The 144,179-nt window shown below is 42.9% G+C and overlaps 3 protein-coding genes and 1 long non-coding RNA gene across 4 annotated transcripts in view; 2 read left to right on the plus strand and 2 right to left on the minus strand.

Moving 5' to 3' along the window:
• Positions 1 to 8,545: 8,545 nt before the first annotated feature.
• On the minus strand, positions 8,546 to 27,857 carry LOC106570338 (mediator of RNA polymerase II transcription subunit 10). Its single transcript, XM_045694816.1, has 4 exons — positions 27,580 to 27,857; positions 26,348 to 26,431; positions 9,704 to 9,806; positions 8,546 to 9,235 (listed from the first exon to the last, which is right to left on the minus strand). Exons 1-4 carry the CDS (start codon positions 27,699 to 27,701, stop codon positions 9,140 to 9,142), a joined length of 405 nt encoding a protein of 134 aa, XP_045550772.1. The 5' UTR covers positions 27,702 to 27,857; the 3' UTR covers positions 8,546 to 9,139.
• Positions 27,858 to 33,951: 6,094 nt separating this feature from the next.
• Positions 33,952 to 52,661, plus strand: LOC106570337 (ubiquitin-conjugating enzyme E2Q-like protein 1). Its single transcript, XM_014142531.2, has 3 exons — positions 33,952 to 34,348; positions 34,661 to 35,583; positions 49,212 to 52,661. The coding sequence occupies exons 2-3, from the start codon at positions 34,849 to 34,851 to the stop codon at positions 49,341 to 49,343; spliced, it is 867 nt and encodes a 288-aa protein (XP_013998006.1). The 5' UTR covers positions 33,952 to 34,348; positions 34,661 to 34,848; the 3' UTR covers positions 49,344 to 52,661.
• A 60,578-nt stretch (positions 52,662 to 113,239) lies between these two features.
• On the minus strand, positions 113,240 to 129,365 carry LOC106570340 (NOP2/Sun RNA methyltransferase 2). The gene is made up of 6 exons (XM_045693700.1): positions 129,270 to 129,365; positions 128,901 to 129,068; positions 114,368 to 114,442; positions 114,101 to 114,239; positions 113,985 to 114,024; positions 113,240 to 113,899 (listed from the first exon to the last, which is right to left on the minus strand). The coding sequence occupies exons 1-6, from the start codon at positions 129,363 to 129,365 to the stop codon at positions 113,671 to 113,673; spliced, it is 747 nt and encodes a 248-aa protein (XP_045549656.1). The 3' UTR covers positions 113,240 to 113,670.
• Positions 129,366 to 133,438: 4,073 nt separating this feature from the next.
• The window catches only part of LOC106570341 (uncharacterized), a 16,373-nt gene continuing 5,632 nt past the window's right edge, over positions 133,439 to 144,179 (plus strand). Inside the window, exon 1 of the long non-coding RNA XR_001320650.2 lies at positions 133,439 to 133,759. This is a non-coding gene — a long non-coding RNA (uncharacterized lncRNA). The remainder of the gene's footprint in view (positions 133,760 to 144,179) is intronic.

The following is a 144,179-nucleotide window of genomic DNA, read 5'->3' on the forward strand; positions in this document are numbered from 1 at the left end:
AAACAGAATGAAGCTAAGCACAGGCAAAATTCTAGAGGAAAACCTGGTTCAGTCTGTTTTCCACCAAACACTGGGAGATTAATTCCCCATTCAGCAGGAAAATAACCTAAAATACAAGGCCAAATCTATGCTGGAGTTGATTACCAAGAAGACAGAGAAAGTTCCAGAGTGGCTGAATTAGTTTTGTCTTCAATTTACTTGAAAATCTATGGCAAGACCTGAAAATGGTTGTCTAGCAATGATCAACAACCAATTTGACAGAGCTTGAAGAATAAAAAATAAAAAAATTGACAAATGTGCTCAATCCAGGTGTGGAAAGCTCTTGGAGACTTACCCAGAAAGACTCACAGCTGCAGAGTATGCGAGTGGAGCGGAGCTGGAGCAGAGTGTGCCCAATTTGACTGGAGCACAGAGTGGTATTTCCAAAGGCTGGAGCATCAGCCTTCTTACCCGCTCCAATGTCGTGTCAATATCGCTCCAGTAGCACCCACTTCATGAGCTCAGGGCATGCCCATCCCAGCAGGCATCTGTAGTCTACTTGTGTGCTGCTATAGCCCCTTGCTTTAGCTACTGTCATGGAGTTTACTACATATTTTCATAAAGAAACTGATAAAACACACAGGTGCTAAATCAAGGTGACTTACAAAGATGAGGACCAAGAGCACGAGAGGGAGTGCGGTGATGTAGTGTCCACAAATAAAGAATCATTGTGGAACCTGAAAAGACACATATCCTGAAAGCACGATGGTGTACTTACTACATGATAGTGTACTTACTACATGATGGTGTACTTACTACATGCATATGCTAAAAGAAAGGATCAAGGACAGTAGCTAATTAAGTGTGTCCTTGTAGCAAAGTATTTATAAACAAAAACATCTGATCTCATAAAAGTTTATTTCATTTCTGTTCTATTATCTATACAATAGGTCATAATTGATTTTGGGCCAATATGCCAGGCATATTTCAACTTAACAAGGAGCTTTCCGTTTTGATTGGGTTATTTTGCGTAAAAACCTTTAGGCCTACAGTACCAGTCAAAAGTTTGGACACCTTCTCATTCAAGGTTTTTTCTTTATTTGTATTATTTCCTACATTGTAGAATAATAGTGAAGACATCAAAACTATGAAATAACACATATGGAATCATGTAGTTACCAAAAAAAGTGTTAAAAAAAATCTAAATATATTTGAGATTCTTCAAAGTAGCCACCCTTTGCCTTGATATCAGCTTTGCACACTCTTGGCATTCTCTCAACCAGCTTCATGAGGTAGTCACCTGGAATGCATTTCACTTAACAGGTGCGCCCTCTTAAATATTAATTTGTGGAATTTCTTTCCTTCTGAATTCGTTTGAGCCAATCAGTTGTGTCCAGGTTGGAGTGGTATACAGAAGATAGCCCTATTTGGTAAAAGACCAAGTCTATATTATGTCAAGAACAGCTCAAATAAGCAAAGAGAAATTACAGTCCATCATTACTTTAAGACATGAAGGTCATTCAATCTGGAAAATGGCAAAGACTTTGAAAGTTTCTTCAAGTGCAGTCACAAAACCATCAAGTGCTCTGATGAAACTGGTTCTCATGAGGACCGCCACAGGAAAGGAAGACCCAGAGTTACCTCTGCTGAAGAAGATAAGTTCATTAGAGTAACCAGAAATTGCTGCCCAAATAAATGCTTCACCGAGTTCAAGTAACAGACAGATCTCAACATCAACTGTTCAGAGGAGACTGTGTAAATCAGGCCTTCATGGTCCAATTGCTGCAAAGAAACCACTACTAAAGGTCACCAATAAGAAGAAGCGACTTGCCTGGGCTAAGAAACACGAGCAATGGACATTAGACAGGTGGAAATCTGTCCTTTGGTCTGACGAGTCCAAATTTTTGGTTACAACCACCATGTCTTTGTGAGACATAGAGTAGGTGAACGGATGATCTCCGCATGTGTGGTTCCCACCGTGAAGCATGGAGGAGGTGTCATGGTGTGGGTGTGCTTGCTGGTGACACTGTCTATGATTTATTTAGAATTCAAGGCACACTTAACCAGCATGGATACCACAGCATTCTGCAGCGATACGCCATCCCATCTGGTTTGGGCTTAGTAGGACTATCATTTGTTTTTCAACAGGGCAATGACCCAACACACCTCTAGGCTGTGTAAGGACTATTTGACCAAGAAGGAGAGTGATGGAGTGCTGCATCAGATTACCTGGCCTCCACAATCACCCGACCTCAACCCAGTTGAGATGGTTTAGGATGAGTTGGACCGCAGAGTGAAGGAAAAGCAACCAACAAGTCCTAAGCATATGTGGGAACTCCTTCAAGACTGTTGGAATAGTATTCCAGGTGAAGCTGGTTGAGAGAATGCCAAGAGTGTGCAAAGCTGTCAAGGCAAAAGGTGGCTACTTTGAAGAACCTAAAATATATTTTGATTTGTTTAACACTTTTTGGGTTACGACATGATTCCATATGTGTTATTTCATAGTTTTGATGTCTTCACTATTATTCTACAATGTAGAAAATAGTAAAAATTAACAAAAACCCTTGAATGTGTCCAAACTTTTGACTGGTACTGTACCTATATATATATACACTGCTCAAAAAAATAAAGGGAACACTTAAACAACACAATGTAACTCCAAGTCAATCACACTTCTGTGAAATCAAACTGTCCACTTAGGAAGCAACACTGATTGACAATACATTTCACATGCTGTTGTGCAAATGGAATAGACAACAGGTGGAAATTATAGGCAATTAGCAAGACACCCCCAATAAAGGAGTGGTTCTGCAGGTGGGGACCACAGACCACTTCTCAGTTCCTATGCTTCCTGGCTGATGTTTTGGTCACTTTTGAATGCTGGCGGTGCTTTCACTCTAGTGGTAGCATGAGACGGAGTCTACAACCCACACAAGTGGCTCAGGTAGTGCAGCTCATCCAGGATGGCACATCAATGCGAGCTGTGGCAAGAAGGTTTGCTGTGTCTGTCAGCGTAGTGTCCAGAGCATGGAGGCGCTACCAGGAGACAGACCAGTACATCAGGAGACGTGGAGGAGGCCGTAGGAGGGCAACAACCCAGCAGCAGGACCGCTACGTCCGCCTTTGTGCAAGGACGAGCAGGAGAGGCACTGCCAGAGCCCTGCAAAATTACCTCCAGCAGGCCACAAATGTGCATGGGTCTGCTCAAACGGTCAAAAACAGACTCCATGAGGGTGGTATGAGGGCCCGACGTCCACAGGTGGGGGTTGTGCTTACAGCCCAACACCGTGCAGGACGTTTGGCATTTGCCAGAGAACACCAAGATTGGCAAATTCGCCACTGGCGCCCTGTGCTCTTCACAGATGAAAGCAGGTTCACACTGAGCACGTGACAGACGTGACAGAGTCTGGAGACGCCGTGGAGAACGTTCTGCTGCCTGCAACATCCTCCAGCATGACCGGTTTGGCGGTGGGTCAGTCATGGTGTGGGGTGGCATTTCTTTGGGGGGCCGCACAGCCCTCCATGTGCTCGCCAGAGGTAGCCTGACTGCCATTAGGTACCGAGATGAGATCCTCAGACCCCTTGTGAGACCATATGCTGGTGCGGTTGGCCCTGGGTTCCTCCTAATGCAAGACAATGCTAGACCTCATGTGGCTGGAGTGTGTCAGCAGTTCCTGCAAGAGGAAGGCATTGATGCTATGGACTGGCCCGCCCGTTCCCCAGACCTGAATCCAATTGGGCACATCTGTGACATCATGTCTCGCTCCATCCACCAACGCCACGTTGCACCACAGACTGTCCAGGAGTTGGCGGATGCTTTAGTCCAGGTCTGGGAGGAGATCCCTCAGGAGACCATCCGCCACCTCATCAGGAGCATGCCCAGGCGTTGTAGGGAGGTCATACAGGCACGTGGAGGCCACACACACTACCGAGCCTCATTTTGACTTGTTTTAAGGACATTACATCAAAGTTGGATCAGCCTGTATTGTGGTTTTCCACTTTAATTTTGAGTGTGACTCCAAATACAGACCTCCATGGGTTGATAAATTGGATTTCCATTGATTATTTTTGTGTGATTTTGTTGTCAGCACATTCAACTATGTAAAGAAAAAAGTATTTAATAAGATTATTTCTTTCATTCAGATGTAGGATGTGTTGTTTAAGTGTTCCCTTTATTTTTTTGAGCAGTATATATATTTATTTATAAAAGAATCTGCATCCCAGCCTGGCAAGAGCTGCAAAAAGGGTGTTAAGCATCCATCCAGTTTAGCATCCAGCCTCTGCAAGCCAGAGGATATTCCCCGCTGCTTGCCTCTCCAGGCACCATCACATGTGTCTGAAGCCACAGACTTTGGCCAAACTGATGTTTCTGAAAATGAATTCAAAGCTACTGTAGACTGAGTCTAAGGCATTTTTTGTTTAATTTGTATTTAATTCTAAGTAAGTCACAGCCTATACGTGCAATTGATAGAACATAATGATTTAATACAATGAAATGTTGTTTAAACGCTGAGCGCTTAATGTCCCTGACTCCCTACCATCCTAGTGTGCCGCACTAGCAAATGCTTCACAATGTATTTCTTTGTAGGTTATAGCCTTGAAATAATTGAAATAATACAGCCTAAATAATTCATTTTCGTTCCTTCTTAGGCTCCCTGTCTGGCTCCTGACCTATTTAGAGTGGTTAGATGCTGTTTAATATGACATGTAGCTATTTGAAATTGTGAGCGGTTCTTACATTCACCTTTTCATGTTTTTCAAATACTTCTCATTCAAATCATATGGTTTGGTTTCAATACTTCAAAACCAAATAGTAGGTCCAGGTAGTCACACAAATAGATGGGTATTGGTTCAATTGTGAATGGAGCAGCAGTTTTTTTCCCTGTGAGTGCAGAGCGGTTGGAAAGGACATGGAGCACCGGAAGCACAGCTCCATGAGTAATGAGCTGGATTTCCTACAGCTCAACTCCACTCACATACTCTACACAGCTGTAATCGCTGCCAAAGGTGCTTCTAAAAAATATTGACTCAGGGGTGTACTTATGTAATACTTATGTAAATGTTTGTATTTCATTAGCAAGATTTTCTAAAAACATATATTTTAACTTTCATTATGTGGTATTATGTGTACATGGGTGAGAACAAAAAACTATACAACCCATTTTGAATTCAAGCTGTAACAAAAACAGAAAGAGAGAAGATTTTGAATTATGTTGCCTTAATTACTTAACACTACTTCCTACATTTGCCATAGTTTACAATAGGAATATGGTTTATACTTTATCTAATAAATGGAACTGTTAGGAACAACCATTATTATTTCCAGTACTCTCATTGAACTAGATAGCATTCGGTGATATAAAAGCTACTCAAGGCCAGGAACTGCATATATAACAAAGAGCAAGAGGATCCACCTCTAGCAGAAAGACTATTTCAATCAAGAAACCTCACATTCCCACTCTCTTTCTGTCTCACTCCTAGGGGAATGCTGAAGACAGACAGAAAAAGAAAAAGGAATGTAGCCATCATTAAAGAGAGGTAGGTAACCTAGGTAACGGTCGAGAATGTTTGATTTGGGGGCGACTAGCCTGCGTGCACACGAGGAGTGAAACAGAGGAAGAAAAACTTACCTCAAACAAGTAATTCACACACGCACACAGCCAGCACCACTCACCCAGTACATCACTGGGGCCAAGCTTCCTGCCATCCAGGACCTCTATACCAGGCAGTGTCAGCGGAAGGCCCTAAAAATGGTCATAGACTGTTCTCTCTGTTACCGCATGGCAAGCAGTACCGGAAGGCCATGTCTAGGTCCAAGAGGCTTCTAAACAGCTTCTACCCCCAAGCCAAATGACTCCTGAACTTCTAATCAAATGGCTACCCAGACTATTTGCATCCCCCCCCCCGCCCCCCTTTTACACTGCTGCTACTCTCTGTTATTATCTATGTATAGTCACTTTAATAACTCTACCTACATGTACATATTACCTCAACTAACCGGTGCCCCCGCACATTGACTCTGTACCGGTACCCCTCTGTGTATATAGTCTCAATATTGTTATTTTACTGCTGCTCTTTAATTATTATACTTTCATTTCTTATACATTTTTTTAGGTATTTTTGTATTTATTTTAATTTCTCAAACTGCATTGTTGGTTAAGGCTTGTAAGTAAGCATTTCACTGTGAGGTCGACACCCGTTGTATTCGGAGCATGTGACATAACATTTGATTTCATTCAGCAATGTCACGTCAATTTTCAACTATGTACGCAAATGGAATAAAATGTGAACATGAATAAACTGAAGAAAAACATACAAAGGACATTTAGATTAAAATCCCTCCGCTCTGCCTTGCCCTGTGCTGCTGGGGACTGAAAGGATTACACTTGACCTATGATGCGTCATCGCAGGTGATAAAAAAAAAAATCACCTGAAGAGAGGAGGAGCGCGAAATGCTGACGGCATATAACAAGTATAGGACAAAGCGAGGTAGGGGAGGAAGATAAGGAGAAAGATAAGGAAGAGGAGGAAGATAATGAAACAGAGGCATGGTAATATTGTCCTTGTTTGATGACATGGGCTACCTACCTGCCCCCGCACATATGACGCCACCTGTTCCCCTGAGGACAGATTGCATTGTCATGTCTGTGCGTCGCTGAAGAGAGCACTGAGGTCTCTGTCACTAACGTACCAATTACTAAGCAACCAGGCATCTACACTGAACAAAAATAAAAATGCAACATGTGAAGTGTTGGGCCCATGTGTAGGTCATGAGCTGAAATACAAGATCCCAGTCATTTTCCATACACACAAAACGCTTCTCAAATTTTGTCCACAAATTTGTTTATATCCCTGTTAGTGAGCATTTCTCTTTTTCCAAGATAATCCATCCACCTAACAGGTGTGGCATATAAAAAAGCTGATTAAATAGCATGAGGGGGACAATAAAAGGCAACTCTAAAATGTGCAGTTCAACAATGCCACAGATGTCTCAAGTTGAGGGAGCATGCAATTGGCATTCTGACTGCAGGAATGTCCAACAGAGCTGTTGCCAGAGAATTCAATGTTAATTTCTCTACCATAAGCCACCTCGTTTTAAGAGAATTTGGCAGTGTCTTCAAACGACCTCACAACCACGTGTAAAGCATTGTGTGGGCAAGCGGTTTGCTGATGGTGGCAGTGGGGTTATGGTATGGGCGGGCATAAGCTACAGATAACGAACACAATTCCATTTTATTGAAGGCAATTTGAATGCACAAAAGATACCGTGGCAAGATCCTGAGGCCCATTGTTGTGCAATTCATCTCCCGCCATCACCTCATGTTTCGGCATGATAATGTACGACCCCATGTCGCAAGGCACACAATTGTTGGCAGTACACAATTCCTGGAAGCTGAAAACATTAGTTTTTCCATGGCCTGCATACTCACCAGACATGTCAGCCATTGAGCATGTTTGGGATGCTCTGGATCGACATGTGAGACAGCGTGTTCCAGTTCCTGCCAATAATCAGCAACTTTGCACAGCCATTGAAGAGGAGTGGGACAACTATTTGTGAAGGAGATGTGTCGTGTTACATGAGGCAAATGGTCACACCAGACAATGACTGGTTTTCTTATCCACGCCCCTACCTTTTTTTTCAAGGTACTGTATCTGTGAGCAACAGATGCATATCTGTATTCTCAGTCATGTGAAATCCATAGATTAGGGCCTAATGAAAGTATTTCAATTGACTGATTTCCTTATATTTTCTGTGAGTAAAATCTGACATTGTTGCATGTTGCATTTATATTTTTGCTCAGTGTACCACTGGGGTAAGGTGTTTAAGGTCAAACATTATGTATTTTTTTGGTGCAAAGTATTTCAAAATAATGTATGCTTTGCTTTGTTTAATTGGATGCAAACATCTTGAAGCTACAGCATGCATGTTCAATCTTTCCTATTGTTTGCAGTGCTTTGTCTTAAGAAAGGTCTTGTAGTCGACAATAAATTCTCCATTCTATCCCGTTGTCTTCATCTTTCTAATCCGGTGACCAGGCTCCCAGTCTTCAAGATTAATAAAAACCCCTGCTTCACTGGACATAATAATAGGGAACATCCTGCTCCCCCCCACCCCAGGTAGTTGGTCTTCAGGCTCAGGGGGAGTGTCCCTGTCTCTCTTCCCCAGCAGGAGGCGGCATGCTGGGCCATGACCTACCCGGATGACGGCTCCCTGGACCTGAAGAATCCACGCTTCTGGAGCATCTGTCTCAGAACAACCCCACACCACAGAAAGTATGCGCTCGCGTACTCCCTTCACCATGGTGATGGTCTGATCTGGCCACAATCTAGGGAGAGAATGTTTCCAAATGGAAAAGAGAAATTGAAAAGCATTTCCATTTGACAAATTCTATTGGTTAAAAAGAAAAAAAGATCCCTTTTCCTTCTTTAATGCCCACTGAACACAACCTCTTACAATGTAATGTCCTTGGTGATTTGACCCTTGTGGGAAAGAATGTATTTTAAGTCTCTGTTCATGAATTGTGGTCTACAAGGCGCTAGCATGGCAGCAAATACCAGACTAATCTTTCAATCACAAACCCATTTATTTGCAAAACAAACAAAAACAAAAACTAACAAGATAAAATCAAAACAAAATGAGGGTTGCAAACCTCTGAACAAAACCCCTTTTGATACAAAACGGAGTCACAGTCCAGGTCTGCAGTGTTGTACAATGATGTTTAAAGTCTTTACAAAAAAGGTTCTGTATGAGTATAAACATTATGTACATCTTGTAGGTGGGATCTCAACACAGCATGAGGAAACAGTTCGCCAGATATCAGATTGAGAAAATGTAATTTCCAATACAACTAAAAGATAAACTCGAAAAAGGCAAAACGTTCCTGGCTGACAGTTCTTCCTATCAAATCCTCAGCTCTAGCTCCTTTTATGATTTTTTTGAACCCATCCATAAAGCATCCTTGGCACATTACTCTTCCCACATCAGAAACAAAGAATTGCTCCTCCAACTACCTCTACCACGCTCTCAATCCATTTCTCAACGTCAACAACCCACTTTTTTCATGAATATCCCCTGAATATTAATACATGTCATCAGGTTGACTCATTGATCCTGCTGGGTGAGACTCCACTGTGGCTTTGAGCAGGGGGTTAAGGGTCACTATGAGGGGGGGTAATCTCCGTGGATAGCCTTGTACTTGGTCATCTCCTCTGGAAACACCTTCCCCAGCTCAGAGATCAGCAGGCTCTTGAATTTCTGCAACCAAAGACAGAACAGAGGGGTCAGAGGTTGAAGCTGTAGATTATTTACTGTTATTTAGTCTGGATCTTTATGGTTCTGATGGTAATAAGACAGTATAATGGGGTTATACTGTACATGTATAGGACACATCTTAGAATGCATTATTTCAATGTTTTATTTAACTAGACAAGCTAGTTAAGAAGATTGTTATTTTCAATGACGGCCAACCGGGGAACAGTGGATTAACTGCCTTGCTCAGGGGCAGAACGACAGATTTTTACCTTGTCAGTGATTCACTCCAGCAACCTTTTGGTTACTGGCCCAACACTAACCACTAGGCTACCTTATAATCACACCCTAATGCATTGTACCAGAAGGCTTTGACTAAAGTGTAACCAAGACTACTTGTCATCAAGTAATTTACTCAATGTACTGAGCTTCTATTTCTAGGCCGTTATTAGGCTTGAATCTACTGCCACTTACCGTCATGGTGTCAATCTTTCCTTTGACCTGCTCGTTCTTGGCCAGGGCCCTTTCCAGACACTCCTTAGTGTACAGCTGGGGGTTACGCCCCTGGTCTATGTATCTGACAACACAAGACAAAACATTACATCAGTTGAGTTAGGCTGAGGGTCTGTGGCTAAGTGGAGATCTGAGGGAGAGAAAGCGCTGATACATGGGTGACTGTCCTTCCATTATGCTCACCATAGTCTAGCGGGGCATCCTCCAAAAACTAATCTTGTTGACTTGACTATTAGAAGTCTGGAGAACTTAACTATTGGATTTTGCATTTGAATGAGAGCTAGGGACGGGCATTTGAAATGGACTTCACTATTCAAATAATATATTTTTGGGGCTATCCGGATAGTCAAAATCCATGCCTTGCCCTAATGTCAATTTGCCTTGTCTATTGCTGTTTTGGTTAGTAATTTTTGTCTTATTTCACTGTAGCGCCTCCAGCCCTGCTCAATATGCCTTAGCTAGCCCTTATGTTCCACCCCCTACACTAGAGGTTGACCGATTAATCGGCAAGGCCGATTAATTGGGGCCGATTTCAAGTTTTCATCGTCTGTATTTTTTGATGCCGATTATGGCCGATTATATTGCAATCCACGAGGAGACTGTGTGGCAGGCTGACCACCTGTTACGCGAGTGTAGCAAGGAGCCATGGTAAGTTGCTAGCAAACAAACTTATCTTATTAAAAAAAACTATCAATCTTAACAATCACTAGTTAACGACACATGGTTGATGATATTACTAGTTTAACTAGCTTGTCCTGCGTTGCATATAATCAATGTGGTGCCTGTTAATTTATCATCGAATCACAGAATACTTAGCCAAACGGGTGATGATTTAACAAAAGCGCATTTGCGGAAATAAAGCAATCGTAGCATCAATGTCACAAGTTATAACCATAAACATCAATGCCTTTCTTAAAATCAATACACAAGTATATTTTTTTAAACCTGCATATTTAGTTAAAAGGTATTAATGTTAGCAGGCAATATTATCTAGGGAAATTGTGTCACTTCTCTTGCGTTCAGTGTAAGCAGAGTCAGGGTATATGCAGCAGTTTGGGCAGACTGGCTCAATGCGAACTGTGTGAACCATTTCTTCCTAACAAAGACCGTAATTAATTTGCCAGAATTTTACATAATTATGACATAACATTGAAGGTTGTGCAATGTAAGAGCAATAATTAGACCTAGGGTTGCAACCCGTTCGATAAAATACGGAACGGTTCCGTATTTCACTGAAAGAATAAACGTTTTGTTTTTCAAAATGATAGTTCTTTAATATGGTCAAATCCAGACACTAAGGCTCATATTTCTGTGGGTTTATTATATTATAATTAAGTCTATGATTTGATATAGCAGTCTGACTGAGCGGTGGTAGGCAGCAGCATGCTCGTAAGCATTCATTCAAACAGCACTTTCCTGTGTTTAGCAGCAGCTCTTAGCAATGCTTGAAGCACAGCTCTGTTTATGACTTCAAGCCTATCAACTACCGTGATTAGGCTGGCAATACTATAGTGCCTATAAGAACATCCAATAGTCAAAGGTATATTAAATACAAATGGTATAGTGAGAAATAGTCCTACAAATTCCTATAATAACTACAACCTAAAACTTCTTAACTGGGAATATTGAAGACTCATGCTAAAGGAACCCCCAACTTCCATATGTTCTCATGTTCTGAGCAAGGAATTTAAACGTTAGCTTTTTTACATGGCACATATTGCACTTTTACTTTCACCAAATTGAACATGGTTCATTATTTACTTGAGACTAAATAGATTTTATTTATGTATTGTATTAAGTTAAAATAAGTGTTCATTCAGCATTGTTGTAATTGTCATTATTACAAATATATATAAAAATCGTCCGATTAAATCGGTATCGGCTATTTTTGGTCCTCCAGTAATAGGTATCGGTGTTAAAAAAATCATAATCGATCGACCTCTACCCCACACATGCGGTGACTGCACCTGGCTTAAAATGGTGCCTCTAGAGACAAAACCTCTCTCATCGTCACTCAATGCCTAGGATTACCTCCACTATGCTCACATCCTACCATACCCTTGTCTGTACATTATGCCTTGAATCTATTCTACCACGCCCAGAAAGCTGCTCCTTTTACTCTCTGTTCCGAACGCACTAGCCGACCAGTTCTTTTAGGCTTTAGCCGTACTCTTATCCTCTATGGGCTAGGTGGGACGCTTGCGTCCCACCTACGTAACAGCCACTTGCAGCCTGTGGCGCGATTTTCAAAACCTTAAAAATCCTATTACTTCAATTTCTCAAACATATGACTATTTTACAGCTATTTAAAGACAAGACTCTCGTTAATCTAACCACACTGTCCGATTTCAAAAAGGCTTTACAACGAAAGCAAAACATTAGATTATGTCAGCAGAGTACCAAGCCAGAAATAATCAGACACCCATTTTTCAAGCCAGCATATAATGTCACCAAAACCCAGAAGACAGCTAAATGCAGCACTCACCTTTGATGATCTTCATCAGATGACAACCCTAGGACATTATGTTATACAATACATGCATGTTTTGTTCAATCAAGTTCATATTTATATCAAAAACCAGCTTTTTACATTAGCATGTGACGTTCAGAACTAGCATACCCCCCGCAAACTTCCGGGGAATTCGCTAACATTTTACTAAATTACTCACGATAAACGTTCACAAAAAGCATAACAATTATTTTAAGAATTATAGATACAGACCTCCTCTATGCACTCGATATGTCCGATTTTAAAATAGATTTTTGGTGAAAGCACATTTTGCAATATTCTAAGTACATAGCCCAGGCATCACGGGCTCGCTATTTAGACACCCGGCAAGTTTAGCACTCACCATAATCATATTTACTATTACAAAAGTTTGATTACCTTTTGTTGTCTTCGTCAGAATGCACTCCCAGGTCTGCTACTTCAATAACAAATGTTGGTTTGGTCCAAAATAATCCATCGTTATATCCGAATAGCGGCGTTTTGTTCGTGCGTTCCAGACACTATCCGAAATGGTAAAGAAGTGTCGCGCGCATGGCGCAATTCGTGACAATAAAATTCTAAATATTCCATTACCGTACTTCGAAGCATGTCAACCGCTGTTTAAAATCAATTTTTACGCCATTTTTCTCGTAGAAAAGCGATAATATTCCAACAGGGAATCTCCTTTTCGGCAAACAGAGGAAAAAAAAATCACAAAGGCGGGGGCGGTCGGGTCACGCGCATAAGCCCAGAGTCCCTTGATCGGCCACTTGAGAAAGGCGATAATGTGTTTCAGCCTGGGGCTGGAATGACGACATTCTGTTTTTTCCCGGGCTCTGAGCGCCTATGGAAGACGTGGGAAGTGTCACGTTAGAGCAGAGATCCTTAGTAAAAGATAGAGATGGAAAAGAAGTTCAAGAAATGGTCAGACAGGCCACTTCCTGTAAAGGAATCTCTCAGGTTTTGACCTGCCATTTGAGTTCTGTTATACTCACAGACACCATTCAAACAGTTTTAGAAACTTTAGGGTGTTTTCTATCCATATGTAATAAGTATATGCATATTCTAGTTACTGGGTAGGAGTGGTAACCAGATTAAATCGGGTATGTTTTTTATCCAGCCGTGTCAATACTGCCCCCTAGCCCTATTTATCCTACTCCTCCTCTGTCCCTCTGGTGATGTAGAGGTTAACCCAGGCCCTGCAAGCTTCAGCATCACTCCCATTCCCCAGGCGCTCTCCTTTGTTGACTTCTGTAACCGTAAAAGCATTGGTTTCATGCATGTTAACATTAGAAGCCTCCTCCCTAAGTTTGTTTTATTCACTGCTTTAGCACACTCTGCCGCACATGGATGTCCTAGCCATGTCTGAATCCTGCATTAGGAAGGCCAACAAAAATCCTGAAATTTTCATCCCTAATGATAACATTTTCCGATAAGATAGAACTGCCAAAGGGGACGGAGTTGCAATCTACTGCAGAGATAGTCTGCTGAGTTCTGTCATATTATCCAGGTCTGTGCACAAACAAATCGAGCGTCTACTTTTAAAAATCCACCTTTCTGGAAACAAGTCTCTCACCGATTCCGCTTGTTATAGACCCCCTTCAGCCCCCAGCTGTGCCCTGGACACCATATGTGAATTGATCGCCCCCCATCTATCTTCAGAGTTCATACTGTTAGGTGACCTAAACTGGGACAAGCTTACCACCCCGGCCGTACTACAATCTAAGCTAGATGCCCTCAATCTCACAAAGTATCAAGGAACCTACCAGGTACAACCCTAAATCCGTAACCATGGGCACACTCTTAGATATCATCCTGACCAACTTGCCCTCTAAATACACCTCTGCTGTCTTCAACCAGGATCTCAGCGATCACTGTCTCATTGCCTGCGTGCATAATTGGTCCGGGGTCAAACAACCACCCCTCATCACTGTCAAACTCTCCAGCGAGCAGGCCTTTCTAATTGACCTGGCCTGGGTATCCTGGAAGGATATTGACCTCATCCCGTCAGTAGAGGATGCCTGGTTGCTCTTCAAAAGTGCTTTCCTCTCCACCTTAAATAAGCATGCCCCATTCAAAAAATGTAGAACGAAGAACAGATATAGCCCTTGGTTCACCCCAGACTTGACTGCCCTCGACCAGCACAAAAACATCCTGTGGCATACTGCATTAGCATCAAATATATATATATAATATATATATCAATATTTTCAAAATCAGCTATGAAAACCAGGCCTGGTGTCCCCGATATTCCATAGTATTCTATTGTTTCCAGTATTTGTCTTATATTATCTCCAATGTATCGTCCATGTAAAAAACCTGTCTGATTAGGATGAATAATATCTGACAATACTTTTTTAATTCTATGAGCCAAGCATTTTGCTAGGATTTTTGCATCACAACACTGAAGTTTAAGAGGTCTCCAATTTTTTTAACGGACTGGATCTTTACATATAAAGCTTGGTTCCTGTTTCAGTAATAATGATATCAGACCTTCTTGTTGCATGTCTGATAATCTACCATTTATACAGGAGTGGTTAAAGCATGCTAATAATGGTACTCTGTGTATATAAAAAAAAGTTTTGTATACTTCCACTGGTATGCCATCCAGCCCTGGAGTTTTCCCAGCCTTAAAGGCTTTAATTGCATCAAGAAGTTCCTCCTCTGTAATTTGGATTTCACATGAGTCTTTCTGTACAGATGTTAATTTTACATTATTATTAGGAAAATAATCCATACAATTAGTTTCAGTTAGTCAAGATGGAGGAGACTGAAATGAAAACATATTGTTAAAGTACTTTACTTCCTCTTTCAAAATATAATTCGGTGAATCATGCGTGACTCCATCATTTGTAAAAAAATGTTGGTAGCATTTCTATATTGAAGATCGAAAAAGAATTTGGTGCATTTTTCCCCATATTCCATCCAGTTCGCTTTATTTTTATAATATATTACACTGGATCTGTCTTGAATAAGTTCCTCCATTTCTTTTTCCTCTAGCTTATTCTGTGCCTCTATGTTACAGTTTCTATTGCTATCTAACTGTACTAACTGTTGGCCAGAGTGGTCCAGGAGGTGAGCCCTCATGTGATCATGACTCCTACAACTCATCCAGAACGCCGCAGCCCGTCTGGTGTTCAACCTTCCCAAGTTCTCTCACGTCACCCCGCTCCTCCGCACACTCCACTGGCTTCCAGTTGAAGCTTGCATCTGCTACAAGACCATGGTGCTTGCCTACAGAGCTGTGAGGGGAACGGCACCTCCATACCTTCAGGCTCTGATCAGTCCCTACACCCAAAGAAGGGCACTGCGTTCATCCACCTCTGGCCTGCTCGCTTCCCTACCTCTGCGGAAGCACAGTTCCCGCTCAGCCCAGTCAAAACTGTTCGCTGCTCTGGCACCCCAATGGCGGAACAAGCTCCCTCACGACGCCAGGACAGCGGAGTCAATCACCACCTTCCGGAGACACCTGAAACCCCACCTCTTTAAGGAATACCTGGGATAGGATTAAGTAATCCTTCCATCCCCTCCCCCCAAAAAAGATATAGATGCACTATTGTAAAGTGGTTGTTCCACTGGATATCATAAGGTGAATGCACCAATTTGTAAGTCGCTCTGGATAAGAGCGTCTGCTAAATGACGTTAATGTAATGTAAATAGCCACTGCGATACGCAACTTTTCAGGGGAAGTCAGGAACCAATATACTCAGTCAGTTAGGAAAGCTAAGGCTAGCTTTTTCAAACAGAAATTTGCTTCCTGTAGCACTAATTCCAAAAGGTTTTGGGACACTAAAGTCCATGGAGAATAAGAGCACCTCCTCCCAGCTGCCCACTGCACTGAGGATAGGAAACATTGTCACCACTGATAAATCTACGATAATTTCAATAAGCATTTTACCACTGCTGGCCATGCTTTCCACCTGGCAAACCCTACTCCGGCCAACATCTCAGCACCCCCTGCAGCATAATTCCATTTTGCATTGACTAGAAATCTCCCAATTCACTTGCTACACATGGAGCATCTGTAGCACCGGCTTAATTGACCGACAATAACAAGCTACACGTGTGAAGGCTACCAGTGTATATCATTTTTATTTTGGGGAGCGCTCATAACTTTTATAAAATGTTTGAATATAATGGTCTATCCTTGTAGGCAATGTCACATTTTATTACATTTTAAACCAAGCCTTTTCATTGTTAAAATAGGCCTATAGTTTTTTCTCACAAATATTTATAACAAGTAATCATATACAAACGTACATTCGATATTCAAATAACCGTGCCCATCCCTAATGGAAGCGCTGGAATTCAAGCTCACACTGATTGACTCCGAGAAGAAATGACTACTCAGTTTCCCCTCAAGAGAGGCATTCCTTGCTTTTCATCTTCCCTTGTTTTGTCCCCGTCTTTTCTCCTACCGAGTCGGACAAAGTGCATACTATCTTCTTGCAATTCACGAATGAGCACCTCTTTTTGAACTGGTATTTTGGTAAATGCGGTGAACCGAATCGCATCTGTGAGTGGCGTTCATATGCCTCCCTTATTATTAAAAAAAAAGAAAAGCTATCTGAATATGTTCAATCCTCACTGCAGGAACAAAATGTAGTGTGGAGTGAACCTCTTTCTGGTCCATGCTCATTTTAGAAGTGTGTAAAAAATAATTGCAAGCGATTTAATTTCATCAGGTAAAAAATGCAATTGAACTCACATTTCACCTGACACTAAAGTTGCTGTTTTTCATGGTTTTTCATCTATTTCTATGCACTACCGAACAAAGAACCCTTTGGAAGCCAAATTAGCATCTCTTTTAGGTGAACAGAGCCAAAAGATCCTGCTCATCGAAAAGACAAGGAATGATGCCCATCACTAGTTTAGCAACACAATCTCTATTTGGCTCTCCACCGATGCAAACTGTGATTGGTTTGATAAGTGGCAACTAAGGTTGGGCGATGTCTGGTATGACACATCGTCCCATTGCGCACAGAGGGGTCAATTGGTGGGAAGAACGGAATATAAAAAGGACACATTGCTAGGCCTGAACAGTGCTTATCTAGTTTAGACTGCAGAATGTTTTACAAAAATTGGTAGGGCCGTTTCTCGTGTCCATAAAAACTCAGATGTCAGTTATATTAGCGTAACTTTTAAAAACAAATATTATACAGTGCCTTCGGAAAGTATTCAGACCCCTCTTCCCACATTGTTACTTTATAGCCTTGTTCCAAAATTTATTTAAATGTAAAAAAATAAAATATCTACCATACTCATTAAATAGCACCCACAAAACACCAGTCTCAATGTCAACAGTGAAGAGGTGACTCCGGGATGCTGGTCTTCTAGGCAGAGTTGCAAAGAAAGCCATATCTCAGACTGGCCAATAAAAAGAAGACGGGCAATAGAACACAGACACTGGACAGGGGAACTCTGCCTAGAAGGCCAGCATCCCGGAGTCGCCTCTTCACTGTTGACGTTGAGACTGGTGATTTGCGGGTACTATTTAATGAAGCTGCCAGTTGAGGACTTGAGGCATCTGACTCTCAAACTAGACAGTCTAATATACTTGTCTTCTTGCTCAGTTGTGCACCAGGGCCTCCCACTCCTCTTTCTATTCTGGTTAGAGACAGTTTGTACTGTCCTGTGAAGGGATAAGTACACAGCATTGCCAAGAAACTGAAGATCTCGTTCAATTTCTCACATGGAATAGCCTTCATTTCTCCGAACAAGAATAGACTGACGAGTTTCAGAAGAAAGTTCTTAGTTTCTGGCCATTTTGAGGCTGTAATCAAACCCACAAATGCTGATGCTCCAGATACTCAACTAGTCTAAAGAAGGCCAGTTTTATTGCTTCTTTAAATCAGCACAACAGTTTTTAGCTGTGCTAACATAATTGCAAAAGGGTTTTCTAATGATAAATTAGTCTTTTAAAATGATAAACTTAGATTAGCTAACAACAATGGACCTCCTTACAACTATGTAGATAAGCCACAAGTTCAGCCGTTCCCAGCTACAATAGTCATTTACAACATTAACAATGTCTACATTGTATTTCTGATCAATTTGATGTTACTGTAATGGACAAAAATGTGTTTTCTTTCATAAACAAGGACATTTCTCAGTGACCCCAAGCTTTTGAATGGTAGTGTATGTAAATAAGGTATCCATTTACGTTTTTATAAATTAGAAAACATTTATAAAAACCTGTTTTCGCTTTGTCATTGTGGGGAATTGTGTGTAGATTGATGAGGTGAAAAAAATACTTTTATCCATTTTAGAATAAGGCTGTAACGTAACAAAATGTGGAAAAAGTCAAGGGGTCTGAATACTTTCCGAATGCACTGTAGCCATATAAAGTGTAGGCTATTGTTATTTAATCTTAAATCATCTGGGTAAGCGCATTTGCTTAGTAAGGGTTAAATAAAATAAAACTAAGTGACATACTTTCTCCAATTAGGCTACTGTCAAACAGTTTCAGACTGAAAAAAAATAAGGAAGTGACGGGATTTCACTATAGCATAGCCTGCAATACACTTAATCAGAAAAAACTATGGCTGACATGGTGTGAAAGAAAAGCACATCGTCGCCTGTTTGGCAGTTCTTCAGATTTAGGTTGAATGAATATGGTAAGCCAGCACACCTGACCCAAGTCACTTGCAGAATAGCCAACAGATCATCAGGGTAAAGAGTACATTCCCTAGGTGGCAAAGGTCCGGATGGATATTGTCATTTATTGGCGTAGTAACAAACCCATGCCTCCCAACCCATGTGAATCCAAACACCGCTCTTGTTGGCAGAGAGAAAATGTTACAGTTTTAAAGCTAATTTCCAGCAATTATACACATTTTGCATGGGGTAGAGTATTTGTTTGCCGTTTTAAAGCGAATTTCCTGCAATTCTACACATTTTATAATGTCTCTAAACAGGATCAAATAAAATAACAAAAAATCCTCAGCAATCTACACACAATAGCCCATAATGACAAAGCGAAAACAGTTTTAGAATATTTTGTAGATTTAAAAAAAAAATTCAAAAAAATAAAACCCAGAAATACCTAATTTACTTAAGTATTCAGCCCCTTTGCTATGAGACTTGAAATTAAGCTCAGGTTCATCCTGTTTCAATTGAAAATCCTTGAGATGTTTCTACAACTGGATTGGAGTCTACCTGTGGAAAATTAAATTGATCGGACATGATTTGGAAAAGCCCACAACTGTCTACACTACCGGTCAAAAGTTTAAGAACACCTACTCATTTAAGTTTATTTTCCTTTTTACTATTTTCTACATTGTAGAATAATAGTGAAGACATCAAAACTATGAAATAACACATATGGAATCATGTAGTAACCAAAAAAGTGTTAAACAAATCAACCAGCTTCACCTGGAATGCTTTTCCAACAGTCTTGAAGGAGTTCCCAGATATGCTGAGCACTTGTTGGCTGCTTTTCCTTCACTCTGCAGTCTGACTCATCCCAAAACATCTCAATTTGGTTGAGGTCGGGGGGGATTGTGGAGGCCAGGCCATCTGATGCAGCACTCCATCACTCTCCTTCTTTGTCAAATAGCCCTTACACAGCCTGGAGGTGTGTTGGGTCATTGTCCTGTTGAAAAACAAATGATAGTCCCACTAAGCCCAAACCAGATGTGATGGCGTATCACTGCAGAATGCTGTGGTAGCCATGCTGGTTAAGTGTGCCTTGAATTCTAAATAATTCCCAGACAGTATCACCAGCAAAGCACCCCACACCATCACACCTCCTCCATGCTTCACGGTGGGAACTACACATGAGGAGATCATCCGTTCACCCACACCACATCTCACAAAGACACGGTGGTTGGAACCAAAAATCAAAAATTTCAACTCCTGACCAAAGGCTAAATTTCCACAGGTCTAATGTCCATTGCTTATGTTTATTTGCCAAAGCAAGTGTCTTCTTCTTATGGTGTCCTTTAGTAGTGGTTTCAATTGGATAATTGGACCATGAAGGCCTGATTTACGCAGTCTCTTCTGAACAGTTGATGTTGAGATGTGTCTGTTACTTGAACTCGGTGAATAATTTATTTGGGCTGAAATTTCTGAGGCTGGTAACTCTAATGAACTTATCCTCTGCAGCAGAGGTAACTCTGGGTCTTCCATTCCTGTGGCGGTCCTCACGACAGCCTGTTTCAACATAGTGCTTGATGGTTTTTGCAACTGCACTTGAAGAAACTTTCAAAGTTCTTGACATTTTCTGTATTGACATTTTCTGTATGTCTTAAAGTAATGAAAGACCGTTGTTTCTCTTTGCTTATTTGAGCTTTTCTTGCCATAATATGGACTTGGTCTTTTACAAAATAGGGCTATCTTCTGTATTCCCCCCATACCTTGTCACAACACAACTGATTGGCTCAAACACTATGCTCAACTCAGTGGCCTTGCCCATGTGAACAGACATTGGTTATAAACTATGAAACACGACCTTCTCTCCCATCGTGCGTGCGTGCGTGCGTGAGATATATACATATATATATATAAAGCCCTTGACGAAAATGTAACTTTCTGTTCTGAGGACGTTAGGGCAACAGTCCTACGTTAAAAGGGCTCAGATAATAAGCTGTTCCAAGGACGTGTGGACTTGAGGTCCCCGCGTTGAAAGGACAAAGACCACCTACAGAACTATGCCAACCTTAGAGAACCTAACAAAATTAGCATCGAATTTCAATGTGAAGGTGACGACCTACATGCCGGAAGGATGAATTTCGACTATACCAGCCAGAATATAGCATGAGCATATAGCATGGCAACTTGGCATGAACTTTGAACTCTTATTCATAATTAAACCAAATTTTGTATTGCTGATTCAACTTGTTAGCCAGGGTTTGTAAAGATAACCAAGAATTTACAACTTTCAGATGAGACGAAATAAGGTGAGGATTAAATATTGACTGCTACTGACGTAAAAGATTACTAGGTCTTTAAGAGTTTATTCGGAAGATAACAGCCCTATAAACATTATTTCGTGGTGCCCCGACTTTCTAGTTAATTATCTACCTGATTAGCTTAATCAGGTAATATTCATTATAGAGAAATGATTTTATAGAATAGCATGTCATATCACTTAATCCGGCATAGCCAAAGACACGACAGTTGCCAGAGAGGAAGGAAACCTCAACGATTTCAACATGAGGCCAATGGTGACTTTAAAACAGTTAAAGTATTATGGGTGTGATAGGAGAAAACTGAGGAAACTGTAGTTACTTCACAATCCTAAGAATGACAAGGAAGCCTGTACACAATACAATTATTCAAAACATGCATCCCGTTCGCAATTGGGCACTAAAGTAAAACTGCAAAAAATGTGGCAAAGAAATTAACTTTATGTCCTGAATACAAAGCGTTATGTTTGGGGGCAAATCCAACTCATCACTGAGTACCACACGTCATATTTTCAAGCATGATCGTTGGCTGCCTCGTTATGGATATGCTTGTCATCGGCAAGAACTAGGGAGTTGAAGATAAAAAGAAACTGAATAGAGCTAAGCAAAGGCAAAAAACCCTAGAGGAAAACCTGGTTCAGTCCATTTTCCAACACATTGTGATAAATTCACCTTTCAGCAGGACAACAACCTAAAACACAAGGCCAAATCTACACTGGAGTTGCTTACCAAGACGACATTGAATGTTCCCGAGTGGCCTAGTTACAGTTTTGACTTAACCTCTTACATCTAGATGTTCCGCTAGCGGAACACCTGCTCCAATATCCAATGATGGGCGTGGCGCGAAATACAAATTCCTCTAAAATCCGAAAACTTCCATTTTTCAAACATATGACTATTTTACAGCATTTTAAAGACAAGACTCTCGTTAATCTAACCACACTGTCCGATTTCAAAAAGGCTTTACAGCGAAAGCAAAACATTAGATTATGTCAGGAGAGTACCCAGCCAGAAATAATCAGACTACCCATTTTTCAAGCTAGCATATAATGTCACAAAAAACAAAACCACAGCTAAATGCAGCACTAACCTTTGATGATCTTCATCAGATGACAACCCTAGGACATTATGTTATACAATGAATGCATGTTTTGTTCAATAAAAGTTCATATTTATATCAAAAACCAGATTTTTTATATTAGCATGTGACGTTCAGAACTAGCATACCCCCCGCAAACCTCCGGTGAATTTATTAAATTACTCACGATAAACGTTCACAAAAAAACATAATAATTATTTTAAGAATTATAGATACAGAACTCCTCTATGCACTCGCTATGTCCGATTTTAAAATAGCTTTTCGGTGAAAGCACATTTTACAATATTCTCAGTAGATAGCCCGGCATCACAGGGCTAGCTATTTAGACACCCACCAAGTTTAGCACTCATCAAAATCAGATTTACTATTAGAAAAGTTTGATTACCTTTGATGTTCTTCGTCAAAATGCACTCCCAGGACTTCTACTTCAATAACAAATGTTGGTTTGGTCCAAAATAATCCATAGTTATGTCCAACAGCGGCGTTTTGTTCGTGCGTTCTCGACACTATCCGAATGGTAAATAAGGGTCGCGCGCATGGCGCATTTTGTGACAAAAGATTTCTAAATATTTCATTACCGTACTTCGAAGCATGTCAACCGCTGTTTAAAATCAATTTTTATGCCATTTTTCTCGTAAAAAAGCGATAATATTCCAACCGGGAATCTGCAATTAGGTAAACAGACGAAAGAAAATAAATCACTGGGTCGACTCGGGCACGCGCCTAAGCCCTTTGTCCTCTGATAGACCACTTAGCAAAATCGCTCGTGTGTTTCAGCCAGGGCTTTGAATTACGTCATTCAGCTTTCTCCCGGGCTCTGAGAGCCCATTGGAGCCGTAGGAAGTGTCACGTAACAGCAGAGATCCTTTGTAATGGATAGAGATGACAAAGAAGGCCAAGAAATGGTCACACAGGGTACTTCCTGTACAGAATCTTCTCAGGTTTTGGCCTGCCAAATGAGTTCTGTTATACTCACAGACACCATTCAAACAGTTTTAGAAACTTTGGAGTGTTTTCTATCCAAAGCTAATAATTATATGCATATTCTAGTTTCTGGGCAGGAGTAATAATCAGATTAAATCGGGTACGTTTTTTATCCAGCCGTGAAAATACTGCCCCCTATCCATAACAGGTTAAAATTGGCTTGAAACTATAAAGGCAAGACGTGAAAATGGCTGTCTAACAACGATCAACTTGAAAGAGCTTAAAACATTTATTAATGAATAATGTGCAAATATCGCACAATGCAGGTGTGCAAAGCTCTTAGAGACTTACCCAGAAAAACTCAACTGTAATCGCTGCCAAAGCTGATTGTAACATGTATTGACACAGGGGTGTGAATACTTATTTCATTTTCAATACATTTTTTAATTTTTATCTAAAAACATGTTTTCACTGTCATTATGGGGTATTGTGTGTAGATGGCGGAGAAAAAAGGTGGATATTTAGGATTTTTACAGTTCGATAGGGAAAAAGGGATAGCCTAAAGATAATAGGCTTATTCATTTTTAGCCTAAGCCAATGTTCATTCAAGTGCTAGAAAGAATGTTACAGGCAAAACGTCAGTATAGGGACAAAGTGGAGTCACAATTCAACAGCTCAAACACGAGACTTATGTGGCAGGGTCTACAGACAATCACGGACTACAAAAACAAAACCAGCCATGTTGTGGACACTGTTTAGCTTCCGGAGAAGCTAAACACCTTTTTCGCCCGCTTTGAGGATAGCACAGTGCCACCGTTGCGGCCTGCTTCCAAGGCCTGTGGGCTCTCCTTCTCCGTGACCGACATGAGTAAGACATTTAACACGATGCAATCGCCATCGCACTGCACACTGCCCTATCCCATCTGGACAAGAGGAATACCAATGTAAGAATGCTGCTCATTGACTACAGCTCAGCATTCAACACCATAGTACCCTCCAAGCTCATCATTAAACACGAGGCCCTGGATCTGAACCCGCCCTGTGCAACTGGGTCCTGGACCTGACAAGCCACCCCCAGGTGGTGAGGGTAGGAAACAATACCTCCACTTCGCTGATCCTCAACACTGGGGCCCCACAAGGGTGCGTGCTCAGCCCCCTCCTGTATTCCCTGTTCACCCATGACTGTGTGGCCAGGCACGCCTCCAACTCGATCATCAAGTTTGCAGATTACACAACAGTAGTAGGTTTGATTACCAACAATGACAAAACAGCCTACAGGGAAGAGGTGAGGGCTCTGAGTGTGGTGCCAGGGAAATAACCTCTCACTCAACAAAACAAAGGAGATGATCGTAGATTTCAGGAAACAGCTGAGGGAGCATCCCCCTAATCCACATCGACGGGACCGCAGTGGAGAAAGTGGAAAGCTTCAAGTTCCTCGGCGTACACATCACTGACAAACTGAAATGGTCCACCCACACAGACAGTGTGATGAGAAGGTGCAACAGCGCCTCTTCAACCTCAGGAGGCTGAAGAAATGTGTCTTGGCACCTAAAACCCCTTACAAACTTTTACAGATGCATAATTGAGAGCATCCTGTCGTGCTGTATCACCGCCTGGTACAGCAACTGCACCGCTCGCAACCGCAGGGCTCTCTCCAGAGGGTGGTGAGGTCTGCCCAACGCATCCCTGGAGGCAAACTACCCGCCCTCCAGGACATCTACAGCACCCAATGTCACAGGAAGGCAAAAGAAAATCAGCAAGGGCATTAACCACCCGAGTCACTGCCCGTTCACCCCACTATCATCCAGAAGGCGGGGGTCAGTACAGGTGCATCAAAACTGGGACCGGAAGACTGAAAAACTGCTTCTATCTCAAGGCCATCAGAAGCACATTAGAGGCTGCTGCCTATATACATAGACTTGAAATCACTGGCCACTTTAATAAATGGAACACTAGTCACTAATAATGTTTACATATTTTGCATTACTCATCTCATACTGTATCTTCGTCTATGCCGCTCTGAGATTGCTCGTCCACATATTTATATATTCTTAATTACATACCTTTACTTAGATGTGTGTATTGTTGTGAAATTGTTAGATATTACTGCACTGTTGGAGCTAGAGACACAAGCACTTCGCTACACCCACAACAACATCTGCTAAACACGTGTGTGACCAATACAATTAGATTTTGAGCTAAATAATCCTTTGTTTATCTTTTATATGAATGCACAATTCATGTTATTGAAAATAATGTTTGAGACAACTCAGACACCGACTCATCATTAATTTATTTTTTGTTGGCAGTTTTTGAAAGTGCTGCTGCCGGAGCTTATGACCGATTGCCCGTTGCGCAATTCAAGGACATTAATAAACACTGACAATATTACTATAATAAACAGTGACAATATTACAAATATTAGTTTATCATTTTAACTTGTCAAAGTAACATTTCCTGCAACTTATTGACAGTAGCCTGTGTGTTGGCATATATTATTGGCTGTTTGGTTTGCAAGGAGGGATTTTCTGACGGCACAATTTACTTTGGCAACACTTTGGTCTAGTAACGCAGATACGTACCATGTGTGTTTATACTTCCAATTCGATTAGTCTATCTTGCAATTGTTTGTTCTCTCTCTCATAACTATACTATGTTTTTATTTAGGCTATTTTCAAACAACTGTCTGAATTGGAACTCTGTTAATTCAATGGTTGATCATGAAAGAGTAGGTTATGCCTAGGCCAACAAGTCATATTCAAATCGAATAAGGATTGGGGAGAAAAAGGGAAATTACGATTTTAAAACAATAAGCCAGACAACGGAGCGTCCGCTGTAAAAGGCCCATGATCATCAGACATTGGAGAGGGGAAAAACCACAGTAGGCCCCGTCTGACATTTTGGCTGCTTTGGTGCTCTCCTCTCTTTGTACAATCTACATTGTCCTTTTGCATTACGCTAATATTCTAACTACCTCATATGTATTGAACATTTAGGCTATGGGAAAAAGGGAATAGGCCAATTGGCATGTCGCCCTGCTGTGTGCTCGGTGGTAAAATCATCCAACCCTAGTGGCAATGCGTCACTAGTTTCCATCATCTTCCTGAGAACTTCCCCAGGCTTTCAAAAGTAAACTAGAGATCTAGACAAGGAAAGTGTATGTTTAAGTTGGAACATCTACTCACTCAAAAGCCTCGAGAGGAACGTTAATCTCATGTAGCTGCTGGCGACATTTCTCAATGTCCTGCAGTCCCGTGATCATGTAGTTTCTGAAATGCACAGGAGTAGAGACGTTTCAACAACTAGCAGGCAAAATCATCAACCACAACTACCATACAACTAACTTCCTACCTCGACATGACTGTCAGCATTTAACCTGGTCTGTAAACTGGTCATCTCTGTATACCCGTCGCAAGACACACTGGTGGATGCTTATTTATAAAACCCTCTTAAGACCTCACACCCCCCTATCTGAGATACCTACTGCAGCCCTCATCCTCCACCTGTTCTGACAGCCACATTCTGTTAAAGGTCCTCAAAGCACACACATCCCTTGGGTTGCTCCTCTTTTCAGTTGACTGCAGCTAGCGACTAGAACTAGCTGCAAACAAAACTCAAACTGGACAGTTTTCTCTCTTCATTCAAAGACTCAATCATGGACACCCTTACTGACATTTGTGGCTGCTTTGCGTTATGTATTGTTGTCTCTACCTTCTTGTCCTTTGTGCTGTTGTCTGTGCCCAAAAATGTTTGTACCATGTTTTCTGCTGCTGCCATGTTGTGTTGCTGCTACCATGTTGTTGTGTGTTGCTACCACGCTATGTTGTCTTAGGTCTCTCTTTATGTAGTGTTGTGGTGTCTCTTGTCGTGATGCGTTTTTTAATCCCAGTCCCTGTCCCCGCAGGAGACCTTTTGCCTTTTGGTAGGCAGTCATTGTAAATAATACATTTGTTCTTAACTGACTTGCCTAGTTAAATAAAGGTAAAAGAAAAAATGTATGTGCAGTCTTTTATAACCTTTTGTGTGTCTATGACAGCGATGTGCAACTTTAGTCCTCGGGGGCCTGGTGTCACTTTTTCCCTAGTCCCAACTAACACGGCTGACTCCATTTAAATCAACTAATTATGATCTTCCGTTTTTTTTAAATAAAAGTGTGACACCACTCCGGCCCTCGAGGACTGGAGTTTCCCATACCTGGTCTATGACATTGATAGCTAGTTAGTACAGTCAAAGTAGCTAACTAGCTAGCTAACTTAACTATGTGGAGGCTAACTAGCATTGGCTAACCATAATTTTACTTTTGTAAACAACTCTACTGTATTGATAACTTGGGGAGTTAGTATTAACATATTTATGTGGCTAGCTATGATGGCTAGTAATACTAGAAACACCTAGCTAGCTAACTGGCATCACTTACAGTTTTTGGTTGAGTCCTGTTTGACTGCTAGGTTGAAAGTCGCTAACGATAATTCCCATCTGTCGAATATTTTCAACGAACTTCTCGAGATGCTCCTCGAGGTTATCAAATTTCTCAGCCATGTCTCCAACAAAACGTTATGTGTTCATTTCTCATAAAGATAAAATATTTGTGGAAATATAAAAACCCAGACAAAGTCTTTTGTCAATTCATCACAATGTTAATCACTTCCCAGACCCCCATGGGGTCGTCACTAGTTACCACAGCCACAAGGTGTTCATTAAGGCTAAACCCCGCCTATTTCTATAATGTATCTTCTTAAAATCTGATTTTAAAACGAACCTTAACCCCGACATTACCCACACTGATAACATCATGTCTAACCTTAAATTAATAGCAAAAAGCACATTTTGGTTTTCATACATTTTTACGATAACGCAAATTTTGACTTTGTGGCTGTGGTAACTAGGGAAAAATACTCCCATGGCATACTGCTTTCCGGAAGAGTGAGAACCAATCATTGGCGAATGTGTAGTTGCCGTAGCGACAGACTGCCGTCTGCAGCTCAAGATTACCGCAAAGCGTCGCGCTCTGAAATATCGATACATTGTTGCAACTAACATTGATTTTAAAACGTATCATCCTCACCACGCATGTGTAATGCCATTCGCAGAGTACGACCCTGCCTCACACAGGAAGCGGCGCAGGTCCTAATCCAGGCACTTGTCATCTCCCGTCTGGATTACTGCAACTCGCTGTTGGCTGGGCTCCCTGCCTGTGCCATTAAACCCCTACAACTCATCCAGAACGCCGCAGCCCGTCTGGTGTTCAACCTTCCCAAGTTCTCTCACGTCACCCCGCTCCTCCGCTCTCTCCACTGGCTTCCTGTTGAAGCTCGCATCCGCTACAAGACCATGGTGCTTGCCTACGGAGCTGTGAGGGGAACGGCACCTCCGTACCTTCAGGCTCTGATCAGGCCCTACACCCAAACAAGGGCACTGCGTTCATCCACCTCTGGCCTGCTCGCCTCCCTACCTCTGAGGAAGCACAGTTCCCGCTCAGCCCAGTCAAAACTGTTCGCTGCTCTGGCACCCCAATGGTGGAACAAGCTCCCTCACGACAGCAGAGTCAATCACCACCTTCCGGAGACACCTGAAACCCCACCTCTTTAAGGAATACCTAGGATAGGATAAAGTAATCCTTCTAACCCCCCCCCATCCCCCCCCTTAAAAGATTTAGATGCACTATTGTAAAGTGGTTGTTCCACTGGATATCATAAGGTGAATCCACCAATTTGTAAGTCGCTCTGGATAAGAGCGTCTGCTAAATGACTTAAATGTAAATGTAATGCAGTGAATTTTCCTGCATTTATTTATAGTTTGGTGGACAATGTTATGTAAACGTTTAGAATTAATAAAAGCAGTGCAGTGAAACATTAAAATATACAAAATATAAAATAGAGTAAAATACTTTGTAGGCTACTTAAGACAGCCTGTTTGAAGCCACTTTGTAATATAATAGCCTGAACATTAGGCTATAGGCTACACTAAATATATCCCCAAGTCTCTTGTCCTGTTAGGATAGAACATAGACATGAATAAGCTACAAAATAATTTAAAGTATGGCTTTCAGTGTTAGTGGGACACTTTAGTAAATGAACTGGGACACTATTTTTCTCATTGGAAATACATTAGTGTTCCACTTGACCTCACACTTGTCATGAACTCATCAATAAGACTTTGTAGAAGCTTGTAGATAACACACTCTGCTTTTACAATTTTGTGACAATAACCGTTTAAAACAAACCTCTCCATGCCATTAGAAAATGTATTTGGAGACGTTCCAAGCTCTTGGTGAAAATCTAACTAAAGGAGTCTGTACAGCTTTTACTTGATCCTGAAACACCTCTACAATCCCCCAAATTCTGTCCCCGTTCATAAATGTAGACTATTTTCTATCCTCCATTTCTTACATGTCAGGTGCTTGCTTCCTTTCTTTCTTTTCCTACTCTTATTATATCCCTGATTCCTTCAACCGTCATCATATGATGTTCATTTACTATATAGCATCTAAAATCGATTCAGAGATGTTATGAACAACTAAAACAACATATTTCAGTGTATTTATAGAATATCTAATGAAGGGAAATACATTTAAATTGATTAAAGGTTTGTTTTGTAGCTGAAAAGGTCCCTGTCCCACTATTCAAGCACAATTCAGGGGAAGTGGAACAGCACTATAAATCTAATTTCATAAAATATAATAACTGTTTACATGAATGGTTATTATATACTGAACAAAAATATAAACACAACATGCAACAATTTCAACAATTTTACTAAGTTACAGTTCATAAGGAAATCAGTCAATTGAAATAAATAAATTAGGCCCTAATCTATGGATTTCACATGACTGGGCATAGGTCAACCCACTTGGGAACCAAGGCCTACCCACTGGGGAGCCAGGCCCAACCAATCGGAATACGTTTTTCCCCACAAAAGGCATTTATTACAGACAGAAATACTCCTCAGTTTCATCAGCTGTCTGGGTGGCTGGTATCAGACGATTCCACAGGTGAAGAAGTCAGATGTGGCGGCTTATGGTAGAGAAATGAACATTCAACTCTCTGGCAACAACTCTGGTGGACATTCCTGCAGTCAGCAAGCCAATTGCACACTCCCTGAAAACTTGAGACATCTGTGGCATTGTGTTGTGTGACAAAACTGCACATTTTAGAGTGGCCTTTTATTTTTTCTGTGTATGGATCATAAAAGACCACTGGGATCTTTTATTTCAGCTCATGAAACATGGGACCAACACTTCACATTTTGTGTTTATATTTTTATTCAGTATATATTTATAAACACTACAAATAACTATTAATTTAATACAAAAAGCTAGATTGTTGAATTAGCCTTGTCAATCTAGCACAAGGTTTGATAAAGTGCCTTGCAAAAGTATTCATCCCCCTTGGCGTTTTTCCCAGTTTGTTGCATTACAACCTGTAATTTAAATGGATTTTATGTAAAGGACATACACAAAATAGTCCAAATAGGTGGAGTGAAATTTAAAAAATGACTTGTTTAAAAAAATTATATTAAAAAAAAAATAGAAAAGTGGTGAGTGCATATGTATTCACCCCCTTTGCTATGAAGCCCCTAAATAAGATCTGGTGCAACCAATTACCTTCATAAGTCACATAATTAGTTAAATAAAGTCCACCTGTGTGCAATCTAAGCGTCACATGATCTGTCCCATGATCTCAGTATATATACACCTGTTCTGAAAGTCCCCAGAGTCTGCAACACCACTAAGCAAGGGGCACCACCAAGCAAGCGGCACCATGAAGACCAAGGAGCTCTCCAAACAGGCCAGGGACAAAGTTGTGGAGAAGTACAGATCAGGGTTGGGTTATAAAAAAAATATCAGAAACTTTGAACATCCAACTGAGCACCATTAAATCCATTATTTAAAAAATCATAAGAATATGGCACCACAACAAACCTGTCATGAGAGGGCCGCCCACAAAACTCATGGACCAGGCAAGGAGGGCATTAATCAGAGAAGCAACAAGGAGACCAAAGATAACCCTGAATGAGCTGCAAAGCTCCACAGCGGAGATTGGAGTATCTGTCCATAGGACCACTTCAAGCCGTACACACCACAGAGCTGGGCTTTACGGAAGAGTGGCCAGAAAAAAAAGCCATTGCTTAAAGAAAAAAAATAAGCAAACACGTTTGGTGTTCGCAGGGGCGAAAATCTGATATCAACTTTGGAGGGGACAATTACATGAAATTTTCTCAAAAGCAATTCCTGAGAGGGACACCAAAAGTAATGCTGTAACACATAGCCTACGTTGTAATATGGTAAATGTATATTGAGGAACCAGAGAAATAAGGTGTTTGCCGTACTCCTAACTACCGGTACCCAAAACTACACAACAGCAATACCATTGCCTTTAACAAATCTTAGTTTAGTCACAAGTTTAAGTTGAGAGTGGGGGTATCCATGGCATTTTCCAATTATGTTCCTATTTTACAAGTCAAAAAAATTGAGAACCTTTCATAATGTTACCAAACAAAGACTCAACAAACTTACCTGAGACTCCCTGTCTCTGCCAGTCTGTCCCCAGCTCTGCTGTCTGTGTGCCATCTGTTGCCTGCTCTGCCTAATGACATCATTGTGAAACATTTCCATTAGTATTTCACTTCTTTCTTATGAACATTTTATCAACTAGTCTTTGAGATATTAGGCTACTAGGGTTCTTACTTTGCGTTTTGGTATACTGAAAAATACTCTGATGTCCGTCTTTTTTCTGCCATTTTTCTACCTGGCTGGCTACACACACACACACACACACACACACACACACACACACACACACACACACACACACACACACACACACACACACACACACACACACACACACACACACACACACACACACACACACACAGTGTGCAGGTTATTTACAGTAGGAGATGGGCTTCTACCATCTTATCTTCTATCATTCTATATGGGGTTCGATCTAAAAGGTAGCTAGCAAATGTGAAACGGATTGCAGTGACAAGAGTTGACAGCTGTATGAGTTCACCATTTACACAACATATGCTGCAACCTTTTGTCATTTTAATCGTTTGTTTCATATTGGCTAGCTTCCAACAATAGCTGAATTTGCAAAGCTAGCGAGCACCAATTCCGTTTCAGTGGTGTTTGCTATAATCTTTGCTACCCGGGTTAAATAAAGGTGAAATAAAATAAATAAATAAAAGTTCCCTTGCGACAATTTAGCTTTTGCAACGAGACCATTAAATATATTTAAGACAATGGTAGAACAGAGTGTAGTTCTGTTCAGTTTGGACTTATCACAGGGACTTTGAAGCACTAATTTACAGTAGATACGAACCCTCTGTTACCTTGCCAACTAAGGAACTGGCAGTGGATCAAACCATTGTGAGGCAAAGGGTGGGGGGCCGCAATCTTTTGAAACTTAAAAACGAGCTATTAAGTGTCTATAATCAGCACAATTGCTTTCATTGCGTATTAGTAATATTATTTAAATTACATAGTTATGTTTACAGTGATATATTGGGGGGGACAAATCACATTTTTCCCAGGATGGAGGGGTCGTGTCCCCCCCGTCCCCCCTGGGATTTCCGCCCCTGGGTGTTCACCAAAAGGCATGTGGGAGACTCCCCAAACATATGGAAGAAGGTACTCTGGTCACATGAGACTAATATTTTGCTTTTTGTCCATCAAAGAAAACACTGTCTGGAGCAAACCCAACACCTCTCATCACCCCGAGAACACCACAGTGAAGCATGGTGGTGGCAGTATCATGCTGTGGGGATGTTTTTAATCTGCAGGGACTGGGAAACTGGTCAGAATTGAAGGAATGATGGATGGTGCTAAATACAGGGAAATTCTTGAGGGAAAGTCTTCCTGAGATTTGAGACTGGGACGGAGGTTCACCTTCCAGCAGGACAATGACCATAAGCATACTGCTAAAGCAACCCTCGAGTAGTTTAAGGGCAAACATTTAAATGTCTTGCAATGGCCTAGTCAAAGCCCAGACCTCAATCCAATTGAGAATCTGTGGTATGACTTAAAGATTGCTGTACACCAGCAGAACCGATCCAAGTTGAAGGAGCTGGAGCAGTTTTGCCTTGAAGAATGGGAAAAAAATCCCAGTGGCTAGATGTGCCAAGCTTATAGAGACATACCCCAAAAGACTTGCAGCTGAAATTTCTGCAAAAGGTGGCTCTACAAAGTATTGACTTTTTTTTTGTTGGGGGGGGGGGTGAATAGTTATGCACGCTGAAGTTTTCTGTTTTTTGTTGTTGTCTTATTTCTTGTTTGTTTCACAATAAAGAATATTTTGCATCTTCAAAGTGGTAGGCATGTTGTGTAAATCAAATGATTACAACCCCCCAAAAAATACATTTTAATTCCATGTTGTATAAGGCAATAAAATAGGAAAAATGCCAAGCGGGGTGAATACTTTCGCAAGCCACTGTATGTATGGTGGTTTTCATGAGTTTTGATGGGTCACCCCATCTAGGAAACCTGACTACACACACACACACTACAATGACGTCACACTAACCCACAACTATTTGTTCATACACAGAACACATTCAGGAAAAACCAAATAACTTTTGTCGTGCATGGGTTGCAAAATTACCATAGTTCAGTACCCTCTAACGAAAATATACCACTACACCTGATGTCCCACTAATGCTGACATCACCCTGCTTTCTGAATTGACTGGAATTGAAATGCCCTGAGGCATATAGGCCTCTATTACGGGAGTGGGAAAAGCTCTTACGTATCGGCTATGATAGGATGACATTGGCTGAAAAGCCCAGCCCACTTTCACTCTCTCCTCTCGTCCACATCTAGCCCCCTCTCCCCACATCATTAACCATTCAAACCAGGTAGAGCAGCGGAAGCCAACCCACGTCTGGCCGGTCGTCCCTTTCCGCTGCTATTTGTGTGTGTGTGAGCGCAGCGAGCTAACGAGAATTGTGTGAGTCCTCGCCAAGGATTAGCGGGGTTGGTTCGTCCTCAGTAACATTAGAGACAGTGTCGCGGCAGCTGCAGTTAAATCAAAGGCTTTAGCTCGCTTTGTTGGATGGTAACCGTTTAATATCCCTCTCTCTCCACTGTAATAGCTGCTGTCAGTGCAGCTGAAGACTCGCCTTTTCGTCGCATAGGTTACACGAGGACATTGGGGATTTCATTTTTCCGAACGGAATTATAAATGGTAAATCGATGTGTATATTAAAATAGAGGTGGTGTGCTATGTGTGAATTATAACCGTTTGTAAGAGTAATAACAGTGTAAATGCATATTTCAAAGCAGCTATCTATTCTGTACCCTATGTAGTTTATTGGATAATAGCAGATATTCAGCAGCCATTGATCGCCACTAGGAATGCAGTCAATTGCCACAACACAGTCAGTCCACTAGGCTACTATTGAATAGGATTATTGTATCTTCAGTGGCAGATTCATTAAACTGCAAATCGAATAGACAGCAGTTCATCGGTTTATTAATGGCGTGTGTGTTTTTTCAGTCGGACCTCGTCGGAATGATGCACTGAAGAAGGACTAGGCTAAATGCAAGCGTCTGTTCAGAGGCTGCAGTATAGCTGAGGGATTGCGGCGCAAAGTTTTTTTTGTACGGTTTCACCGTCTAACATCAGTGGTTGGCTATAAAGGGAGAATCGTGAATCTCGATCGCCCTGAGCTCGGCGAAAACATAATGGCCACTCTACTGCGTAAAATAGGTCTGATTCGTCTTCACGACCGGGACACAGAGGACCCCAAGCATCACCAGGGCTCGCTAAAGGGGACCAAGGGGAACACCAAGAACAACGCCAAGCAGCACTCTCAGACCACCAACGAGACCAACAACCTCCTCAGCACCCCCGAGATAAAAGCGAAGAAGCTGGACCAGCACAGCAGCAAGGACAAACTGTCCGTAAAGGATAAGCAACAGGGCAAGGACACCAAGGAGAAACAGCAGATGGGAGGCGGAGGAGGAGGAGGTGGGATCGGGGTTGGGAAATCAGCGACCAGTGCCTCGATACCGCCACTAGCCCCTCACCGGCAGCACTGCACCCAAGTCCGGACGAGAAGACTCATGAAGGAACTCCAGGAGATCCGGCGGTTGGGAGACAACTTTATAACGGTCGAGCTGGTCGACGACAACCTATTTGACTGGAACGTCAAGCTCCACCAGGTAGACAAAGACTCGGCGCTGTGGCAGGACATGAAAGAAACGAACACCGAGTTCATACTGCTGAATGTCTCTTTCCCCGACAATTTCCCCTTCTCCCCGCCTTTCATGCGGGTGCTCACCCCCCGGTTGGAAAACGGGTACGTGCTGGATGGCGGAGCGATATGTATGGAGCTGTTAACCCCCCGCGGATGGTCCAGCGCCTACACAGTGGAAGCCGTGATGAGGCAATTTGCCGCAAGTCTCGTAAAAGGACAGGTGAGGATCTATTTGTTTTATTAATGCATGGGTCTCTATCCCCCTGTCCCTTGTGCGTTTTGTTTTGAAACACGAGACGCAGTGGACGGTGAAGTCTTGGTGTTGAATGTTGACACTCATGCACCATGCGTAATGTTTAGTGTAACCGTACTGCGTAAAAGCTGTCAATGTAGTAGCTTACCCGTGGTCATTTCTGCCAAACTGTGTTGAATCGGAATGTTGTTTTATTGTGATACAGATCTCGTATTGGGAGACCTATTTCTCTCCCCCATCTCAGAGAGAGAGAGTGCGAAGGAGAGAGAAGCAGAAATCTATCTACACATTTTAGACGTGATTAATCTTTAGCTGTTACATTACAGCCGCCATTTCGCAGCTGTGCTCTAAATGTTCTCTACTCTGTGTGAGATTTATATTCATCCTCCTACCTCATCGGAATGCATCACCCTTTATCACCTCCACAAATCCTCACCGTTAGTGGGGAAAATAAATGTCTAACATAGAATGACAAGGTCACTCCATAAAATGGCCAGATATGGAATAGGTGAGCATCGGAGTTTACTTTCGTAATTTATCTTGTTTGGTAATATCATTTATTATTTTTTGTGGTTAATTTTAGTCACAATATTTCTCAATTGACAGTAGGTCAACCAATCAGCTGAGCAGCCTGACTTGATAGCCACCTTTTTTGCATAATTTCTTTGAACCATACCATTTTTAAAATCAGCATCGATCCAGGGAGCTCTAACAGTTCTCACGGGTAGTTTCTTAACAGGTGCATGTTTGTGCATGACAAGAGGAACTTATGTAAAAATGTCAACGGACCCCCCCCCCCAGCGACCTAAGAGGGGTTTATTTTTACTTTGCTTTTTAATATGCTTAGACTAATGGACAATGTAAGGCTGTGGTTACACAAAGCAATTTTCAAGCAATTGTAGTTGCAGTTGAAGGTTGCAAGTGACATCATCAAGCAAGTTTGCTGTTACATGAAGCAACTCAAACCCGATTAAAATTGCATGCAACAGCCAATCAAATTGAAGCTGCTTGTTTGAGAATTCTGAACTCACACCATGTCATCTGCTGCATTACATTGTGGTTTCACAACAGCAAGCATATAAAATAACTGCAGCCTGTATAATTTAGCTAGCTAGCCAAAATGACATTGCAAACACCATCACAGCTCGCTAGCTTGCAATGAGCTAACCAGGTAAGCAATGAAATAAGCTAGCTATCACAGTTAATGGTGGACAATTTCAGTTGAAACTGGTCAGTTGAAATTGATTCACTTAGAAATTACATTTATTGACTGCTAAACCACGTACAATCATTTTTATACGTCTCCTGTTGTGCTAGTGTCTTGCTCTGTCAATCATGATCATGGGTTGTGCTGCTCAGCACTGACAGCTGTGTTGACATGACAACTGGGTCGGAATTCCGAACCTTCGAATGGATCATGTGACAAAAGTTTTTTTTTTTTTATTTTTTAGTAATTTTTACCCCTTTTTCTCCCCAATTTCGTGATATCCAATTGGTAATTATAATATTGTCTTATCACTGCAACTCCCCAACGGGCTCGGGAGAGGCGAAGGTCAAGTCATGCATCCGATATCGGGATATAAAGAGACACCTAATCATGATGTCAATATAAATTACTGCATTTAGACCGCACTTGCTAGAAAGTAACAAAAAGCTAAACCAACAACCACACAAACTGAAATTGGAGGAAAATGAGGAAAAAAACATTTTATTGCTACCAATTTAGCGAATTGTCACTAGATTTAGCAAGTTTCCAGACCCCTCCAGCGACTTGTATTGGTAAAATAGTATAGTGACAAAGTTAGCAACTTTCTAAGGCTGCCCCAGCAACTTTTGTTTGATTTAGTGACTTTCTTGTTGGTGTGTGTGCCTGCTCCGCTGAGCTCAGCTGTGTTTCTTGCTCCGCCTTCACCGGCTGCTGCGTGTGTGTGTGTACGTCACTTGTGCCCCTTCCCCCTCCTCTCAATCCTCTCGGTCTTCAGCAGCGAGTGAAGTGAATGTATTAATTCGGTTCCTTGTTGTTCTCCTTCAAATATTATATTTTACTTTGGATAATTTATCATTGCATGAGCTCGGGCTTCCGAGTGGCGCAGCGGTCTAAGTCACTGCATCTCAGTGCTAGAGGCGTCACTACAGACCCTGGTGCAATTCCAGGCTGTATCACAACAGGCCGTGATTGGGAGTCCCATAGGGCGGCGCACAATTGGCCCAGCATCGTCCGGGTTAGTGTTTGGCCGGGGTAGGCCGTCATTGTAAATAAGAATTTGTTCTTAACTGACTTACCTAGTTAAATTAAATAAATAGAAAACATGAGAGACTGAGGAACAGCATAAATAGGCGACAAATGCAGCAACCAACAGCTACTTAACTTGAAAAATTGTTGGCAACACTGGCAGCATCTTCTGACGACGTAACGTGATGAACATTCATTTCTCTGGTCCTTCAATAATGTTGCAGTCATGTCGCATGTGGTGCTATGCTGTCAAATCGTCCTACATGTTTTTTGTTTAACCAGCTGTTTTCAGCAACTGATACTGTTGAATTTGGTTGTTATATTGGCAGATTTGCTAGCAACAAACTATTTCACTTTAGCTAGCTTCTGCTAAGTGTTTCATTTGCAATGCGATCTCCTCGACTACTGTAATGAACTGACGAGGTAGCAAATGTTCAAAACCAGGTACTTTGCTACTTTGCTGTTATTCTGGCTCAGGTTGACGTAACTGTGTTAGCGGAGTTGGCTAGTTAGCAAACAACCGTTGGCTGGCAATGGAACATAAAAAACGAACGATGGGTTGCGTACATAGAGAAATAACAAAAATAATTAACAACTGATGATAGAACAAAGTGGAAAGAGGAGAAAGTATAAATTCATTATCAAAATGAAAATATACCCCGAAAACATGTTATTTTTACAGGTATATGTGGGCTTTAGTATTGTTTTCTTTGGCAACTGTGGTATAAGCGGGATAAACGCCTCCGTTCTGTACATTACCTTGGAAAAATGAACTCTGCGTCGTCTATTATTTCCAAGGTAATGTACAGAACATCTGCGTTTATCCCTTACTCTGAGTGTACAAAACATTAAGAACACCTTCCTAATATTGAGTTGCACCCTTTGCCCTCAGAACAGCCTCAATTCGTCAGGGCATGTATCCTACAAGGTGTCGAAAGCGTTCCACAGGGATGCTGGCCCATGTTGACTCCAATGCTTCCCACAGTTGTGTTAAGTTGGCTGGATGTCCTTTGGGTGGTGGACCATTCTTTATGTAACAGTGTAGGTTCCGTCCCTCTCTTCGCCCCAACCTGGGCTCGAACCAGGGACCCTTGCACACATCAACAACTGACACCCCACGAAGCATCGTTACCCATCGCGCCACAAAAGCCGCGGCCCTTGCAACGCAAGGGGCAACCCTACTTCAAGTCTCAGAGCGAGTGACGTCACGTCACCGATTGAAACGCTATTAGCGCGCACCACCGCTAACTAACTAGCCATTTCACATCGGTTACACTCACCCCCCTTTGACCTCCTCCTTTTCCGCAGCAACCAACGATCCGGGTCACGGCACCAATGTAACAGTGTAGGTTCCGTCCCTCTCTTCGCCCCAACCTGGGCTCGAACCAGGGACCCTTGCACGCATCAACAACTGACACCCACCGAAGCATCGTTACCCATCGCGCCACAAGAGCCACGGCCCTTGCAACGCAAGGGGCAACCCTACTTCAAGTCTCAGAGCGAGTGACGTCACCGATTGAAACGCTATTAGCGCGCACCACCGCTAACTAACTAGCCATTTCACATCGGTTACATTTATACACACGGGAAGCGGTTGAGCGTGAAAACCCCAGCAGCATTGCAGTTCTTGACATACTTAAAACGGTGCGCCTGACACCTACTACCACCCTCTGAATGGCACACATACACAATCCATGTCTCATCAACAAACAAAAAAATCTTTAACCGGTCCCCTCCCCTTAATCTAAACTGATTGAAGTGGATTTACAAGTGACATCAAGAACGTATCATAGCTTTCACCTGGATTCACCTGGTCAGTCTATGTCATGGAAAGAGCCAGTGTTCTTAATGTTTTGTACACACAGTGTAGTACATATAATTTAAAATTATTCAGTTACATTGACACATTGTCACGTCCTGACCAGTAAAGGGGTCATTTTGTTATTGTAGTTGGTCAGGACGTGGCAGGGGTGTGTTTGTTTTGTGTGTTTCGGGGTTTTTTGGGTTATGTTCTATGTTAATATATTTCTATGTTTGTTCTAGTTTTCTATTTCTATGTTTAGTTTATTGGGTTGGCCTTCAATTGGAGGCAGCTGTTCCTCGTTGCCTCTAATTGGGTAGGGGTGTTTTTCCATGGGTTTTGTGGGTAGTTGTTCCATGTATAGCTGTGTAGCCTTACAGGACTGTTTTTCATCGTCGTTTGTTATTTTTGTTAAGTGTTCACGTTTATCCCAAAAAAAAGGAAGATGAGCACGAGACCCGCTGCACCTTGGTCCACTTTTTACGACGCACCTGACACACATATGATGTGGTCACAATCGTAAATGCATGGGTAATGTAAGGAAGAACACCCAAAGAGATCCATAGCAAAGACATCAATAATCTTGATTGGTGTTGGTCACATCATTGCAAATATTTAACTTTACTTAATATATTTTACCCTAATGATGTATTGTGAGCAGCAGGTCCACTGCCTGAGGCCTGTGAAGGAGACACAACTAACATGGCTGCTACTGGAAATGCTCTCCTGGGGAATTGGTGATCATTATTCAGCTTCAAGGGGGAAATCTTTGCCTTCAGAATGCAGTTAAATGCTGATCAATCAATCACATGCACAAACACAGTAGCCTACACACTTACACACACACATCTTGATTAGCAGTTAGTTTTTTCCATCTTATCTGTGATTACACGCTGATGGGGTGATATAAAAAGGGAGAGAGGGCGTGTGAGAGAGAGAGAAAGAGAGAGAGCAGCTCTGCAGTCAGTGTACACTAATTACATCCCAGTGCCTTCCTCCTCCAGTTTGCTAATGAAAACAATATGGATTAATTATGCAAGTGTGTGCGTGCACATGCGTCTTTGCTTGTGTGTCTGTATGTGTATCCTGATTTCCCATGTGATTGGTTTGCCACATACCAAATGTGAACTAACACAGTAATTCCTACTTGAATGCTACTAGTACTGCTACTCTGTGGTTCCCTGTGGTGGTTCTGCTTGAGATAGAAATAACCACCTCCAATAATAACCATCTCCTGCATGGGAGGATGATATAATTACTGAATAGAAAGATAATAGATTCCTATCGTTTCCCCATTGCTGTGTACTAGACTAGATTGAAGTTGAATGAAACAAGTGCTGGTTCTTTAATTTTACAATACCAGAGTTAATATCTTCAAGTGATTATTCTATAAGCGGTACTCAAGCAGTAGAAAATGTGAGGTGCACCACTCCAATTCAAGTACTGCATGGTCTTTAGGAGCTGTTTGGCCTTGTCTGATTATCAGCGTTATCATACATGTTATCACAGCTATTTGGGTCAGGGGTCATGGCCATGAACATAACCACATCAAGAGAGGACCATTATTGAATTAAGACCAAATTTACTCTGAAATGTTTTACTTTTCTACACTTCATCTTTTGTCAGGAAGAGATTAGTAAAAGTCTATAAGCAGTTTATAAACCCATACCCTTTATACATTTATTTGCATGTTGCACAACTACAGAAAATTAACTATAATAGGTATAAACTACTTATAAACCTATTACAAACCCTTTATAAATACAGTACCAGTCAAAAGTTTGGACAGACCTACTCATTCAAGGATTTTTCTTTATTTTTACTATTTTCTACATTGTAGAATAAAGTGAAGACATCAACATTATGACTTTTTTTTCACCTTTATTTAACCAGGTAGGCTAGTTGAGAACAAGTTCTCATTTGCAACTGCGACCTGGCCAAGATAAAACATAGCAATTCGACACATACAACAACACAGAGTTACACATGGAATAAACAAAGAATTCAGTCAATAATACAGTAGAACAAAAGAAAACAAAAAGGCTATATACAGTGAGTGCAAATTAGGTAAGTTAAGGCAATAAATAGGCCATGGTGGCGAAGTAATTACAATATAGCAATTAAACACTGGGATGGTAGATGTGCAGAAGATGAATGTGCAAGTAAAGATACTGGGGTGCAAAGGAGCAAGATAAATAAATAAATACAGTATGGGGATGAGGTAGGTAGATAGATGGGCTATTTACAGATGGGCTATGTACAGGTGCAGTGATCTGTGAGCTGCTCTGACAGCTGGTGCTTAAAGCTAGTGAGGGAGATATGAGTCTCCAGCTTCAGAGATTATTGCAGTTCGTTCCAGTCATTGGCAGCAGAGAACTGGAAGGAAAGACGACCAAAGGAGGAATTGGCTTTGGGGGTGACCAGTGAGATATACCTGCTGGAGCGCGTGCTACGAGTGGGTGCTGCTATGGTGACCAGTGAGCTGAGATAAGGCGGGGCTTTACCTAGCAGAGACTTGTAGATAACCTGTAGCCAGTGGGTTTGGCGACGAGTATGAAGCGAGGGCCAACCAACGAGAGCGTACAGGTCGCAATGGTGGGTAGTGTATGGGGCTCTGGTGACAAAACGGATGGCACTGTGATAGACTGCATCCAGTTTGTTGAGTAGAGTGTTGGAGGCTATTTTATAGATGACGTCACCGAAGTTGAGGATCGGTAGGATGGTCAGTTTTACAAGGGTATGTTTGGCAGCATGAGTGAAGGATGCTTTAAAAAAAAAAGGGGTGGATAAGCTTAATATTGCGGAAAGAATATTGCTTCCATCAATGTAATTGTCTGCATCATTTCCAATCCCCCATTTATTTTTTGGGTAAATATATATATCCATACACGCATGCATACATATACACATATATACATACACATACACATATATATATATGCCTACGGAGCTGTGAAGGGAACGGCACCTCCATACCTTCAGGCTCTGATCAGGCCCTACACCCAAACAAGGGCACTGCGTTCATCCACCACTGGCCTGCTGGCCCCCCTACCTCTGAGGAAGCACAGTTCCCGCTCAGCCCAGTCAAAACTGTTCGCTGCTCTGGCACCCCAATGGTGGAACAAGCTCCCTCACGACGCCAGGACAGCGGAGTCAATCACCACCTTCCGGAGACACCTGAAACCCCACCTCTTTAAGGAATACCTAGGATAGGATAAAGTAATCCTTCTAACCCCCCCTTAAAAGATTTAGATGCACTATTGTAAAGTGGTTGTTCCACTGGATATCATAAGGTGAATGCACCATTTTGTAAGTCGCTCTGGATAAGAGCGTCTGCTAAATGACTTAAATGTAATGTAAATGTAATATATAGACATACATACTTTTTTAAAGAATATACCTTTATTATTATTCCCCGCAAACCCTACCACCAATCGCCCAATTGGAGTAAACTAATAAACACTTCGGCTTTTACCTTCAATTTATTAATCTTAAACACATTTTACAGACACAGTCTATTTTACAATAGTTATTTTTTGTTTGTTTTTGGTCCTTCCTCTATTTCTGATGTCCATCCAGTTTGATTTCTGTTTGTAACTGTGCTATATCACAAAAGTTCTCAACCTATATACGTTTTACATTGTTTATCTTGTTATTAGTCCCACCCTTCAGCTCCATTCAACCCCTCCCATCTATCAATCAACATCATCCATTTCGGATTTCTATTTGCCATATATTTTTCAACTGTGCTGTGATGCTTCACAAAACAATTAAACCTTTCTATTCTCATAGCTTCTACAGATTGTAAATTAAAAATAAACATTTTTGCTAAAATAATTATTATATTATTGATTGATTGACTATGGCTTTTCAAATCACCCAGTATTGCTATCTGCAGTGTTAGTTCTAGGCAAATGTTGCAATTCTTGCAAGTCTAGCACGTTCGGAACAGAGAGTAAAAGGAGCAGGTTTCTGGTCACGATAGTATAGATTCAAGGCATAGTGTACAGACAAAAGTAAGGTAGGATGTGAGTACATTGGAGCTAAACCTAGGCATTGAGTAATGATGAGAGAGATATAGTCTCTAGAGACGTTTAAACCAGGTGATGTAGGAGGTGGAACAACATGGTTGGTTAAGGCATATTGAGCAGAGCTAGAGGCTCTACAGTGAAATAAGACAGTAATCACTAACCAGGACAGTAATGGACGAGGCATATTGATATTAGAGAGAGGCATGGTAAGCCAAGTGAACATATGGGTCCATTGAGTGGTTGGGCTGACTGGGGACACGGCGATTCAGACAGTTAGCAGGCCGGGGCTAAACAAGCTAGCAGTTAGCAGACCGGGGCTAGCAAGCAAGCAGTTGGCAGACCGGGGCTAGCAGTTAGCAGACCGGGGCATGCAAGCTAGCAGTTAGCAGACCGGGGCAAGCAAGCTAGCAGTTAACAGACCGGTGCTAGCAAGTTAGCCTTTGGAGGACGTCGCGATGGGGGTAAGTCTGTTTTTGCCTCTTCGTGCGGTGACGTCGATAGACCAGTCGTGAAATTAGTAGGGTTCCAAGTAGCTCTAGGTAGCTAGTAGGCCGCGGTTAGCAGAATGGGCCTTCAGCGGACGTCGCGCTTGAGGGGCCTGTTGGAATCCTCGGGCAGATTATGTCGGTATTCGGTGGTAGCACAGGAGCCCTGGCCGGGCTAGCTTCAGGCTAATTGGTTCTTGCTCCGGGATGGAAACGCTAGCCAGGAGTAGTCACCCGGAATTGCGGTTAGCTAGTTGCGACGATCCAGATGACATTGTTCAGAGTTTGCGGTTGGAATCCGGGGATATGGGGGGAAAAAATAAATAACAACAGTTCGTTGTTCGAACTGGCGAGAGCTTTCCGAGCTAAAGGTTAGCTGATGACCGCTAGCAATGGTTTGCTGACTGATAGCTGGTAGGTAGTTAGCTGGCTAGCTTCAGTTGAGGGATTCCAGATCTGAAGTAAATAGAAATACTTTAGAAAAAAACCCAGATCCACGCCACATTGGGTGAGGCGGGTTGCAGGAGAGTATTTAGAAGTTGAGGTTTAGGAAAATATTTTAAAAAGATATGCGAAGAAAAATATGTAAAAAGATATATATAAGGGACACGACAGGACAAAGATGTCTGACTGCTACGCCATCTTGGATTATGAGTAAATAACACATATGGCATCATGTAGTCAAAAGTGTTAAACACATCAAAATATATTTAATATTTTAGATTCTTCGAAATAGCAACCCTTTACCTTCATGACAGCTTTGCACACTCTTGGTATTCTCTCAACCAGCTTCACCTGGAATGCCTTTCCAACAGTCTTGAAGGGGTTCCTACATATGCTGAACACTTGTTGGTTGCTTTTCCTTCACTCTGCGGTCCAACTCATCCGAAACCATCTCAATTGGCTTGAGGTTGGGTGATTATGGAGGCCAGGTCATCTGATGCAGCACTCCATCACTCTCCTGGAGGTGTGTTGGGTCAGTGTCCTGTTGAAAAACAAATGATAGTCTCACTAAGCACAAACCAGATGGGATGGCGTATCGATGCAGAATGCTGTGGTAGCCATGCTTTCCACCAGTCTAATGTCCATTGCTTGTGTTTCTTGGCTCAAGAAAGTCTCTTCTTATTGGTGTCCATTAGTAGTGGTTTCTTTGGAGCAATTCGACCATGAAGGCCTGATTCACACATTCTTCTCTGAACAGTTGATGTTGAGATGTGTCTGTTACTTGAACACTGTGAAGCATTTATTTGGGCCGCAATTTCTGAGGAAGGTAACTCTAATGACCTCTGGGTCTTCCTTTCCTGTGTCGGTCCTCATGAAAGCCAGTTTCATCATTGCGCTTGATGGTTTTTGCGACCGCGCTTGAAGAAACTTTCAAAGTTCTTGAAATGTTCCACATTGACTGACCTTCTTGTCTTAAAGTAATGATGGACTGTCATTTCTCTTTGCTTATTTGAGCTGTTCTTGCCATAATATGAACTTGGTCTTTTACCAAATAGGTCTATCTTCTGTATTTCACCCCTACTTTGTCACAGAACTGATTGGCTCAAACATATTAAGAAGGAAAGAAATTATACAAATTAACTTTTAACAATTGTTAATTGAAATGCATTCCTGCTGACTACCTCATGAAGCTGATTTGAGAGAATGCCAAGAGTGTGCAAAGCTGTCATCAAGGCAAGGGGTGGCTACTTTGATGAATCTCAAATAAAAAAATACATTTCGATTTATTTTACACTTTCTTGGTTACTACATGATTCAATATGTGTTATTTCATAGTTGTGACGTTTTTCACTATTATTATACAATTTAGAAAATAGTAAAAATAAAGAAAAACCCTTGAATGAGTAGGTGTGCAAACTTTTGACTAGTACTGTATATTTGCATGTTGCACAAGCTACACACAATCAGACATGTGTTGACATCACATCACGTCATATTGCAATTCCAGTACATCTATTTGCATATTACAATTCCAGTACATCTATTTGCATATTACAATTCCAGTACATCTATTTGCATATTACAATTCCAGTACATCTGTTTGCATATTACAATTCCAGTACATCTGTTTGCATATTGCAATTCCAGTACATCTGTTTGCATATTGCACATTAATCTCCACGGTCAACAACAAGTCTTCAGTGATATGTTGTTGTGTTGATAATATGTCCACCTCTCCAGTCCCATAGCATGTTTATTCATCTTGAGCCTGTTCTCTGGCACATGTAGCCAGGTGTTATGCAATCATCCCAAGTCCAAATCCTCTTCCCAAGATGCACTGGGGCACTGAGCGGAGCGCCGCCGCCTGGCCCATTGACTGATCTCCATTCACAAGATTACCCATCATCCACTTCACTTCACACAACGGAGAAGTGTGTCCCCCACTGGACGTGAGCAAGCGAGGGAGGGAAGGCTTAAGTGAACTAGATAAACAATGACAGACTACTGCAGTGTACAGCCTCAACACACTCTGGATGTAAATACAACCTCACCAAGACGTCCGCACGCATACACACACACACACACCTGTCCTCTCTCTGACTCTCTCCCTCCCTCCCCTCTCCTCCCTCCCCTCTCCTCCCTCCTAACACTAGAGAGTTAATTAAAGCTCAATTTCCTCTTTTTAATTCTCAAATCAAAGAGCTTTTAGAAAGGCTGCACTTTCACCTCACTGAGCTCATGAGTGCTCTCTTTCGACCTCTCTCTCTCTCTCTCTCTCTCTGTTTCTCTCTCTCTCACACACTCATTCTCTCTCTCTGTCTCTCTCTCTCCATCTCTTTCCTGCTCCCCTCTCTCTCTCTATCTCTCTCGCTGTTATTTCTGTCTCGTTAAGCGTCAGTCTGCCCGGACATGCCCTGAGGCAGGAATGAGTTATTTCAGTCCCTAGTCTGTCCACACACACCACCACTGCAGCCTGTCCCCTGGCAAACATAGGCACCCTGGCAAGGGGGAAGGAAATACCCAGTGCACAGGTCAGACAGGGGACGGAAATAATCGTCACACAGCTAAGGGGAAGGAAATAACCGCTGCACGTTAATGGAGTGTGCTGACCGATGGAGTGATATTGATGTAATGTAAACCACATGGTAGTCAGTCTCTACATTGCTCTCTTCCAGGCAAGGTGGATTAGGGGAAGTAAGGCCTAGCTCTTAAATGGCTGTGATATCCAGTTTAATTCAATTAGTACAAGACCATTCAGGAAATTGGTTCAAATTTAATTGGTTAATTGGTCATAATTGATGAGATTTTAGAGTTTCTGCTGTGCATACGTGCGTGTATGTGTGTGTGTTTATTGTAATTGGTCTAATAATGGGTGTGTGTTAATCCACTGGCCAGTCTCCCTATCAGTCATCTATGTATATATAAATCAGTGGTAGTAACAGCGGCAACTGGCAGATAGTATAAAATTATCCAGACATGGACAGGATTATACCAAGCTAACGATTAGGTAGGCAAGCAGTTGACCTTTCACCTCTCAGGAATGGGTCCTAGGTTTCAGGAACTCAATGATTTATTCATAAGAAGGTTGTGTCTGTCTCGAAGACAGAAGTCTTTTCTGGATTTCTCTGCCTGGTAAAATACCAAACATTTCTTTCACTTTTCGAGTCATTGTAGTCGTTTTGAGAGAAAGGGTGGCCATTACTGCTGACACATTGTCTTGAGTGAGCATATCAATAGTCTATGGGAGAATCTCAATTGCATACTCATTGTGTCCTCTCCTCTCAAAAAAAACATTGGATGAGGAAGCCAGAGGTCCCTCCCCTCTGACTTTCTCCTCCAATGGGTTTTGAGAAAGAGAGAAGATAGAGGACGCGAGGAGCATGCAATTGAGATACTCCCTATAGTGGGCCTACCACTCTAACATTTGAGACACAGCCTTCCTTAGTCCTGAGCTGATGATCCTCCCGTTGTTATTATGTTCCTGTTCTAGTCTGTCTGAGTCACTGAGTCTCATTAACCAGCTCAGTCAGACATGGAAACTGTGTTGCTAATCACCTGACCACTCAGCATTATGACCTCATCCTACTCATCCCCGGCATCCTCAAGACACAAAATGGCCGACCAGACACACAAGCCCTTAATTTGACACAAAAATGGCTGTATCTAAAACAATCTCAAGTTCTACATGTAGTGCAACACTTCTGACCAGAAATGACATCCTAAAGTAATGCACAATATAAGGAGTAGGGTGCCATTTCAGATGCAGACAGAGTCAGCAGTGTGCACTACTTTTCACCAGAGACTTAAGGAGATTTCTTGATCCCTATGACCCAAAATGACGTCTAGACACAGGAGCCGCTCGTTTAATACATTACTTTTTAATGTGGTTTGAGTGTGACCAATGGAAACTGATTTACCTTTGTGGTGGCAAGGAGCCATTCTGGCCTGTGTTCTCAGCACTTCTCTCTCTCTCTCTCTCTCTCTCTCTCTCTCTCTCTCTCTCTCTCCTTTTTCTCCATGCATGTGTGTACGTGGGTGTGTGAGTTGACTCTCCGACACGTTATGCTCCAGAGGTGAATCACAAATTAGATGATGTAATTTAAGACAACACACGATGCCTCCAAAGGCAGAATCAGCCGTGCATCTTATATTAGCTTTAGTATGCCCCTTATTGTGCCACTGAGGCTAAATATTCACATTTTTAAGATAAAGGCAGGGACTTTTTGTTGTGTTATTTTGTTCTCCCACCCACACAATGCTCTTTAGAGAACACTGAGCCACTGTTGCTAAGAGATCAATGAGCTTTAGTGTCACATGCACCGCCTACCTCTCTTTTCTTTTTCTTCTCTCCCACATATATTATTAGCCTTGTGTGCGAGGAAAATACAGTTGTTGCTTTTTTATTACCAAGATGGAAGATGGTGGTTAGGTGAAAATACTTGAGGTGTTGAATGCAGATGTAATGTACTCATTATCTATCTCTCTTTCTCCATAGTATCAGTGATTGGTTGAGGCGATGAATTACGTAAATACTGTACTAATCATGTCTCTCCCTCTCTCTCTCTCTCTCTTTCTCTCTCTCTCCCTTTCTCTCTCCGTAGGGACGTATCTGCAGGAAAGCAGGGAAGTCCAAGAAGGCGTTTAGCCGCAAAGAGGCGGAGGCCACCTTTAAGAGTCTGGTGAAGACCCACGAGAAGTACGGCTGGGTTTCCCCCCCTGTGTCTGACGGCTGAGGAAAGAGGTTGGCCATGACGCTAGCTAGCCATGCTAACCACGACACACCACGCTAATTCAACTCCTCCTCCTTCTCGACCCTACAGCTCCACCGCTCCAGTTGTTTTGTTTTTAGTTTCTGTTGTTTCAATCACCTCACTGAAACGCTTCAGAAAAATGAACAATCGAACGCTGGTCATCGAGGTCTACTTCTTCACTTTGCTGATCATTGCCATCATCAAGTCGTTATTTCTCCACAGCCCTCCTGCGCTGCACTCCTCCGTCCCTACTTCCCGTTCCCTCCCTCCTTCTCTTTCTCTCCCTTCGGCTGAGTAGAGGGTTCAGAGTGAGGTGTGTCTGTCAGCGGAGGGTGTGTCAGTGGAGTGTGTGTCACAGCGGGCCATGGATTGGGTTTCCGACACGCACACACACACACACCCACACACACTGAGGGACATTCAGACAGACTGTGTGTGGATCTGCAGGTAAAGACTGTGAAAGACTACTGCGAAGAGGGCGATGTATTTTCCTCTCCAACCTTTACCCCCTCCTCTCCTCTTCTCCTCTCATCCTTCTCTCCAAGCTGACACCACACTGCACTGAACTGTAGTCAAACTTTCCATCCCCTCTGCATGCTTGACCATTTACATACAAACCAGCCTGTTGATGTTTAATAGACTGGCTGTGCAGGACAGCAACTCACGCATTCACCCCTTCTTTTTCTAATATTTTTCTCTCTGTTCCTTTCTTTTCCTTTTGACTGTGCTGTTTTTCACAGTTCAATGCAACATGAAGATTGTAATGTATGTAGAGCTGTGCTCTCTATCTCTCTTTCTATCGTTTGTTCTCCTCTCTCTCATTCTCTCCCTCTTTGTGGCTAAATTTAGATCTCACTGTGTTGCGTACATGGTTATTGATTTCTAATGGAGAAAAAACATCACTTGTTTCATACCCAGAGACTCTGTACGATGAAGAGAATGACAGTCAACTACAGCACTCTCTCTCTCTCTCTCTCTCTCCACTCTGTTCTCTCTCTTTCTCTCTCTCCCCTCTCTCTCTACTCTTTCTAGCTCTCTCTTAATCTCTCTCTCTAGTCATACTATCATGTGTAGGGGAAGACCAGCAGCTATAATTCCCATGATTTAGATACCAGATGGTCGAGCTAATAACCAGGCACATGAAGGGTGTGCGTGCTTTCATGCATGTGTGTGTCTCAACATTGCTTTTCATTGTGTTCCTATGTGATGGTAACTGTACTATGCTGATCTCTTTACCGTCAGTATGCCAGTAATAGTATTAGTACATTATTACTGTATGGAGATGTTGTTACAGTGGTAATGATGATGATGTCCTGACCAGAGGAAGTGATCATCTCTACTAGTTCCCCATGGGATTGTTCACCACACACTTCAGAGTGGCTATTTTGCATTGGCACATCACACACACACACGATACCCCTAAATGAGGATGGACAGTGCAGAGCCCTGGTGAGGATGGAGTGGTGGAATAATAAACTAGTGTCCTCTGAGAGATGAGCGTGTCTCAGTGAGCTCCTGATTGATGTCTGGATTAGAGGGAGGAAGAGAGGGAACGAGGGAGGAAAAGGAAGAGAGAAGGGTGCGTGGCAAGCTTTGATGTTTCCCGCCGGCTTCTCAAAATGTCAGCTGGAATCCAAAATGGCTGAAGAGAAGTGTGTGTGTGTGTGTGTGTGTTTCATAACAATTACACACACACACACACACACACACACACACACACACACACACACACACACACACACACTCTCTTTCTCTAGCCTCCAAATCCTTCCTATGCCGTGCATTATATGTGTGGCTGTGAATGAGCACCACAGAGAGATAGCTGCTAATTACGGTGAAATTTGAACAGAGAGACAGAGTTGTCAGATGAATAACTAGTGAAAGTGATGCCATCATACGTCCTGCTCTGCTCTGCTCCGCTCCGCTCCGCTCCGCTCTGCTCTGCTCACTCACACACACACATCCTGCTCCGCTCTGACATTCTGTCACTCTCACTTCCCGGAGCGCCGCACATCTCATTTTCTGCTTTACATTGTGTGTAAGGCAATGTTCATACAGCATGTTTTTCTACGGTATGTTAATCATCAGGGGGGATGATCATGTGTGTGAGAGGGGTTGTTGTGTCTGTGATGCTCCCTTGGGAAGGTTACAGAAATCACCATCTGGTATCTAATCATGGGAAAGGGTAAGTTTCAAAATGGTAACCTACTGTATTACTTATCTAGTGCACTACTTTTGACCAGAGCCCTATGTAGGGAATAGGGTGCCATTTGGGAGTCAATGCTGATGATGGTCTTCTCTCTTCTTTTGTGGGCAGTGAAGTCAGGGTTGACTGTGGGTGTTTCACTGGGCGTTACGATGAGAGGAGAAATCTACTGTAAAGTGAACAATTAATAGAAGATGAAATATCTCCAAATTGGGTGTTTGCTGGTTTAAAGAGTATCATTTTGTGATATAGTTTAGATCGGTAGTTTGCAGACACTAACTGAGTGAATCGATTCTGTTGTATTATATCTGCATGTGGTAAGTGATTGGTAGCTAGCTATCTTTTTTTCAAGAAAAGCAACGAAAAAAACGACGACGGGGTAAAAAACGAACAGTAAAATGCTTCTCTTCTCTTGTTCTCTTGATTTCTGTTTTCTGTATGTATATTTTTCTTTCTGACTACCCTAAAAAATACTGTCACGTTGTGTTCTCTGAATGTTTGTGTTTTAATTTATTTGTGGTTTGCCAAAATGAAGATTTTGAAGCATGTCGCAGGTATTGTCACAGAAAAAGAGAAAAATAAATCCGAACTAAGAATGATGATGTGTATCTGTGTCAGAAGGGTGTTCAGGTGTATATTTTGTGGGAGACTTTCAAGGAACCAGATTAAGAAGGACTAGATAATGATGTCATAAAGCCTCAACATTCTCCAGGAAGTAATCTGTCACAAGGAGCAGAATTCTATGGAGCTCAATGGAACTGAAGGATCAGTCAACTCTTGGCTCTCACATGTATTTCCTACTCTTCTCTGTGATATCACCGATGTCCATCCTTCTTTCTCTGGTTCCGGACTGCGTTACTGCTTGGGTAGAAGTTGCCCTTAGGCACAGATCTAGGATCAGCTTACCCTGCCTAAACCCTAACCTTAACCATTAGAGTGGAATGTGCAAATCTGTCCTTGATCAGTTTCTAGGAGCAACTTCACCCTACTCCCGACTGAAGTGTCTAGTCCACACCGAGGTCAACAGTTCAAAAGGTGAAAGGTCGTTGCAAGACCAAACAGGAATGTGCAATAAAAGTTACGGCTTATTGAAACTGATGAATGGACCTGGTTTTGTTTGCATTCACTCACATGATACACAAACATTTATCTCTTCTCTATCCAAGATCTTTGCTGTTTTTCATGTCATCATGACCAAACTAGAGTTGTGAGACATCTATCTGTTCAATGTCCAAGATCCTTGTGTTTTCTTCCCTTAACCACAGAGTTAGAGGTATTCTGGAGTAGTTTCGGTACATTGAATGAATAGTGGTTAACTGAGGCACAGCAAACAGTTTCCAATGTTAGGGTCTCTTTACCGAGCAATACTACGCATTTATAAAGCATTGACTTACCATTTTCAAATGTTTTCACCTGTTTTTCAGAGTGGAAGGTTCTTCCTTAAGAAGTCAACTGTCAACTTAGTCAACTTAGTGCTGTGTTCTGTGTTATCTCTTGGCCTCTGTTGTGCTCCAGTTTCATATGAAAACACAGTATCTTTCTCCATTGTCTCAGATTCCATTAGCTCGCTCCAGTCTGAAGTGTTATCAGGTCTGGTTCAAGTGATATCAGAAGAGAACAGAACGTTCTCTATGATCTCTACTTGTCCTCTACTTGAGTGGGCACATTATTCTGTTCACGTTACGGTCTGTCCTTGCTTTCATCCTGTGTGTGTGTGTGTGTGTGTGTGTGTGTGTGTGTGTGTGTGTGTGTGTGTGTGTGTGTACGCTATGTCTCTACAGTCACTCAGACACTGTAGCCATTAATACCACTTCATCATCTCACTATTGAGGAGGAAATAGATGTGACAGAGTGGTGTTTATATCCTAATCTGGGCACCGATTCACCACCCTCTACAACACAACACATAGAAGTACTGTCAATTACCTTGACCCAGAAAAGACAAGAAGGAACCACTAATTAGGGGTAAAACATTTAGTAAAAAGACAAAAGGCTATCAAGGAAATATTGCAGTTTTTCAATGGTTCTCTGTCTAAGGGCCTTGGGCATGCCTTGTAAGGTAATGGTGCCTACCAAAACTTCAGAATACATACACAAACAGTGAAGTAGCTCAGGTCTATAGCTGACCCAGTGGACTGAGAAGGTGTTGAGTTAGGGAGGTTGAGAACAGGAGGGAGAGGAGGATGAGGTGCAGCACAGTGAGATAGTTTGGACAGAGTGGATGAGTAATAGCTTTGTACTGCACTAATACATCATTTTTATGGATGACTATCTGGAATGGATGACTATTTCTTAAGGACTGCTGGTGTTGGACTGCCTTTATGTGTGTGAGACTCATTTGTGGGTTACGCAGAGTTCAGCACATCAAGGTCTAACTGATATAGTGTTAATTGATCCCTGAGCACACTTGTTTTTGTCTTTCTATCACCACTTAATTATATACAGTACCAGTCAATAGTTTGGACACAACCACTGAAGGGGTTTTCTTTATTTTTGCTATTTTCTACATTTCAGAATAATAGTGAAGACATCAAAATAATGTAATAACACATATGGAATCATGTAGTAACCAAAAAAGTGTTAAACAAATCAAAATATATTTTATATTTCAGATTCTTCAAAGTAGCCACACTTTGCCTTGATGACAGTTTTGCGCAATCTAGGCATTCTCTCAACCAGCTTCACCTGCAATGATTTTCCAACAGTCTTGAAAGAGTTCCCACTTACAGTATGCTGAGCACTTCTTGGCTGCTTTTCTTACACTCTGCGGTCCAACTCATCCTAAACCCATCAATTGGGTTGAGGTTGGGTAATTGTGGAGGCCAGGTCATCTGATGCAGCACTCCATCACTCTCCTTGGTCAAATAGCCCTTACACAGCCTGGGGGTCGTTGTCCTGTTGAAAAACAAATTATAGTCCCACTAAGCCCAAACCAGAAGGGATGGCAAATCACTGCAGAACTCTGTGGTAGCCATGCTGGTTAAGTGTGCCTTGAATTCCAAAGAAATCCCAGACAGTGTCACCAGCAGAGCACCCCCACACCATCACACCTCCTCCTCCATGGTTCACGGTGGGAACCACACATGCAGAGATCATCCGTTCACCTACTCTATGTCTCACAAAGACATGGCGGTTGGAACCAAACATCTCAATTTGGACTCATCAGACCGAAGGACAGATTTCCACAGGTCTAATGTCCATTGCTTGTGTTTCTTCAAGCAAGTCTCTGCTTCTTTTCGGTGTCCTTTAGTAGTGGTTTCTTTGCAGCAATTTGACCATGAAGGCCTGATTCACGCAGTCTCCTCTGAACAGTTGATGTTGAGATGTGTCTGTTACTAGAACTTTATGAAGCATTTAGGCTACAATTTCTGAGGCTGGTAACTGTAATGAACTTATCCTCTGCAGCAGAGGTAACTCTGGGTTTTCCTTTCCCGTGGCAGTCCTCATGAGAGCCAGTTTCATCATAGCTCTTGATGGTTTTTGCGACTGCACTTGAAGAAACTTTCAAAGTTCTTGACATTTTCTGTATTGACATTTTCTGTATGTCTTAAAGTAATGATGGACTGTCATTTCTCTTTGCTTATTTGAGCTGTTCTTGGCATAATATGGACTTGGTCTTTTACAAAATAGGGCTATCTTCTGTATACCACCCTACCTTGTCGCAACCTAACTGATTGGTTCAAACGCATTAAGAAGGAAAGAAATTCCATAAATTAACTTTTAACAAGGCACACCTGTTAATTGAAATGCATTCCTGGTGACTACCTCATGAAGCTGGTTGAGAGAATGCCAATAGTGTGCAAAGCTCTCATCAAGGAAAAGGGTGGCTACTTTGAAGAATCTCAAATATATTTTGATTTTTTTAACACTTTTTTGGTTACTACATGATTCCATATGTGTTATTTCATAGTTGTGATGTATTCACTGTTATTCTACAATGTAGAAAATAGCAAATATAAAGAAAAAACCTTGAATGGGAATGTGTGTCCAAACTTTTGACTGGTACTATATAAGACAGACAGACAGACAGACAGACAGAGAGAGAGAGAGAGAGAGAGAGAGAGAGAGAGAGAGAGAGAGAGAGAGAGAGAGAGAGAGAGAGAGAGAGAGAGAGAGAGAGAGAGAGAGAGAGAGAGAGAGAGAGAGAGAGAGAGAGAGAGAGAGAGAGAGAGAGAGAGAGAGAGAGAGAGAGAGAGAGAGAGAGAGAGAGAGGAAGGAGAGCAGCTGTATGACAACATACTGTGCTCACTAAAGAGGACACAAGAATGCAAACAACGCAAGACTTTAATGATTGTCATATTATTATATTATTCTACCCTACTGTCCGCCACGCTCTCACTCTCTTTTTGGGCTGTGACTCACAACAGGAGAAAATACACACACACACACCATGACGCACACCAAGGCACTCAAATGCCATTGACAAGGAACAAGCCCCACAAGAAACACATAGAAAGCGACTATACAAACAGAGAGAGAGAAAGAGAGAGGGAGAGAGAAACAACGATTGAGAGAAAATGAGTGCGAGAGAGAGACACACAGACAGAGCGAGAGAGAGGGAAAGGCATCCCGTACTCCATCAGAATAGCATCATCTATGTATATTAGATGTGAGTAGCTGAGTGACTTTGCTGTTTCCTGTAGACTGCTGATGAGTCCTTTACAGCCAGCTGTGCCAGGTTGGATTGGCTCAGCTGAGGGGAGGTAGTTGATTGATTGTATTTATATATTGATTGATTTAATGTGTTCAATTACAGGTACACATAAAGTCAAGTCACTTGGGCAAGTCACCTATCACATGTCCTTTGAAAATAATATTTCTGTGCTCTGGAATTGCATCGGTTCCTTCGTGAAGAACATCTCTCTCTCGCTCTCAGTACATCTCATGTAGACTTCTGTCATCACACATTATGACTATAGCTAAAATACACAGAGAATTAAATTCATTCTGGAATTACTGTACACATTAAAGAATAGGACTAAATTAAATCAAACCTTAGTTAAAGTGCATTTAAAGTTGGATTCTTTGTGATCAATTGTAGTGACTTTGATTAGTTCAGAATAAAACCAGTTGTTCATAGTGGACCACTGCTTAGTAGTGCAATTCAAAGCAAAGAATCCACTATGGGCGGAAAGGTACTTTCAAAAGGTCTACGAGATAAAGTTGTGGAAAGGCACAAGACAGGGGATGGAAATAAAAACATTTCAAATGCTTTGTCTATCCCTTGAAGTACAGTTAAGACCATTATTAAGAAGTGGAAGGCATCCCCCTCTTCAAAGGGGAGGACACTCTTGACCCAAACTGCTACAGACCTATATCTATCCTACCCTGCCTTTCTAAGGTCTTCGAAAGCCAAGTCAACAAACAGATTACCGACCATTTAGAATCCCACCGACCTTCTCCGCTATGCAATCTGGTTTCAGAGCTGGTCATGGGTGCACCTCAGCCACGCTCAAGGTCCTAAACGATATCGTAACCGCCATCGATAAGAAACAATACTGTGCTGCCGTATTCATTGACCTGGCCAAGGCTTTCGACTCTGTCAATCACCACATCCTCATCGGCAGACTCAATAGCCTTGGTTTCTCAAATGATTGCCTCGCCTGGTTCTCCAACTACTTCTCTGATAGAGTTCAATGTGTCAAATCGGAGGGCCTGTTGTCGGACGGCCTCTGGCAGTCTCTATGGGGGTGCCACAGGGTTCAATTCTTGGGCCAACTTTTTTCTCTGTATACATCAATGATGTCGCTCTTGCTGCTGGTGAGTCTCTGATCCACCTCTACGCAGACGATACCATTCTGTATACTTCTGGCCCTTCTTTGGACACTGTGTTAACAACCCTCCAGACGAGCTTCAATGCCATACAACTCTCCTTCCGTGGACTCCAACTGCTCTTAAACGCAAGTAAAACTAAATGCATGCTATTCAACCGATCGCTGCCCGCACCTGCCCGCCCGTCCAGCATCACTACTCTGGATGGTTCTGACTTAAAATATGTGGACAACTACAAATACCTAGGTGTCTGGTTAGACTGTAAACTCTCCTTCCAGACTCACATCAAACATCTACAATCCAAAGTTAAATCTAGAATTAACTTCCTATTTTGCAACAAAGCATCCTTCACTCATCCTTCACTCATCCTTCACTCTGCCAAACATACCCTCGTAAAACTGACCATCCTACCGATCCTCGATTTCGGCGATGTCATTTACAAAATAGCCTCCAATACCCTACTCAATAAAATGGATGCAGTCTATCACAGTGCCCTCTGTTTTGTCAGCAAAGCCCCATATACTACCCACCACTGCGACCTGTACGCTCTCGTTGGCTGGCCCTCGCTTCATACTCGTCGCCAAACCCACTGGCTCCAGGTCATCTACAAGACCCTGCTAGGTAAAGTCCCCCCTTATCTCAGCTCACTGGTCACCATAGCAGCACCCACCTGTAGCATGCGCTCCAGCAGGTATATCTCTCTGGTCACCCCCAAAGCCAATTCCTCCTTTGGTTGTCTCTCCTTCCTGTTCTCTGCTGCCAATGACTGGAACGAACTACAAACATCTCTGAAACTGGAAACACTTATCTCCCTCACTAGCTTTAAGCACCAGCTGTCAGAGCAGCTCACAGATCACTGCACCTGTACATAGCCCATCTATAATTTATCCTAAACAACTACCTCTTCCCCTACTGTATTTATTTATTTATTTTGCTCCTTTGCACCCCATTATTTATATTTCTACTTTGCACTTTCTTCCACTACAAATCTACCATTCCAGTGTTTTACTTGCTATATTGTATTTACTTTGCCACCATGGCCTTTTTTGCCTTTACCTCCCTTATCTCACCTCATTTGCTCACATTGTATACAGACTTATTTTTCTACTGTATTATTGACTGTATGTTTGTTTTACTCCATGTGTAACTCTGTGTTGTTGTATGTGTCGAACTGCTTTGCTTTATCTTGGCCAGGTCGCAATTGTAAATGAGAATTTGTTCTCAACTTGCCTACCTGGTTAAATAAAGGTGAAATAAATTAAGAAATAAAAGTATGGCAATGCCCAGACCCTGCATTGATCAGGCCGTCCCTCCAAACTGGATGACCAGGCAAGGAGGAAACTGATCAGAGACTACCAATAAGCCAAAGGCAAGTTTGAAGGCGTTTTAGGCCTTTATGGCAAAGACTGGTCAATGTGTGCATGTGACTACAACATCACAAGCGCTCCACAAATCTGGCCTCTATGGGAGGGTGGAAAGAAAAAAACACACCTCAAAAAAAGCCACATCAAGTCTCGTTTGAGCTTTGCCAAAAAGCACATTGTAGATTCCAAAGCCAAGTGGCAAAAGGTGCTGTGGTCAGATGAGACCAATATTTTTGGCTTGAATGCAAAACGATATGTCTGGCAAAAACCAATACATCTTTCCACCCAAAGAACACCATGTCTACAGTAAAGAACACCATGCCTACAGTATAGAACACCATGTCTACAGTAAAGCACACCATGCCTACAGTAAAGCACACCATGTCTACAGTAAAGCACACCATGCCTACAGTAAAGCACACCATGTCTACAGTAAAGCACACCATGCCTACAGTAAAGAACACCATGTCTACAGTAAAGAACACCATGTCTACAGTAAAGCACACCATGCCTACAGTAAAGCACACCATGTCTACAGTAAAGCACACCATGCCTACAGTAAAGCACACCATGTCTACAGTAAAGCACACCATGCCTACAGTAAAGCACACCATGTCTACAGTAAAGAACACCATGCCTACAGTAAAGCACACCATGTCTACAGTAAAGAACACCATGTCTACAGTAAAGCACACCATGTCTACAGTAAAGCACACCATGCCTACAGTAAAGCACACCATGCCTACAGTAAAGCACACCATGCCTACAGTAAAGCACACCATGTCTACAGTAAAGCACACCATGCCTACAGTAAAGCACACCATGTCTACAGTAAAGCACACCATGCCTACAGTAAAGCACACCATGTCTACAGTAAAGAACACCATGTCTACAGTAAAGCACACCATGTCTACAGTAAAGCACACCATGTCTACAGTAAAGCACACCATGCCTACAGTAAAGAACACCATGTCTACAGTAAAGAACACCATGTCTACAGTAAAGAACACCATGTCTACAGTAAAGCACACCATGCCTACAGTAAAGCACACCATGTCTACAGTTAAGCACACCATGCCTACAGTAAAGCACACCATGTCTACAGTAAAGCACACCATGCCTACAGTAAAGCACACCATGCCTACAGTAAAGCACACCATGGGGGGGGGGTTGTTCACTTATCCAAATAGGGTATTTTACTGTTTTATTTTAATACATATTCGTTTTTTATAATTTTATTTTCACTTAGATATTGTGTGTAAATAAATCTGGAAATAGTCTGATTTAATGTTTTCATTTCATGATGTAAGGCAACAAAAGGTGAACATTTTGAAAGGGAGTGGTGACTCTACACCCACTACAGATTAAAAAATGTTCCTGTGTTCTTTTGTGAGTGAGAAATTGGTGTTGGCAGTTAAAAATAAATAGAATGTACAGTATATTCATTTGAGTAAGATAGGACTACTAAGCCATTGAAGAGAGATAGGATGTGTTGTTAAGTCTGGTCCAGGAAAGCTGAGGTGGCCCAAGGCCCCATCCGTAATCTATCACACCACAGGGCTCTACATGTGCAGACCTGTTCAATAAATCATGCTTCTTCCTCTATATACTAAATATATATTCCATTAATACACATTCTACATGTATACAATGCAATACACATAATATGGACTTAATTGTAACCCTTAACCTCACCCCTGAGCTTAAAATGTTTTTTATCCTCCTGGGGATGTGGGAAATGTCTCCACGAGGGAGAATTTCCTAGTTTTACTAGAAGAAGAAGAGCCACGCACACGCACACACACCTCTCCAAGTCTGCTGCATTAATACCAGAGCTAAAGGACTGGGAGTCACTATAAATATTTTATATGGCACAGCGCATGTGGGAAAAATGTATTTTTAGACACTTTTTTGAAAGCTCTCAGAAGCTTGGATCACGGTGTGTGTGGATAGGGGGTGCAAGGGTGTAAGGGGTGTGTGTGTTTGTTCCATTGTGTGAAAGCAGACTGTGCTCTGGGGATCCTCTCAAGGTGATCCTCTTATCTCTCTCTAGATTCCATTTCCCTGAAGAACGGATTGATTTATAATACCCTGTTTGCCTGAGGTGGGACTCTTATGTGCATGTGAGTGTGCATGTGAGCGCGCGCGCACCCCCCCATCATGGCTCCAATCATCTGAATGGGACACATCTGAGGGCAGACCCAGAGTCCCATTGGGCACAAACTGGTCGAATCAACGTTGTTAAAATTGAATTTGTCAATGTATTGTGACGTGGAATCTATGTGGAAAATGCACTGAATTGGAAAAAAGTAAAACTGTTTTTAGGGTGAAATTTCAACAGGACTATGCCATCATGGTAACCAAATTTCAACAGACAAACCTTGTAAAATATGTTGAATTTTTACCTTTAAAACTGTCATATCTTTAAAGTTATATACACTGTCAGAATACCATAGGCTGGGCAGCAACTCCTACTGATAAATGAATCTATCTATAGCAACCCTTTGGTCTCACATCCAGGGTATTAATCAAGCCCAGACCTGCTTAGCTTGTTCTGATATTTGTCACTGACTTTTACCAATGTGCTATCGTGAGAAGGATTGTTGAGAAATATACATAGGAATTACTTTGATAGACACAGTGAATCTAAGGGTATGTTTAACATAGCAAATTAAATGTGACCATACTCTATCACTCATACAGTATCATCAATCAGGGAAAGTTAAATAATAGGACTAAATTAAATCAAACTTTAGTTAAAGTGCATTTAAAGTTAGATTCTTTAATTTTGGTTATTGGTTGAGATGGAGACGTGAATCCAACATATGAATCAAACATTTGGAGACAAACTGGAATTAAAGCCAGACTAAGTCTGTGGCACAGATGGAACTATCCAAGCAGAACATAAATCTCCTTTAAATGTTGATATTTGGTTGTGTTGTTAACCAAACTATTCAATGTTAATTTTGTAATACAGTAAATAGCCTAAAATTAAGGCTTTTACAAACTAATGACCACATTTTGTTGTTACTGTGACCATACATTTCTTCTTATGTAATCATATAAACCGTGCATGTTCAAGATAGCATGCGTAGGTCGTCGCAGGTCTGTGGAGATCTTCACAATTGCTGGAATTATCTGTGCAGAATCTCAAACAGCAATGATCACTTGCACCAACACATTAAAACGGTTGTATAAATAAACACAATATTAGACATTTTATTTCCATTTGAACTTGCTGTGCTTTTAAATGATTAAAAGCATAATGATAACACATTGGAAATTCAATTGACTTTTGTCTCTCTTTTTGAGTGGGTAAATATATACTGCTCAAAAAAATAAAGGGAACACTAAAATAACACATCCTAGATCTGAATGAATGAAATAATCTTATTAAATACTTTTTTCTTTACATAGTTGAATGTGCTGACAACAAAATCACACAACAATAATCAATGGAAATCCAAATTATCAACCCATGGAGGTCTGGATTTGGAGTCACACTCAAAATTAAAGTGGAAAACCACACTACAGGCTGATCCAACTTTGATGTAATGTCCTTAAAACAAGTCAAAATGAGGCTCAGTAGTGTGTGTGGCCTCCACGTGCCTGTATGACCTCCCTACAACGCCTGGGCATGCTCCTGATGAGGTGGCGGATGGTCTCCTGAGGGATCTCCTCCCAGACCTGGACTAAAGCATCCGCCAACTCCTGGACAGTCTGTGGTGCAACGTGGCGTTGGTGGATGGAGCGAGACATGATGTCCCAGATGTGCTCAATTGGATTCAGGTCTGGGAAACGGGCGGGCCAGTCCATAGCATCAATGCCTTCCTCTTGCAGGAAATGCTGACACACTCCAGCCACATGAGGTCTAGCATTGTCTTGCATTAGGAGGAACCCAGGGCCAACTGCACCAGCATATGGTCTCACAAGGGGTCTGAGGATCTCATCTCGGTACCTAATGGCAGTCAGGCTACCTCTGGCGAGCACATGGAGGGCTGTGCGGCCCCCCCAAAGAAATGCCACCCCACACCATGACTGACCCACCGCCAAACCGGTCATGCTTGAGGATGTTGCAGGCAGCAGAACGTTCTCCACGGCGTCTCCAGACTCTGTCACGTCTGTCACATGTGCTCAGTGTGAACCTGCTTTCATCTGTGAAGAGCACAGGGCGCCAGTGGCGAATTTGCCAATCTTGGTGTTCTCTGGCAAATGCCAAACATCCTGCACGGTGTTGGGCTGTAAGCACAACCCCCACCTGTGGACGTCGGGCCCTCATACCACCCTCATGGAGTCTGTTTCTGACCGTTTGAGCAGACACATGCACATTTGTGGCCTGCTGGAGGTGATTTTGCAGGGCTCTGGCAGTGCTCCTCCTGCTCCTTCTTGCACAAAGGCGGAGGTAGCGGTCCTGCTGCTGGGTTGTTGCCCTCCTACGGCCTCCTCCTCGTCTCCTGATGTATTGGCCTGTCTCCTGGTAGCGCCTCCATGCTCTGGACACTACGCTGACAGACACAGCAAACCTTCTTGCCACAGCTCGCATTGATGTGTCATCCTGAATGAGCTGCACTACCTGAGCCACTTGTGTGGGTTGTAGACTCCGTCTCATGCTACCACTAGAGTGAAAGCACCGCCAGCATTCAAAAGTGACCAAAACATCAGCCAGGAAGCATAGGAACTGAGAAGTGGTCTGTGGTCACCACCTGCAGAACCACTCATTTATTGGGGGTGTCTTGCTAATTGCCTATAATTTCCACCCGTTGTCTATTCCATTTGCACAACAGCATGTGAAATTTATTGTCAATCAGTGTTGCTTCCTAAGTGGACAGTTTGATTTCACAGAAGTGTGATTGACTTGGAGTTACATTGTGTTGTTTAAGTGTTCCCTTTATTTTTTTTGAGCAGTGTATATTGTTATCTTGTTGATTACAACCACAAGGTTTAATTCTGACTTGAGACTGAGAGTTGGTAGTTGAAGTGACGTGGTGTGCCCAGCTCATCTGATCCCTCTCTCTCGCTCGCTCTGTCGTTTCTCTCACGCTCTCTCTTTCTATTTGTTTTATTGGCATGGTTAACTTATGTTTGCATTGCCAAAGCAAGTGAAATAGACAGGAAATAAACTAAGATGAACAGTAAGCATTACACTCAAACATTTTAAAATATAGACATTTCAAATGTTATATTATTGGCTATGTACAGGTTCCGTTTTAGGACCACTATTGTTTTCACTATATATTTTACCTCTTGGGGATGTCATTAGAAAACATAATGTTAACTTTCACTGCTATGTGGATGACACACAGCTGTACATTTCAATGAAACATGGTGAAGCCCAAAAATTGCCCTCGCTAGAAGCCTGTGTTTCAGACATAAGGAAGTGGATGGCTGCAAACTTTCTACTTTTAAACTGGGACAAAACAGAGATGCTTTTTCTAGGTCCCAAGAAACAAAGAGATCTTCTGTTAAATCTGACAATTAATCTTGATGGATGTACAGTCGTCTCAAATAAAACTGTGAAGGACCTTGGTGTTACTCTGTGTCACGACTTCCGCCGAAGTTGGTGCCTCTCCTTGTTCGTTCGGCGGTTGACGTCACCGGTTTTCTAGCCGCCACCGATCTACGTTTCATTGTCCATTTGTTTTGTCTTTATTGTACACACCTGGTTTCCATTACATTATTATTTATTCCCTATTTTACCCTCTGGTTCCCACATGGTTTTGTGCGTGTTTGTTCGTTGTAAGTGTTCGCTATTTCTGTGAGCTGGAGTATTTTCCCTGCGTGGCATTATTTTGTAGTTTATTCGAGTTAAGTATGTTTTTTACTCAGTTCTGTGTCCTGCGCCGGACTCCATCCTACCCACTGCACATTGACACTTGACACTCTGGACCCTGATCTCTCTTTTGACGAACATATCAAGACTGTTTCAAGGACAGCTTTTTTCCATCTACGTAACATTGCAAAAATCTGAAACTTTCTGTCCAAAAATGATGCAGAAAAATTCATCTATGCTTTTGTTACTTCTAGGTTAGATTACTGCAATGCTCTACTTTCCAGCTACCCGGATAAAGCACTAAATAAACTTCAGTTAGTGCTAAATACGGCTGCTAGAATCCTGACTAGAACCAAAAATTTGATCATATTACTCCAGTGCTAGCCTCCCTACACTGGCTTCCTGTTAAGGCAAGGGCTGATTTCAAGGTTTTACTGCTAACCTACAAAGCATTACATGGGCTTGCTCCTACCTATCTTTCTGATTTGGTCCTGCCATACATACCTACACGTACGCTACGGTCACAAGACGCAGGCCTCCTAATTGTCCCTAGAATTTCTAAGCAAACAGCTGGAGGCAGGGCTTTCTCCTATAGAGCTCAATTTTTATGGAATGGTCTGCCTCCCCATGTGAGAGACGCAGACTCGATCTCAACCTTTAAGTCTTCACTGAAGACTCATCTCTTCAGTAGGTCATATGATTGAGTGTAGTCTGGCCCAGGAATGTGAAGGTGAACGGAAAGGCTCTGGAGCAACGAACCGCCCTTGCTGTCTCTGCCTGGCCGGTTCCCCTCTCTCCACTGAGATTCTCTGACTCTAACCCTATTACAGGGGCTGAGTCACTGGCTTACTGGTGCTCTTCCATGCCGTCCCTAGGAGGGGTGTGTCACTTGAGTGGGTTGAGTCACTGACGTGGTGTTCCTGTCTGGGTTGGCGCCCCCCCTTGGGTTGTGCCGTGGCGGAGATCTTTGTGGGCTATACTCGGCCTTGTCTCAGGATTGTAAGTTGGCGGTTGAAGGTATTCCTCTAGTGGTGTAGGGGCTGTGCTTTGGCAAAGTGGGTGGGGTTATATCCTGCCTGTTTGGCCCTGTCCGGGGGTATCATCGGATGGGGCCACAGTGTCCCCTGACCCCTCCTGTCTCAGCCTCCAGTATTTATGTTGCAGTAGTTTATGTGTCGGGGCTAGGGTCAGTCTGTTATATCTGGAGTATTTCTCCTGTCTTATCCGGTGTCCTGTGTGAATTTAAGTATGCTCTCTCTAATTCTCTCTCTCTTTCTCTCTCTCTTTCTTTCTTTCTCTCTCTTGGAGAACCTGAGCCCTAGGACCATGCTTCAGGACTACCTGGCATGATGACTCCTTGCTGTCCCCAGTCCACCTGGCCGTGCTGCTGCTCCAGTTTCAACTGCTCTGCCTGCGGCTATGGAACACTGACCTGTTCACCGGACGTGCTACCTGTCCCAGACCTGCTGTTTTCAACTCTCTAGAGACAACAGGAGTGGCAGAGATACCCTCAATGATGGGCTATGAAAAGCCAACTGACATTTACTCTTGAGGTGCTGACTTGTTGCACCCTCGACAACTACTGTGATTATTATTATTTGACCATGCTGGTCATTTATGAACACTTGAACATCTTGGCCATGTTCTGTTATAATCTCCACCCGGCACAGCCAGAAGAGGACTGGCCACCCCTCATAGCCTGGCTCCTCTCTAGGTTTCTTCCTAGGTTTTGGCCTTTCTAGGGAGTTTTTCCTAGCCACCGTGCTTCTACACCTGCATTGCTTGTTGTTTGGGGTTTTAGGCTGGGTTTCTGTACAGCACTTTGAGGTATCAGCTGATGTAAGAAGGGCTAAATAAATAAATTTGATTTGATTTGTTGTAACAATGTTCAAATAGTTGAAGTATGAAAGGGAAAATAAATAAACAAACATAGGTTGTATTTACAATGGTGTTTGTGCTCCACTGGATGACCTTTTCCTGTGGCACCAGGTCACAAATCTTGCTGCTGTGGTGGCACACTGTGGTATTTCACCTAATAGATATGGGCGTTTATCAAGATTGGGTTTGCTTTCAAATTCTTTGTGGGTCTATGTAATCCGAGGGAAATGTGTCTCTAATATGGTCATACAGTCTCTCTCTCTTGCTCTTGCTCTCTCTCTCTGAATAAATTCATTTGTTCAACTATTGTCTCTCTCTGAGTCAACTACTCATCACATTTTATGCACCCCAGTGTTAGCTAGCTGTAGTTAAAGCTTTCAGTACTAGACTAATTCTCTGATCCTTTGATTGGGTGGATAACATCTCGGTTCATGCTGCAAGAGCTCTGATAAGTTGGAGGATAGTTTTTTAAATGAAATTACCTGTGGAGGATGGTCCTCCCCTTCCTCCTATGAGGAGCCTCCACTGGTTTGGTAGTGGCAGTCGAGCGAGCGTTGTAGTAGTTTTCCGTTGTTTGTAGCTAATGCAGTAATATCCACAAGAACGGGGTTACAACTCATTTGTGGACCAAAAACGAGAAGCTAGCTTTGAAGTGGGACCGGTTTGTCCAGTTGAAGCGATCGGATTGGAGTAAGGGAACTGTGCACATGTCGACTGTATGCGGTGCTCATTTCACCCCGGAGGATCATTTCACCCCAAAGGACTTTGATGGCTTAAACAACCTCTTAAGGATCCGCCCCTTTTTTTCAATTTTCGCCTAAATTGACATACCCAAATCGAACTGCCTGTAGCTCAGGCCCTGAAGCAAGGATATGCATATTATTGGTGCCATTTGAAAGGAAACACTTTGAAGTTTGTAGAAGTGTCAAAGCAATGTAGGAGAATATAACACAATAGATCTGGTCAAATATAATACAAAGAAAAAAACTGTTGTTTTGTATTTTTTGTACCATCATCTTTGAAATGCAAGAGAAAGGCCATAATTTATTATTCCAGCCCAGCTGCAATTTAGTGTTTGGCCAATAGATGGCAGCAGTGTATGTGCAAAGTTTTAGACTGATCCAATGAACCATTATATTTCCGTTCAAAATGTTGTATGAAGACTGCCCAAATGTGCCAAATTTGTTTTTAAATAACTTTTCATGTTCAAAATTGTGCACTCTCCTCAAACAATAGCATGGTGTTCATTCACTGTAATATCTACTGTAAATTGGACAGTGTAGTTAGATTAACAAAAATGTAAGCTTTCTGCCAATATCAGATATGTCTATGTCCTGTGAAAATTTCTTGTTACTTACAACATCATGCTAATGGAATTGGAATTCGTTAGCTCAACCGTCCCGTGGACGGGACACCGAAGTTAATATAACCAGTGGAAGGCAGGATTCGAAAGATACTTTATTTCCTACCGACCTACCAGTACATCACAAGTTTCAGTAGTGATGGAGATAAACTATTTAGCTATGTTGTCTGTGGTAGTTGGCTAGCTAGCTGGCTGGCTAGGTAGCAGGCTAAAATAACTAACTTTACTGTCTGGCTAAGATAAATGCATATACTGGTAACATTATTTTATAACTGGTTAAATAGCATTTATGTGGTTCCAAAACTTTAGTTTACTTAAATGTAGCTGTGAGGTAGGTGTTGATAGCAACTGGCTGACTCATGCAGTGCTAACGTAACTTTAGAAGGCTAGTAGGGCTAACATTAGCAGGCTAGTAGGGCTAACGTTAGCAGGCTAGTTAGCTAGCAACCTTGCAAGCTGATTTGTAACAATAAATTCATAAAGTATTTACTTGTAAGTTGGCTGAAAATGTTATTGAAACCAGTTGTCAATGAGCGCAAATGATTTGATTTACACATGTTAAGTTATTTCTGTTGGAGTTTACAGTATAGGGAATAGTCTGGCTTGCCGGGTCCTCCATATTACATCACATCCCGGAAAAACATTTCCAGACACGACTTTGGCATTCTGATCGGTTCTATATAATAATGCAAAAAATAGAAAATTGAGGTAACTTTTTATTGGGAATTTTATGTTTCTATTGCGAAGTGAGCAGATACGCATCTCGCATGTGTGCAGTATTTCTCAAAATGAGTGATAATTGGTAACAGTTATATTGGGCTCAATTTTGTGAGTTGAAAGACAACATTGGTAGTATTATAAAACATTGAAACAACTGGATTCTAATAGGCTACAGAATTAGAGATGGGCTGTTTCTCTGAACCTCAGGCAGAAGGCTCAAGCAAGCCTGTTTCTCTCCCCAGTCAGAGGCAGCCTGCCTGTCTCACAGACTCTAACCAGCCGCAGCAACCTATCCTCATTTATGTTTAGAAAACAAATTTGAGGCCTCCCAAGTGGTGCAGTGGTCTAAGGCACTGCATCGCAGATCTGGGTTCGATCCCGGACTGTGTCGTGACCAGGAGACCCATGAGGTGGCGCACAATTGGCCCAGCGTCGTCCGGGTTAAGGGAGTGTTTGGCCGGCCGGGATGTCCTTGTCCCATCACGCTCTAGCTTCTCCCGTGGCGGGCCGGGCACATTCAAGCTGACACGGTTGCCGGTTGGACGGTGTTTCCTCCAGTGCATTGGTGCGGCTGGCTTCTGGGTTAAGCAAGAAGTGTGTCAAGAAGCAGTGCGGCTTGGCAAGGTCGTGTTTCGGGGGACGCATGGCTCTTGAACGTTGCCTCTCCTGTGTCCGTACAGGAGTTGCAGCGATGGGACAAGACTGTAACTACCAATTGGATATCATGAAAATAACATTCCACGGGCCACAATCAACAGCCTGATCAACTCTATGCGAAAGAGATGTGTCGTGCTGCATGAGGCAAATGGTGGTCACACCAGATACTGACTGGTTTTCAGATCCAAGCCCTTACTTAAAAACAAAAAAAGTTATTTGTGACCAACAGATGCATATCTGTATTCCCAGTCATGTGAAATCCATTGATCAGGGCCTAATGAATTCATTTCAATTGACCGATTTTCTTACATAAACTGTAACTCAGTAAAATCTTCGAAATTGTAGCACTTATATTTTTGTTCAGTGTATTTTCCCTTAAAAAAAAAAAATCACCAAAATCTCAATTTCACAGCTATTTTTTAAGAGAAAAAATATCTCCCGGGGGGGAGAATTGGGGTTGGGGGCCAGCCCCTGGACTTCCCTAGAAGGGTGTTGACCCTGGAACCCCCCAATATGCAACACAGTTACTCTGTATTTGTAGTCAACTTAGTTGTTGTCAGCTGTCACAGAGACAGATCAAAAATCTTTATTCTAGGTCTAGCGGAGATGTGTATATAAAGTGACATGGCAGGGCAAAAAAGCATCAAATGAAGCACTTAGACCACTCATACTGTAGAACAGCTGAGGCAGGCATTATTAACGTCACACTTAAGAGCTCGTAATCTACGGTTTTTGGAAACAGCTTGGAGGATTATCGATGCTCCTACGAAGGTTCTAATGATGAACTTAGCCTTAAGATGCTTTTGGAAAATTGAGCTCCGATAACTGCAGCCCTTATCACTGCTACTGAAAACCAGCTGTCCCAGAGTCATCGCTGTGTGCGTGTGCTTACCTGTGTGACACATACAGTGCCTTGCAAATGTATTCATCCCCCTTGGCATTTTTCCTATTTGGTTGCATTACAACCTGTAATTTAAATGTATTTTATTTGGATTTCATGTAATGGACATACACAAAATAGTCCAAATTGGTGAAGTGAAATTAAAAAAAGAACTTATTTCAAAAACGTATTAAAAAAAATAAACAGTTAAAGTGGTGCATGCAAATGTACCCTTTGCTATGAAGCCCATAAATAAGATCTGGTGCAACCAATTACCTTCAGAAGTCACATAACTAGTTAAAAAAAAGTCCACCTGTGTGCAATCTAAATGTCACACGATCTGTCATATGATCCCAGTATATATACACCTGTTCTGAAGGCCCCAGTGTCTGCAACACCACTAAGCTAAGGGCACCACCAAGCAAGCGGCACCATGAAGACCAAGGAGCTCTCCAAACAGGCCAGGGACAAAGTTGTGAAGAACTACAAATCAGGGTTGGGTTCTAAAAAAATATCTGAAACTTTGAACATCCCACAGAGCACTATTAAATCCATTATTAAAAATGGAAAGAATATGGCATCACAACAAACCTAACAAGAGAGGGCCGCCCACCAAAACTCACAGACCAGGCAAGAGGGGCATTAATCAGAGAGGCAACAAAGAGACCAAAGATAACACTGAAGGAGGTGCAAAGCTCCACAGCGGAGATTGGAGTATCTGTCCATAGAACCACTTTAAGCCGTATACTCCACAGAGCTGGGCTTTACGGAAGAGTGGCCAGAAAAAAGCCATTGCTTAAAGAAAACAGTAAGCAAACACGTTTGGTGTTCTCCAAAAGGCATGTGGGAGACTCCCCAAACATATGGAAGAAGGTACTCTGGTCAGATGAGACTAAAATTGAGCTTTTTGGCCATCAAGGAAAATGCTATGTCTGGCGCAAACCCAAAACCTCTCATAACCCCGAGAACACCATCCCCATGTTTTTCATCGGCAGGGACTGGGAAACTGGTCAGAATTGAAGGAATGATGGATGGCGCTAAATACAGAGAAATTCTTGAGGGAAACCCGTTTCAGTCTTCCAGAGATTTGAGACTGGGACGGAAGTTCACCTTCCAGCAGGACAATGACCTTAAGCATACTGCTAAAGCAACACTCAAGTGGGTTAAGGGCAAACATTTAAATGTCTTGGAATGGCCTAGTCAAAGCCCAGACCTCAATCCAATTGAGAATCTGTGGTATGACTTAAAGATTGCTGTACACAAGCGGAACCCATCCAACTTGAAGGACCTTGAGCAGTTTTGCCTTGAAGAATGGGCAAAAATCCATGTGCCAAGCTTATAGAGACATACCCCAAGAGACTGGCAGCTGTAATTGTTGCTAAAGGTGGCTTTACAAAGTACTGACTTTGGGGGGGTGAATAGTTATAGATGTTTAAGTCCTGTTTTTTTGTCTTACTTCTTGTTTGTTTCACAATAAAAAATATTTTGCATCTTCAGTGGTAGGCATGTTGTGTAAATCAAATAATGCAAATCCCCCCAAGAATATATTTTAATTCCAGGTTATAAGGCAACAAAATACGAAAAATGCCAAGGGAGTGAATACTTTCGCAGGCCACTGTAAGGGTTAGGCAAGGGTGAAAGAAACAGCAAAAACAGAGAGCGAGAGGATGGGAAAATCTGAGAAATGAGCGAAAGAAAGAGAAAAGCGACATGCACACTGTCTCTCTTGCTCCGTTCTGTTTAGTCTCTGTTACTAGGCAACACCTGCAGGCATGGGCTAAATAAAGCCTTGCACCAGCCACTCACCCCCTCCTTCACCCCCCTTTTCTATCTACATCCTTCATGCCTTTCTCCCTTACTCTACCCATCTCTCACGCCAAACTCTCTAACCTCATCTTATTCTCCTTCACCCCATTCCCTCCATTTCTCTCTTCTCTCCCTCTGCATCCTTTTCTTACCCCACCTCAGCTTCAAATCCACCCTGAGCCAAAAGCAGAGGAGATATCCACAGCACAGGCCTTGAACCTGCAGAGCTACCTTGACTGTGTGTGATGTTCTACCATGAACGCAGAACACATTTACACTGACAGTCTGCTCCCTTTCTTTCTGATGGTGATTTATGTAAAATGACTATGAGAGGGGGAGTAAGATCAAATAAGATAGAGGTAAACCCTGTGGACCCAGCTAGCTGAATCTCTACAGGAAATAAACCCTATCTCCATGGAGACTACTTAGCAACAGGCAGTGTGGAACAGGCACCAGAGATTCTAAACAATTACTTCCCACTGGGCACAGATGCCAATTCAATGTTGGTTCACTGTAATTTCATTGAAATGACGTGGAAACATTGATTCAACCAGTATGTGCCCAGTGGGCTGTGATTATCCTAATGACGTTACAGAGACCTGTTTTAGAGCATTTAGTTCAGAGTTATGGTCTTGGGCACATGATCACTATGGTCTCTGTAGAGTAGACAAATGCAGAGAATTTGTATTTTAGGGGTTTAAACCAAATGCTGTCTTTTCCAGGACAGTTGGAAAACTAAAGCTGCCTTACGAAAGACAGGTAAATCCATGAAATCTGTACCCTCACACTGCAGGAGCCAGAGATGTGTTTTATAAAGGTCTTAGTATAGGGGAATGTAAGTAAGCGTGTGGACTAAAAGCATTTTGCTTTTCTAAATGTCTGAGTTAGCCTGTAGACACGTGTGTGTGCACGCGTTGAAGGCTGAGTGAGATTTGGTTTAATTCAAACATGAAACAAACTGCCAACACCCAATGTGAATCTGTATGCGTGTGTTGTGTAAGGGCTTTTATATAATCCCAAAGATAGACACATATCCGCGAGCCGAGGCTTGGGGTCAGAGGGCATGAAGCAGGTAACAGCAGAGGATTGGAGAGGAGGAGGAGGAGAGGAGGAAGAAGAGGAAAGGAGTGGAGAGGATGAGGAGAAGAGGAGAAGGAAGAGGGTGGAAGGAGGTTGGGTAGTCAAAGTGGGGTGAGATGAGGTGACGGTCCACTTGATTGATAGGTTCTAGATTGATGGTTCAGTCTAAAGAAAACAAGTGATGGATCAAACAATGTAATGAAATGCACTAGATAGGGAATAGGGTTTCGAGACAGTCATTGAAATACTAACGTAAGATGAAGTACACTGGTCTCAAGAGTATTTACAGTAACTGCGTTTTTTGGGTTTCAAATAGCAAACACGTGGAATGTCTAGGTCCTGAGAGACTGTTTGATTAAAGTGACCGTCTGAAACATTTAAAGTCCAGAGCTTGAAGAGGAGGCCTACTTTAAAAGTCCAGTTGACAGCGAGCGAGAGAGAAATGGATAAACAAAGGTGTGAGGAGAAAGAACAGCAGAGGAAGGTAGCAGGATAAATAGAGAGGAGGTAGAGAAAGCAGGAATGATGGTACTGTAGACAGAGTGAGAAAGGTACAAGGAGGAGTAGAGTGAATGATGTGTTCCTACCAGGGAGCATGTCATTATGGTATTAGTGAGTTGGCACAGAGAGCTGTAGCTAAAAGGCACTGGGCATCACTCACTCTGACAGAGCAGAGCAGAGCAGGGGGTACACACACACACGGTTACAGCCTAAGCTTTCTCTACCCCCCCCCCCCCCCCGCTCTTGTCAGTTTAATACTCTGAAACTCCACACATCAACAACAACTGGTCGGCATACAGTACGACACCCTATTTCCTGGTGCGCTACCTTTGAACCAAATTGGTAATATGGTGTCATATTACCAATGGAAGGTCAACACAACAGGTGTAGACCTTACAGTGAAATGTTTACTTACAAGCCCTTAAACAATGCAGTTAAGAAAATGGAAATATAACAAATAATTAAGGAGCAACAATAAAATAACAGTAGCGAGGCTATATACAGGGGGTTCCGGTACAGAGTCAATGTGCGGGGGCACCGGTTAGTCGAGGTAGTTGAGGTAATATGTAAATTGACTATGCATGGATAATAAACAGAGTAGCGACAGCGTCAAAATGGGGGGTGGGGTGGGGACAATGCAAACAGTCTGGGTAGCCATTTGATTAACTGTTCAGGAGTCTTATGGTTTGGGGGTAGAAGCTGTTAAGAAGCCTTTTGGACCTAGACTTGGCGCTCTGGTACTACTTGCCATGCGGTAGCAGAAAGAACAGTCTATGACTAGGGTGGCTGGAGTCCTTGGCAATTTTTGGGGCCTTCCTCTAACACCGCCTGGTATAGAGGTCCTGGATGGCAGTGATGTACTGGGCCCTACGCACTATCCTCTGTAGTGCCTTGTGGTCGGAGGCCGTGCAGTTGCCATAGCAGGCGGTGATGCAACCAGTCAGAATGCTCTGTGGTGCAGATGTAGAACCTTTTGAGGATCTGAGGACCCATGCCAAATCTTTCCCGTCTCCTGAGGGGAAATGGGTGTTGTCATGCACTCTTTACGACTGTCTTGGTGTGTTTGGACCATGTTAATTTGTTAGTGATGTGGACACCAAGGAACTTGAACCTCTCAACCTGCTTCACTACAGCCCCGTCGATGAGAATGGGCACGTGCTCAGTCCTCCTTTTTCTGTAGTCCACAATCATCTTCTTTGTCTTGATCACGGTGAGGGAGAGGTTGTTATGCTGCCACCACACTGCCAGGTCTCTGACCTCCTCCCTGTAGGCTGCCTCATCATTGCCGGTGATCAGGCCTACCACTGTTGTGTCATCTGCAAACTTAATGATGGTGTTGGAGTCTTGCTTGGCCATGCACTCATGGGTGAACTGGGAATACAGGAGGGTATTGAGCATGCCTCCCTGAGGGGCCCCTGTGTTGATGATCAATGTGGCAGATGTGTTGTTACCTACCCTTACCACCAGGGGGCAGCACATCAGGATGTCCAGGATCCATTTGCAGAGGGAGGTGTTTAGTCCCAGGGTACTTAGTTTGGTAATGAGCTTTGAGGGCACTATGGTGTTGAACGCTGAGCTGTAGTCAATGAGCTGAGCTGTAGTCAATAGCATTCTCATGTAGGTGTTCCTTTTGTCCAGCTGGGAAAGGGCAGTGCAATAGAGATTGCATCATCTGTGGATCTGTTGAGACAGTATGCAAATTAGAGTGGGTCTAGGGTTTCTGGGATAATGGTGTTGATGTGAGCCATGACCAGCCTTTCAAAGCACTTTAGGCAGGTTACCTTAGTGTTCATGGGCACAGGGACTACGATGGTCTGCTTGAAAGCATGTTGGTATTACAGAGTCAGTCAGGGACAGGTTGAAAATGTCAGTGAAGACACTTGCCAGTTGGTCAGCGCATGCTCAGAGTACACGTCATGGTAATCCGTCTGGCCTTGCGGTCTTGTGAATGTTGACCTGTTTAAAGGTCTTGCTCACATTGGCTACGGAGAGCGTGATCACACAGTCATCCGGAACAGCTGGTGCTCTCATGCATGCTTCAGTGTTGCTTGCCTCGAAGCGAGCATGGAAGTTATTTAGCTCATCTGGTAGGCTTGTGTCACTGGGCAGCTCGCGGCTGTGCTTCCCTTTGTAATCCATAATAGTTTGCAAGCCCTGCCACATCCGACGAGCGTCGGAGCCAGTGTAGTACGATTCAATCTTAGTCCTGTATTGATGCTTTGCCTGTGATGGTTCGTCGGGGGGGGCATAACGGGATTTCTTATAAGCTTCCAGGTTAGAGTCCCGCTCCTTGAAAGCGGCAGTTCTACCGTTTAGCTCAGTGCGGATGTTGCCTGTAATCCATGGCTTCTGTTTGGGGTATGTACGTATGGTCACTGTGCGGACAATGTCATCTATGCACTTATTGATGAAGCCACAACTGATGTGGTGTACTCCTCAATGCCATCGGAAGATTCCGGAACATATTCCAGTCTGTGCTAGCAAAACAGGGCTGTAATTTAGCATCTGTCTCATCTGACCACTTACTTATTGAGCAAGTCACTGGTACTCCCTGCTTTAGTTTTTGCTTGTAAGCAGGGATCAGGTGGATAGAGTTATGGTCAGAGTTGCCAAATGGAGGGCGAGGGATAGCTTTGTACGCATCTCTGTGTGTGGAGTAAAGGTGGCCTAGAGTTTTTTTCCCCTCTGGTTGCACAATTAAGATGCTGGTAGAAATGAGGTAAAACGGATTTAAGTTTCCCTGCATTAATGTCCCCGGACATTAGAAGTGTCACCTCTGGATGAGCATTTTCCTGTTTGCTTATGGCTTTATACAGCTCGTTGAGTGCCGTCTTAGTGCCAGCATCGGTTTGTGGTGGTAAATAGACAGCTACGACAAATATAGATGAAAACTCTTGGTAAATAGTGTGGTCTACAGCTTATCATGAGATACTCTACCTCAGGCGAGAAAAACCTTGAGACTTCCTTAATATTTGATTTTGTGCACCAGCTGTTATTTACAAATACACAGACCGCCACCCCTTGTCTTACGGGAGGCAGCTGTTCTATCTTGCTGATGGACCAAAAACCCCGCCAGCTCTATGTCATCGTTCAGCCACTACTCGGTGAAACATCATATATTAAAGTTTTTAATGTCTCTTTGGTAGGATATACTTGATCGGAGCTCATCCATTTTGTTATTCAATGATTGCACGTTGGCTAATAGGACTGATGGTAGAGGGGGTTTAATCACTCGCCTACAAATTCTCAGAAAGCAGCCCAACCTCCGCTCCCCTTTTCGACACCTTTTCTTCACGCAAATGACGGGGATTTTGGCCAGTTCCTGAGAAAGCAGTATATTCTTTGCGTCGGACTCATTTAAAGAAAACATCTTTGTCTAGTTCGAGGTGAGTAATCGCTGTTCTGATGTCTAGAAGTTATTTGTGTCATAAGAGATGGTAGCAGCAACATTATGTACAAAATACGTTTTTTTTTAAAAGTTACAAACGCGAAAAAACTAACAATATGTCCCAGTTGGTTAGGAGCAGGTAAAATGGCAGCCATCCCCTCTGGCGCCATTCTATTGGAAATATGGTGTTATTTGGGACCTTTTCCACATTTTGTTACGTTAGACTTATTCTAAAATGTATTTAAAAAAGCTCTCAATCTACGCACAATACACCTTAATGACAAAGCAAAAACAGGTTAGACGTGTCGAAATTGATTAAAAAACTAAAAAACTAACATATTTACGTAAGTATTTGGACCCTTTACTCAGTACTTTTTTGAAGCACCTTTGGCAGCGATTACAGCCTCTAGTCTTCTTGGGTATGACACTACAAGCTTGGCACACCTGTATTTGGGGTGTTTCTCCCATATTTCTCTGCAGATCCTCTCAAGCTCTGTCAGGTTGGATGGGGAGTGTCGCTGCACAGCTATCTTCAGGTCTCTCCAGAGATCGGGTTCAAGCTCTGGCTGGGCCCTCAAGCACATTCAGAAACTTGTCCCGAAGCCACTCCTGCATGATCTTGGCTGTGTGCTTAGGATCGTTGTCCTGTTGGAAGGTAAAAAGTCAAACCAGTCTGAGGTCCTAAGTGCTCTTGGGGTAGGTTTTCATCAAGATCTGTGCTTTGCTCCGTTCATCTTTGCCTTGATCTGACTAGTCTCCCAGTCCCTGCAGCTCAAAAACACCCCCACAGCATGATGCTGCCACCACCATACTTCACCGTAGGGATGGTGCCAGGTTTCCTCCAGATGTGACGCTTAGCATTCAGGCCAAAGAGCTCAATCTTGGTTTCATCAGACCAGAGAATCTTGTTTCTCACGGTCTGAGAGTCCTTTATGTGCCTTTTGGCAAACTCCAAGCGGGCTGTCATGTACCTTTTACTGAGGAGTGGCTTCCGTCTGGCCACTCTACCATAAGGCCTGATTGGTGGAGTCCTGCAGAGATGGTTGTTCTTCTGGAAGGTTCTCCAAGCTCAATCAGAGTGACCATCGGGTTCTTGGTCTCCTCCCTGACCAAGGCCCTTCTATCCCTATTGCTCAGTTTAGCCGGCCGGCCAGCTCTAGGAAGAGTCTTGGTGATTCAATACTTCTTCCATTTTAGAATGATGGAGGACTCTGCGTTCTTGGGGACCTTCAATACTGCAGACATTTTTTGGTACCCTTCCAAAGATCTGTGACTCGCCGCAATCCTGTCTCGGAGCTCTACTGACAATTCCTTTGACCTCATGGCTTGGTTTTTGCTAATATGCACTGTCAACTGCGGGACCTTATATGGACAGGTGTGTGCCTTTCCAAATAATGTCCAATCAATTGAATTTCACAGGTGGACTGACATCAAGGAGGATCAATGTAAATAGGATGCACCTGAGCTCAATTCTGAGTTTCATAGCAAATTAGGTATCATTATTTTTATACATATGAAAACATTTCTAAAAACCTGTTTTCACTTTGTCAAATTGTATTGTGTAGGTTGAAGATAATTTTTTTTTATCCATTTTTGAATAAGGCTGTAACGAAACAAAATGATTTCCCTTTTCAGTCTCAATCTATCTGGCCTATATTTCCCCCCCTCTTTTACTCGATCTAGCCTATATTTCCCCCCTCTTTTACTCTATCTAGCCTATATTTCCCCCCTCTTTTACTCTGTCTAGCCTATATTTCCCCCCTCTTTTACTCTATCTAGCCTATATTTCCCAACTCTTTTATTCTGTCTAGCCTATATTTTCCCCCTCTTTTACTCTATCTATATTTCCCCCCTCTTTTACTCTGTCTAGCCTATATTTTCCCCTCTTTTACTCTATCTAGCCTATATTTCCCACCTCTTTTACTCTGTCTAGCCTATATTTCCCCCCTCTTTTACTCTATCTAGCCTATATTTCCCACCTCTTTTACTCTGTCTAGCCTATATTTCCCCCTCTTTTACTCTATCTATATTTCCCCCCTCTTTTACTCTGTCTAGCCTATATTTCCCCCCTCTTTTACTCTATCTAGCCTATATTTCCCCCTCTTTCACTCTGTCTAGCCTATACTTCCCCCCTCTTTTACTCTATCTATATTTCCCCCCTTTTTTACTCTGTCTAGCCTATATTTCCCCCCTCTTTTACTATATCTATATTTTCCCCCTCTTTTACTCTGTCTAGCCTATATTTCCCCCTCTTTACTCTTCTATATTTCCCCCCTCTTTTACTCTGTCTAGCCTATATTTCCCCCCTCTTTTACTCTGTCTAGCCTATATTTCCCCCTCTTTTACTCTATCTAGCCTATATTTCCCCCTCTTTTACTCTGTCTAGCCTATATTTCCCCCTCTTTTACTCTATCTATATTTCCCCCCTCTTTTACTCTGTCTAGCCTATATTTCCCCCCTCTTTTACTCTGTCTAGCCTATATTTCCCCCCTCTTTTACTTTATCTAGCCTTTAATTCCCCCCTCTTTGACTCTGTCTACCTATATTTCCCCCCTCTTTTACTCTGTCTAGCCTATATCTCCCCCCTCTTTTACTCTATCTAGCCTATTTCCCCCCTCTTTTACTCTGTCTAGCCTATATTTCCCCCTCTTTTACTCTGTCTAGCCTATATTTCCCCCCTCTTTTACTCTATCTATATTTCCCCCCTCTTTTACTCTGTCTAGCCTATAATCCCCCCTCTTTTACTCTGTCTAGCCTATATTACCCCCTCTTTTACTCTATCTATATTTCCCCCCTCTTTTACTCTGTCTAGCCTATATTTCCCCCCTCTTTTACTCTATCTATATTTCCCCCCTCTTTTACTCTGTCTAGCCTATATTTCCCCCTCTTTTACTCTATCTAACCTATTTCCCCCCTCTTCTACTCTGTGTAGCCTATATTTCCCCCCTCTTTTACTCTATCTAGCCTATATTTCCCCCCCTCTTTTACTCTATCTAGCCTATATTTCCCCCCCTCTTTTACTCTATCTAGCCTATATTTCCCCCCTCTTTTACTCTGTCTAGCCTATATTTCCCCCTCTTTTACTCTATCTAGCCTATATTTCCCCCCTCTTTTACTCTGTCTAGCCTATATTCCCCCCCTCTTTTACTCTATCTAGCCTATATTTCCCCCCTCTTTTACTCTGTCTAGCCTATATTTCCCCCTCTTTTACTCTATCTAGCCTATATTTCCCCCTCTTTTACTCTGTCTATATATTTCCCCCCTCTTTTACTCTGTCTAGCCTATATTTCCCCCTCTTTTACTCTATCTATATTTTCCCCCCCTCTTTTACTCTGTCTAGCCTATATTTCCCCCCTCTTTTACTCTATCTAGCCTATTTCCCCCCTCTTTTACTCTGTCTAGCCTATATTTCCCCCCTCTTTTACTGTATCTAGCCTATATTCCCCCCTCTTTTACTCTGTCTAGCCTATATTTCCCCCTCTTTTACTCTGTCTAGCCTATATTTCCCCCTCTTTTACTCTATCTATATTTCCCCCCCCTCTTTTACTCTGTCTAGCCTATATTTCCCCCCCTCTTTTACTCTATCTAGCCTATATTTCCCCCCTCTTTTACTCTGTCTAGCCTATATTTCCCCCCTCTTTTACTCTGTCTAGCCTATATTTCCCCCCTCTTTTACTCTATCTATATTTCCCCCCCTCTTTTACTCTGTCTAGCCTATATTTCCCCCCTCTTTTACTCTATCTATATTTCCCCCCCTCTTTTACTCTGTCTAGCCTATATTTCCCCCTCTTTTACTCTGTCTAGCCTATATTCCCCCCTCTTTTACTCTGTCTAGCCTATATTTCCCCCCTCTTTTACTCTGTCTAGCCTATATTTCCCCCCTCTTTTACTCTGTCTAGCCTATATTTCCCCCCTCTTTTACTCTGTCTAGCCTATATTTCCCCCCTCTTTTACTCTGTCTAGCCTATATTTCCCCCCTCTTTACTCTATCTATATTTCCCCCTCTTTTACTCTGTCTAGCCTATATTTCCCCCCTCTTTTACTCTATCTATATTTCCCCCCTCTTTTACTCTGTCTAGCCTATATTTCCCCCCTCTTTTACTCTGTCTAGCCTATATTTCCCCCCTCTTTTACTCTGTCTAGCCTATATTTCCCCCCTCTTTTACTCTATCTAGCCTATATTTCCCCCCTCTTTTACTCTGTCTAGCCTATATTTCCCCCTCTTTTACTCTATCTAGCCTATATTTCCCCCTCTTTTACTCTGTCTAGCCTATATTTCCCCCCTCTTTTACTCTGTCTACTATTTCCCCCCTCTTTTACTCTGTCTAGCCTATATTTCCCCCTCTTTTACTCTATCTATATTTCCCCCTCTTTTACTCTGTCTAGCCTATATTTCCCCCCTCTTTTACTCTGTCTAGCCTATATTTCCCCCCTCTTTTACTCTGTCTAGCCTATATTTCCCCCCCTCTTTTACTCTGTCTAGCCTATATTTCCCCCTCTTTTACTCTATCTAGCCTATATTTCCCCCTCTTTTACTCTGTCTAGCCTATATTTCCCCCCTCTTTTACTCTATCTAGCCTATATTTTCCCCCTCTTTTACTCTGTCTAGCCTATATTTCCCCCTCTTTTACACTATCTATATTTCCCCCCCTCTTTTACTCTGTCTAGCCTATATTTCCCCCCTCTTTTACTCTGTCTAGCCTATATTTCCCCCCTCTTTTACTCTGTCTAGCCTATATTTCCCCCTCTTTTACTCTGTCTAGCCTATATTTCCCCCCTCTTTTACTCTGTCTAGCCTATATTTCCCCCTCTTTTACTCTATCTAGCCTATATTTCCCCCCTCTTTTACTCTGTCTAGCCTATATTTCCCCCCTCTTTTACTCTATCTATATTTCCCCCCTCTTTTACTCTATCTATATTTCCCCCCTCTTTTACTCTGTCTAGCCTATATTTCCCCCCTCTTTTACTCTGTCTAGCCTATATTTCCCCCCCTCTTTTACTCTGTCTAGCCTATATTTCCCCCCTCTTTTACTCTGTCTAGCCTATATTTCCCCCCTCTTTTACTCTATCTAGCCTATATTTCCCCCCTCTTTTACTCTGTCTAGCCTATATTCCCCCCCTCTTTTACTCTATCTACCTATATTTCCCCCCTCTTTTACTCTGTCTAGCCTATATTTCCCCCTCTTTTACTCTATCTAGCCTATATTTCCCCCCTCTTTTACTCTGTCTAGCCTATATTTCCCCCCTCTTTTACTCTATCTATATTTCCCCCCTCTTTTACTCTGTCTAGCCTATATTTCCCCCCTCTTTTACTCTGTCTAGCCTATATTTCCCCCCTCTTTTACTCTGTCTAGCCTATATTTCCCCCTCTTTTACTCTATCTATATTTCCCCCTCTTTTACTCTGTCTAGCCTATATTTCCCCCCTCTTTTACTCTATCTACCATATTTCCCCCCTCTTTTACTCTGTCTAGCCTATATTTCCCCCTCTTTTACTCTGTCTAGCCTATATTTCCCCCGTCTTTTACTCTGTCTAGCCTATATTTCCCCCCTCTTTTACTCTATCTAGCCTATATTTCCCCCCTCTTTTACTCTATCTAGCCTATATTTCCCCCCTCTTTTACTCTGTCTAGCCTATATTTCCCCCCTCTTTTACTCTATCTAGCCTATATTTCCCCCCTCTTTTACTCTGTCTAGCCTATATTTCCCCCCTCTTTTACTCTATCTACCTTATTTCCCCCTCTTTTACTCTGTCTAGCCTATATTTCCCCCCCTCTTTTACTCTATCTAGCCTATATTTCCCCCCTCTTTTACTCTGTCTAGCCTATATTTCCCCCCTCTTTTACTCTATCTACTATTTCCCCCCTCTTTTACTCTGTCTAGCCTATATTTCCCCCCTCTTTTACTCTATCTAGCCTATATTTCCCCCCCTCTTTTACTCTGTCTAGCCTATATTTCCCCCCTCTTTTACTCTATCTATATTTCCCCCCTCTTTTACTCTGTCTAGCCTATATTTCCCCCCTCTTTACTCTATCTATATTTCCCCCCTCTTTTACTCTGTCTAGCCTATATTCCCCCCCTCTTTTACTCTGTCTAGCCTATATTTCCCCCTCTTTTACTCTGTCTAGCCTATATTTCCCCCCTCTTTTACTCTGTCTAGCCTATATTTCCCCCCCTCTTTTACTCTATCTACCTATTTTCCCCCCTCTTTTACTCTGTCTAGCCTATATTTCCCCCTCTTTTACTCTGTCTAGCCTATATTTCCCCCTCTTTTACTCTGTCTAGCCTATATTTCCCCCCCTCTTTTACTCTGTCTAGCCTATATTTCCCCCCCTCTTTTACTCTATCTAGCCTATATTTCCCCCCCTCTTTTACTCTGTCTAGCCTATATTTCCCCCTCTTTTACTCTATCTAGCCTATATTTCCCCCTCTTTTACTCTGTCTAGCCTATATTTCCCCCTCTTTTACTCTGTCTAGCCTATATTTCCCCCCTCTTTTACTCTGTCTAGCCTATATTTCCCCCCTCTTTTACTCTGTCTAGCCTATATTTCCCCCTCTTTTACTCTATCTAGCCTATATTTCCCCCCTCTTTTACTCTATCTAGCCTATATTTCCCCCCTCTTTTACTCTATCTAGCCTATATTTCCCCCCTCTTTTACTCTGTCTAGCCTATATTTCCCCCCTCTTTTACTCTGTCTAGCCTATATTTCCCCCCCTCTTTTACTCTATCTAGCCTATATTTCCCCCCTCTTTTACTCTGTCTAGCCTATATTTCCCCCCTCTTTTACTCTATCTATATTTCCCCCCTCTTTTACTCTGTCTAGCCTATATTTCCCCCCTCTTTTACTCTGTCTAGCCTATATTTCCCCCTCTTTTACTCTATCTAGCCTATATTTCCCCCCTCTTTTACTCTGTCTAGCCTATATTTCCCCCCTCTTTTACTCTATCTAGCCTATATTTCCCCCCTCTTTTACTCTGTCTAGCCTATATTTCCCCCCCTCTTTTACTCTATCTATATTTCCCCCCTCTTTTACTCTATCTAGCCTATATTTCCCCCTCTTTTACTCTATCTAGCCTATATTTCCCCCCCTCTTTTACTCTGTCTAGCCTATATTTCCCCCCTCTTTTACTCTGTCTAGCCTATATTTCCCCCCTCTTTTACTCTGTCTAGCCTATATTTCCCCCTCTTTTACTCTATCTACCTATTTCCCCCCTCTTTTACTCTGTCTAGCCTATATTTCCCCCTCTTTTACTCTATCTTATATTTCCCCCCTCTTTTACTCTGTCTAGCCTATATTTCCCCCTCTTTTACTCTATCTATATTTCCCCCCTCTTTTACTCTGTCTAGCCTATATTTCCCCCTCTTTTACTCTGTCTAGCCTATATTTCCCCCCTCTTTTACTCTGTCTAGCCTATATTTCCCCCTCTTTTACTCTATCTAGCCTATATTTCCCCCCTCTTTTACTCTGTCTAGCCTATATTTCCCCCCTCTTTTACTCTATCTAGCCTATATTTCCCCCTCTTTTACTCTGTCTAGCCTATATTTCCCCCCTCTTTTACTCTATCTAGCCTATATTTCCCCCTCTTTTACTCTGTCTAGCCTATATTTCCCCCCTCTTTTACTCTATCTAGCCTATATTTCCCCCCTCTTTTACTCTGTCTAGCCTATATTTCCCCCCTCTTTTACTCTGTCTAGCCTATATCGTCCCGTCTTTTACTCTATCTAGCCTATATTTCCCCCCTCTTTTACTCTGTCTAGCCTATATTTCCCCCCTCTTTTACTCTGTCTAGCCTATATTTCCCCCTCTTTTACTCTGTCTAGCCTATATTTCCCCCCTCTTTTACTCTGTCTAGCCTATATTTCCCCCCTCTTTTACTCTGTCTAGCCTATATTTCCCCCCCTCTTTTACTCTGTCTAGCCTATATTTCCCCCTCTTTTACTCTGTCTAGCCTATATTTCCCCCTCTTTTACTCTATCTAGCCTATATTTCCCCCTCTTTTACTCTATCTATATTTCCCCCCTCTTTTACTCTGTCTAGCCTATATTTCCCCCCTCTTTTACTCTATCTATATTTCCCCCCTCTTTTACTCTGTCTAGCCTATATTTCCCCCTCTTTTACTCTGTCTAGCCTATATGTCCCCCCTCTTTTACTCTGTCTAGCCTATATTTCCCCCTCTTTTACTCTGTCTAGCCTATATTTCCCCCCTCTTTTACTCTATCTAGCTATATTTCCCCCCTCTTTTACTCTGTCTAGCCTATATTTCCCCCTCTTTTACTCTGTCTAGCCTATATTTCCCCCCTCTTTTACTCTGTCTAGCCTATATTTCCCCCCTCTTTTACTCTGTCTAGCCTATATTTCCCCCCTCTTTTACTCTATCTACTATTTCCCCCCTCTTTTACTCTGTCTAGCCTATATTTCCCCCTCTTTTACTCTGTCTAGCCTATATTTCCCCCCTCTTTTACTCTGTCTAGCCTATATTTCCCCCCTCTTTTACTCTATCTAGCCTATATTTCCCCCCTCTTTTACTCTATCTATATTTCCCCCCTCTTTTACTCTGTCTAGCCTATATTTCCCCCCTCTTTTACTCTATCTAGCCTATATTTCCCCCCTCTTTTACTCTGTCTAGCCTATATTTCCCCCTCTTTTACTCTATCTATATTTCCCCCCCTCTTTTACTCTGTCTAGCCTATATTTCCCCCTCTTCTACTGTATCTAGCCTATATTTCCCCCCTCTTTTACTCTATCTAATATTTCCCCCTCTTTTACTCTGTCTAGCCTATATTTCCCACCCTCTTTTACTCTATCTAGCCTATATTTCCCCCCTCTTTTACTCTGTCTAGCCTATATTTCCCCCCTCTTTTACTCTATCTAGCCTATATTTCCCCCCCTCTTTTACTCTGTCTAGCCTATATTTCCCCCTCTTTTACTCTATCTAGCCTATATTTCCCCCTCTTTTACTCTGTCTAGCCTATATTTCCCCCTCTTTTACTCTATCTAGCCTATATTTCCCCCCTCTTTTACTCTGTCTAGCCTATATTTCCCCCCTCTTTTACTCTATCTATATTTCCCCCTCTTTTACTCTGTCTAGCCTTTATTTCCCCCCTCTTTTACTCTGTCTAGCCTATATTTCCCCCCTCTTTTACTCTATCTAGCCTATATTTCCCCCCTCTTTTACTCTGTCTAGCCTATATTTCCCCCTCTTTTACTCTATCTAGCCTATATTTCCCCCCTCTTTTACTCTGTCTAGCCTATATTTCCCCCCTCTTTTACTCTGTCTAGCCTATATTTCCCCCCTCTTTTACTCTATCTGCCCTATTTCCCCCTCTTTTATCTGTCTATATTTCCCCCCTCTTTTACTCTGTCTAGCCTATATTTCCCCCCTCTTTTACTCTATCTACTATTTCCCCCCCTCTTTTACTCTGTCTAGCCTATATTTCCCCCCTCTTTTACTCTATCTAGCTATTTCCCCCCTCTTTTACTCTGTCTAGCCTATATTTCCCCCTCTTTTACTCTGTCTAATATTTCCCCCCTCTTTTACTCTGTCTAGCCTATATTTCCCCCCTCTTTTACTCTGTCTAGCCTATATTTCCCCCCTCTTTTACTCTATCTAGCCTATATTCCCCCCCTCTTTTACTCTGTCTAGCCTATATTTCCCCCCTCTTTTACTCTGTCTAGCCTATATTTCCCCCCTCTTTTACTCTGTCTAGCCTATATTTCCCCCCTCTTTTACTCTGTCTAGCCTATATTTCCCCCCTCTTTTACTCTATCTGCTATATTTCCCCCTCTTTTACTCTGTCTAGCCTATATTTCCCCCCTCTTTTACTCTATCTATATTTCCCCCCTCTTTTACTCTGTCTAGCCTATATTTCCCCCCTCTTTTACTCTATCTATATTTCCCCCTCTTTTACTCTGTCTAGCCTATATTTCCCCCCCTCTTTTACTCTGTCTAGCCTATATTTCCCCCCTCTTTTACTCTATCTAGCCTATATTTCCCCCCTCTTTTACTCTGTCTAGCCTATATTTCCCCCCTCTTTTACTCTATCTATATTTCCCCCCTCTTTTACTCTGTCTAGCCTATATTTCCCCCTCTTTTACTCTTATCTAGCCTATATTTCCCCCCTCTTTTACTCTGTCTAGCCTATATTTCCCCCCTCTTTTACTCTGTCTAGCCTATATTTCCCCCCTCTTTTACTCTGTCTAGCCTATATTTCCCCCCTCTTTTACTCTATCTACTATTTCCCCCTCTTTTACTCTGTCTAGCCTATATTTCCCCCCTCTTTTACTCTATCTATATTTCCCCCCTCTTTTACTCTGTCTAGCCTATATTTCCCCCTCTTTTACTCTCTATCTATATTTCCCCCCCTCTTTTACTCTGTCTAGCCTATATTTCCCCCCTCTTTTACTCTATCTAGCCTATATTTCCCCCCTCTTTTACTCTGTCTAGCCTATATTTCCCCCCTCTTTTACTCTGTCTAGCCTATATTTCCCCCTCTTTTACTCTGTCTAGCCTATATTTCCCCCTCTTTTACTCTATCTATATTTCCCCCCTCTTTTACTCTATCTATATTTCCCCCCTCTTTTACTCTATCTATATTTCCCCCCCTCTTTTACTCTGTCTAGCCTATATTTCCCCCCTCTTTTACTCTGTCTAGCCTATATTTCCCCCCTCTTTTACTCTGTCTAGCCTATATTTCCCCCCTCTTTTACTCTGTCTAGCCTATATTTCCCCCTCTTCTACTCTATCTAGCCTATATTTTCCCCCTCTTTTACTCTGTCTAGCCTATATTTTCCCCCTCTTTTTACTCTATCTAGCCTATATTTCCCCCCTCTTTTACTCTGTCTAGCCTATATTTCCCCCTCTTTTACTCTATCTATATTTCCCCCCTCTTTTACTCTGTCTAGCCTATATTTCCCCCCTCTTTTACTCTATCTAGCCTATATTCCCCCCTCTTTTACTCTGTCTAGCCTATATTTCCCCCCCTCTTTTACTCTGTCTAGCCTATATTTCCCCCCTCTTTTACTCTGTCTAGCCTATATTTCCCCCCTCTTTTACTCTATCTAGCCTATATTTCCCCCCTCTTTTACTCTGTCTAGCCTATATTTCCCCTCTTTTACTCTATCTAGCCTATATTTCCCCCCTCTTTTACTCTGTCTAGCCTATATTTCCCCCCCTCTTTTACTCTGTCTATATTTCCCCCTCTTTTACTCTGTCTAGCCTATATTTCCCCCCTCTTTTACTCTATCTTATATTTCCCCCCTCTTTTACTCTGTCTAGCCTATATTTCCCCCTCTTTTACTCTGTCTAGCCTATATTTTCCCCCTCTTTTACTCTGTCTAGCCTATATTTCCCCCCTCTTTTACTCTGTCTAGCCTATATTTCCCCCCTCTTTTACTCTGTCTAGCCTATATTTCCCCCCTCTTTTACTCTGTCTAGCCTATATTTCCCCCCTCTTTTACTCTGTCTAGCCTATATTTCCCCTCTTTTACTCTGTCTAGCCTATATTTCCCCCCTCTTTTACTCTGTCTAGCCTATATTTCCCCCCTCTTTTACTCTGTCTAGCCTATATTTCCCCCCTCTTTTACTCTGTCTAGCCTATATTTCCCCCTCTTTTACTCTATCTAGCCTATATTTCCCCCTCTTTTACTCTGTCTAGCCTATATTTTCCCCCTCTTTTACTCTATCTAGCCTATTTTTCCCCCTCTTTTACTCTGTCTAGCCTATATTTCCCCCCTCTTTTACTCTATCTAGCCTATATTTCCCCCTCTTTTACTCTGTCTAGCCTATATTTCCCCCCTCTTTTACTCTGTCTAGCCTATATTTCCCCCTCTTTTACTCTGTCTAGCCTATATTTCCCCCCTCTTTTACTCTATCTATATTTTCCCCCCCTCTTTTACTCTGTCTAGCCTATATTTCCCCCTCTTTTACTCTATCTACTATATTCCCCCCTCTTTTACTCTGTCTAGCCTATATTTCCCCTCTTTTACTCTGTCTAGCCTATATTTCCCCCCTCTTTTACTCTGTCTAGCCTATATTTCCCCCCTCTTTTACTCTGTCTAGCCTATATTTCCCCCCTCTTTTACTCTGTCTAGCCTATATTTCCCCCTCTTTTACTCTGTCTAGCCTATATTTCCCCCCTCTTTTACTCTGTCTAGCCTATATTTCCCCCTCTTTTACTCTGTCTAGCCTATATTTCCCCCTCTTTTACTCTGTCTAGCCTATATTTCCCCCTCTTTTACTCTATCTATATTTCCCCCTCTTTTACTCTGTCTAGCCTATATTTCCCCCCTCTTTTACTCTGTCTAGCCTATATTTCCCCCCTCTTTTACTCTATCTAGCCTATATTTCCCCCCTCTTTTACTCTGTCTAGCCTATATTTCCCACCCTCTTTTACTCTATCTAGCCTATATTTCCCCCCTCTTTTACTCTGTCTAGCCTATATTTTCCCCCCCTCTTTTACTCTATCTATATTTCCCCCTCTTTTACTCTGTCTAGCCTATATTTCCCCCTCTTTTACTCTATCTAGCCTATATTTCCCCCCTCTTTTACTCTATCTGCCTATATTTCCCCCCTCTTTTACTCTGTCTAGCCTATATTTCCCCCTCTTTTACTCTGTCTAGCCTATATTTCCCCCCTCTTTTACTCTATCTATATATCCCCCCCTCTTTTACTCTGTCTAGCCTATATTTTCCCCCTCTTTTACCCTGTCTAGCCTATATTTCCCCCCCTCTTTTACTCTATCTATATTTTCCCCCTCTTTTACTCTGTCTAGCCTATATTTCCCCCTCTTTTACTCTGTCTAGCCTATATTTCCCCCTCTTTTACTCTGTCTAGCCTATATTTCCCCCCTCTTTTACTCTGTCTAGCCTATATTTCCCCCCTCTTTTACTCTGTCTGCCTATATTTCCCCCCTCTTTTACTCTGTCTAGCCTATATTTCCCCCTCTTTTACTCTATCTATATTTCCCCCCTCTTTTACTCTGTCTAGCCTATATTTCCCCCTCTTTTACTCTGTCTAGCCTATATTTCCCCCCTCTTTTACTCTGTCTAGCCTATATTTCCCCCTCTTTTACTCTATCTAGCCTATATTTCCCCCTCTTTTACTCTGTCTAGCCTATATTTCCCCCCTCTTTTACTCTATCTAGCCTATATTTCCCCCTCTTTTACTCTGTCTAGCCTATATTTCCCCCCTCTTTTACTCTATCTATATTTCCCCCCTCTTTTACTCTGTCTAGCCTATATTTCCCCCTCTTTTACTCTGTCTAGCCTATATTTCCCCCTCTTTACTCTGTCTAGCCTATATTTCCCCCCTCTTTTACTCTGTCTAGCCTATATTTCCCCCCCTCTTTTACTCTATCTATATTTCCCCCCTCTTTTACTCTGTCTAGCCTTATTTCCCCCTCTTTTACTCTATCTGCTATATTTCCCCCCTCTTTTACTCTGTCTAGCCTATATTTCCCCCCTCTTTTACTCTATCTAGCCTATATTTCCCCCCCTCTTTTACTCTGTCTAGCCTATATTTCCCCCCTCTTTTACTCTATCTAGCCTATTTCCCCCTCTTTTACTCTATCTAGCCTATATTTCCCTCCTCTTTTACTCTGTCTAGCCTATATTTTCCCCCCTCTTTTACTCTATCTAGCCTATATTTCCCTCCTCTTTTACTCTGTCTAGCCTATATTTCCCCCCCTCTTTTACTCTATCTATATTTCCCCCCTTTTTTACTCTGTCTAGCCTATATTTCCCCCTCTTTTACTCTGTCTAGCCTATATTTCCCCCCTCTTTTACTCTATCTGTATTTTCCCCCTCTTTTATCTGTCTAGCCTATATTTCCCCCCTCTTTTACTCTGTCTAGCCTATATTTCCCCCCTCTTTTACTCTATCTAGCCTATATTTCCCCCCTCTTTTACTCTGTCTAGCCTATATTTCCCCCCTCTTTTACTCTGTCTAGCCTATATTTCCCCCCTCTTTTACTCTGTCTAGCCTATATTTCCCCCCTCTTTTACTCTGTCTAGCCTATATTTCCCCCTCTTTTACTCTGTCTAGCCTATATTTCCCCCCTCTTTTACTCTGTCTAGCCTATATTTCCCCCCTCTTTTACTCTGTCTAGCCTATATTTCCCCCCTCTTTTACTCTATCTAGCCTATATTTCCCCCTCTTTTACTCTATCTAGCCTATATTTCCCCCTCTTTTACTCTATCTAGCCTATATTTCCCCCCCTCTTTTACTCTGTCTAGCCTATATTTCCCCCCTCTTTTACTCTATCTATATTTCCCCCTCTTTTACTCTGTCTAGCCTATATTTCCCCCCTCTTTTACTCTAATCTGTATTTCCCCCTCTTTTACTCTGTCTATATTTCCCCCCTCTTTTACTCTGTCTAGCCTATATTTCCCCCCCTCTTTTACTCTGTCTAGCCTATATTTCCCCCTCTTTTACTCTGTCTAGCCTATATTTCCCCCCTCTTTTACTCTATCTACCTATGTTTCCCCCTCTTTTACTCTGTCTAGCCTATATTTCCCCCTCTTTTACTCTATCTTATATTTCCCCCTCTTTTACTCTGTCTAGCCTATATTTCCCCCCTCTTTTACTCTATCTAGCCTATTTCCCCCCTCTTTTACTCTGTCTAGCCTATATTTCCCCCTCTTTTTACTCTGTCTAGCCTATATTTCCCCCCCTCTTTTACTCTATCTAGCCTATATTTCCCCCCTCTTTTTACTCTGTCTAGCCTATATTTCCCCCTCTTTTACTCTATCTAGCCTATTTTCCCCCCTCTTTTACTCTGTCTAGCCTATATTTCCCCCTCTTTTACTCTATCTAGCCTATATTTCCCCCTCTTTTACTCTGTCTAGCCTATATTTCCCCCCTCTTTTACTCTGTCTAGCCTATATTTCCCCCCTCTTTTACTCTGTCTAGCCTATATTTCCCCCTCTTTTACTCTATCTATATTTCCCCCTCTTTTATCTGTCTATATTTTCCCCCTCTTTTACTCTGTCTAGCCTATATTTTCCCCCCCTCTTTTACTCTGTCTACTATATTTCCCCCTCTTTTACTCTATCTAGCCTATATTTCCCCCCTCTTTTACTCTGTCTAGCCTATATTTCCCCCCTCTTTTACTCTATCTAGCCTATATTTCCCCCCTCTTTTACTCTGTCTAGCCTATATTTCCCCCTCTTTTACTCTATCTATATTTCCCCCTCTTTTACTCTATCTAGCCTATATTTCCCCCCTCTTTTACTCTGTCTAGCCTATATTTCCCCCCTCTTTTACTCTGTCTAGCCTATATTTCCCCCCCTTTTACTTTATCTAGCCTTTAATTCCCCCCTCTTTTACTCTATCTATATTTCCCCCCTCTTTTACTCTATCTATATTTCCCCCCTCTTTTACTCTATCTACCTATATTTCCCCCCTCTTTTACTCTGTCTAGCCTATATTTCCCCCTCTTTTACTCTATCTAGCCATATTTCCCCCTCTTTTACTCTATCTAGCCTATATTTCCCCCTCTTTTACTCTGTCTAGCCTATATTTTCCCCCCTCTTTTACTCTATCTAGCCCCTATTTCCCCCTCTTTTACTCTGTCTAGCCTATATTTTCCCCCTCTTTTACTCTATCTGCTATATTTCCCCCTCTTTTACTCTGTCTAGCCTATATTTCCCCTCTCCTCTTTTCCCTCTTTCTCTATCTGTATTTCCCCCTCTTTTACTCTGTCTAGCCTATATTTCCCCCTCTTTTACTCTGTCTAGCCTATATTTCCCCCTCTTTTACTCTATCTAGCCTATTTTCCCCCTCTTTTACTCTGTCTAGCCTATATTTCCCCCTCTTTTACTCTGTCTAGCCTATATTTCCCCCTCTTTTACTCTATCTATATTTCCCCCCTCTTTTACTCTGTCTAGCCTATATTTCCCCCCCTCTTTTACTCTATCTAGCCTATATTTCCCCCTCTTTTACTCTATCTAGCCTATATTTCCCCCCTCTTTTACTCTGTCTAGCCTATATTTCCCCCCTCTTTTACTCTATCTAGCCTATATTTCCCCCCCTCTTTTACTCTGTCTAGCCTATATTTCCCCCTCTTTTACTCTATCTGGCTATATTTCCCCCTCTTTTACTCTGTCTAGCCTATATTTCCCCCTCTTTTACTCTGTCTAGCCTATATTTCCCCCCTCTTTTACTCTATCTAGCCTATATTTCCCCCCTCTTTTACTCTGTCTAGCCTATATTTCCCCCTCTTTTACTCTATCTATATTTCCCCCCTCTTTTACTCTGTCTAGCCTATATTTTCCCCCTCTTTTACTCTGTCTAGCCTATATTTCCCCCTCTTTTACTCTGTCTAGCCTATATTTCCCCCCTCTTTTACTCTGTCTAGCCTATATTTTCCCCCTCTTTTTACTCTGTCTAGCCTATATTTCCCCCTCTTTTACTCTATCTAGCCTATATTTCCCCCCTCTTTTTACTCTGTCTAGCCTATATTTCCCCCTCTTTTACTCTGTCTATATTTCCCCCTCTTTTACTCTATCTAGCCTATATTTCCCCCCTCTTTTACTCTGTCTAGCCTATATTTCCCCCCTCTTTTACTCTGTCTAGCCTATATTTCCCCCTCTTTTACTCTATCTAGCCTTTATTCCCCCTCTTTTACTCTATCTATATTTCCCCCTCTTTTACTCTATCTATATTTCCCCCTCTTTTACTCTATCTACCTTATTTCCCCCCTCTTTTACTCTGTCTAGCCTATATTTCCCCCCCTCTTTTACTCTGTCTAGCCTATATTTCCCCCCTCTTTTACTCTATCTAGCCTATATTTCCCCCCTCTTTTACTCTGTCTAGCCTATATTTCCCCCCTCTTTTACTCTATCTAGCCTATATTTCCCCCTCTTTTACTCTGTCTAGCCTATATTTTCCCCCTCTTTTACTCTGTCTATATTTTTCCCCCCTCTTTTACTCTGTCTAGCCTATATTTCCCCCTCTTTTACTCTATCTGGCCTATATTTCCCCCTCTTTTACTCTGTCTAGCCTATATTTCCCCCTCTTTTACTCTGTCTAGCCTATATTTCCCCCTCTTTTACTCTATCTATATTTCCCCCTCTTTTACTCTGTCTAGCCTATATTTTCCCCCTCTTTTACTCTATCTAGCCTATTTCCCCCTCTTTACTCTGTCTAGCCTATATTTCCCCCCTCTTTTACTCTATCTATATTTCCCCCCTCTTTTACTCTGTCTAGCCTATATTTCCCCCCTCTTTTACTCTGTCTAGCCTATATTTCCCCCTCTTTTACTCTGTCTAGCCTATATTTCCCCCCTCTTTTACTCTATCTAGCCTATGTTTCCCCCTCTTTACTCTATCTATATTTCCCCCTCTTTTACTCTATCTACTATTTTCCCCCCCTCTTTTACTCTGTCTGGCCTATATTTCCCCCCTCTTTTACTCTGTCTAGCCTATATTTCCCCCTCTTTTACTCTGTCTAGCCTATATTTCCCCCCTCTTTTACTCTGTCTAGCCTATATTTCCCCCCTCTTTTACTCTATCTAGCTATTTTTCCCCCTCTTTTACTCTATCTAGCCTATATTTCCCCCTCTTTTACTCTGTCTAGCCTATATTTCCCCCTCTTTTACTCTATCTAGCCTATATTTCCCCCTCTTTTACTCTGTCTAGCCTATATTTCCCCCTCTTTTACTCTGTCTGCCTATATTCCCCCTCTTTTTACTCTGTCTAGCCTATATTTCCCCCCTCTTTTACTCTATCTAGCCTATATTTCCCCCTCTTTTACTCTATCTAGCCTATATTTCCCCCCTCTTTTACTCTGTCTAGCCTATATTTCCCCCTCTTTTACTCTATCTATATTTCCCCCCTCTTTTACTCTGTCTAGCCTATATTTCCCCCTCTTTTACCCTATCTATATTTCCCCCCTCTTTTACTCTGTCTAGCCTATATTTCCCCCTCTTTTACTCTGTCTAGCCTATATTTCCCCCTCTTTTACTCTGTCTAGCCTATATTTCCCCCCTCTTTTACTCTATCTAGCCTATATTTTCCCCCCTCTTTTACTCTATCTAGCCTATATTTCCCCCCTCTTTTACTCTATCTAGCCTATATTTCCCCCTCTTTTACTCTGTCTAGCCTATATTTCCCCCCTCTTTTACTCTATCTATATTTCCCCCTCTTTTACTCTATCTAGCCTATATTTCCCCCCTCTTTTACTCTGTCTAGCCTATATTTCCCCCTCTTTTACTCTGTCTAGCCTATATTTCCCCCTCTTTACTCTATCTAGCCTATATTTCCCCCTCTTTTACTCTGTCTAGCCTATTTTCCCCCTCTTTTACTCTTATCTATATTTCCCCCTCTTTTACTCTATCTATATTTCCCCCTCTTTTACTCTGTCTAGCCTATATTTCCCCTCTTTTACTCTATCTAGCCTATATTCCCCCTCTTTTACTCTGTCTAGCCTATATTTCCCCCCTCTTTTACTCTATCTAGCCAATATTTCCCCCCCTCTTTTACTCTATCTAGCCTATATTTCCCTCCTCTTTTACTCTGTCTAGCCTATATTTTCCCCCCTCTTTTACTCTATCTAGCCTATATTTCCCTCCTCTTTTACTCTGTCTAGCCTATATTTTCCCCCTCTTTTACTCTATCTATATTTCCCCCCTCTTTACTCTGTCTAGCCTATATTTCCCCCTCTTTTACTCTATCTAGCCTATATTTTCCCCCTCTTTTACTCTATCTGCCTATTTTCCCCCTCTTTTACTCTGTCTAGCCTTTTTCCCCCTCTTTTACTCTGTCTAGCCTATATCTCCCCCTCTTTTACTCTATCTATATTTCCCCCCCTCTTTTACTCTGTCTAGCCTATATTTCCCCCCTCTTTTACCCTATCTATATTTCACCCCTCTTTTACTCTGTCTAGCCTATATTACCCCCCTCTTTTACTCTATCTATATTTCCCCCCTCTTTTACTCTGTCTAGCCTATATTTCCCCCCTCTTTTACTCTATCTAGCCTATATTTCCCCCCTCTTTTACTCTATCTAGCCTATATTTCCCCCTCTTTTACTCTGTCTAGCCTATATTTCCCCTCCCCCTCTTTTACTCTATCTATATTTCCCCCTCTTTTACTCTGTCTAGCCTATATTTTCCCCCTCTTTTACTCTATCTATATTTCCCCCCTCTTTTACTCTGTCTAGCCTATATTTCCCCCTCTTTTACTCTGTCTAGCCTATATTTCCCCCCTCTTTTACTCTGTCTAGCCTATATTTCCCCCCCTCTTTTACTCTGTCTAGCCTATATTTCCCCCCCTCTTTTACTCTGTCTAGCCTATATTTCCCCCCTCTTTTACTCTGTCTAGCCTATATTTCCCCCTCTTTTACTCTATCTAGCCTATATTTTCCCCCTCTTTTACTCTGTCTAGCCTATTTCCCCCCTCTTTTACTCTATCTATATTTTCCCCCCTCTTTTACTCTGTCTAGCCTATATTTCCCCCCTCTTTTACTCTATCTATATTTCCCCCCTCTTTTACTCTGTCTAGCCTATATTTCCCCCTCTCTTTTACTCTGTCTAGCCTATATTTTCCCCCCTCTTTTACTCTGTCTAGCCTATATTTCCCCCCTCTTTTACTCTATCTAGCCTATATTTCCCCCTCTTTTACTCTGTCTAGCCTATATTTCCCCCCTCTTTTACTCTATCTATATTTTCCCCCTCTTTTACTCTGTCTAGCCTATATTTCCCCCTCTTTTACTCTATCTGCCTATATTTCCCCCCTCTTTTACTCTGTCTAGCCTATATTTCCCCCCCTCTTTTACTCTGTCTAGCCTATATTTCCCCCCTCTTTTACTCTGTCTAGCCTATATTTCCCCCTCTTTTACTCTATCTAGCCTATATTTCCCCCCTCTTTTACTCTATCTAGCCTATATTTCCCCCCTCTTTTACTCTGTCTAGCCTATATTTCCCCCTCTTTTACTCTGTCTAGCCTATATTTCCCCCTCTTTTACTCTGTCTAGCCTATATTTCCCCCTCTTTTACTCTGTCTAGCCTATATTTCCCCCCCCCTCTTTTACTCTATCTAGCCTATATTTCCCCCCTCTTTTACTCTGTCTAGCCTATATTCCCCCCTCTTTTACTCTATCTAGCCTATATTTCCCCCTCTTTTACTCTGTCTAGCCTATATTTCCCCCTCTTTTACTCTGTCTAGCCTATATTTCCCCCTCTTTTACTCTGTCTAGCCTATATTTCCCCTCTTTTACTCTGTCTAGCCTATATTTCCCCCCTCTTTTACTCTATCTAGCCTATATTTCCCCCTCTTTTACTCTGTCTAGCCTATATTTCCCCCCTCTTTTACTCTATCTATATTTCCCCCTCTTTTACTCTGTCTAGCCTATATTTCCCCCTCTTTTACTCTGTCTAGCCTATATTTTCCCCCCTCTTTTACTCTGTCTAGCCTATATTTCCCCCTCTTTTACTCTGTCTAGCCTATATTTCCCCCCTCTTTTACTCTATCTAGCCTTTTAATTCCCCCTCTTTGACTCTATCTAGCCTATTTCCCCCCTCTTTTACTCTGTCTAGCCTATATTTCCCCCTCTTTTACTCTATCTAGCCTATTTCCCCCCTCTTTTACTCTGTCTAGCCTATATTTCCCCCTCTTTTACCCTATCTATATTTCCCCCCTCTTTACTCTGTCTAGCCTATATTTCCCCCCTCTTTTACTCTGTCTAGCCTATATTTCCCCCCTCTTTTACTCTGTCTAGCCTATATTTCCCCCTCTTTTACTCTATCTAGCCTATATTTCCCCCTCTTTTACTGTATCTAGCCTATATTTCCCCCCTCTTTTACTCTGTCTAGCCTATATTTCCCCCCTCTTTTACTCTGTCTAGCCTATATTTCCCCCTCTTTTACTCTGTCTAGCCTATATTTCCCCCCTCTTTTACTCTATCTAGCCTATATTTCCCCCCTCTTTTACTCTGTCTAGCCTATATTTCCCCCTCTTTTACTCTATCTATATTTTCCCCCTCTTTTACTCTGTCTAGCCTATATTTCCCCCCTTTTACTCTATCTAGCCTATATTTCCCCCTCTTTTACTCTGTCTAGCCTATATTTCCCACCCTCTTTTACTCTATCTAGCCTATATTTCTCCCCTCTTTTACTCTGTCTAGCCTATATTTCCCCCCTCTTTTACTCTATCTATATTTCCCCCCCTCTTTTACTCTGTCTAGCCTATATTTCCCCCCTCTTTTACTCTATCTATATTTCCCCCCTCTTTTACTCTGTCTAGCCTATATTTCCCCCCTCTTTTACTCTGTCTAGCCTATATTTCCCCCTCTTTTACTCTGTCTAGCCTATATTTCCCCCCTCTTTTACTCTATCTAGCCTATATTTCCCCCTTTACTCTATCTATATTTCCCTCTTTACTCTGTCTAGCCTATATTTCCCCCTCTTTTACTCTGTCTAGCCTATATTTCCCCCCTCTTTTACTCTGTCTAGCCTATATTTCCCCCTCTTTTACTCTATCTGGCCTATATTTCCCCCCTCTTTTACTCTATCTAGCCTATATTTCCCCCCTCTTTTACTCTGTCTAGCCTATATTTCCCCCTCTCTTTACTCTGTCTAGCCTATATTTCCCCCCTCTTTTACTCTGTCTAGCCTATATTTCCCCCTCTTTTACTCTATCTAGCCTATATTTCCCCCTCTTTTACTCTGTCTAGCCTATATTTCCCCCTCTTTTACTCTATCTAGCCTATATTTCCCCCTCTTTTACTCTGTCTAGCCTATATTTCCCCCCTCTTTTACTCTATCTAGCCTATATTTCCCCCCTCTTTTACTCTGTCTAGCCTATATTTCCCCCCTCTTTTACTCTATCTATATTTCCCCCCTCTTTTACTCTGTCTAGCCTATATTTCCCCCCTCTTTTACTCTATCTATATTTCCCCCCTCTTTTACTCTGTCTAGCCTATATTTCCCCCTCTTTTACTCTGTCTAGCCTATATTTCCCCCTCTTTTACTCTGTCTAGCCTATATTTCCCCCCTCTTTTACTCTATCTAGCCTATATTTCCCCCTCTTTTACTCTATCTATATTTCCCCCTCTTTTACTCTGTCTAGCCTATATTTCCCCCCTCTTTTACTCTATCTAGCTATATTTCCCCCTCTTTTACTCTGTCTAGCCTATATTTCCCCCCTCTTTTACTCTATCTATATTTCCCCCCTCTTTTAATCTTTCTAGCCTATATTTCCCCCCCTCTTTTACTCTGTCTAGCCTATATTTTCCCCCCTCTTTTACTCTGTCTAGCCTATATTTCCCCCCTCTTTTACTCTATCTAGCCTATATTTCCCCCTCTTTTACTCTATCTAGCCTATATTTCCCCCTCTTTTACTCTGTCTAGCCTATATTTCCCCCTCTTTTACTCTGTCTAGCCTATATTTCCCCCTCTTTTACTCTGTCTAGCCTATATTTCCCCCTCTTTACTCTGTCTAGCCTATATTTCCCCCCTCTTTTACTCTATCTAGCCTATATTTCCCCCTCTTTTACTCTGTCTAGCCTATATTTCCCCCCCTCTTTTACTCTATCTAGCCTATATTTCCCCCCTCTTTTACTCTGTCTAGCCTATATTTCCCCTCTTTTACTCTGTCTAGCCTATATTTCCCCCTCTTTTACTCTGTCTAGCCTATATTTCCCCCCTCTTTTACTCTATCTAGCCTATATTTCCCCCTCTTTTACTCTGTCTAGCCTATATTTCCCCCCTCTTTTACTCTATCTAGCCTATATTTCCCCCCTCTTTTACTCTGTCTAGCCTATATTTCCCCCTCTTTTTACTCTATCTAGCCTATATTTCCCCCTCTTCTACTCTGTCTAGCCTATATTTCCCCCCTCTTTTACTCTATCTAGCCTATATTTCCCCCCTCTTTTACTCTGTCTAGCCTATATTTCCCCCTCTTTTACTCTATCTAGCCTATATTTCCCCCTCTTTTACTCTATCTAGCCTATATTTCCCCCTCTTTTACTCTATCTAGCCTATATTTCCCCCCTCTTTTACTCTGTCTAGCCTATATTTCCCCCCTCTTTTACTCTGTCTAGCCTATATTTCCCCCTCTTTTACTCTGTCTAGCCTATATTTCCCCCCTCTTTTACTCTGTCTAGCCTATATTTCCCCCTCTTTTACTCTATCTAGCCTATATTCCCCCCTCTTTTACTCTGTCTAGCCTATATTTCCCCCTCTTTTACTCTATCTAGCCTATATTTCCCCCTCTTTTACTCTGTCTAGCCTATATTTCCCCCTCTTTTACTCTGTCTAGCCTATATTTCCCCCTCTTTTTCTCACTCTATCTATATTTCCCCCCTCTTTTACTCTGTCTAGCCTATATTTCCCCCTCTTTTACTCTATCTATATTTCCCCCCTCTTTTACTCTGTCTAGCCTATATTTCCCCCTCTTTTACTCTGTCTATATTTCCCCCCTCTTTTACTCTGTCTAGCCTATATTTCCCCCTCTTTTACTCTGTCTAGCCTATATTTCCCCCTCTTTTACTCTGTCTAGCCTATATTTCCCCCCTCTTTTACTCTATCTAGCCTATATTTCCCCCTCTTTTACTCTGTCTAGCCTATATTTCCCCCCTCTTTTACTCTATCTAGCCTATTTCCCCCCCTCTTTTACTCTGTCTAGCCTATATTTCCCCCTCTTTTACTCTATCTATATTTCCCCCTTCTTTTACTCTGTCTAGCCTATATTTCCCCCCTCTTTTACTCTGTCTAGCCTATATTTCCCCCTCTTTTACTCTATCTAGCCTATATTTCCCCCCTCTTTTACTCTGTCTAGCCTATATTTCCCCCCTCTTTTACTCTGTCTAGCCTATATTTCCCCCTCTTCTACTCTATCTAGCCTATATTTTCCCCCTCTTTTACTCTGTCTAGCCTATATTTCCCCCTCTTTACTCTATCTAGCCTATATTTCCCCCCCTCTTTTACTCTGTCTAGCCTATATTTCCCCCTCTTTTACTCTGTCTAGCCTATATTTCCCCCTCTTTTACTCTGTCTAGCCTATATTTCCCCCCTCTTTTACTCTGTCTAGCCTATATTTCCCCCCTCTTTTACTCTATCTAGCCTATATTTCCCCCCCTCTTTTACTCTGTCTAGCCTATACTTCCCCCCTTTTACTCTATCTAGCCTATATTTCCCCCTCTTTTACTCTGTCTAGCCTATATCACCCCCCTCTTTTACTCTATCTAGCCTATATTTCCCCCCTCTTTTACTCTGTCTAGCCTATATCTCCCCCCTCTTTTACTCTGTCTAGCCTATATTTCCCCCCTCTTTTACTCTGTCTAGCCTATATTTCCCCCTCTTCTACTCTATCTAGCCTATATTTCCCCCCTCTTTTACTCTGTCTAGCCTATATTTCCCCCTCTTTTACTCTATCTAGCCTATTTTCCCCCCTCTTTTACTCTGTCTAGCCTATATTTCCCCCTCTTTTACTCTGTCTAGCCTATATTTCCCCCTCTTTTACTCTGTCTAGCCTATATTTCCCCCCTCTTTTACTCTATCTAGCCTATATTTCCCCCCTCTTTTACTCTGTCTAGCCTATATTTCCCCCCTCTTTTACTCTATCTAGCCTATATTTCCCCCCCTCTTTTACTCTGTCTAGCCTATTTTCCCCCCTCTTTTACTCTGTCTAGCCTATATTTCCCCCCTCTTTTACTCTATCTATATTTCCCCCTCTTTTACTCTGTCTAGCCTATATTTCCCCTCTTTTACTCTATCTAGCCTATATTTCCCCCTCTTTTACTCTGTCTAGCCTATATTTCCCCCCCTCTTTTACTCTATCTAGCTATTTCCCCCCTCTTTTACTCTGTCTAGCCTATATTTCCCCCCTCTTTTACTCTATCTAGCCTATATTTCCCCCTCTTTTACTCTGTCTAGCCTATATTCCCCTCTTTTACTCTATCTACATATTTCCCCCTCTTTTACTCTGTCTAGCCTATATTTCCCCCTCTTTTACTCTGTCTAGCCTATATTTCCCCCCTCTTTTACTCTGTCTAGCCTATATTTCCCCCTCTTTTACTCTGTCTAGCCTATATTTCCCCCTCTTTTACTCTGTCTAGCCTATATTTCCCCTCTTTTACTCTATCTGGCCTATATTTCCCCCTCTTTACTCTATCTAGCCTATATTTCCCCCCTCTTTTACTCTATCTAGCCTATATTTCCCCCCTCTTTTACTCTGTCTAGCCTATATTTCCCCCCCTCTTTTACTCTATCTAGCCTATATTTCCCCTCTTTACTCTATCTATATTTCCCCCTCTTTTTACTCTGTCTAGCCTATATTTCCCCCCTCTTTTACTCTATCTATATGTTCCCCCTCTTTTACTCTGTCTAGCCTATATTTCCCCCTCTTTTACTCTATCTAGCCTATATTTCCCCCCTCTTTTACTCTGTCTAGCCTATATTTCCCCCCTCTTTACTCTATCTAGCCTATATTCCCCCTCTTTTACTCTGTCTAGCCTATATTTCCCCCTCTTTTACTCTGTCTAGCCTATATTTCCCCCTCTTTTACTCTATCTAGCCTATATTTCCCCCCTCTTTTACTCTGTCTAGCCTATATTCCCCCTCTTTTACTCTATCTTATATTTCCCCCTCTTTTACTCTGTCTAGCCTATATTTCCCCCTCTTTTACTCTATCTAGCCTATATTTCCCCCTCTTTTACTCTGTCTAGCCTATATTTCCCCCTCTTTTACTCTGTCTAGCCTATATTTCCCCCCTCTTTTACTCTATCTAGCCTATATTTCCCCCCTCTTTTACTCTGTCTGGCCTATATTTCCCCCTCTTTTACTCTATCTAGCTATATTTCCCCCTCTTTTACTCTGTCTAGCCTATATTTCCCCCCTCTTTTACTCTATCTTATATTTCCCCCTCTTTTACTCTGTCTAGCCTATATTTCCCCCTCTTTTTACTCTATCTATATTTCCCCCCTCTTTTACTCTGTCTAGCCTATATTTCCCCCCTCTTTTACTCTGTCTAGCCTATTTTCCCCCTCTTTTACTCTGTCTAGCCTATATTTCCCCCCTCTTTTACTCTATCTAGCCTATATTTCCCCCCTCTTTTACTCTGTCTAGCCTATATTTCCCCCTCTTTTACTCTGTCTAGCCTATATTTCCCCCTCTTTTACTCTGTCTAGCCTATATTTCCCCCTCTTTTACTCTATCTAGCCTATATTTCCCCCCTCTTTTACTCTGTCTAGCCTATATTTCCCCCTCTTTTACTCTATCTAGCCTATATTTCCCCCCCTCTTTTACTCTGTCTAGCCTATATTTCCCCCTCTTTTACTCTATCTAGCCTATATTTCCCCCTCTTTTACTCTGTCTAGCCTATATTTCCCCCCCCTCTTTTACTCTATCTAGCCTATATTTCCCCCTCTTTTACTCTGTCTAGCCTATATTTCCCCCTCTCTATCTATTTCTCTTTACTCTATCTATATTTCCCCCCTCTTTTACTCTATCTGGCCTATATTTCCCCCTCTTTTACTCTATCTAGCCTATATTTCCCCCTCTTTTACTCTGTCTAGCCTATATTTCCCCCCTCTTTTACTCTATCTAGCCTATATTTCCCCCCTCTTTTACTCTGTCTAGCCTATATTTCCCCCCTCTTTTACTCTATCTATATTTCCCCCTCTTTACTCTGTCTAGCCTATATTTCCCCCCTCTTTTACTCTATCTATATTTCCCCCCTCTTTACTCTGTCTAGCCTATATTTCCCCCTCTTTTACTCTATCTAGCCTATATTTCCCCCCTCTTTTACTCTATCTAGCCTATATTTCCCCCTCTTTTACTCTGTCTAGCCTATATTTCCCCCTCTTTACTCTATCTATATTTCCCCCTCTTTACTCTGTCTAGCCTATATTTCCCCCTCTTTTACTCTGTCTAGCCTATATTTCCCCCCTCTTTTACTCTGTCTAGCCTATATTTCCCCCTCTTTACTCTGTCTAGCCTATATTTCCCCCTCTTTTACTCTATCTATATTCCCCCTCTTTACTCTATCTATTCCCCTCTTTACTCTGTCTAGCCTATATTTCCCCCTCTTTTACTCTGTCTAGCCTATATTTCCCCCTCTTTTACTCTATCTAGCCTATATTTCCCCCTCTTTTACTCTGTCTAGCCTATATTTCCCCCTCTTTTACTCTATCTAGCCTATATTTCCCCCCCTCTTTTACTCTATCTAGCCTATATTTCCCCCTCTTTACTCTGTCTAGCCTATATTTCCCCCTCTTTACTCTCTAGCCTATATTTCCCCCCTCTTTACTCTGTCTAGCCTATATTTCCCCCTCTTTACTCTGTCTAGCTATATTTCCCCCTCTTTTACTCTATCTATATTTCCCCCTCTTTTACTCTGTCTAGCCTATATTTCCCCCCTCTTTTACTCTATCTATACTTCCCCCTTTTACTCTGTCTAGCTATATTTCCCCTCTTTTACTCTATCTAGCCTATATTTCCCCCTCTTTTACTCTGTCTAGCCTATATTTCCCCCTCTTTTACTCTGTCTAGCCTATATTTCCCCCTCTTCTACTCTGTCTAGCCTATATTTCCCCCTCTTTTACTCTGTCTAGCCAATATTTCCCCCCTCTTTTACTCTATCTAGCCTATATTTCCCCCCTCTTTTACTCTGTCTAGCCTATATTTCCCCCTCTTTTACTCTATCTAGCCTATATTTCCCCCTCTTTTACTCTGTCTAGCCTATATTTCCCCCTCTTTTACTCTATCTATATTTCCCCCCTCTTTTACTCTGTCTAGCCTATATTTCCCCCTCTTTTACTCTATCTAGCCTATATTTCCCCCCTCTTTTACTCTATCTATATTTCCCCCCTCTTTTACTCTGTCTAGCCTATATTTCCCCCTCTTTTACTCTATCTATATTTCCCCCTCTTTACTCTGTCTAGCCTATATTTCCCCCTCTTTTACTCTATCTAGCCTATATTTCCCCCCTCTTTTACTCTGTCTAGCCTATATTTCCCCCTCTTTTACTCTATCTAGCCTATATTTCCCCCCTCTTTTACTCTGTCTAGCCTATATTTCCCCCTCTTTTACTCTATCTAGCCTATATTTCCCCCCTCTTTTACTCTGTCTAGCCTATATTTCTCCCCTCTTTTACTCTGTCTAGCCTATATTTCCCCCTCTTTTACTCTATCTATATTTCCCCCCTCTTTTACTCTGTCTAGCCTATATTTCCCCCCTCTTTTACTCTATCTATATTTCCCCCTCTTTTACTCTGTCTAGCCTATATTTCCCCCTCTTTTACTCTGTCTAGCCTATATTTCCCCCTCTTTTACTCTGTCTAGCCTATATTTCCCCCCTATTTTACTCTGTCTAGCCTATATTTCCCCCCTCTTTTACTTTATCTAGCCTTTAATTCCCCCTCTTTTACTCTATCTATATTTCCCCCCTCTTTTACTCTGTCTAGCCTATATCTCCCCCTCTTTTACTCTATCTATATTTCCCCCCCCTCTTTTACTCTGTCTAGCCTATATTTCCCCCTCTTTTACTCTATCTATATATCCCCCCTCTTTTACTCTGTCTAGCCTATATTTCCCCCTCTTCTACTCTATCTAGCCTATATTTTCCCCCTCTTTTACTCTATCTAGCCAATATTTCCCCCCTCTTTTACTCTATCTAGCCTATATTTCCCCCTCTTTTACTCTATCTAGCCTATATTTCCCCCCTCTTTTACTCTGTCTAGCCTATATTTCCCCCCTCTTTTACTCTATCTAGCCTATATTTCCCCCTCTTTTACTCTGTCTAGCCTATATTTCCCCCCTCTTTTACTCTATCTAGCCTATATTTCCCCCCTCTTTTACTCTGTCTAGCCTATATTTCCCCCTCTTTTACTCTATCTAGCCTATATTTCCCCCCTCTTTTACTCTGTCTAGCCTATATTTCCCCCCCTCTTTTACTCTATCTAGCCTATATTTCCCCCCCTCTTTTACTCTATCTAGCCTATATTTCCCCCTCTTTTACTCTATCTAGCCTATATTTCCCCCCTCTTTTACTCTGTCTAGCCTATATTTCCCCTCTTTTACTCTATCTAGCCTATATTTCCCCCTCTTTACTCTGTCTAGCCTATATTTCCCCCTCTTTTACTCTATCTAGCCTATATTTCCCCCTCTTTTACTCTGTCTAGCCTATATTTCCCCCTCTTTTACTCTATCTATATTTCCCCGCTCTTTTACTCTGTCTAGCCTATATTTCCCCCTCTTTTACTCTGTCTAGCCTATATTTCCCCCTCTTTTACTCTATCTAGCCTATATTTCCAACCCTCTTTTACTCTGTCTAGCCTATATTTCCCCCCTCTTTTACTCTATCTATATTTCCCCCCTCTTTTACTCTGTCTAGCCTATATTTCCCCCTCTTTTTACTCTATCTAGCCTATATTTCCCCCTCTTTTACTCTATCTAGCCTATATTTCCCCCTCTTTTACTCTGTCTAGCCTATATTTCCCCCTCTTTTACTCTATCTAGCTATATTTCCCCCTCTTTTACTCTGTCTAGCCTATATTTCCCCTCTTTTACTCTGTCTAGCCTATATTTCCCCCTCTTTTACTCTATCTAGGCCTATATTTCCCCCCTCTTTTACTCTATCTAGCCTATATTTCCCCCCCTCTTTACTCTATCTAGCCATATTTCCCCCTCTTTTACTCTATCTAGCCTATATTTCCCCCTCTTTTACTCTGTCTAGCCTATATTTCCCCTCTTTTACTCTATCTAGCCTATATTTCCCCCTCTTTTACTCTGTCTAGCCTATATTTCCCCCTCTTTTACTCTATCTATATTTCCCCCTCTTTTACTCTGTCTAGCCTATATTTCCCCCCTCTTTTACTCTATCTAGCCTATATTTCCCCCTCTTTTACTCTATCTAGCCTATATTCCCCCCCTCTTTTACTCTGTCTAGCCTATATTTCCCCCCTCTTTTACTCTATCTAGGCTATATTTCCCCCTCTTTTACTCTATCTAGCCTATATTTCCCCCTCTTTTACTCTATCTAGCCTATATTTCCCCCTCTTTTACTCTATCTACTATTTCACCCCTCTTTTACTCTGTCTAGCCTATATTACCCCCTCTTTTACTCTATCTATATTTCCCCCTCTTTTACTCTGTCTAGCCTTTATTTCCCCCTCTTTTACTCTGTCTACTATATTTCCCCCTCTTTTACTCTGTCTAGCCTATATTTCCCCCTCTTTTACTCTGTCTAGCCTATATTTCCCCCCTCTTTTACTCTATCTATATTTCCCCCCTCTTTTACTCTATCTAGCCTATATTTCCCCCCTCTTTTACTCTGTCTAGCCTATATTTCCCCCTCTTTTACTCTGTCTAGCCTATATTTCCCCCTCTTTACTCTATCTAGCCTATATTTCCCCCTCTTTTACTCTATCTATATTTCCCCCCCTCTCTGCTCTATCTATATTTCCCCCCCTCTTTTACTCTATCTATATTACCCCCCTCTTTTACTCTGTCTAGCCTATATTTCCCCCTCTTTTACTCTGTCTAGCCTATATTTCCCCCTCTTTTACTCTGTCTAGCCTATATTTCCCCCTCTTTTACTCTGTCTAGCCTATATTTCCCCCTCTTTTACTCTATCTAGCCTATATTTCCCCCTCTTTTACTCTGTCTAGCCTATATTTCCCCCTCTTTTACTCTATCTAGCCTATATTTCCCCCTCTTTTACTCTGTCTAGCCTATATTTCCCCCTCTTTTACTCTATCTATATTTCCCCCTCTTTTACTCTGTCTAGCCTATATTTCCCCCTCTTTTACTCTGTCTAGCCTATATTTCCCCCCTCTTTTACTCTGTCTAGCCTATATTTCCCCCCTCTTTTACTCTGTCTAGCCTATATTTCCCCCTCTTTTACTCTGTCTAGCCTATATTTCCCCCCTCTTTTACTCTGTCTAGCCTATATTTCCCCTCTTTTACTCTATCTATATTTCCCCCCTCTTTTACTCTGTCTAGCCTATATTTCCCCCTCTTTTACTCTATCTATATTTCCCCCCTCTTTTACTCTGTCTAGCCTATATTTCCCCCTCTTTTACTCTGTCTAGCCTATATTTCCCCCTCTTTTACTCTATCTAGCCTATATTTCCCCCCTCTTTTACACTATCTAGCCTATATTTCCCCCCCTCTTTTCACTCTATCTAGCCTATATTTCCCCCTCTTTACTCTGTCTAGCCTATATTTCCCCTCTCTTTACTCTGTCTAGCCTATATTTCCCCCCTCTTTTACTCTGTCTAGCCTATATTTCCCCCCTCTTTTACTCTGTCTAGCCTATATTTCCCCCTCTTTTACTCTTCTATATTTCCCCCCTCTTTTTACTCTGTCTAGCCTATATTCCCCCTCTTTTACTCTGTCTAGCCTATATTTCCCCCTCTTTTACTCTGTCTAGCCTATATTTCCCCTCTTTTACTCTATCTAGCCTATATTTCCCCCCTCTTTTACTCTGTCTAGCCTATATTTCCCCCTCTTCTACTCTATCTAGCCTATATTTCCCCCTCTTTTACTCTATCTAGCCTAAATTTCCCCCCCTCTTTTACTCTATCTGGCCTATATTTCCCCCCCTCTTTTAATCTATCTAGGCTATATTTCCCCCCTCTTTTACTCTATCTAGCCTATATATCCCCCTCTTTTACTCTGTCTAGCCTATATCTCCCCCTCTTTTACTCTATCTAGCCTATATTTCCCCCTCTTTTACTCTATCTATATTTCCCCCTCTTTTACTCTGTCTAGCCTATATTACCCCCTCTTTTACTCTATCTATATTTCCCCCTCTTTAACTCTGTCTAGCCTATATTTCCCCCCTCTTTTACTCTATCTATATTTCCCCCCTCTTTTACTCAGTCTAGCCTATATTTCCCCCCTCTTTTACTCTATCTAGCATATATTTCCCCTCTCTTTTACTCTGTCTAGCCTATATTTCCCCCCTCTTTTACTCTATCTATATTTCCCCCCCTCTTTTACTCTGTCTAGCCTATATTTCCCCCCTCTTTTACTCTGTCTAGCCTATATCTCCCCCCTCTTTTACTCTGTCTAGTCTATATTTCCCCCTCTTTTACTCTATCTAGCCTATATTTCCCTCCTCTTTTACTCTGTCTAGCCTATATTTTCCCCCCTCTTTTACTCTATCTAGCCTATATTTCCCTCCTCTTTTACTCTGTCTAGCCTATATTTTCCCCCTCTTTTACTCTATCTATATTTCCCCCCCTTTTTTACTCTGTCTAGCCTATATTTCCCCCCTTTTACTTTATCTAGCCTATATTTCCCCCCTCTTTTACTCTATCTGTATTTTCCCCCTCTTTTATCTGTCTAGCCTTTATTTCCCCCCTCTTTTACTCTATCTATATTTCCCCCCCTCTTTTACTCTTTCTAGTCTATATTTCCCCCCTCTTTTACTCTGTCTAGCCTATATTTCCCCCTCTTTTACTCTGTCTAGCCTATATTTCCCCCCTCTTTTACTCTATCTATATTCCCCCCCTCTTTTACTCTGTTTAGCCTATATTTCCCCCTCTTTTACTTTATCTAGCCTATATTTCCCCCTCTTTTACTCTATCTATATTTCCCCCCTCTTTTACTCTGTCTAGCCTATATTTCCCCCCTCTTTTACTCTATCTATATTTCCCCCTCTTTTACTCTTTCTAGCCTATATTTCCCCCTCTTTTACTCTATCTAGCTATTTCCCCCCTCTTTTACTCTGTCTATCCTATATTTCCCTCCTCTTTTAATCTGTCTAGCCTATATTTCCCCCCCTCTTTTACTCTATCTAGCCAATATTTCCCCCCTCTTTTACTCTATCTAGCCTATATTTCCCTCCTCTTTTACTCTGTCTAGCCTATATTTTCCCCCCTCTTTTACTCTATCTATATTTCCCCCCCTTTTTTACTCTGTCTAGCCTATATTTCCCCCCCCTTTTACTTTATCTAGCCTATATTTCCCCCCTCTTTTACTCTATCTGTATTTTCCCCCTCTTTTATCTGTCTAGCCTTTATTTCCCCCCTCTTTTACTCTATCTATATTTCCCCCCCCTCTTTTACTCTGTCTAGCCTATATTTCCCCCTCTTTTACTCTATCTAGCCTATATTTCCCCCCTCTTTTACTCTGTCTAGCCTATATTTCCCCCTCTTCTACACTATCTAGCCTATATTTCCCCCTCTTTTACTCTATCTAGCCTATATTCCCCCCCTTTACTCTATCTAGCCTATATTTCCCCCTCTTTTACTCTATCTAGCCTATATTTCCCCCTCTTTTACTCTGTCTAGCCTATATTTCCCCCCTCTTTTACTCTTTCTAGCCTATATTTCCCCCTCTTCTACTCTATCTAGCCTATATTTTCCCCCTCTTTTACTCTATCTAGCCAATATTTCCCCCCCTCTTTTACACTATCTAGCCTATATTTCCCCCCCTCTTTCACTCTATCTAGCCTATATTTCCCCCCTCTTTTACTCTGTCTAGCCTATATTTCCCCCTCTTTTACTCTGTCTAGCCTATATTCCCCCTCTTTTACTCTGTCTAGCCTATATTTCCCCCTCTTCTACTCTGTCTAGCCTATATTTCCCCCTCTTTTACTCTATCTAGCCTATATTTCCCCCCTCTTTTACTCTGTCTAGCCTATATTTCCCCCTCTTTTACTCTATCTATATTTCCCCCTCTTTTACTCTGTCTAGCCTATATCACCCCTCTTTTATTCTATCTAGCCTATATTTCCCCCCTCTTTTACTCTGTCTAGCCTATATCGCCCCCCTCTTTTACTCTATCTAGCCTATATTTCCCCCCTCTTTTACTCTGTCTAGCCTATATTTCCCCCTCTTCTACTCTATCTAGCCTATATTTCCCCCCTCTTTTACTCTATCTAGCCTAAATTTCCCCCCCTCTTTTACTCTATCTAGCCTATATTTCCCCCCCTCTTTTAATCTATCTAGGCTATATTTCCCCCCCTCTTTTACTCTATCTAGCCTATATATCCCCCCTCTTTTACTCTGTCTAGCCTATATCGCCCCCCTCTTTTACTCTATCTAGCCTATATTTCCCCCCTCTTTTACTCTATCTATATTTCCCCCTCTTTTACTCTGTCTAGCCTATATTACCCCCCTCTTTTACTCTATCTATATTTCCCCCCTCTTTAACTCTGTCTAGCCTATATTTCCCCCCTCTTTTACTCTATCTATATTTCCCCCCTCTTTTACTCAGTCTAGCCTATATTTCCCCCCTCTTTTACTCTATCTAGCATATATTTCCCCTCTCTTTTACTCTGTCTAGCCTATATTTCCCCCCTCTTTTACTCTATCTATATTTCCCCCCCTCTTTTACTCTGTCTAGCCTATATTTCCCCCCTCTTTTACTCTGTCTAGCCTATATCTCCCCCTCTTTTACTCTGTCTAGCCTATATTTCCCCCTCTTCTACTCTGTCTAGCCTATATTTCCCCCCTCTTTTACTCTATCTAGCCAATATTTCCCCCCCTCTTTTACTCTATCTAGCCTATATTTCCCTCCTCTTTTACTCTGTCTAGCCTATATTTTCCCCCCTCTTTTACTCTATCTATATTTCCCCCCCTTTTTACTCTGTCTAGCCTATATTTCCCCCCCTTTTACTTTATCTAGCCTATATTTCCCCCCTCTTTTACTCTATCTGTATTTTCCCCCTCTTTTATCTGTCTAGCCTTTATTTCCCCCCTCTTTTACTCTATCTATATTTCCCCCCTCTTTTACTCTGTCTAGCCTATATTTCCCCCCTCTTTTACTCTTTCTAGCCTATATTTCCCCCTCTTTTACTCTGTCTAGCCTATATTTCCCCACCCTCTTTTACTCTGTCTAGCCTATATTTCCCCCCTCTTTTACTCTATCTATATTTCCCCCCTCTTTTACTCTGTTTAGCCTATATTTCCCCCTCTTTTACTTTATCTAGCCTATATTTCCCCCCTCTTTTACTCTATCTATATTTCCCCCCTCTTTTACTCTGTCTAGCCTATATTTCCCCCCTCTTTTTACTCTATCTATATTTCCCCCCTCTTTTACTCTTTCTAGCCTATATTTCCCCCCTCTTTTACTCTATCTATTTTTCCCCCCTCTTTTACTCTGTCTATCCTATATTTCCCTCCTCTTTTAATCTGTCTAGCCTATATTTCCCCCCCTCTTTTACTCTATCTAGCCTATATTTCCCCCTCTTTTACTCTGTCTAGCCTATATTTCCCCCCTCTTTTATTCTATCTATATTTTCCCCCTCTTTTACTCTGACTAGCCTATATTACCCCCTCTCTTACTCTATTTAGCCTATATTTCCCTCCTCTTTTACTCTGTCTAGCCTATATTTCCCCCCCTTCTTTTACTCTATCTAGCCTATATTTCCCCCCTCTTTTACTCTATCTAGCCTATATTTCCCCCTCTTTAACTCTGTCTAGCCTATATTTCCCCCCTCTTTTACTCTGTCTAGCCTATATTTCCCCCCTCTTTTACTCTATCTATATTTCCCCCCTCTTTTACTCTGTCTAGCCTATATTACCCCCCTCTTTTACTCTATTTAGCCTATATTTCCCTCCTCTTTTACTCTGTCTAGCCTATATTCCCCCACTCTTTTACCCTATCTAGCCTATATTTCCCTCCCTCTTTAACTCTGTCTAGGGGTGGCCTTTGCTCCCTCTTCCTTATGCCTACATTAGTTTGAGACAGGATGAAAGAGGGGAAGGATGGAAGGGTGGCTAAGGAGAATAAACATTTTCTCTGTTCTCCCTCTTGCAGTGGGACAAAAGGATGGAATGAGAAAGGAGTAAACTCTTTCCTGAGGTGGCTGCATGGTCGTCATGGCAGCAGAGATTGGTAATAAACAGGAGAGATATGGCTGATGGGGGGGTTGTGTATGTTTGTGTGATATGATGCAGTTTAAGTCGCCATGGCAACCAAATAAAGGCAGTTACTTTGAGAGATGTTTATGCATGTTTATGTGTGTGCGTGGGAAGCAGAGTTGGGGTTCGATTCAATTTCAATGCACTTCAGAGACTGTATATTAATTTAATATCTTTAATCAATTCCATCTTCCTTACAATGATAGAAAATGAAATAGCCGTTGATAAACATTCAAACATGCACAATAATAATAATTTTAAAACGTTTCTTTGCCAGTGGAGTTCCCTGTTAAAACAAATCAGCAGTAGAAACTAAAATAAGTTACTAAAGCGTCGACCCCTGGTGTAACGGCTGTCTTCGTCGTCAGATGAAACAGAGAAGTCATCGTCGGAAAAGGTGGACCAATACGCAGCGGAGGATGTGTTCATCATTAGTGTTTTAATGAAAAAGAGAACACTACAAAAATAAACAAAAGACGACAGCAAACAGTTCTGTTAGGAAAACACACTAACAAAATACAATTACCCACAAAACCCAAAGGAAAAACATGCTCTTTATGTGTGACTCCCAATCAACAACAACGAACTTCAGCTGTGCCTGATTGGGAGCCACACACGGCCCAAAACACAGAAATACAAAAACCTAGAAAAAGAACATAGAACGCCCACCCAATGTAACACCCTGGCCTAACCAAAATAAAGAACAAAAAACCCCTCTCTATGGCCAGGGCATTACACCTGGAGTGTACCAAGTCTGGGGAAGAAGGGAAGACCAGGTGCTCTGTCAAGGGGTGGCCTTTCTGCTATGGCAGTGGCTTAGAAGTTTTACTGAGCTTCCCAACTCACCTCTTCTCCCTTACATTTGGTCTAGCCCTAGTCTGGACAGCATAACTCCAGCTCATACAGCACCTCCTCCTCCCTTTCCCTTACTACCTGTGTCTCAATAGTCTAAAGAGGTTCAACGCCTCTCCTACATCTCCACTGATATAAAAACAAAAAGGGTGAAAGCAATATGGTGGAGACAAAGAGAGGAAAACTTGTTAGGACTAATGAGATACACATTTCTTTCTACTCCTCCCCTCAGGTGCTGGTCAATATCTCCCCTCCCCTGTCAGGTGCTGGTCACCTCTACTTTCAGCTCCTCTTTTATGCTGTCATTTTTGTTCCCGTTCTCCGTCTCCACCTCCTCCTCTCCCTCCCTGGGTCCCGGTTCCTGTTTGTTCCGGAATACCTCGAATGAGAGGTAGTGGAACCTCTCATTGCGAGGTACGAAAGCTCTGATGGAGGTCTTGCCTCTCCAGCCACACAGCTCTATAGGACACTGAGGACCATCAGGGTTACTGAGGAGAGGGTTGGAGGGAGAAAGAGGGTGAATTCTCTGATAACAGTAAATAATACATGGACAGAGACAAAATGGATACTTACCTACTATCAGGCCGGTACTTTAGAACAATGCTGCCCATTTCTGTAGAAACAGAGAAACAGTGCATGAACACACACAAAGCCACCACCCTATGGAAAAACAAAAAGCACGACTGTACCAATCTTCTTGGCCTGTTGGTGAGCATCATCCTCCAGTTTGTTGAGGTACGGGTTCTCCTGAGTCAGTAGAATCTTGATGTCCTCAACACTGATTGTGATCATCCTGGAGCGGATGTAGTGGAACAGAGTATAGATACCCTGGAGGAGAGAGGGATGAGGAGGGAGAGAGAGGAATGAGTGCGTGTACGCATGTGTACTGCCGTATGTGCACGTGTGCATTTTCCATGTTATCTGAAAGTCTAGAATATTAATACATGTGTACCTACCTCCTGGGCAAGTCTGAAGGCACAGCCAAACTCCTCCTTGTCGCTGTTGTGAGACCACACCCCTGTGTTGATCACCTGCAAAACACACAAAATAATGAAATTACAATGCTTGAGAATAACATCCGTTTCAGCAACATATTTACAGATTGCTTCTGATTTCAATGTTTTGAATAATATTTTGGATTTAAAATAAGCCATTGCTTCTTACAATATTTTGTCACATATCATTGAGCCAGAACCGTGCTGAGTATTCTGCATGCATGTAAACACTGAACAAAACAAAAAATTAGTGCACTCCTTCCTGATATTGAGTTGCACCCCCTTTTGCCCTCAACAGCCTCAATTTGTCTGGGCATGGACTCTACAAGTTGTTGAAAGCATTCCACTGGGATGCTGGCCCATGTTGATTCCAATGCTTCCCACAGTTGTGTCAAGTTGGCTGAATGTCCTTTGGGTGGTGGACCATTCTTGATACACACAGGAAACCCAGCAGCGTTGCAGTTATTGACACACTGAAAACGGTGTGCTTTGCACCTACTACCATACCCCGTTCAAAGGCACTCAAATCTTATGTCTTGCCGCTTTGAATGGCACACGTACACAATCCATGTCTCAATTGTCTCAAGGCTTAAAAATCATTCTTTAAACCGTCTCCCCTTCATCTACACTGATTGAAATGGATAACAGATGTCATCAATAAGAGATCATAGCTTTCACTTGGATTCACCTGGTCAGTCTGTCATGGAAAGATCAGGTGTTCTTAATGTTTTGTACAATCAGTGTATATGCATGTCCCAATCAAAACAGTACCAATCAAAAGTTTGGACACCTACTTATTCAAGTGTTCTTTATTTTTACTATTTTTGATATTGTGAAGACATCAAAACTATGACATAACATATGGAATCATTTTTTTAAAGTGTTAAACAAATCAAAATACACTAGCGTTCAAAAGTTTGGAGTCACTTAGAAATGTCCTTGTTTTTGAAAGAAAAGCACTTTTTTTTTGTCCATTAACATAACATAAAATTGATCAGAAATACAGTGTAGGCATTGTTAATGTAATAGCCTTCCTTTCTCAGAACAAGAATAGACTGATGCGTTTCAGAAGAAAGTTCTTTGTTTCTGGCCATTTTGAGCCTGTTTTCAAACCCATAAATACCGATGCTCCAGATATTCAACTAGTCTAAAGGCCAGTTTTATTGCTTCTTTAAAATCAGCACAACAGTTTTCAGCTGTGCTAACATAATTGCAAAAGGGTTTTCTAATGATCAATTAGCCTTTTAAAATTATAAACTTGGATTAGCTAACACAACGTGCCATTGGAACACAGGAGTGATGGTTGCTGATAATGGGCCTCTGTACACCTTTGTAGATATTCCATTAAAATTCTGCCTTTTCCAGCTACAATAGTCATTTGCAACATTAACAATGTCTACACTGTATTTCTGATGAATTTGATGTTATTTTAATGGACAAAAAAAAATATTTCAAAAACAAGGACATTTCTAAATAACCCCAAACTTTTGAACGGTAGTGTATACGTTGTATTCTTCAAAGTAGCCACCCTTTCTTTGATGACAGCTTTGCACACTCTTGGCGTTCTCTCAACCAGGTTCACCTGGATTGCTTTTCCAACAGTCTTGAAGTTCCCACATATTCTGAGCACTTGTTGGCTGCTTTTCTTTCACACATCCCAAACCATCTCAATTGGGTTGAGGTCGAGTAATTGTGGAGGCCAGGTCATCTGATGCAGCACTCCATCACTCTCCTTGGTCAAATAGCCCTTACACAGCCTGGAGGTGTGTTGGGTCATTGTTCTGTTGAAAAACAAATGATAGCTCCAGCAGAATGCTGTGGTAGCCATGCTGATTAAGTGTGCCTTTGTAATGCTCGGGCGTCGTGGGTGAGGAATCAAACGCAGGAAGCAGCGAGTACAGGGTAGTGGCTTTTAATGGGCCAAGAGGCGAACAAACACAAGCCACCCCAAACAGCGATAAGCGCGCACACAAAACAAAGTGCCCCAAACACAGGGGAAAACACAGTCGGCGCAAAACCAATGCACAAGCGCAAACACAAGCATACAACAGAATAAACAATCCCGCACAAAGAGAAGGCGGGCCAGCTAATAATTATAGACCCGCTAATCACCCCTCACCCCCACTACGAACAGGTGCAAACAATCACAAAGGGGGGAAAACAAAAAGGGAATCAGTGGCAGCTAGTAGGCCGGTGACGACGACCGCCGAGCGCCACCCGAGCAGGAGGTGGCGCCACCTTCGGTGGGAATCGTGACAGTACCCCCTCCTGACGCGCGGCTCCTGCAGCGCACCGACACCGGCCTCGAGGACGACCCGGAGGGCGAGGCGCAGGGTGATCCGGATGGAGGCGATGGAAATCCCTCAACATGGATGGGTCCAAGACGTCCTCCGCCGGCACCCAGCACCTCTCCTCCAGACCGTACCTCTCCCAGTCTACGAGGTACTGCAGGCCCCTCACCCGGCATCTCGAGTCCAGAATGGCCCGTATGCTGTATGCCGGGGACCCCCCGATGTCCAGAGGGGGTGGAGGGACCTCCGGCACCTCATCTTCCTGCAGGGGACCAGCTACCACCGGCCTGAGGAGAGAAACATGAAACGAGGGGTTAATACGGTAATAGGAAGGGAGTTGCAAACGATAACACACATCGTTGATCCTCCTCAGGACTTTAACCCCTGGTCGGGCTCCGTCACGTATGCGGGACGGACATCCAACGGACATCCAGCGAAAAATCCTATCGCCATTAGCATAACGAAATGTAATATTTTTTTCAAATATAGGATTATGTTATATCGTTTTATAGATACACCTCTCCTGAATCGAACCACGTTGTCCGATTTCAAAAAGGCTTTACAGCAAAAGCAAAACATTAGATTATGTTAGAGGAGTATATGGTAAAAGTAGCCACATAGCCATTTTCCGACCAACCACATGCATCACAAATAACCAAAAAACAGCTAAATGCAGCACTAACCTTTGACAATCTTCATCAGATGACACTCCTAGGACATCATGTTACACAATACATGCATTCTTTTGTTCGATAAAGTTCATATTTATATATAAAAACAGCATTTTACATCGGCGCATGACGTTGACTAACTACACTGCTCAAAAAAATAAAGGGAACACTTAAACAACACAATGTAACTCCAAGTCAATCACAGTTCTGTGAAATCAAACTGTCCACTTAGGAAGCAACACTGATTGACAATACATTTCACATGCTGTTGTGCAAATGGAATAGACAACAGGTGGAAATTATAGGCAATTAGCAAGACACCCCCAATAAAGGAGTGGTTCTGCAGGTGGGGACCACAGACCACTTCTCAGTTCCTAGGCTTCCTGGCTGATGTTTTGGTCACTTTTGAATGCTGGCGGTGCTTTCACTCTAGTGGTAGCATGAGACGGAGTCTACAACCCACACAAGTGGCTCAGGTAGTGCAGCTCATCCAGGATGGCACATCAATGCGAGCTGTTGCAAGAAGGTTTGCTGTTTCTGTCAGCGTAGTGTCCAGAGCATGGAGGCGCTACCAGGAGACAGGCCAGTACATCAGAAGACGTGGAGGAGGCCGTAGGAGGGCAACAACCCAGCAGCAGGACCGCTACCTCCACCTTTGTGCAAGGAGGAGCAGGAGGAGCACTGCCAGAGCCCTGCAAAATGACCTCCAGCAGGCCACAAATGTGCATGTGTCTGCTCAAACGGTCAGAAACAGACTCCATGAGGGTGGTATGAGGGCCCCACGTCCACAGGTGGGGGTTGTGCTTACAGCCCAACACCGTGCAGAGAACACCAAGATTGGCAAATTCGCCACTGGCGCCCTGTGCTCTTCACAGATGAAAGCAGGTTCACACTGAGCATGTGACAGACGTGACAGAGTCTGGAGACGCAGTGGAGAACGTTCTGCTGCCTGCAACAGCCTCCAGCATGACCGGTTTGGCGGTGGGTCAGTCATGGTGTGGGGTGTCATTTCTTTGGGAGGCCGCACAGCCCTCCATGTGCTCGCCAGAGGTAGCCTGACTGCCATTAGGTACCGAGATGAGATCCTCAGACCCCTTGTGAGACCATATGCTGGTGCGGTTGGCTCTGAGTTCCTCCTAATGCAAGACAATGCTAGACCTCATATGGCTGGAGTGTGTCAGCAGTTCCTGCAAGAGGAAGGCATTGATGCTATGGACTGGCCCGCCCGTTCCCCAGACCTGAATCCAATTGAGCACATCTGTGACATCATGTCTCGCTCCATCCACCAACGCCACGTTGCACCACAGACTGTCCAGGAGTTGGCGGATGCTTTAGTCCAGGTCTGGGAGGAGATCCCTCAGGAGACCATCCGCCACCTCATCAGGAGCATGCCCAGGCGTTGTAGGGAGGTCATACAGGCACGTGGAGGCCACACACACTACTGAGCCTCATTTTGACTTGTTTTAAGGACATTACATCAAAGTTGGATCAGCCTGTAGTGTGGTTTTCCACTTTAATTTTGAGTGTGACTCCAAATCCAGACCTCCATGGGTTGATAAATTGGATTTCCATTGATTATTTTTGTGTCATTTTGTTGTCAGCACATTCAACTATGTAAAGAAAAAAGTATTTAATAAGATTATTTCTTTCATTCAGATCTAGGATGTGTTGTTTAAGTGTTCCCTTTATTTTTTTGAGCAGTATATTTTCCCTCAAATGCATCCGGTGAAACAGCGCTACAATTTACTAAATTACTATTCGAAAACATTTTTAAAATGTAATATTGTCATTCTAAGATTTATAGATGAATATCTCTTGAAAGCACCTGTAATGCCAGATTTAAAAATAACTTTACTGGGTAATCACACTTTGCAATAAAAGGGGATGCGATACTCAGAAAAATAGGCTACCGTTACAGGTCAGCGCCATGTTGGAACAATCGCATATCAAATCTACTCTTGTATATTATTGTCAATAATCCCTTACCTTTGATTATCTTCATCAGAAAGCACTTCCAGGGATCCCAGGTCTACAACAAATGTATTTTCGTTCGAAAAAGTTAATCCTTTACGTCCCAATAGCTTGTTCTTGTTAGCGCGTTCTGAAGGCTGCTCCAAAAGCTCCGTCGGCCGCGGGACTCCTCTTTCAATAAAATGCATTTTTTTTTCATTTAGGTTCGTTCAAACATGTCAAACGTTGTATAACATAAATCTTTAGGGCCTTTTTCAACCAGAGCTCCAATAACATTCAAGGGGGACGATTGCATTGTCTTTCAAAACGTTTCGAAAGGGGAGGGTAGCCAGGGGAGCCGGCGTCATAATGGTGATGGCCCTCCTCATGTGTCAGTTTTCACAGTAGAAGGCTCAGACCACTTTGTAAAGACTGGGGACATCTAGTGGAAGCAATAGGAAGTGCTCAATGAACCATTGCTCACGGTGTGATTTATAGGCAAAGTGATGAAGTTGAGTCCGCAATTCAGAATTCCACTTCCTGTTACAATCTGTCGCGGGGTTTTGACTGCCATATGAGTTCTGTTATAATCACAGACACCATTCAAACAGTTTTAGAAACGTTAGGGTGTTTTCTATCCACAAGTATGAATTATATGCATATCCTAGCTTCTGAGTTTGAGTAGGAGGCCGTTTAATATGGGCACGAATTTTTTTCAAAAATCGCTGTAGCGCCCCCTATCCTAGGCGACCGTCAAGAGGTTAAAGGGCCCCACACACTGCGGCCCCAGCTTCCGGCAGGGCACGTGGAGGGGCAGGTTCCGGGTCGAGAGCCAGACCCTGTCCCCCGGTACGAACACGGGTGCCTCACTGCGGTGGCGGTCAGCACTCCTCTTTTGCCGTCCACTGGCCTCCTTCAGGGATTCCTGGACGGCTCTCCAGGTCTCCTTGGAGCACTGTACCCAGTCCTCCACCGCAGTAGCCTCGGTCTGGCTCTGGTGCCATGGTGCCAGGACCGGCTGGTAACCCAAAACACACTGAAAGGGTGACATGTTAGTAGAGGAGTGACGAAGTGAGTTCTGGGCTAACTCCGCCCAAGGAATGTACCTCGCCCACTCCCCTGGCCGGTCCTGGCAATACGACCTCAGAAACCTGCCCACCTCCTGGTTTACCCTCTCCGCCTGCCCATTACTTTTGGCGTGATAACCGGAGGTCAAACTGACCGAGACCCCCAGCCGCTCCATAAACGCTTTCCAGACCCTGGATGTGAACTGGGAACCTCGATCAGAGACAATGTCCTCTGGCACCCCGTAGTGCCGGAAGACGGGGGTAAATAGGGCCTCCGCAGTCTGCAGGGCTGTAGGGAGACCGGGCAACGGGAGGAGACGGTAGGACTTTGAAAACCGATCCACAACCACAAGGATCGTAGTGCTCCCCTGAGACGGGGGAAGATCTGTCAAGAAGTTTACAGACAGGTGCGACCATGGCCGTTGTGGAACGGGGAGGGGCTGTAACTTCCCTCTCGGGAGATGCCTAGGAGCCTTACTCTGGGCGCACACCGAACAGGAAGAGACATAGAACCTCACGTCCTTAGCCAAGGTGGGCCACCAGTACTTCCCCCTGAGACTCCGCACTGTCCTCGCCACACCAGGATGACTCGAAGTGGGTAGCGTGTGCGCCCACCGAATCAATTGATCACGAACACCGAGCGGCACGTACATGCAACCCACAGGACACTGTGAAGGCGCAGGTTCCAATACTAACACCCGCTCGATGTCCGCGTCCACCTCCCATACCACCGGTGCAACCAGCCTAGACGCTGGAATGATGGGAGTTGGATCGATGGGCCGGTCCTCCGTGTCATAAAGACGGGACAGCGCGTCGGCCCTCGTGTTCAGGGAGCCTGGTCTATAGGAGATCGTAAACCTAAACCGGGCGAAGAACATGGCCCACCTTGCCTGACGCGGATTCAGTCTCCTAGCTGCCCGGATGTACTCCAGATTTCGATGGTCGGTCCAGATGAGAAAGAGGTGCTTAGCCCCCTCAAGCCAATGTCGCCACACCCTCAAGGCTTTTACCACCGCTAGCAACTCCCTGTCCCCCACATCATAGTTACGCTCCGCCGAACTGAGCTTCTTCGAAAAGAAAGCGCAGGGGCGGAGTTTCAGTGGCGTACCCGATAGCACGGCACCCACCCCAGCCTCGGATGCGTCCACCTCCACTATGAATGCTAGAGACGGGTCCGGGTGCGCCAACACGGGTGCTTCGGTGAACAGCACCTTCAACTTCTTGAAGGCTCCGTCCGCCTCCGTCGACCACCGCAAACGCACCGGCCCCCCCTTCAGCAGTGAGGTAATGGCTACCTGGCCAAAACCCCGGATAAACCTCCGGTGGTAATTGGCAAACCCTAAGAACCGCTGCACCTCCTTCACCGTGGTTGGAGTCGGCCAATTACTCACGGCCTTAACGCGGTCACACTCCATCACCACCCCCGTGGTGGAAATATGATAACCCAAGAAGGAAACGGCTCGTTTGGAAAACACACATTTCTCAGCCTTAACGTATAGGTCATGCTCCAGCAGTCTCCCAAGCACCTTGCGTACCAGGGACACAAATGCGCGGCGCGGGTGGCGGAATATATCAGAATATCATCGATATAAACAATCACGCCCTGCCTGTGCAGGTCCCTGAGAATCTCGTCTACAAAGGATTGAAAGACGGCTGGAGCATTCTTCAACCAATACGGCATGACGAGGTAGTCATAATGGCCCGATGTGGTACTAAATGCGGTTTTCCACTCGTCTCCATCCTTAATACGCACCAGGTTATACGCGCTCCTGAGATCCAGTTTTGTGAAGAATTTTTCTCTGTGAAATGATTCCACCGCCGTAGCAATGAGAGGTAGCGGGTAACTAAACCCCACCGTGATAGCATTTAGACCTCTGTAATCAATGCACGGACGCAGACCTCCCTCCTTCTTCTTCACAAAAAAGAAACTCGAGGAGGCGGGTGAGATGGAGGGCCGAATGTACCCCTGTCCTAGAGATTCTGTGACATATGTCTCCATAGCCACCGTCTACTCCTGTGACAAGGGGTACACGTGACTCTTGGGAAGCGCAGCGTTAACCTGGAGATCTATTGCACAATCCCCCTGTCGATGAGGTGGTAATTTGGTCGCCCTCTTTTTACAAAAAGCGATCGCCAAATCGGCGTATTCAGGGGGAATGCGCACGGTGGACACCTGGTCTGGACTCTCCACCGACGTGGCACCTATGGAAACTCCTAGACACCTCCCTGAACACTCCTCTGACCACCCCTGGAGAACCCCCTGTTTCCACGAAATCCGGGGATTGTGATCAGCCAGCCAGGGGACCCCCAGCACCACCGGAAACGCAGGCGAATCAATAAGAAAGAAACTAATCCGTTCCTTATGATTCCCCTGCGTCACCATGTCCAGTGGAACCGTAGACTCCCTGACTAGCCCTGACCCTAATGGCCGGCTATCTAGGGAGTGCACGGGGAAGGGGGAATCTATCGGCACTCGCGGAATGCCCAGCTTAATGGCGAGTCCGCGATCCATAAAGTTCCCAGCTGCGCCTTAATCGACTAGCGCCCTATGTTGGGAAGAGGGGAAAAAAAATTGAAAACAAAATGAATAAGAACACGTGACCAACAGGGGGTTCTGGGTGAATTTGGTGCTGACTCACCTGGGGTGACCGAGAAGTGTTCTGCCTGCCCTCTCGACTCCCAGACTGACTCCTCCAGCACCGGTCGGCCGTGTGTCCTCTCCGACCACAGCTGGTGCAGGAGGAGCCACCTCCTCCGGTGCCCCTTGGCACAGCCCCCCCCCCCCCACCTCCATAGGAGTAGGGGCGGGGGTGCACGGAGGTGGAACGGACAGGACCCTTTCCGAACGCCCGCAGGAAGCCAGCAGATGGTCCAGACGGATAGACATATCAATGAGCTCATCAATAGACAGAGCGGTGTCCCGACAGGCTAGCTCCCTGCGGACGTCCGCCCGGAGACTACACTGGTAATGGTCTATGAGGGCCCTGTCGTTCCACCCCGCCCCAGCAGCCAAGGTCCTGAACTCCAGCGCGAAGTCCTGCTCGCTCCTCGTCTCCTGCCTGAGGTGGAACAGCCGCTCACCCGCCGCTCTTCCTTCCGGAAGGTGGTCGAAGACGGCCCGAAAGCGGCGGGTGAACTCTGGGTAGTGGTCCCTCGCTGAGTCCGGACCATTCCAGACAGCATTGGCCCACTCCAGAGCTCGGCCCGTCAGGCAGGAAACGAGGACACTCACGCTCTCCTCTCCTGAGGGAGCAGGTCTGACGGTGGCCAGGTACAGCTCGAGCTGGAGCAGAAATCCCTAGCCCCCAGCCGCCGCTCCATCATACTCCCTCGGGAGAGCCAGACGAAGCGCGCCAGAGCTAGACGCAGTGGGAGGCAGAGGTGGCTGCGTCAGAGGAGCCGGAGGTGGAGAGAGGAGACCACTCCTCTCCCATCGGTCCATCCTCTCCATCATCTGATCCATCGCGGATCCGATTCGGTGGAGGACAGTTGTATGGTGGAGCACGCGTTCCTCCATCGAGGGAAGGGGGTTGGCCGCTGCTCCTGCTGACTCCATCGTCGTGGTGTGGGATTCTGTAATGCTCGGGCGTCGTGGGTGAGGAATCAAACACAGGAAGCAGCGAGTACAGGGTAGTGGCTTTTAATGGGCCAAGAGGCGAACAAACACAAGCCACCCCAAACAGCGATAAGCGCGCACACAAAACAAAGTGCCCCAAACACAGGGGAAAACACAGTCGGCGCAAAACCAACGCACAAGCGCAAACACAAGCATACAACAGAATAAACAATCCCGCACAAAGAGAAGGCGGGCCAGCTAATAATTATAGCCCCGCTAATCACCCCCACTACGAACAGGTGCAAACAATCACAAAAGGGGGGAAAACAAAAAGGGAATCAGTGGCAGCTAGTAGGCCGGTGACGACGACCGCCGAGCGCCACCCGAGCAGGAGGGGGCGCCACCCTCGGTGGGAATCGTGACAGCCTTGCATTCTAAATAAATCACTGAATGTCACCAGCAAAGCACCCCCACAGCAGAGGAATAAGGGAAGGGAGTGGTTATCTGACTGCTTGGAGGCACACACACACACAGCCACCTGTGCAGGTGCTGAGTGTACTAGGGGGATTTGGGATGAGAAGGGTCTTAGGGAAGTCTGGAGACAGGTCATAGCAACACACACACATTATGGAATAGATGAAGTCATCAATCAAAACCTGTACACTGAACAAAAATATAAAACGCAACATGTAAAGTGTTGGTCCCATGTTTCATGAGTTGAAATAAAAGACCCCATACATTTTCCACACGCATAAAAAGCTTATTTCGCTAACATTTTGTGCAAAAATATGTTTATATCCCTGTTAGCCTCTACAGCCAGTGTAATCCCGTGGCGCGATATTCAAATACCTTAGAAATGCTATTACTTCAATTTCTCAAACATATGACTATTTTACACCATTTTAAAGACAACACTCTCGTTAATCTAACCACACTGTCCAATTTCAAAAAGGCCTTACAACGAAAGCAAAACATTAGATTATGTCAGCAGAGTACCCAGCCAGAAATAATCAGACACCCATTTTTCAAGCTAGCATATAATGTCACATAAACCCAAACCACAGCTAAATGCAGCACTAACCTTTGATGATCTTCATCAGATGACAATCCTAGGACATTATGTTATACAATACATGCATGTTTTGTTCAATCAAGTTCATATTTATATCAAAAACCAGCTTTTTACATTAGCATGTGACTAGCATGTGACTAGCATTCCCACCGAACACTTCCGGTGAATTTACTAAATTACTCACGATAAACGTTCACAAAAAACATAACAATTATTTTAAGAATTATAGATACAGAACTCCTTTATGCACTCGCTATGTCCGATTTTAAAATAGCTTTTCGGTGAAAGCACATTTTGCAATATTCTGAGTAGATAGCCCAGCCTTCACAGGCTAGCTATTTTGACACCCACCAAGTGTGGTACTCACCAAACTCCGATTTACTATTAGAAAAGTTTGATTACCTTTGCTGTTCTTCGTCAGAATGCACTCCCAGGACTTCTACTTCAATAACAAATGTTGGTTTGGTTCCAAATAATCCATAGTTATATCCAAATAGCGGCGTTTTGTTCGTGCGTTCAAGACACTATCCGAAGGGTAAAGAAGGGTGACGGGCCCGACGTGTTTCGTGACAAAAAATGTCTAAATATTCCATTACCGTACTTCGAAGCATGTCAACCGCTGTTTAAAATCAATTTTTATGCTATTTTTCTCGTAAAAAAGCGATAATATTCCGACCGGGAGTCGTTGTTTTCGTTCAAAGAGAGAGAAAGTAAACATGGTGTCGGCTCGTGCACGCGCCTCCAGTCTCATTGTCCTCAGATCGACCACTATCCAAATGCGCTAATGTTTTTCAGCCATGGCCTGCAAAGCCACCATTCATCGTTCTGGCGCCTTCTGAGAGCCTATGGGAGTGTTAGAAAATGTCACGTTATGCCAGAGATCCCCTGTTTTGGTTAGAGATGATCAAGAAGGCCAAGAAGTAGTCAGAGAGAGCGCTTTCCTGTTTGGAATCTTCTCAGGTTTTGGCCTGCCAAATGAGTTCTGTTATACTCACAGACACCATTCAAACAGTTTTAGAAACTATAGGGTGTTTTCTATCCAAATCAAACAATTATATGCATATTCTAGTTACTGGGAAGGAGTAGTAACGGGTACGTTTTTTATCCGGCCGTGCAAATACTGCCCCTATCCCCAACAGGTTAGTGAGCATCTCTTTTGCCAAGAAAATCCATCCCCTGACAGGTGTGGCATATCAAGAAGCTGATTAAACAGCATGATCATTTTTTGTATTTTATTTCACCTTTATTTAACCAGGTAGGCTAGTTGAGAACAAGTTCTCATTTACAACTGCAACCTGGCCAAGATAAAGCAAAGTAGTGAGACAAAAACAACAACACAGAGTTACACATGGGATAAACAAACGCACAGTCAATAACACAATAGAAAAGTATATGCACAGTGTGTGCAATTGTAGATTAGGGAGGTAAGGAAATAAATACGCCATTGAGGTGAAATAATTACAATTTAGCATTAACACTGGAGTGATAGATGTGCAGATGATGGTGTGCAAATAGAGATACTGGGCTGCAAAAGAGAAGAAAAAAAACAATTTGGGGATGAGGTAGTTGGGTGATGATCAGCATGATCATTACACAGGTGAGCCTTGTGTTGGGGATAATAAAAGGCCACTAAAATGTGCAACTCTGTCACAACGCCACAAGATGTCTCAAGTATTGTGGGAGCGTAAAATTGGCATGCTGACTGTAGGAATGTCCACCAGAGCCGTTGCCAGAGAATGGAATGTTAATTTCTCTACCAACGTCATTTTGCGAATTTGGTAGTATGTCCAACCGACCTCACAACCACAGACCATGTGTAACCACGCCAGCCCAGGAACTCCACATCCTGCTTCTTCACCTGCGGGATCGTCTAAGACCAGCCACCCAGACAGCTAATGAAACTGTGGGTTGCGCCAAAAAAATCATTTCTGTATAAACTTTCAGAAACCGTCTCAGGAAAGTTAATCTGTGTCCTCGTCTTCCTCACCAGGGTCTTGACCTGACTGCAGTACGGCATTTTAACCGATGGCATGCTGGAGAAGTGTGCTCTTCACAGATGAATCCCGGTTTCGACTGTACCGGGCAGATGGCAGACAGCGTGTATGACGTTGTGTGGGCGAGTGGTTTGCTGATGTCAATGTTGTGAACAGAGTGCCCCATGGTGGTGGTGGGGTTATGGTATGGGCAGGCATAAGCTACAGACAATGAACACAATTGCATTTTATCTATGGCAATTTGAATGCACAGAGATAATGTGACGAGATCGTGAGGCCCGTTGTTGTGCCATTCATCCGCCGCCATCACCTCATGTTTCAGCATGATCCCATTTCGCAAGGATCTGTACACAATTCCTGGAAGCTGAAAAATGTCCCAGTTCTTCCATGGCCTGCATACCAGACAGGTAACCCATTGAGCATGTTTGGGATGTTCTGGATTGACGTGTACGACAACATGTTCCAGTTCCCTCCAATATCCAGCAACTTCGCACAGCCATTGAAGAAGAGTAGGACAACATTCCACAGCCTGATCAACTATGCAAAAGAGATGTCGTGCTGCATGAGGAAAAATGGTCACACAAGATACTGACTGGTTTTCTGATAACTTAAATAAAAAAAATTTAAGTAGGGGTGTGTATCTGTGACCAACAGATTCATATCTGTATTGCCCGTCATGTGAAACCATAGATTAGAGCCTAATCAATTTATTTCAATTGACTTATTTCCCTATATGAACATTAAATCTCTGAATAATCTTTGAAGCATGTTCCGTTTATATTTTTTTGTTCAGTGTACATTATTTTGTAATGGTAATACTATCTATGCTTGGTCAAAACAGTCTCCCCTCCATACAGGTAACGCTGATATCAAGCAGCTGCTTACATAGGTTGCAATCCGTCAGAGACCAAATACTCACTATGTTGAACTGTTTCTGTTTTTACTATAGTAAAAGGGGTCTTCTTTAAAATCATGCTGAAGTCTTCAACTTTTTATTGGGAGGCCTGGAGCAGAGAGCAGAGTCAGAATACACACACTGTTGGAAATTAACACCCGCCAAATGTGGGTAGATTGTCATTGGTAGGTAAGAATGTCTATTTCACCAGCCATGTTGGCGGATGGTCACACAGAGCATTTAAAAAAATCCAAAGCACACATGTAGAAATTGGTCGAATTGACAAGAAAGTGTGACTTTGTCCCTCGTGTTTCTTTGCCAGTTACATCGTTGTTCACATACTAGGTTGTTTTTCAATATTAGTTTGAGTTTGCTGCAACTGCCTTCTGCTAAGAAGACATTGCAGTCAGATTTTCCATCACAGGGGAGTGTCCAAATGACCACGGTAACGCCCTGTCCCTTAAAGGGGAAGCTGAACATTTGTATCACCTAATGATTGTGCTTGATTGAGTATGTATCACTCCCCAAAACGTTTATTCATGAACGTTTTGTAATTTCTTGTCATGAAAACACTCAAACATTGTAATTGTTCTCCTAGATGTATTTGTGTGCTTCTACATTTCTACTTAGGAACACATGTAGTCTTTGTAAAACATCATAAATATGCTGTATCACTCAGCATTTGTGGCAGGGCAGGCACTTTGTTGATGCTGATGTTCAGTTGTAGAACTGTTTCTGTTTTTACTATAGTATTTAAATGATTTATTTTAAGATGCATTGGTTAAGACGCAGGTCAAAACAATGAAATATAATTAAGCAATATACCCCATTACTTCTTATTAGTAATAATTTTGTTTTAGAAACATTAGAATGCATGCTCATTCGTTTTTGTGATTTTTAGAGTGATTATGGCGGGAAAAGTAGTTTGGCTGGTAAAAAATCTGTGGTTGGTACATTTTTTCCCCCACAATGAACACACTCTCCCTCCCTCATCTCACCCACACACACACGTTGGGTTCCTTGGTCTGATCGACTAGCTCTTTGGGCGAGTCCTCTCCTGCCTCCTCTCCTCCGTCTCCATCCACCAGCGGTCTCTCAAGGAGGGGAGTGCCCACTGGAGAGTCCTCTGGCTGGTGCACTGAGCTGGATGTCTGCTCCTTCCTCAACTGGAGAAAGGAATCAAAGTTCACTTTTGTGGGAACTTCTCTCTGGTGTATGAGGTACCGGACAGTGTTGCGTTCCATCTGAGATGTGCCTGTGTTAACAAGAAAACAAAGGTGTGAGGAGCGTGCGTGTCCATGTGTGTGTGTCTGTGTGGACTGTGCGCTTTTATGTGTATGTTCCTGGGCAAGTATGTGGGTGTGTACCTTGGGGAATGTTCTGTTCCAGGGCATGGGGGTTTTCTTGACCAGGACAGCTACAAAGAAGCCTCCAGTGTTCTGGTGATTGGGCAGGATCCTCATACTGAATACACACAGATACTGAGTGTGTATGTATATATTATATAGAGATAAATATGAGCCAAGAGCACCCTCTGCTGGTAGAAATCAAAACACAAACCAGCAACCCTTCACAGGGATTTGATAGTCTGTCTAGATTTTATTATTTATCTCATATTAGGATCAGATATGTATGCAGCTGTGTGGAAAGGTGAATATGCACCGCTGTAGCAAGGCCCACCCAATCTACCTACCTCATCTCCATATTGTTTTTATTTACTTTTCTGCTCATTTGCACACCAGTATCTCTACTTGCACATCATCTGCTCATTTATCAGTCCAGTGTTAATCTGCTAAATTGTGAATAACTTCGCTACTATGGCCTATTTATTGCCTTACCTCCTCACGCCATTTGCACACACTGTATATAGACTTTCTTTTTGTTCTATTTTGTTATTGACTGTACGCTTGTTTATTCCATGTGTAACTCTGTGTTGTTGTTTGTGTCGCACTGCTTTGCTGTATCTTATTTACAATGACGGCCTACCCCGGCCAAACCCAGACGACACTGGGCCAATTGTGCGCCGCCCTATAGGACTCCCAATCACGGCCAGATGTGATACAGCCTGGATTCTAACCAGGAACTGTAGTGACACCTCTTGCACTGAGATGCAGTGCCTTAGACGGCTGCACCACTCGGGAGTCCCAAATGTAAACCTATTAAACATTGTCTATTTCACTTGCTTTGGCAATGTAGACTAACAAAAGTTAAAAGAAACAAAAAGTATTAGAAATGAACAGTAAATCTGTGTGAGTGATGGAGCCCAGGCCTTGTGGGACCAGTCAGACTCAGCATTTGACCTGGGAGAGTTACTCTACCCACAGTCTCATTCTTGTAGTCACACTTGTTTCCCCTACTAAAAACAACCAAGCAGTAGCCTGCCCAGTATAGCAACCAATCATAGGACAGACAGGGTAGAACCATGAGGTTTATATAGCTCCAATATAGCTGACTGTCTAGATATCATGTCGAGTTCTGAGTCAAACACAAAACCCCCAGATTTTTTGTCTCCCCCCTGCCTTTATTTCTTCCCTACTTCTCTCTCAGCTAAGCTGAGCAGGTTAACTCTTTGTTAACCGGCAGGCGACATCACAGACGCTGCAGTCATAGAACAGTGTGTCCTTCTGTCCGTCCTCCATGTCTATCTGTAGTCAGGGAGGCATCGTGGTTCACCACCATGATACAGGGGCTGTTCAGTCTCTTAGCCTGGTGCACCAGCAAGTAGCAATGCTTGTTGTCCATGTCATTGGCTATTACATTTTTAGTTATTTAGCAGACACTCTTATCCAGAGCAACTTACAGTAGTGAATGCATACATTTCATGCCTTTTTTGTTGTTGTTGTATTGGCCCCCTGTGGGAATCTAACCCATAACCCTGGCGTTGCACACACCATGCTGGCGTTGCAAACACCATGCTCTACCAACTGAGCCACAGGGAAGACAATCACAAAGCCCTCCGCAAAGCAGAAGGTAGAGCAAAAGAGAGAGACGTTCAGGACTACAATGTGTTGTTAGTGTATTATTCCTTTTCAGAAAAGATACATTCAGCAACTTATGGCCTTTTCCTATAGGACAACGGTTCAGACACGGTTCAGACACTCCAATGGATCATATTTTTGCAATTTGTGCTTGTGTGACACACGTTACCAAGGAAGGGTATGTCCATATCAGAATGGAGCATCTCAATCAACTGGGCTGTCTTGGATCCAGGAGCAGCACGCATGTCCAGAATCTACCTACAGGAATACACACTGTTACACTATGATGTTCCCAGGTTTAGGGGGGTCAGAAATGGGAGCAGGCCTTTACCAGAGAGGCATCCAGTGTGTCGCTTACCTTGTGTTTTTGTTCAATCTTCAGCAGAGGAGGGATCATACTTACAGCCTCCTGTCTGCTGACGTTACCTGTAGAGGCCAAGGTCGAGACAGAAACACCACACTACATAAGGAAGCCATACAGCTAAGAAACTATCAAGATCCTATTCAATTAGTATTCTAATTCTATGCAAGAAACTAAGTAACTCAACCAGCAGCTCATCTATTGTCAGGTTAAGTTATGACATGACCATTAGGGCTGGTTTCCCCAGACACAGGTTCAGTTGTTGTGACATGAACATTAGGGCTGGTTTCCCCAGACACAGGTTCAGTTGTTATGACATGAACATTAGGGCTGGTTTCCCCAGACACAGGTTCAGTTGTTATGACATGAACATTAGGGCTGGTTTCCCCAGACACAGGTTCAGTTGTTGTGACATGAACATTAGGGCTGGTTTCCCCAGACACAGGTTCAGTTGTTATGACATGAACATTAGGGCTGGTTTCCCCAGACACAGGTTCAGTTGTTATGACATGAACATTAGGGCTGGTTTCCCCAGACACAGGTTCAGTTGTTATGACATGAACATTAGGGCTGGTTTCCCCAGACACAGGTTCAGTTGTTATGACATGAACATTAGGGCTGGTTTCCCCAGACACAGGTTCAGTTGTTATGACATGAACATTAGGGCTGGTTTCCCCAGACACAGGTTCAGTTGTTATGACATGAACATTAGGGCTGGTTTCCCCAGACACAGGTTCAGTTGTTATGACATGACCATTAGGGCTGGTTTCCCCAGACACAGGTTCAGTTGTTATGACATGAACATTAGGGCTGGTTTCCCCAGACACAGGTTCAGTTGTTATGACATGAACATTAGGGCTGGTTTCCCCAGACACAGGTTCAGTTGTTATGACATGAACATTAGGGCTGGTTTCCCCAGACACAGGTTCAGTTGTTATGACATGAACATTAGGGCTGGTTTCCCCAGACACAGGTTCAGTTGTTGTGACATGAACATTAGGGCTGGTTTCCCCAGACACAGGTTCAGTTGTTATGACATGAACATTATGGCTGGTTTCCCCAGACACAGGTTCAGTTGTTATGACATGAACATTAGGGCTGGTTTCCCCAGACACAGGTTCAGTTGTTATGACATGAACATTAGGGCTGGTTTCCCCAGACACAGGTTCAGTTATGACATGAATATTAGGGCTGGTTTCCCCAGACACAGGTTAAGCCTAGTCCTGGACTAAGGAGATTGTCAATTTCCCCATTGTCTGTCTGGAAAATCGTCACAAAATAACACCGAAGGCTGGTCTCCTCACGACTAGGTCTCGCTGACTGGGAACTGTGTGGGTGTATGTGTGTGTTGGTAGACCGGTCTTAGGAACTGATGGAATTCTCCAGGAGGAGACTTCCTCAGGATCTTCCTGCTCATGTTGGTGTGCCACGCTAGCACATCTGGGTACCAACACAAAAAGGGTTAGCAGCTGTAACGCCGCGCTCACTTGCTAGTCGGAACTAGTAAACCCTGAAATGTCCGACTTGCTAACTGGTTGTAGTTATACACGTACCGGGTTCAACCAGTTAGCAAGTCGGAAATGTTTGAGTTTCCTAGTAGTACATGAACGTGGCATTTGGGTCTGTGTCCATGCATGCGCATGTGTTCATACCAGCTCAGAGGCTGAGGAGCCTCTATTTTCTGCCCATCGATCACAACCTCCTGGATCTCCTTAAAGTATTAGTTCTCAGACAGTGGAGGATCTCCTTGGCATGGCTACAGATGGACAACACATTCCTTTCAATGCATTTTAGAGGTTTAATAGAGGGTGTTTTGGACAACAGTCTTCATAATTGTGGATCCTGATGTAGAGCAAGAGTTGCCTGGTCCTAGACCTGTGTGCCCTGTCTCACTAACCCCCCCCTCCCCTCCTATGGTCATTGTCATGCCAAATTATCATGAACAATAACAGATCCGGGAACAGGCTAAAGAAAGAGTGGATGATGTATTAACTATCATCCTATTCAAACATCTACCTCTATCAATTTCAATCTTGTTCTCATTACACAGGCTGAGAAAGACCACTTTTATTAGTGCACTGTAGCAAAACAGAAAATGTTTGGCAAAGAATCAAGTGTTTCTATTGGACAAATTCAGATAGGTTCCTCACCGTTTGATACCATTTTCTTCATAGTGAATACACCCCTGACCTCTGGCTAAGTAGATTCCCTTCAGTACCTCTTGCGGATGGATGGTGGTTCTCCCTTTTTTATTTAACTAGGCAATTCAGTTAAGAACAAATTCTTATTTACAATGACGGCCTGCCGGGGAACAGTGGGTTAACTGTCTTGTACAGGGCAGAACGACAGATTTTTACCTTGTCAGCGATTCAATCCAGCAACCTTTTGGTTACTGGCCCAACGCTCTAACCACTAGGCTACCTGCCGCCGCATTGCCGCCATGAACTTCTCAAACTCCCCCTCAGGCACAAGACCCAGCTCCTGGTAATAGTGTTCAAACAGCTTGTTCTCCTTGGAGGTAAGAGAAGAGACGAGAATTGCAGCCTCAGATGGCCAGATCTTGATAGAGTTCACCATTTTAGTACAATAGCTATAACCTGGGCCCAAATCTGCTTGTACCGTATAGCTTGTACCGAGTCGGCAAGACAGCACAAGGACATCTGGCACCAAACTACAATAGCTAGTTAGTTAAGCATGTCAACAAGGTATGATAAGTAATGGGTTGTGCGATAGTAATCAAATGAAAGTTGCTGGCTCGCTAGGGAGAAATTAAATCGCTCTTTGACTTGGCATAACGTTACAGTAATTTGAAGCTAAGTTAGCTAGATACAGTAACCTTCCCCTAAAGTTAGCCGGCTATCTATGATTAGCTATCAAACATTACAGCATTGTCCCTACTATATCCCTTCCGCCAGGCTTGCTATTATTTTGATGCTCCTTCTTTCTCTGTCGACTTCTCTTCCCCATGTCGGAAATACAAAACCACTCTGGATATGAACCTGCAAAGCAGAAAATTGGTGTAGTCAAAACGTATTTTACTAACAGCGTAATTGAACTGCGAATGGTGTTGCACTCGGGTACTGCCTCTGACGAACACACAACGCTCAGTCGTCACTAGTTAACCCAGTCACAAAGTCATAAACCCCGCCTATTTATACAATTTATCTTCTTAAAATGTGATTTTAAACCTAACCTTAACCACAATATTAACCTTATACCTAACCGCAAATTAAGAAAAAAAAAAAATTTCTCTTTTCATGAAAACATTTTTGTGGGGGTGTTATTTAGCGGAAACCACACTGCTCGTGGACCCATTTGAGACAGGACCCCAGTTTGTCAGCCAGCAGTTTATGGGTGACCATGTATTCGCCAGAGAAATGTAAAAAAAAATGTCAGTGCAACATTTTAGCCAACTGGAGACAGACATACTATATGTGAAAATTGCTTGATGTCCATGCCCCCAACAATTTGTGTTTTTTTGTGTGCACTGACACCCCTTCCTCCAAAGAATGTCCGATAGTGGCTTATTCTTCGCCAGTCAAGGAAACGATCATGTCTGAACAAGAGATACGAATTTAGAACAAAAACTCCAGCTTTTGCCAACATGTGTAATTGAATTAATCTAAAAGTACTGCAATTTCATATTTTCACCACAATAGAGTGGTTTCTCCTGAACACACCCCAAAATGGGGTCTATGGAATGTGGGGCTTCGATTAATATCGCCCGGGCGCCCATGTATGCGTATTTGAAATGGTGAAAGTTGATTGCATTCGTTTTGGAACGGGCTGCCTCAGGTGCGTGAGCCAGGTGCCCGGTTCAAAACCCACGGCGAAATCGTCTCAAAACATACAAAAGTGACATAATTAAGCACGAGGAGTAATGAGTAGGTGATTGCTTTGATAAAAACGTGTTATCTGTCTTAACAATGAAAATTAAACCATATGGAAAATACATGTTTTATGTTTCTGCATGGTACACGATACTTCCTTGTTGGCAACATGACCGAACAGCGCAGAATACTGTTCAATCCGAGAAGTGCGCTCCTCCCTCACCGTTTTTGCATAGCACATCACAGGCCAGGGTCCGGTGCCCCATGGCTCAGAATAATCTAATCCGCCCAATGAGTTATATACAGTATACACTATTGGGGTTTTAAATTGAATAACATTGTTCAATTTTATATTGGCTGGATAATGACACGTGACTCGATTAGTTTATTTGGATTCGGGCTCCTTTAATTAAGTTCAATTCAAGGGGCTTTATTGACATGGGAAAGACATGTTCACATGTTGTTGTTTTGTCGCACTGCTTTGCTTTATCTTGGCCAGGTCCCAGTTGTAAATGAGAACTTGTTCTCAACTGGCCTACCTGGTTAAATAAAGGTTAAATACAACAACAAAAAAATAGTTAAAGTAAAAAGGAATATAAATCAACATAAGTATGGGTTGTATTTACAATGGTGTTTCTTCTTCACTGGTTGCCCTTTTCTTGTGGCAACAGGTCACAAATCTTGCTGCTGTGATTTCACACTGTGGTATTTCACCCAATAGTAATGGGAGTTTATCAAAATTTGATTTGTTTTTAAATTCTTTGTGGGTCTGTAATCTGAGGGAAATATGTGTCAATTATATGGTCATACATTTGGCAGGAGGTTAGGAAGTGCAGCTCAGTTTCCACCTCATTTTGTGGACTGTGCATACGGCAACCTTTCTCAAAAGCAAGGCTATGCTCTGTGCATTGTCTGTACATAGTCAAAGCTTTCCTTATTTTTGGGTCAGTCACAGTGGTCAGGTATTCTGCCACTGTGTACTCTCTGTTTAGGGCCTAATAGCATTCTAGTTTGCTCAGTTTTTTTGTTAATTCTTTCCAATGTGTCAAGTAAATATTTTTTGTTTTCTCATGATTTGGTTGTGTCTAATTGTGTTGCTGTCCTGGGGCTCTGTGGGGTCTGTTTGTATTTGTGAACAGAGCCCCAGGATCAGCTTGCTTAGGGGACTCTTCTTCTGGTTCATCTCTCTGTAGGTGATGGCTTTGTTACGGAAGGTTTGGGAATCATTTCCTTTTACGTGGTTGTAGAATTTAACAACTCTTTTCTGGATTTTGATCATTTGCGGTATTAACTTAATTCTGCTCTGCATGCATTATTTGGTGTTTTACGTTGTAAACCGATTATATTTTTTCAGAATTCTGCATGCAGAGTCTCAGTTTTGTGAACTCATGGTTGGTGAGCGGACCCCAGACCTCACAACCATAAAGGGCAATGGGTTCTATAACTGATTCAAGTATTAATAGCCAGATCCTAATTTGTATGTCAAATTTTATGTTCCTTTCTTGCCTTGTCGTTCAGATCTGAGAGACAAGATCTTTTGACCCATATCCCACGGTAGTTATTGGGGTCAAATGTGTATTTTTGTGGATTGGGGTTATCAGTCCTTGGTTCCAAATATTGGGGAAGATACCAGACCTGCGGATGATGTTAAAGAGTTTAAGTATAGCCAATTGGAATTTGTTGTCTGTATATTTTATAATTTCATGTAGGATACCATCAACACCTTTTTGGGTTGGAGGGTTTGTATTTTGTCCTGTAGTTCATTCAATGTAATTGGAGAATCCAGTGTGTTCTGGTCATCTATACTAGCAAATTCTAAAAATGTGTAATTTATTATGTTTTTGCTGTTTGTTCTTTTTTATAGAGCCAAACAGATTGGAGAAGTGGTTTATCCATTCATCTCTGTTTTGTATAGATAGCTCTTTGTGTTGTTGGTTTAGTGTGTTCCAATCTTCCCAGAAGTGGTTACGTTCTACAGATTCTTCAGTTACATTGAACTGATTTCTGATGTGCTGTTCCTTCTTTTTCTGTAGTGTATTTCTGTATTGTTTTATTGATTCACCATAGTGAAGCCATAGACTCAGCTTTTCTGGGTCTCTATGTTTTTGGTTGGATAGCTTTCTCAATTTTTTTCTTAGGTTTTTGTATTCTTCATCAAACCATTTTTTATTGTAGTTAATTTTCTTACTTTGTCCGCTTGAAATGTTTATATTTGATAGGGAAGCTGAAAGTTCAAATATACTGCTAAGGCTTTCTACTGCCAAGTTTACACCTTCACTATTGCAGTGCCATTTTTTGTCCAGTAAGTTGTCTTAAAGGGATTGAATTTGTTGTTACCTAATTGTTTCTTGGTAGGTTTCCACACTACTTTCCTTCCATCTATAGCATTTCTTAATATTGTGCAGTTCCTTTGGCTTTGATGCCTCATGATTGAGTATTGCTCTGTTCAGGTAGACTGTGATTTTGCTGTGATCTGATAGAGGTGTCAGTGGGCTGACAGTGAACACTCTGAGAGACTCTGGGTTGAGGTCAATGATAAAGTAATCTACAGTACTACTGCCAAGGGATGAGCTGTAGGTGTACCTACCATAGGAGTCCCCTCGAAGCCTACCGTTGACCCAGTGTGCGGCAGAGCTGCAGGAGTTGTGACCCATTTTTGTTGGTTGTTTTATCATAGTTGTGTCTAGGGGGGCATATTTGGGAGTGAATACTGTCACCTCCAGGTAGGTGTTTGTCCCCCTGTGTGCTGAGGGTGTCAGGTTCTTGTCCAGTTCTGGCATGTAGGTCTCCACAGACTAGTACATGTCCCTGGGCCTGGAAATTGTTGATCTCCCCCTCTAGGATGGAGAAGTTGTCTTCATTAAAGTATGGGGATTGTGTTGGGGGGATATAGGTAGCACACATAAGGACATTTTTCTCTGTTGAGATCATTTCCGTATTAATTTCTAGACAGATGTAAAATGTCCCTGTTTTGACTAATTTAATCGTGGGTTAGGTCTACTCTATACCAAATTAGCATATTCCCTGAGTCTCTTCCCTGTTTCACACCTGGTAGTTTGGTGGATGGCACTACCAGCTCTCTGTAACCTAGAGGGCAACCTGTGGGTCTGTCTCCTCTATACCATGTTTCTTGTAGGATGAGAATGTCTGTACTTCCAGTTTCTATGATGAAGTCTGGGCTCCTGCTCTTTAGGCCAAAGACAGATGACCTCAGACCCTGTATATTCCTGGATGAGATAGTAAAAGCTTTGTGTTTCATAGTGTCTAGTGTTGTTTTGTGTGGTTTAGGCTGGGAACATCACAGTAGGTGTGAGCAGAGCATGTTGAGCAACTGATACATACCTGTTAGGTTGCAGGATGGGGCTTGGGCGGGTTCATTAGTGGGTTTGGGGCCTGTTGCTCTGCTCATGGCCTGGGCATATATGTCGCTGTCATATTGAGGTCCTTGCTGCAGGGGCAGGGTGCATGGGGGGAGGTAGGTCTGATCTGGGGGGGTGGTCAGGGTTTGTTTGGGGTGGTCTCAGCTGGTTGGGGTGTGCCTAGTGAAGCTGTGGTCTGGGTGTAGGTCCTCTTGGCGTGGGTTCTCTCTGTGTAGGTCCTTCAGGCGGTGGTCTTGCAGGTCTGGGAGGGTGTCTCGCTGGTCTGGGCAGGGTGTCCGTTGCTCTGTTGCTCCTGTGTGAGGTGATGGGGCTGTGGTTAAGGGTGACGTCCTTTAGGGTCCTGGCAAAAGTTGGGATTGCTGCCTTGTACAGGTGGACCTGGTGGTAAAGGCTGTTCAAGTCCAGGTTGGAGTGGCGGGCCAGGTAGACATTACGTTTTGAGGCACATTCCCGGGAAATGCTTGCATTCACCCGCTGTATGTTGACAAGGTGAATGTCTTTTCATGGTAGCAGGGTGGAGATAACAACTTGTGTGTTGGGGAAAGTGGAAGAAGCTTTTTCAATCATTCCCTTGTGCTGTGACCATCCTTTCCTGCTGGGCCCTCAGGTAGTTTGTGCCCCTGTGAATTATAATGTGGCTGGGGGACTCTAGTCTGTCCTCTGACAACAGCTCCAGGGCATGCCTAGTGTTTGGACAAAAGTTAGTTCTCTTGAATGTATTTGCCATTTGAGTCAATGAGGAACACCATTTCTGGCTTTTGTGTGTCCTCAGTGGATGTGTGGGGGTTGTCATGAGGGTTATCGGGGGAGCTGACAGGAGGGCTGTTAGGAGGGGTGGGGTCTGTTGGGTTGGTGGGTCCTGTGTTGTCTGTTCCATTGCGGTGTTGAGGTTGTGGTCGGGGTCTGAGGTGGGCTGTTCTGCTGGCTTCTCTGGGGGAGTTTCCTGCTCTCTGTCACACCTCAGCTTTCTCACCTCATCCTTCACTGCTGTTAGCTGTGCCATATGTGTCTCTCTCTCCTCCTTCACTGCTGTTAGCTGTTCCATGTGTGTCTCTCTCTCCTCCTTCACTGCTGTTAGCTGTGCCATGCGTGTCTCTCTCTCCTCCTTCACTGCTGTTAGCTGTGCCATATGTTCCTCTCTCCTCCTTCACTGCTGTTAGCTGTGCCATATGTTCCTCTCTCCTCCTTCACTGCTGTTAGCTGTGCCATGTGTTCCTCTCTCTCCTCCTTAAGTTGTCTCACCTCAGTCCGGAGTGCAGCTAGCTCTGTCAGAGAACTGTCCATCTCCACCTTCAGCTCTCCAGGTCTTGTTGGGAGGGTGTTGTTGTGCTGGTCTGTTTCATGGGTCTGTTCTGTCTGAATTGTGTGGACTAGCTCTCTGAGCTTCATCATGTCTCTCTCCAGCTTCGATGATGGAGGAGCAGTCAGTTGTGGGACCTGGGTGTGTTCAGTGCTGGGGGGGGGGGGGTGACTATCCTCGTCTGCAGGACAGTTTGAAGAGGTGTGATCAGACTGACTCAGGATGGGGGAGTCGTCACAGAGAGAGAGCTTTTCCTGCTGTGCTCTCTTTTTGATCCTGTAAAAGTCCTACTGGAACTGCATGAGGATGCCCTGCAGCATTACTGTCCCAGACGTTGACAGAGGTTGTTTCCATTTCTTCAATGTCTAGTATTCAGAGTTTCCACCCTGGGCCAATGCCCTCTCTCTCTCGACATAGGGGTAGTGAGCTCTTATAGCAGTGTGCCATGCCAGGGCATGGTCTGTGTAGTAGTCAGCATATAGTGTCTCTGGATTATCCTTGAGGAGCTTATTTTTGTACTCAAGAGTTTTCACACATCTCACTTCACACGTCAGTGCTAATTGAAGTTGCAGCCAAGTCTGTTCTGTCCGAGAAGCTTGGTAGCCTTATTTGCTAAGCTTTATATAACAAAATTACCTAGAGATTGTCTTTTACTTTTTGGCTTCAGAAGTAGGTTCAGACTGAACATTGCTCACTCAGTTTTGTGTTGGATGTTATTTCAAGGTTTCCGCTATGTTTCTTCTGCAGGTCTGCTAACTGCTAGCTTGCCAGCCCCGGTCTGCTAACTGCTAGCTTGTTTAGCCCCGGCCTACTAACTGTTAGCTTGTTAGCATCGGCCTGCTAACTGTCTGAATCGCCGTGTCCCCAGTCAGCCCAACCACTGACTGGACCCATATGTTCACTTGGCTACGCATGCCTCTCTCTAACATCAATATGCCTTGTCCATTACTGTCCTGGTTAGTGATTACTGTCTTATTTCACTGTAGAGCCTCTAGCCCTGCTCAATATGCCTTAACCAACCATGTTGTTCCACCTCCTACATCACCTGGTTTAAACGTCTCTAGAGACTATATCTCTCTCATCATTACTCAATGCCTAGGTTTACCTCCAATGTACTCACATCCTACCTTACTTTTGTCTGTACACTATGCCTTGAATCTATGCTATTGTGCCCAGAAATCTGCTCCTTTTACTCTTTGTTCTGAACGTGCTAGACGGCCAGTTCGTATAGCCTTTAGCCGTACCCTTATCCTAATTCTCCTCTGTTCCTCTGGTGATGTGGAGGTTAATCCAAGTCCTGCAGTGCCTACCTCCACTCCCACTCCCCAGGTGCTCTCATTTGTTGACTTCTGTAACCGTAAAAGCCTTGGTTTCATGCATGTTAACATTAGAAGCCTACTCCCTAAGTTTGTTTTACTCACTGCTTTAGCACACTCTGCCAACCGGGATGTCTTAGCCGTGTCTGAATCCTGGCTTAGGAAAACCACCAAAAACCCTGAAATCTCCATCGCAGACTATAACATTTTCCGCCAAGATAGAACTGCCAAAGGGGGCGGTGTTGCAATCTACAGCAAAGATAGCCTGCAGAGTTCTGTATTACTATCCAAGTCTGTACCCAAACATTTCGAGCTTCTACTTCTAAAAATGCACCTTTCCAGAAACAAGTCTTTTCACTGCTATAGACCTCCCTCTGCCCCAGCTGTGCCCTCGATACCATATGTGAATTGATTGCCCCCCATCTATCTTCTGAGCTCGTGCTACTAGGTGACCTAAACTGGGACATGCAATACCTCTCTTGGGGAGGTGGGACGCTCCACGGTTCACACTATTCAACAGCCAGTGAAAAATCAGAGCGCCAAATTCAAAACCACAAAATGTCATAATTCAAAGTTCTCAAACATACCACTATTTTACACCATTTTAAAGATACACACAGCCACGATTCCAATGTCTTGAAAAACATAACACCCCGGCCATCCTACAATCTAAGCTTGATGCCCTCAATCTCACACAAATTATCAATGAACTGTCATGACGTTGGCCTGTGGGTAAGGTTTATGACCCCCCCCCCCATAAATACCTTTCTCCCTTCCCCTCTCTGACCCTACTGAAGGACTTGAATAGCCTGTGTTAAATATAGAGAGTCTGGGAACATCAAACAAATGGGGAAAAGGAACCATATTTTGGTAATAAAACCAGTTGGAAATATGCTTGGGAACGTAATGAGTATGTATGTCAGTTCGGTTGTCATCTGAGACATTATGACTGATGACAAGATGACATAAACTGTACCTGAGAAAGTATACACCCTCTAGTTATCAGAGTGACATGGAATTGTTATGCAATTGGAATGTTTGATATTGGAATTGTTTGTTAGGAGATTACATTTAATTTTAGCTTCCAAATGAGAGAATTGGGTTTTCATAAGGAAAGTGCCCTGCTTGATCAGTGGCCCACCCCTGTGCAGAGACAGGGGTTATAAACGATGAAACACATCCTTCCCCCTCTCCACTATATAAGCCTTTGACGAAAAGATAACCACGTTGTTCCAGTACGTGAGGTCTGCAGCCTCTACGTTAGAAGGACACACGTCAAGTACAGAACTAAGCCAACCTCGGCGTGAGCTTTGGTGGCGAATGGTATGAACTTTGAGCTTATTCACTACAGAAGTGATACTTCCTAGCCGTTGAGTTAGCAGCGGCCGCTGTAGACGGGGGCTAGGAAAGGACGGACGACGGATCCAGTCTAACAGACGGACGAAGATACCGCCACGTATCCAATTTACCACCAGAGACATTCTTCCGAGGACAGGAAGATCTGTTGGCCAACCTGGCCAGCATCTACGACCAATATACCGAAGCGCAGCTCAGAGTAAATATTTATTGCATTTTCCTTTTCCAAATGGGCGGTAATTTAGTAATGCATAAGATAATGTATTTACGATAGCATAGCTGCTGTTTCTTCGTTCCTAAATCTTCCCGCTCTTTCATTCAAGCCCAACCCCCTTTCCTTTGTGTAACCAGCTTTCATACAGGTTCCGTCCACCAGGACGTTTTCTGTATGACATCATTTGTATTCTGTGTATATGTAATTCTGTGTGATTAGGTATTTGGTAAATAAATAATTAAACCCAATTTGGTATTGCTGATTCAACTTGTTAGCCAGGGTTCGTGAAGATAGCCAAGAATTTACAACTTTCATTATGAGACTGAAAATAAGATAAGGGTTAATATTGACTGCTACCGATGTAAAGTATTACTAAGTATTTTAAGAGTTTATTCGGAAGATAACGGCTCTATAAACGTTATTCCGTGGTGCCCCGACTTTCTAGTTAATTACATTTACATGATTAGCTTAATCAGGTAATATTAATTAGAGAAAGAATTTTATAGGTTAGCATGTCATATCACTTAATCCGGCATAGCCAAAGACACGACAGAACCTACCAGGTACAACCCCAAATCCGTAAACACGGGCACCCTCATAGATGTCATCCTAACTAACTCGCCCTCCAAATACACCTCTGCTGTTTTCAATCAAGATCTCAGCGATCACTGCCTCATTGCCTGCATCCGTAATGGGTCTGCGACCAAACGACCACCCCTCATCACTGTCAAACGCTCCCTAAAACACTTCTGCGAGCAGGCCTTTCTAATCGACCTGGCCGGGGTTTCCTGGAATGACATTGACCTCATCCCGTCAGTAGATGATGCGTGGCTATTCTTTAAAAGTGCCTTCCTCACCATCTTAAATAAGCATGCCCCACTCAAAAAATGTAGAACTAGGAATAGATATAGTCCTTGGTTCACTCCAGACCTGTCTGCCCTTGACCAGCACAAAAACATCCTGTGGCGTTCTGCATTAGCATCGAATAGCCCCTGTGATATGCAACTTTTCAGAGAAGTTAGGAACAAATATACACAGGCAGTTAGCTTTTCTAAGGCTAGCTTTTTCAAACAGAAATTTGCACCCTGTAGTACTAACTCAAAAAAGTTCTGGGACACTGTAAAGTCCATGGAGAATAAGAGCACCTCCTCCCAGCTGCCCACTGCTCTGAGGCTAGGAAACACTGTTACCATCGATAAATCCACTATAATTGAGAATTTCAATAAGCATTTCTCTACGGCTGGCCATGCTTTCCACCTGGCTACCCCTACCCCGGTCAACTGCCCGGCACCCTCCACATCAATCCGCCAAAGCCCCCACCATTTCTCCATCACCCATATCCAGATAGCTGATGTTCTGAAAGAGCTGCAAATTGTAGACCCATACAAATCAGCCGGGCTAAACAATCTGGACCCTCTCTTTCTAAAATTATCTGCCGAAATTGTTGCAACCCCTATTACTAGTCTGTTCAACCTCTCTATCGTATCGTCTGAGATTCCCAAAGATTGGAAAGCTGCCGTGGTAATCCCCCTCTTCAAAGGG

The sequence above is a fragment of the Salmo salar genome, chromosome ssa14 (assembly GCF_905237065.1).
Source record: "Salmo salar chromosome ssa14, Ssal_v3.1, whole genome shotgun sequence".
NCBI classification, from domain to species: Eukaryota; Metazoa; Chordata; class Actinopteri; order Salmoniformes; family Salmonidae; genus Salmo; species Salmo salar.

Coding starts and splice junctions, on each gene's coding strand:
- LOC106570338 (XM_045694816.1), bottom strand. CDS start 27,701: ATGGCTGAGAAATTTGATAACCTCGAGGAGCATCTCGAGAAGTTCGTT. Junction 26,432..27,579: donor ACAGGACTCAACCAAAAACT/GTAAGTGATGCC, acceptor TGTGCATTTCAG/AAACTACATGATCACGGGAC. Junction 9,807..26,347: donor GTTCCTCTCGAGGCTTTTGA/GTGAGTAGATGT, acceptor TTGTGTTGTCAG/ATACATAGACCAGGGGCGTA.
- LOC106570337 (XM_014142531.2), top strand. CDS start 34,849: ATGGCCACTCTACTGCGTAAAATAGGTCTGATTCGTCTTCACGACCGG. Junction 35,584..49,211: donor CAAGTCTCGTAAAAGGACAG/GTGAGGATCTAT, acceptor CTCTCTCCGTAG/GGACGTATCTGCAGGAAAGC.
- LOC106570340 (XM_045693700.1), bottom strand. CDS start 129,365: ATGAGGATCCTGCCCAATCACCAGAACACTGGAGGCTTCTTTGTAGCT. Junction 129,069..129,269: donor GGAACAGAACATTCCCCAAG/GTACACACCCAC, acceptor TCCTTTCTCCAG/TTGAGGAAGGAGCAGACATC. Junction 114,240..114,367: donor CCTTCAGACTTGCCCAGGAG/GTAGGTACACAT, acceptor TCTCTCCTCCAG/GGTATCTATACTCTGTTCCA.